The sequence below is a fragment of the Aythya ferina genome, assembly GCF_964211825.1.
Source record: "Aythya ferina genome assembly, chromosome: 3".
Classification (NCBI taxonomy): domain Eukaryota; kingdom Metazoa; phylum Chordata; class Aves; order Anseriformes; family Anatidae; genus Aythya; species Aythya ferina.
Window position 1 is genome coordinate 60,670,477 of NC_140298.1, and position 139,242 is coordinate 60,809,718.

Sequence of the window (139,242 nt, forward strand, 5' to 3'; positions counted from 1 at the left end):
CTGCTTTCCCACATGAAGGACAGAAGGGCTGTGGGTTGTTTTTCCAGGTATGGAGCCATCCAAACCTGGTGAAAGCTCTCAGCTAGGATCAACGAGTAACTTAAATCACTTGTTCATGAGCTAAAATTCATTTGGGCAGAAAATCTCTCTGGCTTCAAAGAGATTAGTAGGCTGAAAGCTGCAACTACTATTTTTGACAGCAAAGTAGGCAAAGAATTGCCTTCCCAGAAAGTTCCCTGAACAAGTTATGCTTGGTAGTAAAAGAATATGAAGGGAAATGAAAACAGCTCAGAATGTTGCAATATATTTTACATTTTTTTGCTGATATTTTCTCCTTTGTTTTTCAAATTAAGAAGTAAGGGGGAGGAAGAAGGCAAATCTGCAATAGGTGGAGTTGACTTATCCACCCCCTCTTTTCCTTTGCCTATTTTCCCTTCTATCAGTAGCTCCTTGCACATTTTACCCAAAATACAGCCTTGTCTTTTTAATACCTTCACCCTGTCAGTTATTTCCCTTCCCACTATCCATAAAACTCCTCCCTAATATCTGGCTATTAAACCTGCTTTGGCAGCACAATGCAGAACATCGTGTTTGCGAAGTTTGTTGCCCACTTTGTCAGCGTGGCTCCATGACCCAAAGATTTTGCTTGTAAGCCTAACATAGCCAGCCTGCAAGGAAATTGTATGGCTATAAAGAAGTCCTCTTGTACTTACTAGAAAATGAGAATTTGGGTTCAGAATCTCCCCTTCTTCTTACTGCTTCCCCAGGAGATAGCATTTCTCTGAACTGATCCCCAGCTGCTGAAATGGTCCCTTGAGTCTATTGCCAGATAATACATAACCCCAAACAGCCTAAAGTTTGCTGGAAGTTCCTCCAAGGGACTAGATGCAGAAACACTGCATCCTAGTAAAAGGCAGCTTTACATATCCTCCTCTGGGTGTCCTTTTTTTTGTTCCTCAGACATAGTGGAGTATCCAGACTTCATATTTCATTTCTTTCTGCAGTCCTGAGGTACATCAAGCATCCTGCCTCTTTGCAAAATCCAGGTGGATTTGCTTTAACGTTTGAAGTCTAATGGGATATTTAATCTTTCTGCTGCTTCTTTTTCAAGGATCACAATGCCTAACCAGTCAAGTGTTGGCAATACTTCTCCAGAACCTTTTGTTCTTATAGAATAATACCCATCTTAGTCATGAGGATTATGAAATGAAGGACCTTACCCCTTTTCCTAAGCTGGTTTTGCTTAGCTCCAACGTGCCTCCAAATTTTCTGAACTTCAGGGTAGTAATTGTCATCAAAACAGATAATTTTATTCTTATACAGCTCTTCATTGTTCTGCCAGGCTGTCTGTAAGAAATATTGCTGAGTTTGATAATTCTGGAAACAGAAAACTATGTATCTTAGCTGGATCTGGGGAATTTTGTGCTCCTACCCTACAAGCTCTTTATATAATACTATTAAAATGCAAGTATTGTGTAAGTGACGGAGGCAATATTCCCACATTTTTGTTATTTTCTGCATTTTTAGGAATGCCATAAATCCTGTCATTGCTTCTCCTTTGAGTGTTTTCAAAATCACCATGTTTCAGTCTTTGGAGCCTGTTCTGTTTTACCAGGAAAAATGAGATGTATATTCCCTGCAAAAGGTTAATCAATAAAATCTTTGCAATCTCTTCTCATCTGGCTAGCCTCACTTTAATTTCAGTAACAATGTGAGTCAACTCACTAAGACAGGCAATATAATCTTTCTGAGGCCTTTCTGCTTTCTTTTATTCATTATTGCTAAACCTTTTGAATGTATTATCAAGGTTTCTGATATCCAGTAGTTTCCACAAAGCCCAAGTTCTTCAAGTCATGTTATATGAAGAAAATCTCAATTTTTAAGGGTACCTGTTATTCCTCAAGGGTGTGGAAAAAATCTGAAAATATGTCCATAATGCACAGTAAAGATTCAAAAAACAGGAAACAAAGAGTTCCAGCTACATACTGTTTCTAAAAATTCTCTTTTTCCTCTTAATCTTGTGATTTCTGGAGCCTGATTCACGATTTTGGAATGCTTCAGATTGGCAGTACTATTTGTTACCAAAAGCACAACACTTTTCAAACAACAAAGTACAACAATTTTCTTTTTGGCCAGCTGACATCTCAGGAGAGTTCTGGACAAGAGTCATCTTGCATTGCACTGCTTGAGCCAATCACCTTCCCTAGCAGCACTATCACCATACCTTCTTCCCTTCTCTTCCTTTCTGATGTAAGAGGCTCTTACACAGTAGTCCAAGTCCTTTTCCATCTTTTTCTTCAGCATCCAAGTGTATAACTGGATAAAGTGAAGCAGGCAACATTTTTAAACGTATAAAAACATGTTCTGCAGTGCCAAGGTCACATTTACACATCTACAAGCATCTCTTTAATGGCAGTGCTGGTTTAAGGCACGCCTCTCTTGCTCACCCTCTCCTACATGCCCCATCCTATAACACTACTCTGCTTCTCCTCATGGAGAAGCACATTGGTCACCCTGGTGCCCAGACACAATGTGACGATGAATGCCCAAGATCAATTAGGGGCTGTTTCTGCCAACTTATTTGGCACTGGACCCAAATACCTCCCCACAGCCTGAAATGTCACAATGCTGGACATTTGAGAGAATGTTGAGGAAATAAGTGATTCACCCGTGATAAGATTTATGACTGTAGTAGATTTTTTTATTTTTATTTTTTTTTATTGGAACTTCCACTGTAATTGAATTTTTCAGATGTATCTGCTCCAATTGTAGGGAACAGGAATTGATATGGTGCACAGAAGTACAGCAAGGATCTACAATTGTTTGTATTTGAAATAGTAGCGTCCTAAAAATATCTACACTTTTTCAGTCCTGTCACTGTAATGCTTGAGGACGCAAGTTTTTATATTCAAAGCATAATTCCTTTTAATTAAGGAGATTCAACATAAGATTAAATTATCGACACTAAAACAATGAAAATCAGTTAATCAAATATAACTCAAAGGGAATCTTCCTGCTGACATAGCCTAGAGATTACTGCATAGGCAGCAAACTCCAGTGTGTTGTAGGGTTTCCAAATGGAAATAACTCTAGACAGACCTGAAGGGTGGAAAGCTGGGTTGTGAAACACTGAAAACAGTACAAGCCAGAAAGCATGAAATGATCTCTGGGATAAGACTGTAAATAACATTTTGAAATACACCCTGAGGAAAACTGGGCATCATTGCAGGGATTTGCAGGCTAGGTTAGGACCATTTATCCCAAAAGCTTTTGGTGACTCTACAATTCTGGGTAACGTGATGACAGGATCAACTACGCACAATCTCCTCCACTACACAGAGCCAGGAACCATCACGCGAAGCAAGGAAGAGCCACATTCAGCTCGAAGACAGAGGTGGTGGCAGCCCCTGAATTTGTGCAGCTCCTTGCCAAGCGGTGTTGCAGATGAGGTATGCATTCATTAACCCAAGGGAAGGTGTGCCACATACTCACTGGAGACATCCACTGAAGATCACAAAATAGAGCAGCTCCTGAGCTGACGGGGGAGCTGGAGCTGGGAGAATATAGAGGGGTTGGAGCTTTATCAATGCGAGCTTGTCCTGCTCTTGCTCAGTCCTAGCATCTCCTTTCATCCACTATTGGTGCCGGGAGCTGGTAAAAGTCACCTTTAATCTGAACTGCTACCTCCATTCTAAGGTTTTTCTGAGGTGACCACAGGTGTTACAAATTCGTTTCAACCTACTGGACCCCTGAGCAGGGATCTTGCCAAGGGACTTGCAATGGGAATGAACACCCAACAAGTTTTAGATTCTGCAGTGTCACATGCCTAAATTTTCATTAGAAGACTGAAATTGTTATTATTCCCATGGAAGATTCTATCACATTTTTAAGATTCTACTTAAATACATGTAATATATATATATATATTCCCAAAACTTTCCTTTTAGAGAACATTTTTTTTTAATTACCAAAAGACCTCAAAGTGAAACATCCTTCTATAACTAAAGAACATATTTTAGAAATGAGAAGTATCATGTTTTAAACATCATCAACTCGGTGTGTTAAATAACAGATACATAAGAACAGGCTTTTTTTTCTGTTCCAGGTTGAATGAAAGAAATGTGGAAACGCTGGATTAAAATACTGCATATTAGTTATTATGCTGCTAGCAGCTGCACTATCCTCTACAAGTTTAGCTTTTCCATATGATTAGAGCTATATATTACCAAATTATGCTTTGTTTACTTTTCTATCTCATATCTTTAATTGGTGCTCTGAATAAAAGTGCTTTAGGTTCCAATTCAAACAACAGCATCTCTCGACGCTGTAGCCATAAGTGCTTTAATCATGTGCTATATGGAACAAGTTCTAAATATTAAGGAGAATTAGCTCTACCAGAAAAAAAAAAAAAAAAAAAAAAAAAAAAAAAAGGCTGGGATCCAGGCAATATTTCTTTGCAAACACAAACTAAATCTCACTCTCTGTGTGACCTTGAGCAAGCTACTTGATCTTTTTGTGCCTTGTCAAGACAATTATTAAAAATTGGACTTCTCTGACTAACAGATGTTACTGTACATCAGCACAGAGAATGCTAGAGTAAATGCATTACTGAAAATACTCATGATAACGAAATGATGTGGAACCAAATTTCTTTCATACCCTGTGATTTGCGTCTTCATAATTCTTACTGCACTCACTGACAAAGTCATTTAAACCATGAGATCACTTGTTTTCCAACAAATTAAGTCCCAATACTTGCCAATCATTCTGCTTCAGAGGTCAAGAAAGATAAAGTCCTTCTTTTCCTTGCATAGATCCTCAGGACCATTAGAATTACATCTATTTGCAAGAAATGCTCACAAAGCTAACAAGTTCCAAATGTTTCCTTTCCTTAAATGCATGTTTGTTTCAAATCACATGTTTTTAATCTGTGTAAACTGCCCACATTTTATTTATCTCAAGTGAATGGCCTCCAAGAGATACCATAACTAATACAAGCTAAGCAAATACTTTTAAATGGCCTATCGACACAGACTGTTGAGCAAGAGAAAAAAAAAAAAAAAAAAAAAAAAAGAAGAAAAAGAAAAAGAAAAAAAAAAGCTGATTTCTCATGAGCAAGTAATGGAACCTGCAGCACCAGCAAGTAACATACTAATTATGGAGAGTATCATTATTAAAGCTTGTTACTTAACATAGGCCTGGCCATAGCTAACACTAAATACATCACGGCATTAGCTTTTGGACACCTTGGAGTTAAAATTACCTTAATATGAACACTGCAGATTCATTCAACCATCTCAAGGTGATCATTCAGAAGTGAAATACTTACTCAAAGCTCACCTTAAATTCTAGGTTTGGTGAAAAGAGGGAGGGAAGTACTTCTGATGGTGGGACATCTCACACTAGACCTGCTGCTTCAAACAAGCAAGATGAATCGTGGCAGTGCCTGTCCAAATGCTAGAGGCAGCCTAGACTAAACTCCTCATTGAATTTATATGTTGAACACTTACATTCAGGTGAGATAAATCCCAGCCAAGAGGAGGACAGTCTTTTTAATAGTGCCAGACAAACCATATAAAAATGAACCAAAGCCAACAAGTCTTTTTGACACCGAAGTACTTAGTCTCTGCTTCTTTTAGGTGAATTTCTTGGTCATTATTGCTTGGAAGAAAGGGCTTTGCAGCATTATGAAATTACAAGCTTTGTATTTAAGTAGTATCAAAAAGCATATGTTTTATATAATTGCAATACTATAAAAGAAGATGGAGACAGAATATGCTTCAACACTTGTCCAGACGTTCTATTGTTAAAAGGGCAGTGTTGAAAGAGACAATGAGCAAAACAGGGTAGAGAAAACACTGAACTTCCAACTCAGGAGGAGCACTATTCCATAACTGGTGTGGCCTCTGGTCCATGCAGATTACTATTATTTACATTAATGTCGGAGAAACACTCATTAGAGACTGCAGACTTTAGATGGCCCCCTGAAACTTGCTGTCCCAGCAGACATCATTACAGACATTTTTCCTGAGTTGCTCCGTGCTTCACAGTGTCAGTTCCTGTAGCCAGCCCCAGTTGTTACCACACTGTATGTCACTCAGCTTATATGCTTCTAAAGAAAGTCTCTCTCGTGCTGTCTGCTCCACGTGATAGCTGAAGCTACCTGAGCACCTTAATAGCATGTTTACTGGGTGCAAAAGATCCAGAGCAAGAGACTGGATTTTACCTTTAGTCGCTCTTACTTATACAAGTAGCAGGGTTCAAACAGGTAAAAGGCAGAGGGAAAGCAATCTGTTCTCTATCTCTGGGAGTGTTAGGACATGAGGAGAATAACAGTAAGGCAAATACAGAAATGCAAACCCTTCCGATTGTAAAGACAGGCAATGAAGAGTTAGAAAAATGTTCCCAGAGAGATGGCAGAAGCCCTCAAGATGCAGGAGTCTGAAATACTGTGGCATGATTAGCTGATTTAGGGCACAGTGAGAGAGAGGGGACGCACTGCCCCGTCCTTTTGCTCTGCTGTTACTGCTATCTTTCTTGCCCTTCTGAGAACTGCCTTCTTTCAAGACTTGAATTTTCAGGTAAAACAGGGATAAACCAGAGCCTCTCCAGTGTCTCATACTGTTTGCAGAAGGTCATCCAACAACAGCAATGATGTATTCACTCACATGTTAAATATATGCTATTTTGTCATATCACAGCAATAAATTATTTCATATCAATTGGAATCTGAAGAAAGTTTGGTGAGAAAACTACAAGAGATCCTCAGGACACGTAAGCTGCTGTGGCTGTAGCGGCATTCGCTCTTCCAGTAAATTCACAGGGACTAGAAGTAGCTGCAGAGCTGGGAAGAAAAGATAAAAGGGTAATTATAAAACATCTTTGAGCAACGCTGTTGGAACTATGCTTCCAGTATGAATCTGTTGTGAACTACGAAGTTTCCCAAAGAAAGAGGGAAATCATTTCTTTTCCACTTCTACTGAAGTAACCTCAGCAATTTTGCATTTGGCTCTTGCTGCAATGTCCTCAGTTTCTCTCTATTCTTATCTGATTCTTAGAGACATTAAAAGCTTTGCAACGCCAAGTGTTTGAAAGATGTCTTTACAAGACAGATTCTGGCACATAACATCATCAAGACTGTCTTTTCTCTCACCCATCTCTGCACAGTGAATGGAATACTGACATGTAAAAACATTAATCCGAGAAGCATTTTTCCACTTTTAGGTTAAAAGAACCCTGTGCACGAACCCTGCTGAATGTAAATATCACACAGGCAGCTGTCATTACAACCAGCCCTGCTCAGCCTCATTACTGCGATTGGATTTTGATACAAAACGTGAAGCTTCTTGACATACTTCTCAAGAAAAGATTAGGAAATGTATATATATATACAAAAAGAGACTTAGGTTTCCCAAAGATATAATTGCACAGTAATGCTACTCAGCAGGTTTCTAACGAACCATATGCATAGTTAATCAGTGAGGCAAAACAAGGCTTCAGATTGTAGCAGTCACATTGCTGACTGGAAGAAGAGCTATTTTTCTCTGAGCTTTTTATTTGAGAGAGTAGGAGTAGAAAACCATAGGGACTGCTGCTATGGAGAGCTGTCAGCTGGCTGGATGTGGAAGTACAATGTACAGTTCTTTCCTGCATAGAAAGGCCCCACTTATATCTTCCTTTTTCTCCTCTGGGGGCCCTACTAGGAGGTGGTTTCCACCAAGTCATGGGACCTCTCCTCAACAGTATCCTCCTGGCCCTGGCCAAGCTGGCCTCCCATGTCCCCAGGAGGTGGATACATGATAGCTAGGAGGGTCCCAGAAGCAGGAAGGGCAGAGGACAACATATACACTCCCTCCTCTGCTCCCATTTCTGAGCAGAGCCCAGCACACCAGGCAGCACCCACGAGTGTCCTGGGCACTCAGTGCCCCCCGCCTCACCCCTCAGTGACCTCCTTCCCAATGCTCACACCATGTCCTTCCATCTTTCATCAGATCTCCTCCTGACTTAATTCTTCTCCTTCTGTTCCCTGTTTTTTTTTGTTTGTTTGTTTGTTTTTTTATTATTATTTTTTGGTTGGTTGGTTGGCTGATTTGTTGGGTTTTGTTATTGGTTGGTTGGTTTGTTGGGGTTTTTTTTGGTCTTGTTCCTGATTGGTGACGATTTGACCCTGGTTATGGCTAGGCATTAGCTCTGAAAGAAAAAGAACAAAATAACCACAGTTTTAGTACTTCAATAATATAGATGCTATAGATACAGCCTAAATGTAGCTGTATCAGTTTTGAGCCGTGCTTCCCTTCTAAAGTTAGACATCCACTCATGTTTACTGTCATTCTCATAATCCACAGAATGTATTTATAAAGGCTTTTCATGTCCCTTCTCAACCTTTATCAGTAAGGCTAAATACCATTTTTTCAAGTCTGCTCTCCTCAAGCCAGGTTCCTCTTCCACTGGTTGTCTAGTCCTCATGCCCTGCACCTGTTCCGGTTTGAACCAACTGGTGTGTTTTTGAAAACAGGCAGATAAAATTGTGCAAAAAATTCAGCTAAGGTCATATCAGTACCATGCAGAAAAACTCTTTTTTTATTTAGTGCCTCTGCTAACAGTATCTTGCCTGAGATTTATATTTACTATTTTTCCCAGCTGTGCCACATCCTTGGCTCAGTCAGAGACTTTTGTCTTCCATTGCTTTCAACTGCAGCTTCTTGCTTCACATAAAATTTAAGAGAAGCTATAGCAATGAATTGAAAAATATTTAATAACTTCTTGCTTCACTTAATTTAGTCACAATGAAGATTAAATGTTATTTATAGTGTTATTTTACTTGTTTAGATTAGAAGAATTTCTTATTCTTGAAATTCCAGTGACTCCAAAATTATGCCAACGATTGTAAACCAATGCAGGGTGAAGAGCACTCATCTGTGCCAGGGTCTGGGACTGCATTTCCAGAAGCTTCAGTTTTGCTACTGTCTATTTTGAAGCCTGACTACAGTTTCGAAGATGTCATCATCTCACTAAAACACTGGGGCTATTTTAAGATGTTCCCCGGCTGTTTGTAGGATTTCAGATCTCAGCACAATCATTTCAAGAGGTGGGAGCACACGTCTGAGGACATCTTTGGACTTCTCAGATGTGGGCTGGGCTGTCCCTCAGTGCAGCTCCAGCATCCTATAAAGCCTGAGAGCCATCGTGGAAATTAGCAATTACTTGAGCATAGAAAGCCACAGTCATGCTAACCTAACTCTGCCACAACAGTTGAAACACGAGGTTCTTTGTTTTTTGTTTTTGTTTTTCCTGTTCCTTGAAAAGGTCATGGCTAAATGACTGATTTCCAGATAGCTAATCTCTCTCCAGCTGTTTTTGAAGCTCTCCCTCACCCCATGCTTGTTATGGCCAGATAAGCCAGCATCATGGCCATAAAGCATCAGTAGAGCAGCAAAGCCAGAGATCAAGGCTTGTCCTAGATTATGAGGCCAGATAGATTATCTGATTTCCTTTAAATACAGCCAATAAATGTCCTTAAATCTATACATCTTGCAGCTGAACTGGCTTTGTTAGTGTTATTTAGCTCTTCCAGCAAATGCATTATTTCCTCTTTTATTTTACTAGCTAACTTTCCTGGAATGTGCGCATTACAAACCTGGCCTTTCAGACGGTGCTGTCAATTGTGTTTTTCACTTTAATTCAATGATTTTCCATTGGATAAAACAACAGAGGCCTGGGACCATGGTCTGCAATCCAAATTCTGCCCTCGGTGTGGGCACAGTCTGCAGTACAGGACCACAGTCAGGACCCTCCTGCATCCTGCTCAGCACCTCCAACCTCCCAGGCTTTTCCCTCTTGTCCACCTTGCAAAAGGCAACTATCAGCATGTCAGATGATGGCAGTTGCTTTCCTGACCAGATTCAGTTTTCAAACCCATCTCAGAGGCTTCAGCCAGTACCAGTCTGTGTAGAAGCTGGGTATCTCATCAGTCAGAAATAGGCTGAGACTAGACATGAGTGGCTAGCTGGGCTGGTGTCTAAAGAATCTACATACCTATGGGATAGGCAAGCAAGAAGCAGGTAGGCTGGCTCACTACTTGGTGCTCATTGTATGTTCCACATCACTTCTGCTTTTTATCGCTCCACTGCAAGGGTTAATGTGATACGGGCTGTAACGAGCTGGCCAGCTCCTGACATGAACAGAAACTGATTGATTATATGCATAGTACACTAACTCTCTGCAGATGATAATAGCCATCCATGTATCATGCATTCAGCAATCACCAACATCTTTAATACAGATGTAAACCTTTGTATTGATGCCAGTTAAGCTACAATGAAGAGAGAAAGAATGTCAGAGAACATTCATTTTATTTCAAAGGGTCACTCTCAGCAGTGCAGCATAGAGCTACATGCCATTTTGTGCTGCCGCTATTTCTCAGGAACATAATTCCTGGGAACATACTGCGCGTCGTTTCAGAGGTAGGGACACAATTAAACTGAGGATTACTGCACACAGATAAAATCCATCACACCACAGCTCTCATCCTTCACACAATAAAACTCCCTTTGAGTTTGTGACAGGACACCGAGGTGGAGATAGTGACCACTGTGCCCCACAGGGCCAGCTGTGATGAGCTGTTTATTAAATCAGCTTCAACACGGTTTTCTCACCTTGAGTCCATTTTCAAGTATCTATTTTAAAATGTCTTGGTGTTTTCAAAAGTTCTAAATAACCTCAGATCCTCTTAGAATCAATGGGAGACATAGGTTGATATCACAGAAAGAATCTGCAGAAGAGTGACTCAGGAAGAAATTTCTGCAGAGAATGGAGAAGAGTTTTAAGAGGTATGGATGGAATGGCAGGTAATGTGCAAAGGCAACAAGAAATGACTTAGAGCAATGGTAAGGCAAGAATGGTGAGATAAATGCATTTCCAAGTTCTCAATATGGTGGTATCTCATAAAAACATGCATGACAGGCTGGAAATGCAGGGGAAAGGACAAGTAAGATACAGGGGATGCATCATAATACAGATATTTGAAACTGCCAGTATAAGTAGGTTGAACAGAAATGGAGAGCAGAGACAAAATAGTTTCAAAAGACATTGTAATACAAGCTGAGATCAGTACGGCTAAATTCAAGCTCTGCATCACATTGATAAATCCTCATTTTGTGTTGAGCACAGCCTACTGCTAAGAAAGAGGTGGCCTACCTAGACCCTGTCCTTGCTCAGCATCAACCTCTTCTCTTCACTCTCAGCTCTCCTCTTCCTTGCACCAACACAGGCATTTAGGCAGCAATGCACCTAAGAGCTCATCTGGCTGAAAAATAAGTAAGCAAAACACAGCCATTTCTCACCTGTATTGTTTTCATGATCTGTCAGCATAACACAGGAGTCAGCAGACTGGCGTGAAGCATGAGTGTTCATGGCATGGGGCACAGACTCTCAAGAATCATGCAATAAATTATGCCCTTAACTTGAAGTTTGTGCTCTCTGCTTCATATCTGAAAGACAACTTGTATGCCCAAAGGCTTGCCTGTGCTATTTTATCAGTTAGACTAACAAGAAGTAACATGGGAAGCTCAGAATGAAGATTTGGAGCAAGATCAGTTTGATTTTGTAACTGAAAGAGTTGCTTCCTTAAATAATTAGTTTCACAGTTACCTCTGCTTCAGCTCTGTGGTTCTGTAGACTACAAGCCAAGTTGAACAGCAGTTAGAATTAAATCACAGATATGGGATAGGTCAGAAAGCAAATAACAAAGTAGCTTAAAGGTCAAAACCCCTAAGAGTCAAGCATTCTTTGAGGAACATTTCCATCCCCTGATGTAGATGGGTGTAACTCTCAGACTTGAAGACAGCAGTAGGAGTGGCTGATTGCATCAGGTGCATAAATATGGTACCCAAGAGGCCCAAGTATCCGATGACATCAAACTACATACAAAAGAGGCCTGCTTTCTCTTTCACTCTCCACCTGGTACTTCTTGCTTACTTCCTTTCCCTCTCCACCCTCCACCAAATGTGTGTCACATATTTTTATATGGGAATGTCCAGCAGGGCTGCTCATTCTTCCACAAAAATTTCACAGCATCCACTACACCACCTCAAATAATGTGAAAGACGTTTAGCAGAACTGCATTTGCCTACTCAGGACTTGTATTTGGCCAATGTCTTCAGGGGGTCCATATAACACTGGGACAATTGGAAGGTTCTTAGCTCTCTGTATTATATGAATGTTGAGAAGCATACTTGGCACTATAATTTTTATACATATGTCATTCTGACAGATCTGTGTATTATGATAATTAGCAGTCATGCATTCAGAAGACAAAGTGACCACCAATTTAGTTTGTTCAGCAGTTCTTGCTGTGTTAAAAGACTATGAAATAATAAAAAAAATAAAAAATAAAAAATAATAATAATAAAAAAAAGAACTGAAAAAAAAAAATCCATCTACTGGAAAAGAACAGGCTGGGACTCCAGAAAGACAAAGGAATTCCTGTTCATTTAAAGTATAAGCAATTCACCAGGACATATACAGGAACTAACCTTGCTTCTTCCCATAAAGTGAAAGAGATGTAAATAGCAAAGTATAATTGACACACCTATCAAGAAATGTAAAACCTTCCACAGGTGCAAGTCAGGAGCTCAATTTAATTGGCAAAATTAAGAAAGAAAACATATATTAGGACTTACTAGACTTAACTATATAGCTAATTACTGAATCTACAAGCTCTGAAAAACTATTGGGTCACAAACCTTCCCTCTCATAAATCAGTCAGAATTCAGTATCTTTTCAGTCCTGAAGGTATTGTTTCAGAAGAGAAAGCTCTGGCATTTCAACTGTTCATCTAAAGCATTTAAAGTAAATGAATGTGTGTAACTTCTTCCAGAGCAGATTACTTAAAATATGACCTGTTGCTACTATTTTATTATCCACTACAAGTATTTCAGATGTTTCCTCTCCAGTTAAGTGTCCTCTTCAGACTATAATTCTGGCATGGCTTTGGTTGCCTGTAGCTCTCTCCAGACTCTCATCCCTTCTACTCAGGTGAGGACTGAAACAGCCTTCCTACAGCCACAAGTGCCCAGAGATCAGCTGAGCGCAGTCATCCAACACACAAATAGTCATGCTATACATGTAAGACAACACTGTTGATCATACAGAAACTGCTGCCCTTGCCGATGATGACAGTTCAGTGTGGTTACCCAAACCCTGATTCAGCTGATCAGATGTGGGCATTTATATGGGAATTTTCTGTCCAAGTTAGGTTTTCTAGACACTGGAGAAAAGCAAGTTTTTCTTGGGGAAAATCTGTCTTTTAGGATAAGCATTTAAAATAAGGAATGACTCATATGACCTTGACTTAGAGTGTGACTAGTTGGGATGCAGACAGCTGGAACCACCTGAAAATACAATGCAGACATCTTCAGAGCGTAGGACACCATCCAAAGGCATATTTTCTTGGAGCTCCCACTGTCATTTTTCAGTGGCAATCCTGCCCTCCCCAAAGCAGGGGGCAGCAGGGTCTGCCCTGAGGTCTCTAACATTACAACAAGGCGAAAGCTTACTCATCTGCTCTGCCATACTTCAGAGCATCAGTAGAGAGCTCCCTTGCCTACTGCAGAATTTGCTGAGCATCCCTTGTAGATAATTTTCAGCACTACATGCTGAAACTGCAAGTCCAAATATAGCTTCCACCTACCAGTAGGATGTCCTACAGTAAGAGTCATCCCCAGTACCACAGCTTTCTTCAGAAGAAAGAGATGCTCACAGCCAAAAGAGAGCTCGGGTAAAATTTAGACACTAACATCTAGAATTGCAATATCTAGTGCCTCTTGCCCATCCCCACGCAGGCTTACTTCCCCACTGAGGCCACAGTCCCCTGTGCCCTTCAGGCTTCATTTCTGGACAATCCCTGTGTAACAGCCCAGGATGAAGAGCCTGAGCAGTTCAACATCCACCTTAGGCCTGAATACCGTGCAGATCCACAAGCCAAGCACCACTTGTCAGTCTCTCCAGAGACAACTCAATCCAGCAAGTGCTCTCAAAAACTCTAAAAATACAGCAGCAGCTGCCATCCTCTTTCAAAACAGCTCTGTTTAACTAAGAGTATTTCCACTCCCCCTCTTGCTGCCAGCTACAGAGACCTACCCTTCCCTTTCCCCAGCTCTGGCATTCATTTGACCCCTTTAGAAAGTGAATTTAGCTCACTAAACTGGCAGGAACCTAACCCAACAAAACAAAACAAATCAAGAAAAAGTGAATAGTTTTCACCACTCAAGTGAAGTAATGGATCAGACACATCCCAGAGATGACAGAAGGGAGACAAATGGAGCATGTGCCCAGGAACGGGTCTGCCCCTTTCACCAGCAGCAAGCTCGTGGGCTGACTCAGACGCCTCGTGAAACCTCACCCGCAGGAGAGGAGAAGGCCTGTCAGAGGCCAGATAAACTAGAAAAGCAGGGGAGATAGCACGGGCGCTTTCCAGTCCTGCTGCAGTGCTGGAGGGCCCAGGCCACCCGAAAAGCAGAACTGGTTGAGAATAAGCCTGCCCAGAGGAAGGCTGAGACACCAACTGGCTTCAAGGCCGATCACCCACCAGCTCAGAAGTGGAAGGAAGGGCAGGAAAAGCAAGGAGGTTGCCAAAAATCGGTTCCTAGAGAATGGGTATGGCTGGACGAGTCATGCCTTTTAAAGGATAATGATGCTGTAGCTGGCAGTGAGCACAAAACTGATTTGTCCTGTAATAAGAAAATTAAAGAGCACTCACATCAAAGTTTGCCACAGCCGTTGAGGGCATTAAGGACTGAGCTGAAAGGAAAGCTGATCTAATGCAGTAAAATTGGAAGAGTTGCAACATTTTCTGATCAGTATATACAACCGAAAAACATCAGAGAGCTAGAAGTCTGGGTTGACAAAGCAAGTAAATAATTTGTCAGAGAGAAGAACCTGCCCCGTGTTAAATCTATGTATGGATATAATTGACCACATTTCATCCTAGGAGAAAAAGAAAAGTTGTGGCTAACTTCAAAGGAAACTGAACAAAAGTATCTCTAATGATTAATGAATTAGCATCGTTGAGTAAACGAGCTATTCTGAATGCTTGCCCAGAGGCAGTCATGGGAAAGTTTCCAGAACTATTGTCATTTTTCCTGGAACTCATTGACTTTAAGGACTCCACAGCTGCAAGAATTGTGTGAGCATTTCAAGACTGTCAATTTCACCACTGATTTTCTGAAAAATTCTTCCTGAACTGATTTTTATTGGTTTCAGCTGGGGAATCCATTGCACCCAGCCAGGAAATGCCACATGCCTCCTAAGCTACTGCTCTATTCTTCTTGCACTGATGCTATCAGAGACTCAAATTCACTGCAGGGAGAACACTGGGGGCCAAATTTGCCCTCTGATGTATGCACGCAGCTCCCATAGAGCTAATGCAGAATTTTTTCTCCTTTGATGCTTCTTATAAAATGCAGTTTAAAGAAGCCTGGAAGTATTGCATTAGAACAGGGAGTTCACACTATTGGTGGTCCCCATTGTCATTAACACAGTTAGTGGCATTCCAGTGAAAAACACAGAACAACTCTTTTGTTTGTTTGTTTTATAAGCAGATCCTTCAGGGTGGGATCTGGCTTGCTCAAATGCTGCCAAAGATGGAACTTCAGCATCTAAACCCGACATACACCAGCAGCGATCCGCTTTGCCTGCTTTCCAGAGCAGCCTAACCTTTTAGGCGCCTCAATTCGTCAGGCACTTCCCTCCTCCGCCCAAAGATTCCCCAGGCAACTAATTTACAGTCATACGCTCACTCCCAAAAGGAGTTAGAGAGGGTGTCTCATTCCTCCTCCCTCCTCTCTTACTCCCAGCCACGCATTGTGATGTTCCTGGGACCCTTGTTTGTGTGGCACTGCTCACAACAAAGCAGAAAATCACAAGCATCTTTACTGGGCTTGTTTTCTCCACTTTAGCAAGTTGAGTCAGCTCCCACAGGGGTCTCAGTCCTACAGCCAGGCCAAAATAAGTGGCTGGAGCATGGAGACAGGGAGTGGGACCACTTTTCTGGGAACACCTACCCTTTTCTCTCATGAAGCTAGTTCCTCAGCTGCCAGTTTGTGTTTGAGAAGCTCCATTTCTGGGGAGAGATGAGCTTGTTCCAGCTGAGACATCTGCTGCAACTTGCAAGCAGGAAACAACCCAGGATCTACCTCCAGCTCCAGCAAAACCTGAAAAATGAACTAAAGCCAGGGCTACAGCTAACAGCAGTCACTGACTCTTGGAAACCTACCATCAGGCAATATAGTTCAGTTGGCTTGGCTTTTTCTTTGATATATTGAATAGTGTTTTTTTCTATAAAGTCTATTAGGGAAAGACAAATTAGAATAAACCATTAAAGTAAATACATATAAACATAACTTCCCACTGCAGAAATGCAAGCCAAGACATGCAGCTTGGAGCAGAACTGAAATCCACACCCACCTGCTGTTCTTTGCTCACCTTAGCGAGCACACACCAGTGGTGTGTTGCTCTGCAGAAGTGCCTTGGTCCTGTTGCAAGCCTCCAATTTTCAGTGGAGCCAGGAAGCTTTGATCACAGCTCCTTCCTGAATGCATTCTTGTGTGCTGGAATAGCCATGCGAGGGCCCTTGATGGGAATGAGTGCTGAGAGCAGAAACAGAAACTCATTTAGTTTGATGTGACAAAACTTCTCCTCAGACAAATGCTCCATGGTGGTCCCATGGTAGGAACATGTGCAGAAGGCCTTGCTGAAGTAATAATACTGAAGTAATTTCATGCCTCCACCCACTTTAAGGCCTCTCATTAACACAGGCCCTGGAAATTTGTCATCCTCAACTGGTATAAATGGATGCAGTTTCTCTGACATCAGTGAAGCCATGGTAATTTACCTTTCAGATTTGCAGAGGACCTGGTCCTCATGCTCCTAGAGTTAAATATTTTAAGGAGCTTTATTCTGAGTCTTAGTTTCAAATCAGGGCTTGTTCTTCAAGTCCAACCTCCACCAATTCACAAAAATGACCACTCTTTGCTATCCTGTGACTAGAACAGACCTATGGACTATCTGTATGAAATAATATGTTTTCTTGCTTCACAAAATAATCAGCCGAGATCTGTATAAGACCACTCTGTAGAAGTATCCTCACACAGACAAAGACTAGACTTCAGGTTTGAATATCCACAATCTGACATCCACAAACTACAGAGACACAACAGTAACATCTGGAGCATGGAAACCAATGTGTGAACTTTTACTTTACTTTCTGAAGCGCTGTTACTTTGTACACATGAATTTGGGTTCTTAAAAGTTCATTTCTTAAGCAAATAGCTTCATCACTTTACAATTGCCATCAGTAACCTCTCCATCCTTGCCACATATACACACACCCCATTCTTTGCATTGTACCAAACCACTGGCAGAATTTCTCAGCAGGTAGAAATTTCTCTTAGGCATAGAGAAGGTCTAGAACACCCTGGCCACCACCAGTAGATGGTAGAGAAGTTATGGCAAGTCATAATACTGTCAACAGAGACCAGCAGCACATCCACCAGGAGTCTTGAGTGGAAGGGACTCACAATCCGAGTTTAGACCTGGTTTGGGTAGTACAATGGAGCATCTCTAAAAGAACTCAGAAAGCAACATAAACAGGAACAAAGATGTGACATTTAGGCTATGACTCCAAAATGGCTCTTGTTTCTTTGCAAGAGGAGGCTGAGTGCCCTATAGTCAAATATCTTACTTGCAATTCTGGTATCCTGGAAAATCTGAAATTGATGCAGCACGCTAAACCTGCTAAGCTGTTTAAGTTTGATGGGATGCATTAGGTGGGGCCAGTTCTCTAGTAACGGGATATTAGCTGAAATATATTGAAACACTGTTTAACAGCTATTTTATTAAACAAAGTACAATCACAACCAGGTTTGCCATTTTTCTGTGGCCAGTGGAAAAATTGAGCACATTAGGGAACTTCATTGCCTGTCTAGAATGGGACATTTCACACTGGAACAGGATGGAAATCACGTAGATCACTGCCAAGCATGCGGGCTTGTTCTTAAAAGATCTCTCATACTCAAACTAATTTTAGAATGAAGAAAAAGCCTGCTTCAAACTATTCTGAAGTACAGAATTTCCAGTGAAAAACTTCTACTTTCCTCTTTTATACTTCTTTTATACTTCATATACACTTTCAAACTCCCCACTGCTACACTAAGTCAAGTTCTCAAAGCACTGATGCACTGTGAAAGAAAATGGGAACAAGCCACACACATAAAAAAATAAAAATAAAAAAAATAATAATAAAGTTTTGCTAAAATGAAGTTGATCCTTTTTCTATTATTATTCCTGTGAGCTGACTAACATTTTAAAAACTAAAAAATACTTTACTTTAGTGAGTTTTGCCAGAACTGCAAACTAGAAAACAGATTTTTAATTCTATCCTTCAAATTTATGGTAATAAATTTCAAATCAAATTAGTTTAGTGTTGTGTTTTGACTGTTTCCACACACTTTCTCTCCAGCAGTCCACCATTCCAGTATCTTTCCTCACATCCTAAGCTTTCTATTAACAAAGATGAATATCTTTGCACACTGGCTTGCTAATGTAATGAGAGTTTTAAATCAGAATTGGCAGAGACCAGAAGTTGAAGTCCTCAAGGCAGCATTAAGCAAGAAGAATCAGCAGGAGAGGCTTAAAATCATCAAAGATAAAACTGAAATAAGGTTTTAGAAGGCTAAAGTAGAATGGTGGTCAATGAATTTTGTCTTTTCCAGGAAGGATGTAATGGGAAAAAGAACACTATGTTGGAAGTCTTATCATAAGATCAGACTTATTACTTTGTTGGCATAAGAGAATTGACATATTTATAGAAGGCTGTAGTTTGTTCAAGCAGAATGGACAGAGAAGCACATATATACTTTCTCCAAAATCCAAACAGAGAGAAATCTGCTGCTTTAAGGTCTTCAGACAATGTTAAAAAAGATAGAAGGCTACTGGGGCTGTCCTTGACTAGAACACAGCATATCACATAGGGAAATCCACATGGCAAGCCTTGAGGTGATCATAATCAAAATGACCTCACCATAGGAGAAAAATGAGGAAATATTGAAGGACCTCAAGTTATTGACATCTAAAAAAGAACAGACTGATCTGCAAAATCATGACAGTTCTTTAAAGATAAGGTAGCGCAAAGTAAAGGAATTAACCAGTTATCACGAACATGGCTCGTTTTGAATTGGCCAAGAAAGCTCTGTATTTACAGGAGGTTTAGCTTTTCAGATGTTACAGACCTCTTTCTCTGGCAAGGTTGGTGAGGCAGCACAGTGGAAACTCAACAGTCCCAATCTATTAACAGAGAATTTTAAGAAAAGAATCAACAATGCAATGAATGTTTGTATATAATTGCCTGGAGTAGATGAGCTCTTTCAGTCATTTCCTATAGCAGTCTTAATTCACAATTAAAGAAGGGTAATTTTAGCCTAGAGATGTTAATTCCTCTTGACTCTCTCTATTGTCAGTAGAGAACAGCTCCTTTAGAGGCAGATTCAGAACAAGAGTAGCCTCGCTAGCTTAACTAAGTGGATAGTCCCAATAGTTCCCCAAAGCTGAGCATACCCATCCTGATCCCTTCCCTCCACTACTCCTATAAATAGCTTCATGCTCCGTCCAATACGCTTATGATCTCCCCTTCCTGATCTCTTCAAATGCCAGACCTCAGCCTGTGAATCCCATACAAATTCACATTCCTTCTCACTGTTATCCTTGCTCTGTATTTCCTAGTTCTGAACCAGAGCAATTTATCAAGAATTTTTACAAAACCTCTCAGACTGGCAGGGTTATGTATGAGGAACACCACAGCCTTAATTACAGCCAGATCCATTATTCAGAAAGTGCAATTACAGTATCACAAGTGTCCTTAGTCTCCAATTTTTTTTTTTAATCAGCATTAACTGATTGGCAGATACTGGTGCTCTCTGCAACATTCCCCCAGGTTTGAAAAGTAGCCACAAGCCAGAAGTCATTCTCAAATACTTGCACAGAAAACATGTGGTCTCTTCGCCTTCCAAAAAAGCCTCAGAGTCTCTTCTAAATTAGGTATAGATTAATAGGGCACATCGCCCAATAGTAAAAACAAAACAAAACAAAACATGATCCCTGACAGACAGAGGTCAACAATAACAACAGGCCCACAGCCACTCTCAGGTTTCTGCCAGGGACAGGGTTCAGCTTTCGCTGTACGAGTTGCTTGTGGGTTCAGTGACCACAGAACATGCCCCTGAGCCACCCACTTTCCTAAGAGTGGGCTGGCTGCAAAGCCCTTCTCCTGCTCGTGCCCTGTGCACATGTTTCAGTCCCTATGGCATGTGCAGGACTGACTGACACGTGACAGAGGTCATTCAGGGCGAGAGCACAGGCACTGCCTGAATCTCAGATGTCCACACGCAACCCCCTCACTTCCCCTAAAATCAAATTAAAAAATAAAAATAAAAAAAAACACTGTGGCCACCTGTTCATTTCATAAATTGCTTTCATTTGCTAAGACGCTCTAGGGAAACCCCTGCCCAAACAAGCCCCGGCTCAGAAATCAAGATTCTATCTAAAGCCTCATGGTATGTAGTATATAGCACAAGGCACTCCAAAGAAACATGCAGGTTTCAAAATGAGTTAACGTGAAGAGTTAACATTTAAATCAAAAGTACTGCTCAGACTTTCATATCACGGTGTTATTCCACTTCAGGTTCTCTCCATCATTCTGCCTTGCAAACCACCACACTGGGAGTCCCTGGGTGAAGCGATAAGACAAAGCCACAAACAGAATACAGCTGATTTGCCATAACATCGCCCCTAGTCTGCTAGAGGGCAAGAAGGGCTCTGAGAATACCAGTGGGGAGTGTATCAAGAAGCAAGCACCAAAATTGTCTGAACAATCAAAAAATACACAGGCCATGAGATCTACCTTGAGAGATACACAGCAGTATCAAGCCAAAGCAGACCACTGGACTGCAGTGAGGTAGCCAGGAGAGCTTTGAGGCCTGGCAGAGGGATGCAGCAATTCAAGAACCATGACAGAACCAAGCAAATGGGCAGCTACAAACTCACCCACACAGGAACATCAATTCTCAATAAGACATTATTCTCAAGAGCATGCCTGCTCACAATCAGACAACCCTTCCATGCCACAAGAAAAGGAGAAAAGAGACTGAAAATGGCAGAGAGAATGCAGGCATTGTTCTGTATAAACTGCAGTGTGAAGAGGAGTGATGGCTTGCTGAAAGTAGTGGCCAGAGAACAGGAACTTGCTAAGAGAGAAGAGTGGAGCAGCACTTGGTGAAGAGAAGGTACAGGCAATGGTCCTCTTTATTAGTGCCGGAACTAAAGGTGACATAACGAAGAGAGGTCAAGAAGCAAGAGATGAATGAAATGGTCATTTTATCCCCAAGGAAAGTCCGCTGGAAATGGATGGCTGTTCAGGGAAAAAGTAAAAGCAGTAAGTAGGTTTAAAACATGCTGAGAAAAGTAAACAAACCAGACACACCTAGTTTATTTTTCTACACATTGAATTGAACTCATTTACACAAGTTAAAATCATGATAAATACTAGGACACATTCTGCCTAAGAAAACCAACAATGTATTAACATAAACCATGCCAAAAGAATACTGAATGCTCCATAGGAATGCTATTGAATAAGAATGAATAAGAAATATTGAATGCTCAGAGATTGTTATCTTGCTGATGCCTCTATTATTCATGTCATGACCAGAGCTGAACATTCATATGGAATATCCCCGCATACCTCCCAGCAAATTTCTGTTTCTTTCCTATTCCAAATTATGAAGCTTTGTCTCACTATTTTTAAAATGTTTATCCATAAAAGACAGATGATGTATCTTTCTGAGTTATATGAGCAGTCTTTCACTCATCTGTAAAATATTCATCATATTTACGCTTTTATAACAAAATTGTTTTGGAACATTTTCAGATGCTGGTCTACAGCTTTCTGCACATAAATTCTGGATACAAATAGCAGCAGGATCAAACACTCTACTGGCATTTCCATTAGTCCATGATCATGTAACTGCCAACTCTACCGGAGCAGCAATGGCAGGGTTTTGTGTCCTATAATTTAAGACATGGATGTAAGTAGTCAAGGGTGTAAAAGTAGACTGTCAGATTGTTTCTGAATATAAACGCTACAGAGCACGCTGTTGCAGTTCCTTTGCCGAGGTGATTTGGACTTAAAATGAACCAATTTTTCATGAGTTCTCAGAAAGTATGTAGGCAACTGAATGGTAGCCAAAGCTCCAGCACGAAGGTAGGCTGAAGTACAGGAAGAGAAGTGTAATAGTAGCAATATATAATTTATTCCAGTACCCCAGTTACACTTGTATCTGCTTTCATCTCTACCCAGATATTTTCCTGCACTTTATAAAGAAATGTCAAACACATTCCTAATCTGGTGTTGAGTGTAATCCGACATTTGGAAAAGTTTGGTAACTAGAAGGTGAGGTCACATACACCCTTGAGAGCATCTGGATACTTCAAAGGACGAAGTTACCAAGCAAGCAGAAATTATTTTTGCAACTTGTGCCACAATACCAAGACCACGTCTTTCTCCATTATTCCTGGATGGAAAACAGTCTTCATTCAAATAGTGATCTTCAAAGACAGGCAGCCAGAGGTCCCTAGCAGATAACAGGGTGTTTTCACTTAGCACACAAAAACATCGGGAAAAAAAGAAAACTACTGGGTAAATTTCTAAAAGAGTGGGAAGGATTCTCCATACAATGCCCCAAATTATGAGAGACATTGGAATGGGCGAGTGCCTTTATATGATGGCAGAATAGCCCAGCTACTTCCAGTTGGATGACAAAAAATAGAGTAGGATCCAAAGCCTTCTCCTGGGTTCCCTTCCCCACCACTCGCCTGACCAGCAGCAGTGCTGTGGGCCTCTGTCTTTAACGCAACACCAGGTTCCTGCTGTCCTTTCCCTGAATACAGGTCTCTTTCTTCTCCTGTTACCTACTTTTGAGTAGCATCTCACCACAGACAGAGGGAAAAGAGGAACCAGGGAACGCCTTATTGCCTCTGGCCCTCACCACTTCTGCCTCCCTCCCCCAAACCCCTCGCACCAGGACTCCTCACACCTCAGCTTTCAGCCTGGTCAGCATTGTGCATGTGGCCCGTGCTCTTCCCACATAGCACCTCGCAGCACTGTGGGCCTTCCTTAGCCCCTTTCCCACCAGAGGCCAACTCCACACAGGCTCCCTCAGGCCTTCTTACCTTTCGCTTTCCTCTGCCCCTTTCTGAGAGATCCCTGTCCCACTTCATGTGTGTAAATAATCCAGTCAGCACTGTCTCTAGCCTATCCATCACCAGAGATGAAGACACCTCCCCCTGCTCTTCCACAGCTTCATTTCCATTCCCTTCTTCCCTGCTCACAACTCCTTCTGTAGAGCAGGCGGCTCGAAACCTCATTTTTACCCCCTGGCAGACAAGGCAGCTTGCTTTGAAGAGTGTCCCTCCACCATATTTCATCCAGACCCTTTAGCCTGCTGGGGATGAGTTGGTTTTGTGGGTAGTTTGAGCACTAAGAGCATACATATAAATGTCAACTGTGTCAAGCTGCTCCTGAGGTTGAATTGCCGTCCTAAATCACAGCTCCCTTTGTTTTGGAGCTAACTGCCTCCCCTCCTTACAACCAGGATGGAGTCGGTATCTTACACCTGCCAAACAGGGAGGACATTGCAAGAATGAGAGGGTTCAAAATTTGCTGATGAGAGGCGTTGCAAAGAAGACTGGTACCTCTTGAACAAATGAGATCAGTCCAATTAATACTGGCCTTTCTAATTCTTCTTTGAGATCTATCCCTTTAGTAGATGAGAAATATTTGTCAGGAAAGATACTCCCAGGTTTTGGTTTTGAGCTGGACCCCGTAGTTAATATTTTTCTTTAAATTCCACGGCCTGTTTTCATTCCTGAATACTTTTTTTTTTTTTTTTTTTTTCAAAAAAGCCCATGAAAGCTATTATTAAATGTTCATCTGAACACACATATTACATCTTGCACGCTGCCTTCTAGCAGAATGCTTTTAATTGAAAGGAAAACCCTGCCTCCTGCTAGGTTTGGGTGGGCTGCAATTAGTTCCATACTAGTTAGTTCTGCCAGAAAGTCATATAACTCTTCTACAGAGGCATTCACATCCTGGTCCAGCTGCAAACAATATGCTGAGTCAGCAAAAAAAAAAAAAAAAAAGGAAGCAAAAAGGAATTTCTCATTGAATTAAGAATCTGGTCTGTCCTCAAATCTTAAAATATGCACTGTGTTCCAGTGGCCCCGGGGGATCATTGAGCTGGTTGTGACAGCTACCAGCACTCGCGTGGGACCCGTGAGCCTACAGTAATGCTGTAACCTCCACCCTGCGAGGAGGAACAGGGATCCATCGCCCACCAGTGACACCTTGCAAGCTCAAGATGCAGTCCTGCATTGACAGTAAAATAAAAAAAGTCCCCCTCAGGCCCAAACCATATTGCCTTGGTGAAAAAAAATGTTGGTTCTGTTCCTTACCTGCAGAGAAAGCAAAATCCACCACCCTACCAGTAAGATGCGGTGGTTGAAGCAAAGTGCAAAGCATGCGGAACATCTCAATTTTGGCCAATTCAGACAAATCAAAGTTGGAGGGAACCTTTTCCTGGGTACTTCTGGTTTATTTGATGCCAACAAAGCATGAAATAGTCTTAACAGTCTGTTATGCTTTGGTGTAACATGAGGATCTCGAATCTCTTGACGAGTACGAGCTTGAGTTTCAGTTCACTGATTGGTGGTTTCTTGGATTAGTCCAAGAAATGTATTTAAACAGCATGTGCAGCAGAAACCCTTTTCAGTCATGAATGTTCAATGGCAAACGTCTGGAAGTGGGCATCGGATAATAAAACCAATATTTAAGCAGCTCTTTATAATTTCCGAAGAGGTGGACATTGTATCTAGAAGATGCTTATCCTTTCACACATGCCTAGGTATCTACTGAGATTATTTTATGTTCTAAGAAATCCAGCAGCTGTATGCACTTTCAAGAACTATCGTTTGTGTTACTAAACCAAAAAAAAAAAAAAAACATTTACCTTGAGACCCTTGAATTTGGGGAGAGTTTCCACATCCATTACTTGGATCAGCGCAGTCAGTTTTCTAACACAACGAACACTGCAATGAAGGTTCAGAGCAGTGAGCCCACACTGAGGTAATTCTTTCACATGCTTCTCATGGTAGCAATAAAAGATGCCAGGTAAATTCTACATTATTAACTACAGATAAATGGAAACCCTCTTTTTCATGTGGGAAGTGTTCTATGGAAGAAAACCTTTATTTGCATTTTCCTTTGAAATTGTCGGTTTTCAATGTGGGAAATTTTTAACAATTTTAAAGGAGTGTTTTATTCTTTTTACACCAAAAAAAAATAAAATAAAATAATCCAAAAAAAAATACTAAATTAAAGTAATTCACTAAATTAAAATAATTCAAAACTATTTCATTCAAAAACATTGATTTGATATGAAAAATGCCATTAGATGAAATTTGTTGCAGGGAAATTGAAATTTTCCAGTGGAAATAAAACAACGCTATAAAAATTCAGCTTCAACAAAACAGCTTTTTTGGTGAGAAAATATTCTGCGCTAAATACTGTGGCCAGCAGCAATTACAACTTTTCCAAAAGTCTGTGAGAGCTACAGTGAATTTTGGAACCTTTTAAATATCCCAGCGAATACGGTAATAATGTTGTACAGCCAAAAAGTGTGAAAGGATTATGGTGAAAGGGCTGCATCCCAACAGCACCTGAATATAAACAACGCGTTTGTTTAACTGACAACAGCTTCCCCATACACGATTTTAAATTTGCAGAAAACTATAAATAGACAGCACTTTCACTGAAAGCATTGAATTAGCCAACGGGGTACTCAACTTTGTAATGTGGAGCAATGTGGAGTGATAATGAACACCATGTGTGCGTGATAATGGGGGCTGCAGAAAATAGATCTGGCCAGCTGAGTGAAAAGGAAATGCTAAAGAAGAAAAAATCTGAAGTCCAAGCCAAAACAAGTGACCTAGAGAAGCAAGTAAAGGTTTGTATTTGGGGCAGGCTAGAGGCCTGAGAGAGATCAGCAATTCAGCAGGGTATTTTTAAGCATATGCTCAAGGCCCTCCTTATTCAGCAGGAAACTTAAGCATATGCTCAGAGGTTAAGCATCAGCTAAAGTCTCATTGATGTCAATGGGTCTTAAACACATGCCTAGAGATACATGTGTGCTGAAGTGCTTTTACAAATAAGAATGGACTGGGGATCAGGGCTTCAGTCCCCTGGTATTTCATTGCAGGCTAACCCTGCAACCTCCTGGCTTTCCAAATTCTTCGGAGTAGATCTCATTTATTATACTCACAGGACCAGACTTAAGCGTGTAAGAACTTGCATTACTGTACATAACTGCCATTGGCCCTTTGGTACTGAAATAAATAGTAAAGTACAGATAAACTTATAAAACGCCAGTAACTTTTATTGTAATTTGCCCAAATAATTCTCTTAGTGATAAAAATGAAAGCATAAAATAAGCAGAAATGCAGCTTTGGGAAAGGTCATTTAGTATTTCCATTACCGATGTCAGAAAACTTCCTCAGGAATGAATTTAAAGATAAAACTGAATCAAATGATTCATTGTTACTTTTTTTTTTTTTTAAACCGATGGATGTGTGTTTCCTTGTGACCTTCACTGCCTGAATAGCCCACTTAACAATTGCTTAGCTGGCTGGGCATCACTGCACAGTTAAACATCCACACTGCTGCTTCGCCAAGCCAGGTTTATGCAGGCAGATTGCAAAGCATTAATCTGCGCTGATGCAAATTTATTAATATGCAACCATTGTTCCCTGAATCTGAGATGGCAGAATGACGTAATGAAGAAATCTCCATACATTTTAGATATTAGATGCCAACGTGGCTTCTCCTTCTTTAAAACTGCATGAAAGTATACCTTAAAGTGGCAAAGGGGTTTATATGGTTAGATTACTAATGATATTAAGTATTTTTTTTTTCCATGCAGCTAAATAGAGGATTTGAAGTGATCAGTAAAAATCCTTCCTGTGCATTTCAGTGAACCTGAACAACCACTTGGTCTCTACATTTCACAATTCTCCGAGGATAAATAAGCAGTGTAGGAAATGGTCATAAAGACGTGCTATAGGGCCAGCTGAAAACTCCTGTAGTTGGGATCTGTAAGCGATGGCCGTTTTTAAAGCACCCTTCATGAGACAGGAGCAAACTGGGGTGCATCGGAGCAGCCGGACTGGGTCAGAGCACTGCTGAGTGCAACCCAGTGATGCTGCAGTAGCACTTACCTCCCCGCCTCCATCATAACAAAAAGCTGACTTCAACAACCCCAAAAGGCTAACTTCCTCATTAAAATTTATTAAAGCAGGCAGAAGAGATGTTGTAAAAAGTCCGGTAATCAGCTTTGCACGTGCGTCTTCCCTGTGTCATGTTTTAAACCGGAGAGCATTGCCGTTTGGCATTTCCTGCAAAAACACTGAGGAAAAGCCACAGCAATATAGTATTTCTCCTGTGGATGTTAACATTTGAAAGGCTCACAAAAGCGGCTCACATTCAATTTCTGGTTTAAAATTTGCTCACGTTTTTGCCTTGTTTTTTCAGATGAAGACAACCTGGTGAAAGCGTTCCCACATTCCTCTTTGCACTTTTGCCATGACAAAACTTAGCTGGCGTAGGCGAATTTGCGTCTAAGCCCCTGCACGTTAGCGCGACTTCGTTTCGAGTTTCTGCCTCTTTACGAAGTATGGAAGAGCACCTCTCCTTTCTTGCCCAAGCAAGCTGCTGGTTATCATTCCCATCCCTCTTGCCGGTTGAATACCACATGATGCTGGCCTAGCATAAATACGAAACAGGTTCCTATGGAATCTCAAATACTGTTTGTACATCCTACCACTGACCACAGCGGAACAATGGTGTGCCAATGATATGGAAAAAAATAACTCTATTTGCTTGCTCTTTCTCTGCCTCTGTCTGAAATACACCTAGCTCCAAAACTATTATTTATAGTTATGAGGTGACAACTGAGAGCTAGCAGTCTGCTGAGTGAAAAAATGTTTGCATTTATGCCTCTTAGAGATATCATATATATATACACACACACGCATATACGTGCAACAGCTATTCATACTGGATAAGGAGATGTACCTAATCAACTACAGTGCTTACTTGGTGGTAAGAAAAGAAAAGGAGTTCTTTATTTTTTAGGAGTTGGACTTAATGATCCTTATGGGTCCCTTCCAACTCGGGATATTCTATGATTTTGTGCAAGTTAAGTGATGCAAGCTTCATTTTTAAGAGAGTGTTCAAATAGAAAATAACTTCTAAGCAAAGCCTATATCTGTACTAGCATTGCTTAAAACACTGAGAGTGGTGTTAAAAGCTTTCTGTGAATACTCTTGACTATCATTTTGAGAAAAGAAAAAAAAAAAAAAAAAAGCAATCATCTCTTCTAAGCTGCTTGAAAACTGTACGTTACTTGAAGTCAAAATCTTTATATTTTTTCACATAATCACAGAAATGTTGTTGGGAATGCTTCTGGAGGTCATCTAATCCAACTGCCTGCCCTGAGCAGGACTACCACCAGCACCAGACCAAGTCAGCCATGGTTTTCTTTAACCAAGTCCTGAAAATCTCCAGTGAGGTATTGCACCTCCTCCCTGGGCAGCCTGCTCCAGCACTGCACGGCCCTCTGAAGAGAAAAGCTTTCCCTAACTTCCACTGTAACCTCCTCATCCACCATTTGTTGTCACTTGAAGCTGTCGAGAACAAACCTCTCCTCCCCTTGGGCTCTCTGGATCAGCTCAATCAGGCAGAGCTGGGCCAGCCTCAGACAGCAGCACCCCACCGTGTGCCTTGCCTTGTCCCAGAGGTGACTGCAGGGATGGCAGAAACCAGTGCCTCAACATCCCTCTTCTCTCGTCTCCTCCACCCTGTGGGCAGTCGCTTCCAGCCGCAGCAGGTGGCAGGCAGTTGGGGATATAAAACCATAAAACCTGCCACCACCATACCTAAGCCCCTTGAAGTCCATTCCCAGATAGATGCTATCTCTGAATTTCACAGCATCTCGTTACTCCATCATTTTTCCCCAGGAACAGATCGTTTCAGGAAAATATGAAAAACAGTCCTATGATCAGATGCAGCGTAAGCCCTGTGACTGCTGCCCTTGATTTAAGAGGAGCAGAAATCCCTGCAGAAGTCTTTCCAGCAGGCGGGCATTTAATGGCTCTTGTGAAAGTGTGAGCATATGAGCAAAGGGACACTGATAAGATAAAGTACTTTTGAAACAGACAGTCAACACCAGACAGTTTAAAGCAATGTTCTAGCCAAGTAATTACAATTGTTCTCTGTCATAATTTCCCATGTGTGAGGGGAAAAAAAAAAAAGGCAAAAAAAAAAATACGTACTAATCTGCTAGTCTGAACCTGCTGTACTGTCCTTCTCAAGGAGGGTTAGAAGTGATGTCAAAACAGGAGGGCTGTGCTTTTAGAAGCACAAAAAGCTTCATGATCCACATTGGTTCTGGGCCTCTGACCACAAAGATCCTAAGACACGTGGCTATTGACCCTATTAAGAGCTTGACTAGTTTGGGCCTTTTCATCATTAGTTCAGCGTGTACTTCCCTTCTTAAGGGGACAGAGATGAGTGCAGAACGGAATAGCCGTACTCTAACAGCCTCAGTTCCTCCCAAATCTCCGTTCTCTGAGCATAGGAACGTTCACTCAATGTTTCCTATTGACTGGAAGCAGCTTGCCTTTCCTATTCCTTTAGGTAGGTGCAGGCTCAGTGTCTTGGTTGTTGAATCGTTGTCCCTGGATCCTTGTCCAGAAGCTGCCAGCACTGCAAAGGGACTAAGATGGGGTATAAGTATCTGACTGCCCAAGTGTCCTGCAGCAGGTGACAACTGCTCAGCTCTACTCACCTCAGCACCGTGCACCCAGCCAAGGGGCTATCTGTGCCTACAAGCTTCCCGGGAACCTTTGGGAGCGCAGCATATGCACCGCACGCCCTCTCGTCAGACGGTTCCTGCTGGGTATGCCAGGCCATTAAAAATGTTTCTTGTTCCCAGCGTAGAAACATTCGACCTGATGAAGACAAATCAACTTTTGGCATGCCCTCACTTGAATCTTCCCAACCCGCACTTTGTTTTCGTACTCTTTGCTATCAGTGGAGACGTTTTAACAAGCCACAGAAAAGGTCTGGATGCGTTTGGTTGGTTAAAAGCATTTCTGAATCTACACTGTAAACAGAGAAATGACTCAACAGCCAGCAGTACCTCCTCAAACCCCAAGCACAAAACAATCTGCATCCAAGAAAAAAAGAGAGTCATAGTCTAAAAAAAATCTTTATTGTCATCTGGGTATTTCTGTCATCTATATGAGATACAGTAATGTCTTTTGTCTTAGTTGTCCTCGCCCTAGTATGCAAGCAAATTCTAGAAAAGTAAAATTTACATTAATAAACCTACGCCTATTATGAAAAAGGGAAACAGCCTTCCCTCCTGTGCTCCGGGTAACTTAGACTATCTCTGAAACTGCCAACATGTGTTAGCTTTCCAGCCATCAGCTGACACAGGACATTAGTGGCAAAGGACAGCAAATTCTCCCCAGAACTCTTCTGGACAACCACAGATTAGGGCTGGGATTTGGGATTTTGGGTCAAGTTAGATGTCAATAGAGTTCATGCCCACACAGCAGCATGGAGCGACTTCAACACCAGAGAAACCATTTCACAAGGTCACTGGAGCTCATTCTAACAGTAGCGTACTGGAGGTAAACTGAACAGCACACAGTCCAAATCTGCCTCCCCTAAAAGGAGGCAGTGGGATCTACCTGTTAAAATGTCACTGATGCTGGTGTATGAACCCAGTGAAGCAGTGCAAGATAAACACAGACGGGAACACTGGGAAGAACTGGGAGCCCAGAGCAGACACCAAATGAGAATCCTGCCCCTGAGGTATTGGAACATATGCGTAGCAGTGCCTGCTGGTCCCTTGGCTTGGATATGTCCCTTTTTCCTGCATAGCCCTCCATGCGGTCTTTGCTGTGTTACAAGTGGAGTCCTATAATCAATTGCATGAAGTTCCCTCTTCTCAAGGAATAAACACTAATAAACTTGTGGCACAGACGCTTGGAAAAAATAATAAAAAATAAAAGGTATGACAAGGTTACTCCTACTTTCCATGCCTGTCTTAGAGTCAAGGATTGCCATCAGGACTTTTTAAAAAACATACAAAGCTGTATGTTTTTTAAAAAGTCCTGAACATAAAAAGTCCAAAACATAAAAAAAAAAGGGAAAAAAAAAAAAAAAGGTAGTTGATTGTTGATTTGCTGTTTTTTGTGGGCGTTCTGTTATAAACTCAGAAATTGCACTGTTTTCAAGTTTTTGCTTTTCCAAGGAGAAAAAAAGTGCTCCCTTCCAGTAGATAGAAGCGCAATGAAGACAAAGAAATTTGTACTTCAGGAGTGTTTCTCATAGGGAAAAAAAAAAAAAAAAAAGAAAGAAAAAAAAAAAGACAACTACAAAAAGACATACAAGGTAGAATTTGCAGAGGTGTAAGATCATATGAAAGGAAATATTAAAGCTTGCCACACTTCTCTGCTAAGCACACACCTAAGCTATCTGACTATCTCTCCTTTCACATACATCCAAACAAGCTATCCTTATGCGAATGTGAGTTAGAACACACCACACTACACCAGACACAGCATCTTGACCCAAAATAACACTGTTATATGGACGCTAAGGACATTGCTAAAGAAACACAGACCCTATTGTTAATCATTTCTTTTAGCAAACTTCCTTCGCAGCCTAGTTAAGCACCATATTAAATTGTGAAGAAATAACTAGAACTACTATGCTGCAAGTCACTTTTAAATCAAGTGCATCAGTTATACGGTATTTAGCACTGTGCTGTAAAGGGTGGTAAATGGAGGTGTCATAAATATCTGACTTTATCATCTGTTGACTCATAATCCAGATGCCAATGGGATATAAATCATGTAAAGCATGTTTCCAGATTAGGAAAGTCTGACTGTTCACTATTGTTCTAGCAAACCACATTATTTCTTTGTAGGATCAGGAGTGCCCTCTGATGGCTACTATCTCTTATTGAGACAGAAGAGTTGAATACGGAAAGTAGCACATCCTAAATTGTGTATTCAATACAAAATGTTCTCAGCTCCTGCATTTTAAATTTTCGGCCTTCTGTATTCTTAAGTGTTTCAATAAACAATTTTTTGTAGATTTCTCCTTCCATTTCAGTTACTTATATTGATATTAAAGGACATACATACACACGCTTTCGGGATGCATGAGAAAACTATTCATGCATACACTTCTAAAAGAAATGAGTTGAAAGAAGTTTCACACAAATTAGATAATTTATATAGTAGGTGCTGAGAAAGGTCTTTAAAGGCTCTGACAAATTCAGACACCTGGAAACTCAGATATTCAGTTAAATGTCAGAAAACAGGATACAACTGGAAAAAACAGGCAAGCTCTCTGAAGAAGCGCTTATGTGCCCAAGTGCTTGCACTTATTTTTCCAGCTATATAAGCTAGCCTAATAAAACATGTTAACTCTCTCAGCAAACCCTGCTTCATGTATTCTTCGAACAGTACATACAGAACAGAACTGTAAGAAAACATGAAATCAGTGACTTGTTTCCCCCACCTTTGACTTCTCCTGTCCTTCAGGCATCTCAGTGTTATTTACCATTTTCAGTTTTATCGCTTATAACTTTTTGTTAAGACAGCCACTATGACCACTACAAAAAATAGATGCAATACTTTCAATTGAAGAGGTAGCAGGAGTGGAGCTAATACCTCTGTGAAACAAAATCTCACCAAGCTCCTATCAACCACACACTATACACTGGAAAAAGAAAAGTAACTGTGTAATATCCAAACCCTTGCAATATTCATAAATTTTAAGTTAGAGCTTAACATTAGTCTGACTGCCTGAAGACCCCTAAAAATAGTCAGGCAATATAAGAAAAATCAAAAATGCAAAGTTACAATTACCCACAAATTTCAGAGCAAAACCAACTTCTCAGGCTTGAGGAAAAGAGAAAGTTGGCATCAAGGAAGGGGTGCTATTGAGGAGCAGACAGCTGCGCACACTTTCCCTACCAACTCTGCTGATAGGCAAAGGCAGCGGCCATTTTGCACCTAGATCTGCTTAACTGCTAGCAAAGCTCTGCTCTCCCAGGGCTAATTTATCTCTTTTTGTTGTTGTTGCTGTTGTTTTTTGTTGTTGTTGCTGTTGTTTTTTGTTGTTGTTGTTTTGTTTTGAATCTGAACCGAGTGTCATTTTTAGGTTTTCTCTCTGATAGTGGAAGTGGAAGATAACAGTTTCTGATGAAAGAGACCTGAGGCAAGCCTTTTCCATGCCACCCTTCACTTTGGTTTCAGGTCTACTGCAGATCCCAATGATTTTGAAACACGGCAATACTTAGGAATTACTATTTGAATGTCCCTTTTCCACCTGGGATTGCCATCAACTGAGGCTCAGCTTGGACTACCAGGGTGGATAGAGCGAGAGAGAGAGAGATGCCACTGAATCACTCCTGTCACTGACCGGGCATATGAAGCATCTCCTCAGCAGTATCTGCGCTGAGAGATCTCTGGCTCCACCGTGTGCAGCCAAAGACAGTCTAAGCAGCCCAAACCACACACGCTCTGGGGACTTCCCCTAGCCCTAGCCCCCAGCCTGTCTGCTGAGGGGAGACACTTGCCATCTTCCAAGGGGGTTTTGCCCCTGCTCAGGTAGCCCTGCCACTGTCCTTTGCTTATCACAAGGGCTGTCTTGATGGAGATTTAGTTGCTGGTTTCGCCTCATTCTGAAGGAAAAAAAAAAAAAAAAAAAAAAAAAAAAAGTTCCAAAAACTGCTCCTTTTGCACCTGTGGGTTTTTTTCAAGCAGGAGTCCTGTGGGCACAGTGCATGCCAGGGTGGGAGATGGCAGAGACCCGGCTATGGTGCGTTCCTGCCTGGGTCTGTCCGCTCCACACCCGCAGCCCTCATCTTCGGTGCGGCGAGCGCCGGGGCTCCCCTAATTAGCCAAATGCTTCCTAATGAAGCTTCACACTAACGCTCCCGCCCGTCGGCACGTCCCAGCCGCTCTGGCTGCAGACGGGACGGCCGAGCCATGAGCAGAGCCGGAGCCCCCTCTCATGGAGGCTGGGGGAAAGGCGCTCCGAGGGGCCGGCTCCATCCGCCTTGCTGCGGCTCTGGGCTGCGCAGCGCCCTGTGCCGTGGAGCGGCCACCTTGCACGGCGACGAGGCGCTTCGCCAGACCGTGCAGGGGGCGGAGGAGGGCGGTGAGCTGTGTGGGGACGCCGGGGGCAGCGTCGGTTCTCGCAGCGAGCCCTAGCAGCGCCTCGCACCAAGCGAGCACCGACAATGCCGTAGCCAAAGGGCAGCAGGGCCAGCGGCGCCCGCCGTTACAGGCTGGGCTCCGGCCACGAAGCCCGGTAGAAAAGGCGGGAAAGCGGCCACGGCGGGACTGCCGCCGCCGCCATTTTGAAGAAGCTGAGGTGTCCTGGCGAGCCTCTGGGCTTTAGGCACTGGCTTCGCACAGGACTTGCTCCAAGTCCATACGAGCCCACATCCAACGTTGTGGCCTAAATGCTTCTCCACATTTATTTCGTACTCTGCCTTGTGCATGTCCTAAGCTGGGTTGTCAGACCTTGTCCTGCTGTTGTCTTGGTGCTTAATACCCACCCCTTGAGAGGGGCACTGGAGCAGTGCAGGAAACATTTCTAGCGTAAAACAAGAAGTCCTGCTCTAAACCCATCCTAAAAGCCAACACTATAAAAACGTTTGTGAGCCAGTGATCTGAATAGAAAATAAACTAGGTCTATTGAAAAGAGAAGAGGAGAGGAAAGGAAACATTTTTGATGCTTTTCCACCCATTTCAGCATAAATGAGCTAAAATTCCAAATGAGTATACAAAAAAAAAAAAAAAAAAAAAAAAAAAAAAAAAAAAGCAGGTTATGTTTGTAACTTTGAACCTTTTAAAGACTGACACTTTTCAGTCAGGATATTAATGGGAACAGATCCTTTTAAGGTGGCAGTCTGTTCCAAAAATCAACTTTGTCTAGTGGTATAACAATATGTCACCAACACTATTTGGTGTCATAAGTACCAAGGGGTTCTAGCTCTGAGATCCTGGTGCCTGTAGTATCTATGGCTATCAGTTGGCAGTACCTCCTGTTGCTGTTCAGCTATGCTGATAACATTTCAACAGACAGAATGATCACGTAGCTGCTTAATAAAAACTGTTTCCATGAGATGGGTGGTGAAGGGATGAGCTAAGGGGAAATACTTCTAACTTTCTAAGAGGAGCCTTCTGGCAGATGTACTTGGTTGTATAGGAATAGCTCAGAAACAGCAGCTGGTTTATGAGTGTGCAAAATAATAAGGCAAAAGAGCAGCGTCTGCTGGGTCCTTCCTGTGTGCATGGCCTTTGAGGGTAGAGAAATGCTTTTAAAATGGGCAACATCAGAAGGAAAACACCAGAGCTGGAGCTCATGAAAGAGAGTTACAGAGTTTTCAAGCTGTCCTATAGTGAAATCTTTACACCTTGAAATTGTCATGGGTTTGTAAAGAATAAAATAATGTGTTTTGTTGCTGCATAGCATTGGTGGAACAAAATTTATGCCACTCACACCTCTACGGAATCTGGGAATTACCAGGCAGGTAGTATGACACCATTCCTCTGTGAAACACGGTTTAACTTTTTAATCCAAAGTTTGACTGGACTTCCAGTTTACAGGTGAGGCCATGCAGATCCCACAGTCTCTGCCCTACAAAAGGAGCCTGAAGTGCAGTATTATTCTTCGGTGTTGCTCCTCGCTTCACTGATGGAATCTTCCTTTGCTTTGCTGACAACTGAGGTCAAATGGGAATCAAATGCATGGGATAATAAAAAATACAGAATTAAACACCCAAGAACAGAACTCTGTGGAGCAAAAGGTGCAATGGGTTCTTAGCCACTGAGGTGGATGGACTTTAATGAGTCAGTAGTTCATCAGTGTTACGGAGGAGAAGCATCAGTAATAAAAAAGTACAAAAATAACAGTGTTACTGCTTTCTGGACAAATCATCCTAGCCAGTCCAACACCTTGAATGAGGGGAGACTGACATGCAAACCACGGTCTACACATCTTTACCCTTCAGGCATACCGAGGTGATGGCAAGATCAAAGAGGCTTTTGAAATGCCAAGTTCTGAGAAAGGAAATTGGGAAATATAACTCCGGAGTTAGCTGGAGGGGGCAGGGATGGGGGTCATGTTAGAAGGTGTTAACCACTGTAGAGAGGAGACTCTTATCCCAGATGGTGCAGACATTTCGTTGTTGAAATATAACTGCGACCAGCCCATCTTATAAGGTAATGAAATCTGTCACAACTTGAACATCAAAAGTGGTCACAGGCTATAAAGGAGCAGTGTTTGCGGGAGCAGTAGGGACGAGAAACGTCAGACACTCGAGGCTGTGTCTCTGAGACACTATAGTCAAGAGGATCAGAAAGGAGAGGAAGGAAAAGATTGTCTTGCTGACAGCTGCCCGAGGATAGGAGCAGAGGACAAGTAAGATATTGCTTCCTTTGTAATGAATCCAAGATGTACCTCCCTGGCCTGACATTTGCTGAGTAAACTGAGTTAGTTACTCACACAACTCCTTTTGGTCCATTCCAGCTTTCCTGTACATTCTTCGTACATTCTGTTTTAATTAGACCAGTTGAGTCTTTGATTGTTTGCAAATTTCATGCAGACTTTTCCTTAGCGGTGCTTCTAAGAAAGAGGAGCTACAGAAAGATGCCTGGAGCCTATCATAGTTGGGATGTTTGGTCAAAGGGGCATGGACTACAGAGACCTTTCTCACAAGAGATGGCACCTGCAAAACTGGGGTCTGGCAAACATGTAGGAAACACCTGGACAATCGGCCGTTTTTCCACTTCTTCATCTTTTCTTCTTCTAATTGTTTTTTTTTTTTGTTGTTGTTTTTTGTTGAGCATAATGGAAGCCAAATCAGAAAGAAGGATGTTCATCAGCGTTCATGAAAACCGGTGCTGCGAAGTAGGAATGATTTGTGCTAAACCCGCATTTATACTGAAAATTGCTGAAAACAAACTAATTGTAGAAAAAGAGGAGCAGACTGAAAAATGCAAGTGACTGTACAAGCCACAGCCAGCAGAGTGCAGCATCACACTAGACGAGCAGTGCATGGGCGCAACGGCAGTGAACTATTTTCCCCCTGATTAAATAATAGGTGTCAGGTGCAAACCAGAAATTCGCCCAGAAAGAGAATGGTACCTTCCTCTTTATGCATTTTGAATAATGCTTGGATACCCCAAAGTGATGAATTGTATTTTTCAACATACATGTTCTGGGGATAGAAAGTAGGAGAAAGAATCAGGGATTTACAGTGCAAGTGAAGTGGAAGTGGGAGCCGGGAAAATCCAAGCCAGAAGTAGTAAGTTGACCGGTAAGCTGGTGACAAGGCAGGGCATTGAAATCAAATGAACTTGTAGGATTGATGGGCCAGAAAGTGAAATAAGTGGTAGTACAAGCAAAGAAAATGGGACTAGTACCTGGAGCCAGAGTTAGAAAAATAAAATAAAATAAAATAAAATAAAATAAAATAAAATAAAATAAAATAAAATAAAATAAAATAAAATAAAATAAAATAAAATAAAATAAAATAAAATAAAATGGAAGTGATGAGACAGGAGGACTCAAAAAGGGAGGGAACAAGCAGAAAGAAACTGATTGTTATCAGTAAAGACCATCTCTCCCTACAGATGCATATGTGACACTGTGCTGCTTCCTGCAAGTCTCTGTGAAACCCCTTGTCCGACCAACTGCAATATTGTACCATGAAGACTGAAAACATGCCATTACTGTCTGTCATTTTGGCTGAAGGCAGCAGGAAGAGGGTTTTATTTTTGTTTAAATTTTCTTTTTTCAAACCGTACAGAATTGCAGAAGAACTGTTTGTTTGTTTTTTTTTAATGTTTTGTTTCAATGTTTAAATGTTAAAAAAAAATGTTTATTAAAAAAAAAAAAAAAAAAAAAAAAAAAAAAAAAAACGTTGTTAAGGTTTCCAGGTCAAATATAGATAAATCAGGCAATACCAGCATTAAAATTGTTTTTATCCAGCCCCATGTATTAATGAAAGCATCTTAAAGTATATGGCCACCTACTAGTCGTCCACTGACATTTTCATGCTTTTTATGGAAAAAAAAAAAATGTTTTGGAAATGATCAAATTTATACAGTGATGGAAGGTGTTTTTCCTCCTTCTGACCTCATTTGTTTCCTCCCTCAGACCTCATCTGTTGGAGAAGTACAAATGACACCAGGCATGAGGCACAGCTTTGTAGAAAAAGAATGTTGTTGTGGTTAAAGCCACTGGACAAACCCTGAAGAAAGAACAGTGCTTTACTTCAACACCTTTGCACTTTTGTAGGTTCACCATGATATTTGGGAATTCACTTGGTGAAACTTGCTAGACAGTCGCTGCTCGCTTTTGTTTTATGAGTGGTGATCATATCTTTATGCATGACTTGAGGAGCTGTCTTCATCTTAATTTCGTACATCACCCTGAAGTGTTTTATGCGTGTATAAAATTGTGTTTGTATGTTTATATCCTGTGTGCATGTGGGATTCATTGGACCTAACAGAAGTCATCTAAACGCGCTCCCAAAAGTAGAAATTTTATTCTAAAGTAGGTGACCATGAAAGGCAAGATGCCTCTCTCTTCACACTGACTACTGTGAGACACAGTCTTGGTAGCTGTTTGCTTGTGGGAAATATTTTTAAGAACTAGATATGGTGGATCATAGCTTAAAAAATATGGTGATATTTCACACTACTACAACCAACCTGCTTTATTAATGTACAAAATGTACGACTACACAGTTTAACAGGTCGGGCAAGAGGAGACCAAACTAGCCAGTGGGTTAGATTTCCAAACTGTGTTTTCTGACCAAACAATAAAGTGAAATCCAAGTATGATCTCAAAACTTATATTTTAGATTTATACATTATCTTTCCCAGACCTTTTTTTTCCATCTGATACTTTTCCCTACCAACATATCTAGTTAGCGTAACAGCCTGCTCCATGTACTCTAAATCTGGACTGTAAACTCTGGCCCAAGGCTTCTTTATGTCTGGTCTGAGTAACACCTCACATCTGAGACACTTCTGGGGTTGGAATCTGCACGCTTCTAAAGAGCAGGCAATAAATACTCGTAATACCAATGTCATAACAGTTTCCAGTAAAGCAGAAATGAAGCATCACATGCCAAAAATACATGGCTGAACCCAGACATTGTGACCAGAAGGTGAAAACAGTACTGGTGAAACGCACTTTAACCACGGTGCACCGTGGCATGCAGACACCATGGGAACGGGAACAGAGGCCGAGAAACTGAAATCCACTTCAAGCCCCGGCATCAGCAGGGGCTTGAAACAACCACATGAGGCTGCTGTTCCATTCCGAGGGAAGGAGCAACACAACAACTGCTCTTTCCCAGCTGGAAGGGGCGGTATTCGCCACTAGCCCCGTCCCACTCCAACTCTGCTGTACTGCGAGAAGGAAGGAGCCTTTTTTTCTCAGTGTACACCCCCCCTACAAAACTAACAGGTGGTGGGTAGCCGCTGTCTCCTTTTCCTCATCCCCTCAGTGACATGCACAGAGCAGTTAGTGAATTCTTCTCTGTGAAAGCAAAACACTTCTCCTTTTGATTTTACTAGCGTAAAATCACTCCACACCAGAGATAACGCGGTAGATTACTTGGGTTCATGCCATGACTCCGACAACAATTAGTGATAACATGAGAAGAGAGAAAGATAGTAGCATCAAAAGAGACTGAGTCTGTTTGGACTGAGCATAGCAATGAAAATTCGGAGTTGTGAGACACGGGAGGCAGAGATAACACCACAGCTGCGGGATTGTACCCAAGAAGGAAGTGTGTTTTGTGCAGCCCTGGAGAATCAATGAGAGCACGCCTCTGAGATGATGTGATCGGGGACAAAATGAAGCCATGCGTGGAGGTGATGAGCTCTGTGAGAAACCAACAACATGTTTTATGACACTGGCAGTTTTCGGAGCTCCTCTGAGGCAGCTCATTGTTTCTGGGCTCTCCCTCTTGGGTAAGAAGCGGCTGACCTCGGGTTACAGCCTTGCAAACAAACAGCTAGGGTAACAAAAAAAAAAAAAAAAAAAAAAACTTTCTATGTAAGGGCCAAAGAGAGGTCTGGCTGTTCCTGTAACACCTTGAAACAGAGGAATACCAGAAAGCACCGTTCCTTGCAGCTCGGTTGATTGCTCAGCCAAGCCAGCCTGGAAGGGTTGTGGCAAAGCATGAGAAGGTCCGCCCACGCGGGACGCGCACCCTGCTGGCTGCCAGCGTCTGTGACAGCGCTTAGTCACCTCCAGGCCAGTCCCTGAAGAGAGGCTTGCTTTGGCCTCGGTGCACCGAGTCCTTCTAGAAGCCATCCCGTGCAGCTGAGTGGCGTCCTGTTCTTGGCGCTTTGCAGGATATTTTGAAACCAGCTGTGTTGCAATGCCTGCTGTGAGCTGCTGGGGCCCTGCGACAGGGATGGCACGGAAGAAACACAGTGTCAAAAGCTCCAGGAATTACTTCTAGTAACGTCTAATCCCCAAAATTGTTACATATGCCTTATCCTTTGTTCAGTGCTGGCTTCCACAATAAGACCAAGAGCTCGTTGTCCGTACAAGTCTGTGGAGTGACCTAGGGGAACAACACAGAGCAACCCACTTCCTAGAGAGAAACCACAGCGAAGGAGAGACAATGCCCGTGCTCTCTCGAGGTACTGCTGGCTGCGCGTGGAATTCACCCTTGCTCAACCAAGGTTTGCAACATTCATGGTGAGTATCTTCAGCCTGTGCCAGAGCCATTTCTCCTGGGTGAGAAATGATTAAAGGAGCTCTGGGAGAGCTTTCCAGGGACATATGCCCGTGCTGAATACGAGGACCAACCTCCAGTGTCACAGGATGCACCACTGACTCATCCTAGAGCACACCGATTTCAGAGGAGCAGAAGTGGAAAAAGAAAGGAGTCAGCTAACAGTTGTGCACACAACACTTTTTTCCTCCATTTAGCCCTTCCCTCTTCCTCATAGACACATGTTTTCTGGCACATTTTTTGTCTTCTCTAGCTCCGATTTCAGCAGTCAGGTGCACTTCTGTGCATTTTCACATTGTGCTTTTCCTTAAAACATCAGTGATGGGCTGGAGAGGCCGCAGTAGGAGCAGATGGACAAGGTACCTAGTGGACACCCTGTTTCAGTAACATGTCCCCTCACTCAGATATCCCCACTCCGGGCATCCTGGCTGTGGAGCAGCGGTTTTCAGCACAAGGCTGCCTCAGTTCATGTCCAACAAGATGTTTTTCATGACAGTTTTCACTGTCACCAGAGAGCCCTTCCCACAGCAAGAGGATGCCCACTGGGTGTCTGACCACCTCGAATGTGGATGTTACAAGAGGTGAGATCCTTGCAGAACCAGAGCAGGAAGCTTGATAAGGGGGACGCTGTGGATGGCCATGGCCAGCAGGCACAAGGGACACAGGATGGGCCCTCCATGAGCACTGCACAGCCCACCCCTGAAACACGAGGAGCAGTGCCCCAAGACATCCCGGGCTGTTTCTGACACACTCTCCCAGCCCAGACTAAAGCACGCCCGTTCCAGACGCGGAAGAGCTCGGTGGAGTTTGTGGTTGAGCTGGGCTGGGCTGGGCAAGTCAAAGACAATATTGTGTGTGCAAGGATGTTCTGCTCCCCACCTCTTTTTTTAAGTTATTTTTATTTTTTTTTTTCCCCTGTGTTTCTATGTTTGCACATAGCTGTGGTGGGCAGAACAAGCATTTCTTTAAAAATAACGTGGCTGTGAATGGTGACTGGTGAAGAAGGATAAGGCGACAACAAGAGAAATGGTGTTAGGTGCACACACGCGTGCAAGCCTGGCCATCCAGGAGAGTGGCTGGCCAGAGTTGTCTTTGGTTTTGAAAAGGTGACTTCCTAGGAGTTTTGGGGTACTTGATAATGCCCGTGTTGCTATTTGTCCAGGAGTTTCAGAGCAAGGCTGCAGGATCAGGACGAAGGGGACGTGACTGACTTCAGGACAAGTGGTTTTTACTTTCTGCCAGTGTTGAGCTGTTTAAACTTATAAAGTTGCTGTGTCTGCTGTAGGGCAACGGGAACACTCCCTGCACGCCAGCGACTGTCCTGACCAGATTTCCAGTGGCCACAGTGAAAGCTCGACCAAACTGGCGCAGGTGTGGGCACCTACTTGTGGACACCTACGTGTAAATGTCTTGGCTTTGGGCTGGATCCCAGCCAGGCTGTCTGCAAGAGCCAGGGGAGGGGGATGTGGGAAGGAGGAGAGGAAATGCGACTCTGGGTTTTGCCGACGTGGCTCGTGCCATGAAGGGTTTTCCTGGGACGGGATGGGCACGGCACAGCCCAGTCATCCAAGGAAATGAGGAGATGCCACAGAGCTATTTTAATTCACGTCACGCGTGGGAGCGTGGGGACAGCGGAGCGGAGCCACCATGGAAGAAAATACAGGTTCATTCGCTTCCCAGCCATCCGGGGAAACAAAGCAGACCAAATGGGTTCAGATTCCATCCCACGGACTTTGGGTGCCCAGGAAACCGTGGCGTGACATCAGCCGGCGGGAAGGAGGGAGCAACGCGTGCAGCCTCTGCAACGTTTGTAGGAAACCGTCGCTTTTTTTTTTTTTTTTCGTGAGATGGGGAAACTTCTGCTTTTAAGAAAATAAATAAATAAATAAATAAATAAATAAACTAATAAATAAACTAATAGGTAATCCACCAGTTGGTCACTGCTTACAGTTTGAGGTTGTCCATAGGGTGCAGGGACTTATAGGGAAGTTAAAGCACGTGACAAGCTCACTTTCCACGATTCCATTCTCCGGATAATTTGCCCGTTTATTAGGAGCAGGACACGCCGTGGGCACACAGCGTAAAGGGGCAGGCTGGGGGCTGCGCTGGTTGACCAAAATGGCACAGGACCCCTGGCGAGTTGTTTATTTAGGGCATCGGCGTTCCTGTTTTTTCCCCTCAGCAGGCACATGCCAAGCCACAACCGTACGCTCAGCGTTTAACCACGGAAATCCTCTTGAAAGCGATCCACGAGCTGCAAACACTAAAACCCTAATTAAAGCAGCACTTCGAGCCGCGTAAGCCATCCCGAGGGCTCGCTCTTTTATTTCCAGCACCGCCGGAGAAAAGAGGAGGAGGGGAAAGGCTGGGTGGGACGCTGCGAGCCACCGCGAAAGGTTGAGAAAGCCCTTCCAGCAGCCCAGCCACTCGCCGAGGAGCCTCCCTGGAGTTTGTCCCCTCGCTGCCGGCTGCCTTTTCGCCTTCCCGTGCCACCACTTCGCGAGCTCCGGGCGGGGCGAACCGGGGCGCACCGGGGCGCATTGGGACGCACCGGGGCGCACCGGGGGGCAGCGAGAAGGGACCGCGGGGGTGGAGCGAGGGGACAGCGGGGAGGGATGTGGCGGCGGGTGGCCGCGCTGTGGCTGTCCCTGTGCCTGTCCCTGCCCCTCTGCCCGGCGGCGGCGGCTCGGCTGCGGCTGACGGTGCTGCACACCAACGACGTCCACGCGCGGGTGGAGGCGCGGGGCTGCGCGGGGGCCCCGCGGGGCTGCGCGGAGGGCGGCGTGGCGCGGCGGGCGGCGCGGGTGGCGGCCGAGCGGGCGGCCCGGGGGGGAGGCGCGGTGCTGCTGCTGGACGCCGGGGATCAGTACCAGGGCACCGTCTGGTTCTCCCGCTACAAGGGCCAGGAGGCCGTCCACTTCATGAACCTGCTGCGCTACGACGCCATGGTAAAGAGGGGTGGAGGGGAGAGGGGGGCTATCCCGCTCCTTGGGGTGATGGGGGGCGGCTTTCCTCGCTCCTGGGGTGTCCAGGGGGTGAGAGGAGCCTGGATTGCAGCAGAGGGGTCACAGCCCTGCCAAGGGGTCAAAGCCATGCTGGGGGGCTCGCGGCTGGCAGCTCATCTGCCTTCAATCCCATGGGAAGGGTCAAGAGGCACGCGGTGGTGGTGCTGTTCCAATAGGGTTTGGGGTTTTAACCTGCTTGAGGCCGGTGCCAGCAGGCTTGGAGATGTGAGGGTCTGGGCGTGAGGTGGCTGTGGGTGGCTGCAGTAGTGGTGTGAGCCGCTCGGTGACTATAGCAGAGTGCTTCAGAGGGAGCTGTGCCCTCACGCTGCCTCTTATGCTCTACCGAGTGCTGAGAGGAAGACTGAGGGATTTGGGATGAGGCTGGGGGATGCTTAGGTCTTTTCTCTCTGCTTCTCAGCCTATTCCTGTATAAAGGATTACTGTGGCTTATTTTGCTTGTGTACAACCCCAGAAAGGAGGACTGCGTATTTATTTCATCCAGGCTGGCAGCTTGAGGGAAAAATCTTGTTCTGGGCATATCGCGTCCTCTGTCTTTATCTTTTTGCTTTCTCAGAAAAGGACTGAGCTTTCCTTTCCCAGCAAAAATGGTTTCAGCCACTTCTTCCCTCTGGCCCAGAGCAGCAACAGAAGGGAAAGTGTCCCAGCACGCTCTCCTGGGCTAAACACACCTCATGCCAGAGGGGCGGCTCTGGGGAGGATGCTGCTCTGTTTGCTTGGCCTGATGAACCTTGTCCTAATCCTAAAACAAACACCACCAGGGGTTTTCCTCCCAGTGGTGATGGGGAGGAATGTGTGCCTGCAGGACGTGCCTTTCCTGAGAGCTGGGAAGTGCTCTGGGGTTCTGCAGCGCAGGGAGAGAGCTCGGGATGGTTTTGCTCACCTTTCTTCCCAACGGTTGCTGTTGGCTGCTCTTTCTCAGCCTTAACATTTGCTGGTTTGACTGTCTCATGGATGAGCCAGGAGCTTGTTTGGTTCCTGGTCATATCACAAGAAGAAATTCCTTTAGGCAAAATCATCAGTGTCCAGCTAGCTTTAGGAATACATTATGTAGGAAGAAGCATCAGCAGTTTGGCTAGGAGGTCCCGTTTCCTTTTTCATCATAATAAGACTAAATAAATAAATAAATAAAAATAAACCCAGACCTTACTGGACATCCAGAAGCTTGTGCTGGATGCTAATGCCTTAGGGGAAGTAGTCGACCACTTGCACAGGGAGCGAGGTAAGAGCTGTGCTGCGGAGAGATGAGCTCGTGTTTCTTTAAGCAGAATTTGGGAAGCCACAGCTGTAGAAGAAGCAGTGGGGATTACCGAAATGGTTAGAAGCTAAAACACTGGAGTAGGATTGCAAACAGGATGAAGGAGGGAACATGAGTCACAGAAGTTGTTACAGGATGAGGCCAGGAGAACCATGGGAGGGTCTGGAGCAGCCTAGCAATGTTATCAGAGGTCTGCTCCACAAGTGGGACAAATTTCCTTCTTTAGCTTTCTCCTTTTCCCATTTATGCCTGTTTTTCCCTCAAACCTATTTTCTCCTGTTTAGCTAGGCATCCCCTTCCAAATCTTCTTGTCACTAGCTTTGCCTTTTGGGGTTAATCACTCCAAAATCATCACAGTAAATACAACAAAGACAGTAACGGGAGGGATGAGAGAAGCGTTCCAGTTTTACTGCTAATTCTCATCCTCATGTTAAATTGTACTGTGATTTTCTGAAATATTTTTAGCCTGGTTTCTTGTGAAAAGGAGGATCAAATGACCACATGCTGTGCGCCTGCATGTTTCTGTTTACTCCCTGCTGTGATTTACACTTACATTGGCCAGCGGATTTGGATTTGGTGAAGGTTTATCGCGAAGATACAGAGTCACAGAAGCTCTGTGCATAAGGGTGGTTGGGTAAAGAAACCCCAAATGATCCGTGTCCTCCTCCCCAGAGGAAAAGCCTCATCAAAAATATTATTAGACACCAGTGATTTCTCATGAACAAGAGACTTTATAACCACCCCTACCATGGGAAAAGTTTTGATCAAAGCTTTTATCCTAATGGACATGAAACAATGCAAACCCAAGCTACAAAGCCAAGAGAAACAAGGTTTCATAAGCGTGTTTCTTTTTTTTCCATGATGAGCTAATGGCAGTTACACACAATTCAAATTCCTACTTAATTTGCAACCCGTTGTTTTAGGGTGTAATTATATATTTAGGAGGAACAGAAGGTATATGCAGCAGCCAAAAGAAAACGGCCTGTTACCGTACCAAGATGCTCAATTGGTCTGTGGCCAGCCTTTGGGAACACCAATGGGCATTGAAACAAGTTTCTGTAGGGTTTGGTTCCTTTTTTTATTCCGTCTGGTTGTTGGTTGGTTGGTTGTTGTTTTTCTTGTTGTTGTTTTGGTTTGGTTTTGTCTCCCCTGAAAGAAAGACACCAGTGATCAAACCTTCTGGCCTTTCATGCTTGTAGTGGCTTCAGGGTCCTGCCGGGGCTGCCACGCGATGTAGTCTGTTTGGGGACTCAAAACTGGAACAACCACATGGATTGGTGTGTCTAAGTAGAGCAGAGAGGTATATCAGTCTTCTTAGGTGATGAATACAGCTTTCCCAACTTAATCTTCGGGATGAAATTACAAGCAAGCTTTTGTTTAGAAGAGCTGGCTAATTGACTTTACCACCCCTTTCGTGCTCTGCTCCAGTTCCCACCTGGAAATTGTTACGTGTGCCAACTTACTCCATGGCCACATTTCCATAGAGAAAGCCTTTTCTTTCCTCACCCCAAAATGTGCTACAAGGCTCTTGCGTGTGTTGAGCTTCTGCACAGCTGCTCTCTGCAGGGATTTGCTGGCTGTTGCCAAACTTGCAGGCACAGGCATGCGGCAACTTGGGCTGAGCACGAAAACAGGGTGGGGATGAGCGATTCTGTGGCCTTTTTAAGGTAAGACCATTATTTTCTGTTTAGCAACCTAACCAAACAGAACATCCTCTTCTTGGTAGTATTATCTTGCTACTGAAGAAACCGGGCTGCTCATTTTCTGTGATACTCTTCAGACTTCACGGTGTTGAGGACGCTAAACCTGTATGCACACACGTCTAGTGCAGATCGCCTACGGAGACCCTCACTGCCTGATATTGGATCTTCTTCTGCTTGTTAGAGCTTCTGCATGTGGATAATAGCTGGAAAATTACATTTTCCTGTTGTGATAGAGCACACAAACTCTTGCTAAATGTTAGCATAAATATAAACTGTGCTCCAAGCACAAGCTCTTAAAATACATGTTTTATTTAGAGATAAAATATATTGTCATTGGCATGTAGCACTTACTTACTTATTTTTTCTTTTTCTATTTTTTTTTAACAATGTGTTTTCCATGCACAAAATGCATGTTTTCCTTGATGGCTATTGTTAAGCCTCCCTCTTGCAGTTGCAGGATGAAAAACCGCTGGGTTCTAATTTGGTGTATGAATGCAGACCCGTGTTTAGATAGGTTTTACATTCTGACTTTCACATCTGCATTGACGTAAGAGCATCTGAAAAACAAAAACCTAAAAAAAAAAAAGAGTAACCTTTCTGTGTTTGTCAGAAACAGGAATGTGCTTTTATTAACAAGCTACGGTGTTCTTGGAGAGCAACTTTTTACACCGGCAGATAACGACAGGACAAGGGGGAATGGCTTTAAACTACAAGAGGGGAGATGACAGTAGTTATATTGAGTATTGGATGTCGGGTCTTAGATTTTCTTCTTGCTTTTCCACAGGCTTTGGGCAACCATGAGTTTGATGAAGGTGTGAGTGGATTATTGGATCCCCTACTTCGAAACGCTAATTTTACAATCCTGAGCGCAAACATTAAGGGAAACAGCCCATTAGGAAATGAAATGATGAAATATGTTTATCCTTATAAAATAATACATATTGGCTCCGAAAAAATAGGCATCGTTGGCTATACAACAAAGGAAACTTCCTTTCTTTCACAGCCAGGTATGTTTTCTTTAGTATGTAAGTCTATACCCTTTATTGCTATTGTATTACTTACCTACTTCTCTGAATCAAAAGATGATGAATGGTTTCAGTTGAAAAGTTTGTTGTTTTCTCAGGATATCCCTGTGTGATTGAGCCTTTTAACTGCCTAATTTTTAAACTGGTAAAAATGTGTTGACACAATTTTTTTCATACAGAACTGAATTATCTAGCGTCGCTGAATTATCTAAGAATATATTCTTAGAAGGCCAGTGAGATTGTGGGAAAGCTGGGGAGGAGAGAGGGGGTGCTTTGGGAGTGTTATGGTTGTCTTTGTTTGTAATTTATATTCATTCTGCTATTTATCCATTTATATAAGTTTGAAGTCATGAATACGGCTTGCCTTTAGAGTGATGTGTGTTGAAACAAAGACATCACTGTGTTGAAATTTTGCTCATGGATGCATCCTTGCTTAAGCACTAGTAAAAGCAAGGAGAGCTGCTTCTGTGTTTTTGAAGCAGAAGTTGCCCAAGATGTTTTTGGCCTCTCGGATATTTCTAGAATTTAGACTACAGAAGGAACACCCATTCAACTTTTACAACAATTGCTTCATTCATGAGTAAAATTAGAGTTGGTGAGGAAGAGACTTGTCCGTTTTTGACTATTTATTCCAACATTTAAGGGTTTTTGTTTTCAATAAAATGAAATGGAAACAAATAATTATAAATAAAATGAAAACATTTAAATCAACCATAGCAGATCTGAGTCACTGCCTGCTCACAGTTCAGTGCCCCTCTGAGAAAGTCAGACTTTCTTTCCTGCTTTTTTTGCAGTAGGTTTTAAAAGAAACTGGGGTGCCCTAAACGTTGATTTAAAACATTTTCCAGACTGAAAAAGGACTTCATATTATTACATCTCTTTCCAATGCATAGTAATAAATAAGTAATGTATAATGTTCCTGAGAAAATTCAGTACTTAAAGGAGGTATGATGTAAAACTGTTCCTTCTGTTCTGTTTAATTCTTGTTTGTTTAAGCTATTTGGAAGTGGGTGTCTGAGGTCAGAACAGACTTCTGTGTCTGACTCCTATTTTACAATGCTGTGTTTTGGGGAGTCTTGTCTTATTTGTCCTCCAGTGAAAAAGAAAATTGATTTGTATTTCATGTAGGCAACAGAATTTCACCTGTGCATGAGCGTGTGTCATCTGACATCATGCTGAGTTTGAGAAATGAATGTATAGCCAATTTCGTCCAGTATTGTTCTTCTCTAAGAGCTAATAAAGTAGATCTTGGCTCTTCTTCCACACAATTGTGCTGGTGCCGCGAGATCATCAGGTTAACTTTCTTGCAAATAATTATACTAGAGCAAACTCCAGATAGTGTTGGAGTGATCTTCTGAAGCATTTAAATACTCTTCCAGTAATATCTGAGTATTATATTCAATGTCTCAATATGCTGAGACATTTTAACAGCATCCACAACTAGAAAAAACACTATTAGAAGGGAAGGTTGGTTATCTCCATATATGCAGCTAAAGCAGCCCTAAGCTAAGTAGGGTACTTCTATTCCACAGTGTAACGGAACAGCAGGGCAAAATCTAACAGCTACCATTTATAGCAATCAGGGTTTTTACAACGTTCTGTTTTGCCTACTCATTGTGTGTGGAGGAACATTTGGAAGCTTTGAAAATGTGAGTTCAGGACATGTTAGTGTAGCTCAGTGACAGCATATCACCAGTATCCAGCAGTCGTTCAGATGGATAACATCATGGCAGAGGTAGGTTAGTGGCAAAATAATTTTCAACCTAATTTCTTAGTCCAATGAATATGATATTCAAAGAATTTTAAGCTCAGCACCTTGCTTATCTCTCCACACCTATTCCAGATGATTCAGTTTGCTCAGCCTCTGCAATAATTGCTTTGGCATGCTGTATGCTCTTAGGGCATTTTCAAGGCTTCAAAATAGGAAGCTTGAAATTGCTGAAACGTGAATTCCTACATGACTACTTTCCATGGAAATTTTTTTGAGAGTGTGATTTCTTCCATTGTTAAGTCTCAATTACTACAACACAATTATGAGATTACAGCTTGTACTTTTCATAGTGCAAAATATCTATCAACATACTAAAATTAAAAAGTCCTTAAATCTCACTGTTCCCATTACAAAGGAACAAGTAATCTCTGCTGAAGGTACTGTTAATGTTACTGTTTGGAAACCATAGGGATGAGGAACACTTAGCACAATTTATATATTACAGCCAATTGGCAGTTTCTCTAAAGTTCCCCTCTGTGGTGCTGTATACAGCTATCTCAGCTGAATGCCCAGCCACGTGTCCTGTGAGAAATGTTCATACCTTGGTACACTGACAGAGTTGTCTATGTACTTGCTTTGCGCTGGCAATCCCTTCCAAGACTATATTTCTCATATTAGATGCTAGTGGCTCACTTGCTTTTGTTCTGACAGTATGTTGTAAACCCCGAAAATAGCAAATACCTTTATCTGTCCTGAGAGGTGCCCTGTATGTGTTTGGTGTTGTGAAATAATACATCTCATTTTGTCCACTGTCTTTTTGTGTAAGGTAGAAACCCAAAGCAGCTTAGTCTAAAGCCCTGCAGGCAGCAAAATATTTACTAAAAATATCAACTTGGCCAGTTTTCTTAAAATGGAACTTGAAATTCCATTTATCCCACTTTGTCGTGGCTGGCTTGCGTAACATTGTTAACGTGCAGCCAGTTCTTTTTCCCTGCTCTGTTTGGATGTTTTATCTGAAACTCTACCTCCAGCTAGAAAGAGAAGAGGATGTCACCTCAGTTTAGTAAGTTGAGAGAGGAGTGAAATACTGTCACAAGCAACAGGTAACTCTTATTTAAGGCCTATATTTCAATTCAGATGTTTTAGAAAAAAAGGGGAATGGAGTACTAGGCCGTATGGTGCTTTTTGCCTGATTTCCTAGAGAAATGAGGAATTAAATTGCTCTTGTGGTTCCTCGCTGTACAATTTTTGAGCCTGCTGGGCAATTTCAGCAAAGTTTGATGAAGTGTTGCAGTGGCAGAGACACCAAGTTGTGTGGTAAGTCATGACTAGGTCAAGGGGAGGATATGAGGGCAGTCCCTGCATCCCCAAAGCAGAAATCCCTTTTTGAGGGTGAGGAGAGGTGCAAAGAAGTGCCTGCTGTCACAGCGAGTCCATGTTTGACCCTTTGGAGATCTCAGCTCTCATAACTGATCCCCACACTGTGGTGTGCGTGGCCACAGGAGGTGAGACGAGCACCTTGACAGGCCTACACTCAAGGTGCGCTTCTTGCACGTTGTCTTCTGCCAGGAGCCATGACCTAGGCCCAGCTTCTGTCAACCACAAGGATGTACAAAGAGGAGCTGAACTTGGTGGCCTGGAGAAGAAAGGCTGAAGGGAATCTAATTGCAGTCTTTCACTGTCTTAAGTGGTTTATAGAGAAGACAGGAAGACACTCTTTTGAGAAGGGCCCAGAGAAAGAACAAAAGACAATGGGCTCAAGTAGCACCACAGGAAATTATGGCGGGACGTAAGGAAAAGATTTGTCACGGTCAGAGCGGTTAAGCCCTGAAACAGGTTGCCCAGCGAGGCTGTGGATTTTCAGCTGGCTTGGACAGGGCCCTGAGCAGCCTCATCTGGCTTTGAGTTCCTGCACCGAGTGGGTTTTGGAGTCGATGGCCCCCGGAGGTCCCTTCCAACCTCAATTAGTTTATGACTCTTTGATCCTAAGAAGAGGTCCACAGGAAGAAAATGCGGGGATGCTCTACACAATTTACTCCAAAATGTGCAGTACAGAGATTCCCTCTGGCAGTTGTAGAACTATTCAGTGGGTGTGGTGGTTAACCAATTTATATAACCCTCTTTTATCTCTTCCATTGTGGCAGTTTCCTCTTCATTTCCTGAGACGTTTTGCATTGAATCATGAATTAGTTTCACTCCTCCCTTTGTTATGAAATAATGTAAATCTTTTGACTTTAAAGGCATATTTCAGAACTGATCAAAAAAACTCCGCAGGCAGAAGAGGCGTTAGGTAGACGGAGAATTGGTAGGAACAGTTTTTCAGCTGTCTTCACTGGAGAGTTTGCGATTACAGTTGCTGACTATGTTCTTAAACTTTGTTCTTAAATCTTGGTCAAAGAAATTAGCCTCTTACATAGGAAGTCCTTTTGCGCAACCATAAACACTGTGGCCAGGTTGAAAGTGCATGTTTGTCTAGCGTTCCTGTAACCGTTTGTCATGTTAGAATAACTTCAGCAGGCACAGAAACATTTCAGAAAGACCGTGAATTTCCCAACATTGTAGTCCAGAGGAGCTTTCTCCTTTCCGGACTTTCCGTTCTTTATGTTCTCATTTTGGGACAGCAGCTCAGTTGTGCTCTGTGCTGCCATTTGGTATTTCTGATAGCGGTTTGTTAGGTGAGATAGTTTGTATAAAAAGGCAGTTCAGAGTGTAGTGCAGGACTTTGAAGAAGTTGATGTTTAAAGCCTCAGAAGAGGGGAAAAATGAGATGAGTCTACAGTACAAAGAGAGAGAGAGAACCCAGGAGAAGGTGGAAGATCTCAAAGAAATACAATATGGGAAGAAAAAAACTTTATTGTGCTATACTAGTGTTTATAGCCAAGCACTTATTAACATACGTAGTCTCCTTTCTCCTAGCTTAATAACAATCATAATCATCATCATAATAATAGTAAAAGCCATTTAATTTCCGATGCCACAACTGGCATAATTGTATTTATTTTTAACGGAGTTATAACATTTAGTATAGGCAGGTATACACATTTCAGTGGGGAAAAAAAATGAATTTGTCTGAGCATGTAGGGACTCTTGAGAGACTGGAGAACATCAGATCAGATTAGGAGCTTGAGCCAACTAAGTATTTTTGAAAGCCACTGCTATTCAAAGTTTCATTAGTTACATAAAATAATATCACTATCACATAGTATCTGTTGGAAAAATTAGTAATTAAGGTACTTGGTAAATACATTCATGCTTCTTCCTTTTTTTTTTTCTTTTTTTTTTTTAAGGTAATGACGTAATCTTTGAAGATGAAATTGAAGCATTACAAATACAAGTGAACAAACTTACTGCAATGGGTGTGAACAAAATAATTGCACTAGGACACTCTGGTTTTACTGTGGACAAAGATATCGCCCAAAAAGTGAGAGGAGTGGATGTTGTAGTTGGAGGACATACGAACACATTTCTCTATACAGGTATTTTACTACTTACTGAAATGTTATTTCTAAAGCAAAGCTGAAACTGGTAGTTTCTCCTTAAGCTCAAAAAACTTTCACAGATGTAGTTTATTGCTGGCAGAGCTGGGCCAGTTTCACAGCTGGTACCACTCCATAACTTCCATGGAAGAAACTATCTAAACAGTCAGTGAGCAAGAAGTGCCCTAACTCACTGAAATGTTCCTTACTGCTGCAGATGTGCAAGGTGACCTAGACAAAGCAGGACACAGGTGGTAATGTTAAATATTAAATATTAAATTATTGCCACACATACAGTATGTGTTTCAAGTTTAGATAGATAAGTAAAGAGTAACCAAGATGTTTACATTTAGCCTTGTATGTGACAAAACCAAGAAAATCAGTCATATAAAACTTCAGAAGTGATACTAATATTGATCTTATGTGGAGTCTGATTCTGCATTCATAGATTAATCTTAGGCTTGCCATTAAGAAATGCCTGTACTTCTCACCTTTTCCATGTTTCCTCTATCTTGTTCAGTCCCTCTTTTCATGTGACTTTATTCTTCTCTCCCCTAGAGATAAACGTTTTTACAGAGATGAACATTGTCAATAAGATTTAATTTCTTCTGCTACTTTAGGCAGAGCCTGCCATCAGCAGCTCATTTCTTCTACAGTGCTGCTTCCTTCTCTGTGCCACAAGTGGAAAAACAACAACAAAAAGTGTTTTTTAAAAGCATAGAAGATAGCACATTAAATTTAGCAGAAACTTAATTAACTGATTGAGATTATGAATGGAATTTTCTATAATTTTCAGCAAAATTTCACTTGTGTCTCGCTAACAGGGTAGCGCCATGTACCCAGGTACTTCACTACTTATATTATAAGTAGTGAAGTAATGAGTTTGCACTTTTCATCCCCTCCTCAGCCCACCCACCTCCTTTCACTTTCTCATCCAGATTTGTCCCATGTTTACTGCGGACCTTGTCTCCCTCAGGCTCTCACCTTTTATTATTATCCCATTTGCTAGAAAGAAACCATCGCATGCTACAGTTACACATTACAGGGTTCAAAATACCTCTTGGATTTGGCCTCCAGGAATAACTTTGATCACTAAGCTGGAGCCACAAAGGATTTACTCACCTCCAAGTTAGACATTGCAAAATGTCTAGTGAAGGGGTGCAGGAGACAAGTGGCTGAAGCACAGCAGAGAAAGGACCATCCATCCCAACATCTTTGTCTTCAAGAGTGACCAAGTGGTGATGGTTTTGGGAAGAGCATACACACAGGCAAGCCTGTGGGGGTGCCGTACTCTAATACGCTCCCAGCAGCTTGCAGCTCAGGGGCTTCCCAAACCAGAGACAGCATCTTCGTATTTCCTCGTACCAGCCGGAACTTCTCTTACCCGAACTTGCCCCAGCTCCCCTTGAGCATTTGCAGACTTTTGGCATTCACAGGACCTGGTGGCAGGGTGTTCCAGCACTGACCTGTGCATCCTGCAGGGACCTTGCTCTCTTTTTTTTTTTTTTTTTTTTTTTTTTTTTTTTGTTCCCCCAGTTTGTAGCCTGCTGCCCACTGGTGGCATTTTTTGAAGTTTTATTCAACTATTTGGGAGATGGAAAAACAAAGGATGTACACAGTACTCGAAGTGTGCATTCATTGTGGATTTACATGGTAGAACATGGACTCCTTTGCAAAGAGGAGTTTTTTAGCCAATTTAGCCAATGCCTGTAGTTTGTGCCTCAAAATGGCAGCTGTAGTAGTCTGATAGTGGGGCACCGCCTGTGATGACAAGAGGTGTGCCTGCGAACTCTCACAGGTGGAGATGGGATGTGAACCTGGAGATCTCAGCCCCTTGGGCACTTCACAATTCCAGGCTGTGACCCGTGGCACCTCTGTGGGGCACACCCAGTGGTGCTTTGACCACCACCACCACCACTTCGAGACACGAGCTCCATCCAGGCACTGACTAATAAATCTTTGCTGTAGTAGTCAAAATGTCCCTGTTCACAACTGAAACTAATAGAAACTGACTATGGATAGAAACTAAAATGAAGACCAGAAAGCATAACTTCCTCCTGCTAATGTTTCCATTCATTCAAGGACTAAACAAGGGCAAGAGATCAAAACCAATTCCTTTTTCAGTTCCAAAACCCCAAAGTCACGTTTGCATGCATAAATCCTTCAGGGTTCTCATTAGTTGCAGGATTTCTTAAATTCTTCCCCAAATAAACGTCAAGTAGTGAAGAGTTCTGGGCACTACCAAGAAACCAACTCTGTTGGCTGGGGTAAAAGTAGAAAAAAATAGTTCTCTGGTGAATTTGGTTCAGCTTGTCATTTGTTACAGCCATTCTCGCTGGAGACGAGAAGGGATTAGAGATAAATATGAATTGCATTAGTGTTCTAGAAGGAACATTTGTCACGCTTATCATCCCTGGATTTCATGTTACATAAACAACCTTATATGAGAGGAAACCAGCTGTGCGGTGAGCAGTGCAAGCCAGGCTCCTGCTTTCCTCCCAGTTCACGTCTTGTGCACATGCTCTCACACTCCCCAGCCCACGGGCACCCCAGCTCTTGCCCATCAGACTGCAACAGTCCCATGGGCAGGAAAATGGGAAAAGAGCTGCAGGATTTGGTGGGGCTCTCTCATGGAGCGTGCAGCACCTCTCAGAGCCGCCCGACCTTGGTTTTCACTGACAGGGGTGGAAATGCTGACGGGAATATCTGAGGTGTGATGCCTCTCAGATAACGTTATCAAGGGCACAGAGGAGGCTTGTACCCCTGGGGCAAGAGCTGCACGGATTCCTCTGCCACTTTCCTCCTCTGCATAGTTTCTAAATCCTGTGGAAGCCTATGCTGATTGAGCCAATACCTCTCTTCTCTGGAAATATCTTGCTGTAACATATCTGTTTGCAAGTCCGGCATCTAATCGCTCTTCAAACTTTGCAGGTAGATAAGTGTTTTAAATCCATGACTACTTAACTCTCACACTGATAAAGTTTGCTTTTGCAAAACGTTCACAGCCTGCCTGAAATTTTGGAGACCAAGTTTGGTATAGCAAAAAAAATAAATTAATTAAAAAGTCATCTGGGTGTACATAAAAATTTACAGAACTGTCTGTAAATATTCTTACTGCATGTTATCAAAAAAAAAAAAAAGTTCACACTTTTTTTTCCCTATGTTTTACTAACATTCTTGTTTTCTAGCTGATACACAATAAAGTAGTGTGAGGGCTTTTCAGCCAGAGGCTTGTATGTGTGCGCTACTTAGAGGTTTAGATTGGGATAATCAGGATGAAAAGTGCCTTTGTTGCTATTGTGACGTGATGTCATGGAGGAGTGTGCTGTCACAACTTAAAAAACACTGTGGTGGTTATTGGAGCTCGAGTCCTGAAAACAACATCCTCTCTTATGAATTAACATAACAAGACAATTAAATGTGTGCTTGTCCTCTCATACATTCGTAGCCGGTTCTGCTTAATATCCTGGTCATCTATTTTTTTTTAAGGATGAAAGGCATTTGAATTGTCATTCTAAAAATTCCTTGAAGGTCACACAAGCTGAAGACCCTCTTTACATGGCTGTCTCGTGCAGGCACCCCACCCTCTACCGAACAGCCGGATGGCCCCTATCCATTCATGGTTGACTCAGATGATGGGAGGAAGGTGCCAGTCGTACAAGCTTACGCTTACGGAAAATATCTCGGTCGCTTAAACGTTACATTCGACGAGAAAGGAAACGTGGTCGAAGCAGTTGGAAACCCTATTCTGCTGGACAGCAGTGTTCCTGAAGGTATGTGAATTAAAAACTTGAATCTGCCTGCAGCCCTCTACCCCAGTTCAAGTGCTGTTGTGTTAAATACACACACAGTGCAACGTTGTGGAAGAATTCGGCTTGCTTCCTGCACTTGCAGCTGACTTTGGTGCAAGTTTCAGGTTGTGTAACTGTTGTACTCATTGTCTTACATATTTCCTCTTCTAAACAGTGAGATATAAAGGTCTTGGAATATGCACAAATGCAGTGTATGTCTTTGCTTGCTGGAAATCATTGATAGTCCTTTTGTGGGAAGTCCGGTGATACATTACCTTACCATTCAGCAAGACCCATGATGGGCATCCCTGTAATTAGGATTTTAAATATTACGATGACTGGGTTCTTCAGAACAGAGTTCAGGACAGGAGACAAATGCTGAAGTATTAAAAAAAAAAAAAAAGGAATACTCTGACAACATGCAAATACAATGTACAAAGCCCACAAAGCCCACATCTTCCTGTTGTCAGTGCTGAGGGTGCTCCGTGTTTAAGGTCTGGAACACTTGAGCTGGAAGGAGAGTCCCTCTGCTGCTTTCTGTCCATAACTCTGCCCAGGCTGCGTCACATACTTGTCTGCTCTGCAATTGCCCATGCCTGATGCTCTGTTCTCTGTTTCTTCACCCGTGTTTGCTGTATGAAGCTCTGATCTTTCACCAGGTTTTCTGGATTCTACCAGAGTGTTAATAAAATAAATCTTTTAAAAATTATGTTTTCAGAGCTATCATACGTTATTCTCAGTGATATATTAATTTAATGAGACAATTATAAGAGACTTTGCACTCTGATATGAGTAAGAGCAAAAATTCAGCTATATAGGTGCTCTGGTTTTATAAATGTAATATTTGAACACAACATTATACCATTATACATGCTGCTGTTGCTGACAAAGTTACATGGCAGATTGCTTAAAAGTAACAGCTGATATAAAGCAGTAGAGACATGATCCGTCCGCATATGCAAGTATCTTTGTATCTGTTTATTTTCAACTAGATTTGCACAGATGCACATATAGAATTAATTCTTATAATGTGCTTTTTTTTTCCCTTGGCATTGATATTTGAGCTAGTATTCCTTTTTGTACTGTGTTAAAGGGTAGGAGGCTATATTTAGAAGGGGAAAAAAAAAAGAGGGATGATGCCAAATAAAGACCAGGCTCACTTATATTTTAAAAATTCTTGTACAGTAACTGTCATCTACCAAGGCAGAGGCTAGAAACCCCCAACTGTCAGAGATTACAACAGGACTGGGCAAAAATATGTTTAAGAGTAAGAGAAAGATAGCTTTGCTGTGGCAAGGGAATAGTTTATTTTCAGTGGATTGTGTGGTTCCGCTGGCTCCCTCTCTAAGCTTTGTTTAAAGCAAGAGTAGATGCCAGCTTGCTGGAAAAGCCCTTCGGGAAAGTGTGACATTTTAGAAGCATAACGAGCATGCTTTTTTCCTAAGCTTTGCACATTAAAAATAACCGCGCTGCTTGTTTTACACTTTTATCCTCCTTTTTATAGATGAGCACATTAAAGAAGAAGTGGAAAAATGGAGGAAAAACCTGGGGAATTACTCTCAGGAGATTGGAAAAACCAGTGTTTACCTGAACGGGACGAGCCAAGCTTGTCGCTTCCAGGAATGCAACATGGGCAACCTGCTCTGTGATGCTGTGGTAAGGAGTTGCCACCAAAGGTGGCAATCATATCCATGTAATTACTCGAGAGCCAGCAGATGAAGGGCTCCCAGGCTCTGAACTGTCTCTGTGTAGGCTCTTTGCTGCTTTCCATCACTGTAACGTCTTGTGATCCCTTAGAAAGGCCTTGCAGGAGCAGGGCTACAGCAAATCTCCCTTCCTAGAGTGAGGAGCAGTTTATTCTCTGCATAGATCCTCGTACAGAGAACTAACTGCTTGTTCACAGCTGGCTCCTGCCGGTGCTGAGGCTGCAGTTTTAAGCTCTGTCACCCGTGATGCTGCTGCCCCGCTTCTCGCTCTGACAAGTGAGCGTGCCCAACGCGTTTGTCTCAGCCAGTGCTGGCAGTGCCCTTCTATGGACTTGTCATGAAACAGAGCCAGGACCCAGGGGCTGGAAGATCTTAGGGTATTGTCAGGGCCTGAGGGCACCTCCAGCCCTCTCTGTCCCTGCCCACCTGCCCCAGGACCCCACCTCAGCCCCAGGACTGGTCGCCAGCTCCCCACAGCCCTGCCCATCCCCAGGGAGGTGCTGGGTGTCTGGGGCTGCCCCAGTGTCCCCAGTTGCCCTGCTCCTGGCCAGGGTGGTGAGATGGGACCTGGCTGGTGGCCCTGGTCTGATGGACCCCATGTGGAGACCAGAGGAGAGAGGAGGATGAACCATGGTTTACCCAGTCCATGTTACTGCTTTTCTTGTAATCCTCATGATAATTCTTAGTTCGTGGACTAATTTCCAGATTAGGTTAAGATCTGGGAATTCTGCATTCAGTTCTGCTAAAATGGCACCGCCTTGCTTTTTCTTCCTGTGAGCCACTCTTGTATGTTTATTTGGAAGAAAGAAAGAAAGAAAGAAAGAAAGAAAGAAGGAAGGAAGGAAGGAAGGAAGGAAGGAAGGAAGGAAGGAAGGAAGGAAGGAAGGAAGGAAGGAAGGAAGGAAGGAAGGAAGGAAGGAAGGAAGGAAGGAAGGAAGAAGAAAGAAAGAAAGAAAGAAAGAAAGAAAGAAAGAAAGAAAGAAAGAAAGAAAGAAAGAAAGAAAGAAAGAAAGAAAGAAAGAAAGAAAGAAAGAAAGAAGAAAAATCATATATTTCCTCATTTTTTACATTTAAAGAAAGTCACTTTGTTGTCCTTCATAAGCCTGTAGATTTTCTTGATACACATTTTGCCTTGGGCTGTCAAACTCTACTTTGGTGAGGTAGGTATCCGTAGCCAACCATCTGCATTCATCGTAAACCCACACGGATCACCCTTTATGTTCTTTGCCATACCAGTTATAAGCTTGCTTTCCTGTCTGGTGCTGTGCATTCAGGGGTATTAAGGGAAAAAAAAAAAAAAAAAACAGACCTTTCTGTACCATGGGCTTGAATATTTAGAGCTGTGCGTGGAAATCTGGAGACTGAGAAATGAGAAAAATTGATGGAACAATTGTGCTGAGTCAAAACAGAGGTGTCCATGTTCAGTGGAGCTTCTCCAACAGGAGCCCAAAACCTCAGGATAACAGGTTGACAGGAGCAGATGGCATTTACAAAGGAATTTAAAGGAACTCAGATGAGAAACTGCTGACTTGTTAACTGCAGTGTGCAAGCTTTTGTTCCCAAACTGCCTCCATGCTCAGGGCTGGAGAGTAGTGAGTGTAGGAGCACATTGTAAGCATGTTTTTGTGGGGTACCGAGGAATTACAATTTGTAATCCTGATGTCTGTTCCAGGACTATCGCTAAATTAGAGGGTATAGTTCAGACTGAAAAATCAGCAAACAGAAAAAAAATAATCCATTCATTAGACAAGAATTACAAACTCGAGAATGGATCTGGCCTCAGGGAACACCAGTGAGCACTAAGCTGGACACACAAAGGATTTATGCACCTGTAAGTTAGAGGCTGCAAACACTTAGCCTAGGGGTGCAGGGGAGAAGGGGCTGAACTGGAGCAGGGTCCATGCTCGTTCTTCAGTTTGCATCCTGCCATGCCCACCACTCATGACTTTATAGGCATCAAATATTTTCCTTCCATCCTCTCTTTACCAGAACAGAGACCTACCCTACATCAGCATGCTATTATCGGATGCTTCCCTGTGTCTTTGACCAATCTTGTCACCCCTCTCTGCATCTTTTCTAGATTTTTTTTTTTTTTTTATTCTTGAGATGGGAAAACACACTGACTCCTACCCGACTTCCACATGCTCTTCTTGATTTTTATTGGCTTCTGTCATGCTCCTGCTGTAGTTTTCTCTTTGTGAGACTGACAAGTCATAACCACAGCCATTCCTGTATGGAAACGAGCCCATCCCTTTCATTATCCTTATTTCCTTACTCTGAACCCTTTCCTGTTCTACTCAGTTATTTCAGTGGGTTGACACTGTAGGCTCATCATCCTTATGCGACTGAATAAATCCCTCATCTCCATTTTCTTTACTACTTAGCATGTCTCAAGCAAATATTATTTTGTCCTTGCATTTTGCTTTTGTCAGAGTTGGGACACTGTTGGAGACACGATCCTGCACAAAGCAGATTGAGGTCTGACCTAGTATGCCTGTCTGATATTCCTCCACTCCCCAACATCTTTCTAGTTTGCCAAGAGCATTCCAAATAGTAAAGACCAATCCTTTTCTCAGCTGGCCTGCCCTGATAATGTCATATACACAGACACTATGGGAAAGTTTGAGAGTTCTCTACAGGAAAAGACAAAAATTTTTCTTCTGAAAAGTTTAAAAAAAAACATATTTTAATTTTTATTTTTTGTATCAGTCTCAGTCTCAGTATTGTGTGTAAATTTCTGCAGCCTAGACTAAGTGAAGGTTAAAAAATCAATTTAAACACTTTCCTTTGGCAGCTTTATGAGAACGTCAGACATCCGGATAGAAAGTCGTGGAACCATGTCTCGATGTGCATCCTGAATGGAGGTGGGATTCGGTCGTCCATTGATGAACAGAGAGCTAATGGTACGTAAAGCTGCGTGCTGAATGACATCTCTATCAAGAAGGAGCAATCAAGTTATTGTGCAAGCCTGAATGCAGCGTTAGGTATGGGCTTGTCCTGATGGGATTTGCATAGTGTTTGGCAGCTGTTTCAAACTCTCCAAAATAGTTATCCATCATAAGAGCGCAACTGCACTCAGGCTGACATTCGTGGAAGTTTTTAATGTTGTTTGTACATGATGCTTTTTAACATTTTGTTCTCTCTCCTTGCTGTTGTGGAACAAAGAAAAACAGTGGCTGCTCTTTACCTCCTACCATAGAGCGGCACATGCTACAGTGGCTGGAAGCTTTCTGCAGTCTGCCACAGAATACGTGAATTAGTTTGTCTTTTGAATGCTAAGGTTTTCTTTACAGTTCTTATTTTCCTGATATCAGATAAATGAAAACTAAAAAAAAAAAAACACTTTTTTTTTTTTTCATTTTAGCTAAATCCTTCTCTAGGACTACTCGAGTAAATCTTAAGCGATTGGAGAAATTGCCTGACTTGAAGTATGAATTTCTGGTTTTCTTCATCTTAGGTTGATGTTTTGTAATCTGTTTTAGTAGAGGTATTTGAACACAATATTGTACACAATATATGCAGTTACATCACACTCAGATTTACTTGTCTTGTTCAGCTGGATGACAATGACAAAGGTTCATTGATCGGGACAATACACGTGATCCTCACCTGCACCTCAATTTCTCACACTGTATTTGCCATTTTCCTTGTCAAAAACATACTGCTAAACAGTCCTAAAATAGTACTGAGATTTTTTTATTTTTTTTAGTGGATGTAAATAAAGTCTCATTCCCCCAGGTAGCATTACTATGGAAGATTTGCTCTCTGTTTTGCCATTTGGAGGTCGTTTCGATTTGGTGAAGCTGAAAGGCTCCACGCTGAAAGAAGCTTTTGAGCACAGTGTGCACAGGTACGGGAAAGGAACAGGAGAGCTGCTGCAGGTTGGAGGTATGCTGTCTTCCTTCCTCCTCTTGGTTTTCCAAAACAGCCGACCCCTCCTTGGGCCTTGCTTGCATGACACCTGGAAGGCATTGCATTGCCTCCTTAAGAATGGAAAGCAAGCTGGCAACACATCCCAGCTCCGTGCCTTACGTGTGCCAGCTAACTGACACTATTTATCCTGAATATGTTTTTGCTGAGCCACGGGAGCCCCCACAGCACACAGGCAGCGATGGGATTCCCAGTTGTTTCAGTAACCCATAACTGGCAGCAGTTTAATTATCTACAGGAAGAGATGGTCAAGTAGAGCTGTAAGTTATCGCTGCAGCAAGCACCTGTTTTCAGTTCTTCGCTGAAAGCTTGCATGAAAACCCAGACCAGGCTTCCCTGCCACGTTGTTGCCAATTTCCAGTTTATCAAAATCAGTTTGTGCCATTGCCTAACGGCTGGAGATGTGTTCAGAGTTAGTCCGAGCGGGCTATGGAATTGCTCCAGTGAATTTCTAAATAGTTTAGGGATGAACAGTTAATATTAAAAACATACACGTTTCTTGAATCACAGCTCCCCAGATACTTATCCAGATGTGTGCTAGGCTACGATCATGTTTATTCCTGCTCTCCCTGTGATGCTGTGCGGGTTCCTTTGTTTACCTAGCAGAAAAGCTAGGCTCCATGGGCAGGGGCTGAGTGATGTCCCCATCCATGCCTCTCCCCATGTAGGCTGGTGATGGGGACACGTTATTCCCTGCAAGATCCAGAACCCCACGTGCCAAGGGCACGGCCCACATCTCACATGCAGCAGCGAGTTACTGTTAGGATAAAACAGCGGCAGCAGCCCTTCCACTGCCTTCTCGTAGAAAGAAAGCAAGCAGAAAAGACACCTAGTAGCTCTGGAAAGGGTTCAGGACAGAAGATGCAGAGGAGGAGAGCCAAAGTTGGAAGAGACGCTGTGCTTGGGGCTAGCTTTAGTGGCTTCCTGAGCAGCGAATTCTTGGCAGTGCTGTTCCCGGGGCCTAGCCCTGCCCAGGCTTTTAACGAGGAAGGTTCACAATGAGAAATCTTCATTCTTCTACAGCAAGTAGAAGCCACAACATTCAGTCCTGGCTTAGCTTTCTTTCCTTCAGCACAGTGCTTATTATCCATAATAGGCTGGCTGACTTTAAAAGTCATCTCAACCAACAAGAGCATGGAAAGAAAAGGCGCATGCTGAGAGCATTCAGGGAAAGTATTTTTATCTTGCAGTATCCTAACCCAATTTGTTTCTGTGAAAAAGGTGACAAGAAGCCAGCAGGTGATCAAACAAGTAACCAAGGCAGGGCAGCACTCCAGCAATTCTCTAAAGTTGTGGGTTTGCTTGGATAAAACTTGATTTGCGTGCTAAGAAAACACAGCATTATCAGTATCCCTCAGAACAATATAACCTCAGTCACAGAAGCTGATGTAAAGAATCTTAAAAACGATGGAGGGTGCTGCTTCTAGCCCCTTGTGTTTGAGAGGCACTGCAGGAAGCGGTACTCAAACACCTATTCTTTTTGTAGGCATCCACGTAGTCTACGATCTCTCCAGAGACCCAGGAAACAGAGTTATTAGTATAGAAGTGCTTTGTACGGCCTGCAGAGTCCCAGCCTACGTCCCACTGCAGATGGATGAAATATACAACGTGACTCTGCCGTCCTACATGCTCTTCGGTGGAGATGGCTACCACATGCTCAAAGAGAAACATCTGGCATACGAGAAAGGTAAGCACAGGCTCTAAGAAGGTAGCAGACAATTCCTGAAAGCTAAAAGATCTTCCTATATACGTGTCAGATTTTTTGCTTTTAGTGGATAAATTTGTTTCTAATCTGATGGCTCTGGGTTGCTAGTTTTGCTTTTAGTTAGCAACTTTTTTTTTTTTTTTAAATCACAGTTAAATCATAAAAGCTTCAAGAAGTTTGAAAGCTTCAAAAAGAAACTAACCCTTGTTAGTGCTTAGAGAGTGGTTCTGAGATCATGGTAAATCAGTGAAAAAGCAAAAACCACACTAGACTAAATATTATGCGTACTGCCTTGCACACGTACCGACTACTAAACAATGGATCGAAAGGAAAGGTGCTATTTCTGTTGGGTCTCCAAATTCTGCTCTCTGGAAGCATTTGCAAAGGCAGAACTGTCCTTGTCCTACTTGGGGACATGAAGCTCAGGTGAGCAACACAGGTGGAGGGGAGGAAAAGACACCAGCTTGTTCTGCAGGTGTTACCCCATGCCTCCAAAAGCATCGGGCTTCTCACAAGTTCTGCAGCCCATCCCCGGGGTGTTTTCTAACGTTATTTGAACATCCTTTACAGTAGCATATAAACTATTAGAAATTCATCGTTCCTACAGTTAACATAGACATCTTTTGGGACAACGGGCAACTTTGAAAAGTCTTTGAGATTAAAATTATTTCTGAAGACACACACACACCAAAATGTAACGCCCTATTAAAAAGAAAGAAAAATAGAAGTATCTTCTAGGAGCACGTCTGTATCACCTGGAACGTACCCTGGGTATGTTCCGATTCCAGACTGATTATAATTATAATTTAGTTAAGCATGTTTGTACTACCAAAAAGCACTTCCTTTTGGACCTTCCTTACAGACTATTCCTCGGTTCTGCAGGATGTTTTAATTTAGATTTGATTCTCACAAGTGGGAGTGATGTTTACAATCAAATTCAGCCTTGAATGGGGGGTAGCGGTGGTGTGGTTTTTAGAGAATAACTGTTTACACAGGAATAAACTCACATAGAAACAATTAAGAATAGTGAAAGGTAACAGCCTGAAATGTTCTTGTAGCATCGTTCAGTATATGAGAGGGGGCAAAGTAATAAAAGCTTTCAGATGGAAATATTGCACGATCATGGATCAGAAATGGGTTAAGAGGAGATGGCTGGCTGCAGTGACTCAAGAGGGCCTTCCACTCCAGAAAATGTGTGCACACAGGCTAGAGATTCTTCTTAAAAAATAAAAATAGTAAAATTTGAAAAAGGTGAAAATGACAACTCCACCAGATCCATAGCACTCTACCCAAAACTGGTGGGAGACCTCAACCTACCCCCATCTGATTGGAAATTACCATTGTAACAGAGAGAAGCAAACAAAGAAAGCCAGACAAAGCAAAGGTGGTTTTTGTTTTGGTAAAAGGTGAGATTACCAAAAAATTGGTTACAAACCACGAGAGTGGTTTTAGATTTTATTTGTGCACAAAAAACAACTCTCCACACCCATACGTTGTCCTGACGGCAGGCCTTCTGATGAGGAGGATCACACACAACAGGACACTGTCAGCTTTAAGACTTGAGCTAAAACTGCAATTGTAAATTAAAGTTTTGTACGGAGCTTGGCTGCTGCAGAGAACATTAACATTTTTATTTATTTATTTATTTATTTTTGCTTATCTGCTTAGGTGAACCTGATGTAGAAGTTGTTTCCCGTTACCTTGACAGAATGAAGAGAGTTTACCCAGCAGTTGAAGGTCGAATAAAGTTTTCTTCAGGAAGTCTTGTCCAAGGAAGTCTTACCCTGATTTCTATAGTAGTGACTGTAACGTTCTTGCATACCTGATTTTTGCTCACTTTTTACATTTAGAGGAAGATGGAAGGATAGAACTGGTGCTGAGAAAGGGAAAAGAACTGCTCTCTTTTCTCAAACCTTAAAATGAGCGAATGTTTTGGTTTCTGCATGTAGCCAGTAAATAGCACAAGTGATTATCTTTGATCTGGTAGAGTCATTGAAGTGAATGAGTGGGCAGAACTCATGGCTTACTTGGAAGCAGCAGGTACAAACAAATGTGCATAACCCACAATTCAGGTTGAGGTTACAAGAAGCAAAAGTATCAGTCCTCCACCACAGAACAACCACTAACCAAAATGGGCTATTCTTAATTCATCAAATTATTTTAGCTGTTTCAGTGAGTTGATTAAGAATCTGATACCAGTAACGTAAACAAGCTTCTAAAAACATATTATAAAGACATTATAAAGACATATAGGTATACGTATCTCCCGTTAATCTCCACTCAGGGTGTAAGGTTTCAAACTAATAAATCTGGCTGCTTCCAGTTATCTTACCTACACCAATGCCTGAAAGAGCTGGATTAAACTCAGTGTCATGAAAAGCACTGGTCCATTTCTGTACAATTAAAAGTTCTTGCATTTTACTTTTTAAGACACAGCAGCCCCTTTTGTATTTGCCATTAATAAAGAGCGCAAGAAAAGTTTGATTTGATTTGGATAAATGTTGACAAAACAAGTATGTAACGTCAGCATTCAATATGGCCACTTTGGGGACTGTAGCTAGAGTAAGGTGATAGTATTTAAGATTGTTTCATATAAAGATGCTCAAATTTACACCTTATTCCAAAGACCAAAGCACAGGACTCTTGAGCATTACCCCGTATCAGCAATGTTCACAGAGAACGTCAGATATACACACATTGATTCCTGCAGCACTATGGAGTCCTTTAAAAGTTGGCCAGTAATGAGGCTTTTTACAGTATAACCTAGCTTCATCATAATTGTGATCATAATTCAAAAGCCTATTTCCTACATGGGGAGGCTAAGCTTAAAAAATACACAGTTGTAAGAGGCAGGCTAATGAGCATAAAGTCAGAAGTAGGATGAAATGCTAAGTCTACATTTCTGACATTTTATCAAGGAATGATTGCTTATAAATGAGTATAAACAATGTTATTTTTTTAAATATAATTTCCATTCAGAATTTTGACATCACTGTACCTCCCTATTGCTTATTGCTGTATTAAACCAACATGCATAATTTTGAATAAACCTACTTCGATTTTCTGGAAAGCAAATTATGCTTTTTTTCAAGAGTCAAGCTACTCACTTAAATTCAGCGCATCTGTAGATTACATGGAGGAGTTGTATAATATTAAGATAAACTTCAGTATATTTAAATTTCAAGACATCATTAGTTTTCACATAAATTCAAGGGTTGTGCATGAAAAGATCTGGACTACACAGTTGCATTAAATAAGCTGCACTAGACCAGGGAGACAAATAGCAGCTGACCTTGACACAGAACCAGTTCTAATGTGGCACTGATGATTCGTCAAATCTAGCTCCTCGAGTTATCAATTTACAGAATGGTCTTCCCTAAATCAACATAAAACCAGTAACAGAGACTACATTTATAGACTGAGCTGTACCTGCACTTTTTTTTGGTTGTTTTGTTTAAAAACAAGTTACAACTCCTCTTTTGGTATACCCAGAGGGAAATAACACCTCTACCTTCTTTTGGCAAACAGAAGGGAAAAGTATAGACAAAAGCAGTATAGACAGTTAATGCAAATTGTATAGACAAAGAACAGTAATGCTGCATTAGATAAGTTTGGCTTGTTTGTAAAAAAAATAAAAAAATAAAATAAAATAGGGAGTGTATGAAAAAAATTTCAAGGAATGTCTATTAACATATTTCTGTGGTGTTCTTTGAGTAAAACTTCTTAAAAATCTATGTATAAGCACTTTTAAAGTGTCTTTTATAAAGGCTGAGCCGACCAATTAAGGTTTACAGGAAAAATCTTCCATACATTTTTGTGCTAATAAATGCTTAGTAAACACTAAGAACAGACTCATATACTCTTTTGTGTTCCTAATCTATTTTTCGAAGTGTCCTTACAGGAAAGCAATTATTACACTTTTAGCAAAGGTAAAGATGTAGGCTGCTCTCCTATTTTATACCATCCTGTACTTTCACATGCTTTTTTCATTTGTTTGGGGGAAACAAATCTACTTACTGATAACAGCTAAGTAAATTTAAATAAAAAGTACAGATATATTATTTACTGTAATTGTTATTAAATTTTATTGTCTTTATTGCATAAAGAGGTTTTTAGAACTTAGATTTTATGTTATTTACAAGAAAATATACAATGCAAGGTTAAAATATCACATGTCCATTATGTTAGTGCACAGCAGATGCTTCCACCGCATGTCCAGCAAGGTCCCTGCATTCACATCCAACATGACACAGAGCTAGCTTCCTTCGGACCCTGTTAAACAGTAATCAAAACAAAAAGACTTAACTATGATAACACATTTACATATGAACAGCTGATCTGATGTGCAACGATTAATGATATTTGAAAACAACCACGTGAAATCAGAGATAACAGAAAGGAAGGCTACTGCTTTCAGGTTTTTAATGCTATTAGTTGAAAGAGATTTTATTCCTACTCTGGAATTTCTCACCTCCTCCATCCTTAAGTGCTAAATACACATAATTTCATAATGTAGCAATTTTCTGATTTGGAAGTGGCACTGGCACATTTTTGCAACTGGATTTCTTTTCTTGCTCTGCTAGGAAAGCGTCTCCTGTCTCAGCTTACCCTTTATCTCATATCCTGTCCGAACAGGCTTCCAGGGGACTGGCTGTATTATTGTATCAAAGGCAAAACATAAAAGTGCTTTTCAGTTCTTATCATTAGAACTGGTACACTTTGGCATGCTGACATTAAACACAGCGTATCTGTAGTGATCCACTTCGTATCTACATTGGTACATGCAGTAGGATTTGACTTCAACAGGGGGGTTGACATCCCCCTAACAGAAATTTTCCCATTTCTCCTATTGCTATTGCCCCTGCTGAACACGCAGTACTCAAAATAAAAGTTCCAGGATGCCCCAATTTCTCTCTAAACTGTTACTGAGTTGAAACATTTTCTGTTCCTCACTGTAACTATGAACACACTTTGATGTCGTGCAACTCACGAAGGACGCAGCTGCTCAACAGAGGTAAGTCACTGGGGTCATTTTTTTCCCCAGTAGGACTGATAACTAAGTAAGAACCAGCCATTAAACTTGCCATTTAAAGCTGTTTGGAGGAAACTATTTTCTTTCTAAATGGTTTCACGGTCAGCTTGCAGTGATTTGGGAGAAACTGTATTTTGAATTGAGGGCTCCATATGAAAAACACTGCCCTCCACCCATCCTCTCTCTCCACCCTGCTTGTGCCTTTTCATACTGACCTTCCCTCATTTGCCGCACTTAGTCCACCACAGCCCTACAACCCTCACTACTACATCCTACAGGCAAACATCACGGAAGCAGTCCTGTCTTCTGTTGTACTCTTGGCACATCCAAAACAGGAAAACTGCTGAAGTTCCTGGTTGGAGTACCTTCTTTTCCTTTCCCTTACCGAAATCCAGCCCAGCAAATACTCTCACTCCATGCCCACCACCAGCCTCAGCCACATGGGACATGCAGAGCCCAGGCCTCAACACTTCTGGGTCACTGGACCAAAGGGAGCCTCAGAGATCCCTCCTTGCCAGGTGTTTTTCTGTAACACTGCAGAGCAATCAAGCAGTGGCACGCAGTTACAGGGAATGAAAGGATGGATTAAGAAATTGCAAAAACCTTAATCCCCATTTAAATTGAATAACCTTTTCTTGTTTTGTGTTCAAAGAAGAAAAAAAAAATCCCCATTAAATATATCCACTGTTACAGAACCATGGAATGGTTGAAGTTGGAAGGGGCCTCTGCTGGTCTTCCGGTCCCTTCAGCATCTTGGTGGCCCTCCACTCAACTCCTTCCAGTCTGTCCAGGACTGCCAGGTCCTTTTCTGCAAAGCTACTTTCCAGCTGGGCAGTCCCCAGCATATGCTGGTGCATGGGGTTGCTCCTCTATTGACCCCTGGGGTACCCTTCTGGTTACTGGCCTCCAGTTAGACTACAGATCATCACCCTCTAGGCATGACCAATGCTTTTAAGATTATTTAAATGCTTAACACAAAGCCTTTAACTTTTTTTCCAGCACTAACAAGACAGACCACTGTTCCTATAGATAGCTGCCGAGGTACAAAACCAGCTCAGCGCAGTAAAACAGCAGGGCTAAGTCAGGTCTTCCAACGCAGCACACAGGTCACTAGGCTACTTCCTTGTTTGCTTGGTTGGCTGGATCTTCTTTTGTTTGTTAACTGCTTGAACACAGCCACGATGAATAGGCCAGCTAAGACCTGATGCACAAAGTAGGTTAAACAGGCTAAGCTGGTCTCCTTTCAATGAAAACACCAGAAGGTGCCCTAGCTTGTTCTGACATTTATCATTTGTTTCTGTTTACTGTGCAAAACAAATCACTGCCGGCACTCCTGTGGTTCTCAGACACAGGGTTCATGCAACAAAAATCTGAATGATAAGTAAGGTGGGGTTTTATTTTTTTTTTAAATGAGATGGGTCACAAACCTAGCAATATGCGTTTGTATAGAATTTGCACAACACAGAATGCTTTCTCCTTGATCTGGATAGTGGAACTTAACATAGAAAGGCATGCAGATCCTGGCAAGTGATTATTCTGCCCAATAATACTGAAAGGCACCCTTACTGCGTGCCAGGTAAATGGGCCAAAACAGATTTGCAGAGACCTAATTATCAGAAATGTAAGTAATCCGGATTTCAATGATTTCAATGTATTAGTAAAATACAGATTTTCCACCAAAAATTTAAACTTATTACATGGGAACAACAGAAAAAAACATAGCAAAGAGCAATAGTAGCTTGAAGCAATCTGCAATTCTTGAATAGAGTTACTACATACCTTACGTAGCTCTGGGAAGAGTTCTTGAATCCCAATGTCCAACAGAACATAAGTTAACTGAAAGGAAATAAAGCAAATAGCATCAGCCAACCATGAAGAACACGCCAAGGCAACGTTATTGCTTTTTGTCTTTTGCACTGAATGAGTCAGTCCTCTGCCATAGCCATTCATTCACTTTAGGAAATGCTCTACCCAATGGAAAGTTTCTCAGGTGTTCCAGGTTACCTGTTTGTTGAGCACTGGTTGTTGCATGCCATCGAACAGAAGCCTGATGCCTTCGTATTTAGCTTCTTCCCCAATGCACTTGCCAATTAAATCTAGGCCAGATACCACCAACAAATACACAAGTCACTGGAAAGCACTGCAAAACAGCTGTACTAGGTAGTCTGTAGTATAGCACCTGGTTAAGTAACATCCCCTACACTAGTTTCAGCTGACATAAAAATAACTCCATAATTCCATGTGAGGGCATTTTTCTTGAAGTCCAGTAATATAAAAAATTGGTTTTATTTAAAGAGAATTCAAGTTTTATCCCTCTGAAGTAGTCAACAGAAAAAAAAAACCTCATCTGGTTCCTCCTTTTCTTAACCCCCATTTTCAGTGCTGCAAACTTAAATAATTATTACACTTTTAAAATTTCAACCTATTGTCCTAATACTTTGTTTAATACACAAGCTGGAACTTTTAAATTACTTCCTGAATAACCCAGAACATTGGCTTCTCTTCTCTACTTTATACAGTGTAAGTAGAGTTCAGATTTATCTCATGGCTTCACAGTGCCCCTTTTTTAACCCGATCTTCATCTGGATAAAATATAAAACACACAAACATTCTAAAAATGTAGAAATTACAGTTTTAAGCACCTTTGTGAAGTTCTCATTTATGTTTTTATGAATGACTACACTACCTACGTTACTCAGTGACAGTGAGGTAAGTGATGGAACTGAACTCTAACAGTATTCTAGTCAACTCAAACCTCAGCAGCACAGGAATTGTTTGATTTTGAAAGCTGATGTTACTGTATTCAGGTTGTACTTATGTTCGAACATTTAACCATATTCTTATAAAGAGTCGTTAAATAAATAACCTGGAATGTATCTCATCATTTCTTCAAAAGTCTGCTTTGCTCGCTTCTGTTTATCCTGGAGAGAGCGAGGTTCGGTATTCTCACAGAACACAGCATCTGCAGCAAAGACACATTGAAGAAACTGTCCTTAGGCAGCTTATCACTGGCATAAAAATGTTTTGGATAATGGCTTCAAAGTTGAGCTTCTTTTCTGTGTAATCTTAACGGGAAGGGAATTCTAAACCTTGCCAGGTAATAGTCTTTTGATTACATCAGCCTCATCAAATCCACAGTAATCCCCCTGCTTGAAGGATAATAATCTTTTGCCAATTTGTTTCCATTCTTTTCAAATTTTTAAAGCATTATCTTTTGGGTTTAGATCAGTCCTACTTTAAGTTAGTTATAATCTCCTTACTTACAATTTTCCTTGCCCTTTCAAAATTATAAGCAGTATTTACTTAGGGCACTGTCTCAAACTGTCCAACATTTCAGATTTACCTACGAATGAAAATAATTGCTGTTCATCAGAAATATTTGGCACTCAGTTTTGGTTTTAAACTCTAAAAGTCTTTCTCCTTTTTTGTCTTTCACACGATTTCTTCTTGGTTTGATACGGACAGAGCTGGTCTTGATTCCAGAGCTATGACCCCATTTCATTTAGCTCAGAGTGTGGTCAGATTATTCTTCCCTGCATTTGAGAGCTTGTGTGTTGCTTTGGGTGTGTTGTTTTTTTGTTTTGGTTTGGTTTGTGTTTTTTTTTTCTTCTTCTCTTTTTTAAACCTCCCTCCGCTTCCCTTATTTGAAGGTCAAAAACACTCAAGCCCTCTCAAAAGTCACCAGAAAGAAAGGAACAAAAAATTTATGATAAAAGACTAATGAAGCACAAGTAAAAACTAATTTAACAAAAGCATGAACTATTCACATACTGACATACTAACCCACCTTTATTCTCTTTTTCTTGTTCTTGCACACCTCAGCAAATTCATACTACTTAAATCATGATTGACAGGCAACATAGCTAACTTAACATCTTTCAGCAACAACCTTTTAGAATCTTTTTATAGATCCACTTGATTTTTAAAGTTCCACTGGCTTTAGTCAGGAATTTCAAAGTTTGGTACTTGGAACTTAACAGAAGGGAATTCAATTATCAAATTAAAGTGACACTGCTACATCAAAGACGCAACCATTACTAACCTCTCAGCAGTGTTATCAGAGAAACCAAACGGTGTTCCTGAAATAGCTGTTCCAACTTATAATGCAAGTAGTAGTCTGTGTACAGTTCCAAGGTATTTTTGAAGAGAATTCTTCCTCCCATCAAGAGATGATGCAGCCAGTCGGGAATGCGGAAAACTACCCGACCTGCAAAGTTACAGCAACAAATATTTATATGATTCTCCTAATAGGATAATAAAGGAGTCACTTATTCAAAAGAAGAAAAAAGATCGTAAACTAGCAGATATTTTAGTTTTGGTAGTGCAATGCTGGAAAACGACTATTTTTCATGTTGCTTTTCAACTATTTTAAATTATTTTTATAAATTAGTTCCCAAAGTATACAAAGCAGCTTAGAGGCATCTGAGAAAGGGCACTACTTCCACAAAATTAGTCCAAGATGCAGAAAGATAAAAACAGAAAAACTGAACAATAATGAGATAAATTGTAATATTATAGCACAGTAAAGACTTTTTTTAGAGTGTTTATGTTCCTAAGCTGTATATTGTTAACATCGCAAGTCCTTAATCATTAGTACAACCAAATTTTATTTCTTACCAAAAAAAAAACCCTGAACCTCATAATGAAAGTATATATATAAAAAGTAGAAGAATAACTAAAAGAAGTCACTTCTTACCGATATACATCAAGTAGTCATAGACACCTTCCACAGTCAGCATTTCCATGAAGTAGTTCTGATTTTGTCGTCTTTCTGTATTCTCAGACCGGTTTGCATTATTCTTGAATAAATCATTGAAAAGCTAAAAACAGAAATGTAACTTGGAAAACACTGCATTCAAAAATAAAAGGATAACCATCAGGTTTCTGTAGCATGTTTGTTTTTCATTAGAAGTAACTTTGTTTTCCAGAGCTTTCAAAGAATTCATCAGTTTTCCATTATATCAAGTTGTTTTTTTTAAAAAGCTGTTCACTTTCCAAAGGGAGAAAAGCATAAAAAGCACACCACATGCTGCCAAGATATGCAACAACCAAAACCTCATGATTCAAAATGCGGCAGCGGTGCAACCAAGACATTAAATCACAGGCCCTTTTGCTCCCAATACCTTCACACATCTAGACTTTATTACAGGCCTTGCTCCTTTCATGCACCCTGTTCTGTCACTGAGAGGCATAAAGGAGACGAGTGTGTCAGCCATAAATTACAGGAGTACCCTACAACATCCAAGCATTCCTGAAATATATTGTTGCCTTGTATTTTGAAACACAACAGGTTCTGGACAAAACACTCACCTTTTGTACACAAGTCCCAATTTTTCCTTGACAGATCGATTATTTATAGTAGAAACTTCATGTGTCTTTAAGTTATCAAAGTTTGGGTTTATTTCTATTCATCCCGTTTCCCATTTTATTTCTTCATCCTTCTATTTTCCCATGTTCCCCACCATGATCCCTCCTTTTTCTTGACTTTGGATATCACAATACTTGTAAAATCCCAAGATGTTTTACCCTGCAACCTTTAAGGAGTACCACGCCACCCAGGCACTAATCCTTTCCTCCCAGTCCCACCAAGCCTGTGGGCTCCAGCAGCTGGAAAGGAAGTCCTCTGAGACCTGATGCTCTTCAGATCTGACGATACCTCACAATACACAGTAAGAGTTTATTTTAAATTATTCTATCCCCAAACCTGTTGAACCAAAGTTCAGTAAAAAAAAATTATACAAAATACTATTGTATTTTGAAAAGAAAGCTCCAAAGTTTTGTAAAGCTTCTAACTAAACTGTCTCAGAAGAAAATATAGAATAATTGTAACATTGCCTAGACTGAGAAGATCGCTACTGACAAATTTAGTAGTAGAACTCCCAAATTAAAAATAGTTGCAAAGAATGGCTAGCAATTTGCTTGTACTTGGTTTACCCTCTAGAAAATCATTTTCCCTGTAGTAGATAAGGCCATTAAACATACAAATCCCAACAGACCGTGAATCATGCACATCTCTACACAGAACCATCTGCAGTCTTATGAAAAAATACATTAGGAAATCTGGTAAGATTCAGGTTTTGACTCACACTTCTTCAGGCTCTTTCTTTCATAAGTGCTGACTTGCTGGCATTATCACCTTCCCAAAGTTCACTCAAATTAAACAATACCAACTCATTACATAAATTACATGAAAGAGCAAATATAGCTAATGTATGTTTGACGACTGGAATCCAAGAAAGCAACAAACCTAAAAAGAGCAGATAATTATTCATGCCTACTGTATGAAAGCATGCCTGGTATGTTGTTTAAAGAACCCTATATAAACTGAAGTCTATGTGCCTTCTCAAAACTAAAACTACATTGGAATAGTTGAATTTTTAGTTGAATTATTGTAACTTAAACAAGAACTTCATTTATTTTTTAGGTATCCCCCACAATCCAGCAGAGACAATAGGTATTGAACCAACTCATAGCAGCCCATTGTGCAACAGATAAAGTTTCAGAGTAGTGTGCACAAGCCAAATTAAATGATTAACTCTGGTGGGTAAACTACAAAAAAAACATAAAGGCTATCTTTGACAAAGCTTTCTGACTTCCTGAAGTTATTTTTACTTTCACCCCAAACCCAAAAGCAATATATTTCAGATATTGTACGTACCTCTGCACATGGATAATCTTTCTTGCTCTGTAAATACAACAGCTCTATGTTCATTGTCAAGCTCTGAAAGCTCATGCTTTTGTAAATGGCATTTTGGAAAGCAACAGCAGATCAGTGTACGCTGAAGTTACAAAGCCAATGAGCAGTTTTTATAAATTATATATTTTGCATTGGTCCAGGATAAGTGTTTACTGTACAGTCTTTAGCAATGCACACCTGAAGGATGCAGCAGCCATAACATCTTTGCTCCGAATATATTTTGACTCCAAGGAAAGCAAAGTGAAAAATGTACAGCTGGATATCCAACACAAACAAGGAAATTATATTCCTAATTTAGATAAGCACGTGATTTTGCTTTTTCATGTTTCTGCTCATTTTAGTATTTGAGACGTGATATAATGCTCACTATTGTAATTACACTAAAAAAGACAAGCAAGACAAACTCCGATGTTATCCTTAGTCAGATCTTTAAGATCAAGCACTAACTGTGATTGCAACTCTGAAATATTCATAAAATGCTCTCAAGGGGGAAGTTCCAACATAATGGTACAAGCTCTTGAAGAGAGTGAAACATAAAAGGCACATACAGAGAACAACCAAAGTAACCTCCTGTACAACAGGCTATCTATTGTACTTCAACGGGAAAAGCTAACAAAATGAGCACTTGCATGAAGTGTCTAACAGAAAGAACAGTTATTCAGCTGCTACTAAGTGCATCCGCACACGTACACCCATACATTCCAGTACAGGTGTGAAGCTTATAAAAACAATACCGTGATTATGAACAATATCCACAACCAGAGGCATGAACGTCCCCGCTGTTCTTCCTGTTTGTTTGCAAAGCACAAATGAAAAAAGAATCATATAAAAGAAAAAAGAGTGTATGTAGTGTCCAGACCACATCAATTAGCGTATAGAAAAGAAGCTGTTTTCCTCCAAGTAACTATGCATAAATACAGATTATACTGCTGATGTTTCAGAACAGTTCTTACTGCTGTTGGCAGGCCATCACAAGCCAGCAGAACAATGCCTTTGTAGGCATGTTTTTCAAAATCTGCATCAGCTGAGAAGTCCTGACCTATTCTAGCAGGTGTGACAAAAGTTCATTCAGAAGACTATCAAGCTGGTACAGACGTACAGAACAACAACGTAGCTGGGAAAGCTAAAAATCCTGTTTGGTGCCCCTTAGAAGGGCGCAGGGCTTTTAGTTTGTTTCTTTGTTTTAACCAGGAAGGTTGGTAACTCTTTTGATCTGGTGAGTCTGAAGCAGGATAAAAGCCAATTGCTGGTGGCTATACTGAAGTTGACCACCCATTTTCATTATGCATTTGTAACTGGAAAGTTTTCCACTGATATTTCAGACACGAACACATACACACACCAGGAACAATCAGAACAAAGCCGCACGCAGATCTTTCAGAGAAGTAGGCACATTTCTGACTAAACTCAAGCTTTCATCTGCCAGGCCTGGCTGTTCAGCCTGCTGATGACGAGGAAGCCTGGGTGTGCCCTGCTCATGGCATTAGAGTTGGCAGCGCAAGCACCCGGAAACACGTTCTTGTACTCTCAGCAGATCCCAGCAGGCTGACACTAGAATAAACAGATCCGTTCCAGATAAGCTACATGGGAACACTGTGGCAACGCAAACATCAACTGAATATCTGCCCTAGCTTTCACCAAAAACTGTGTGGTGAAGAACTTTCTTGCTATGAAATAACAAGCTCTTCTCACAGATGGGTGCTTAGAGAGAAAGGAGTGCTGCAGCCTGATCTGCCTTCCATCTTATTTCCATGTATCTCGTCATTGACTCCATACAGGTAGCTCACACAACCCTGGCACAAACATTTTGCATACGCCTTCATCACCAGCTTCCGTGTGGAAAGGGCACAGGGCTGCTGCGCAGTGCTTATAATCTTTGTGAAGAAGTCATGTGAAACAACACAACTGAACACCTCAAGTCTATGCTACATGAACTGGGGGTGGCCTACCTTCATCTACCTGTGGACTGAACAACCCTGGGTGCCTGCATTCCTACACAGCATTTTCCAGCTAATGTTTTTCTGAAAGAAATTCAGTTAGTAAGTTCAAGCACAGCTCTCTAGTGTGGTGGTAAACAGAGACAATTAGGAGATTTGCTTCCAAAAGGAAACCAGCGGTCCAAACTGAAGTGGTACAGCAGATGAAACCAGCGTGGCTTACAAATCGAACCCAAGAAGGGACAAAATGCAAATGGCAAAATGTCTTGGCACCTGGCACAAAGCTTTTCCCGAGCATGAGCTGACTCAAGAAAGAGAAACTGGTTTCCAAATGAGGCATGAGCAGCATAGTAAATCAGCTGAGGAAGGCTGAATTTCGGTGTGCATGGAAAGACTCAGCAAAACCTGGGATATCAGATCTCTAATAATTGCAGTGACCGTGTGATGAAGCACCTGTGCCCTGGTTAAACTGGTAGATGGCAAGTTAGTGAGCAAGCAGTCTGCAGATGAATTGCTCGTACATTAATGTTAGTCAAAATTTGTGGTGTGAATTGAGCACAAACAGATCTTGTCCAATGAAACTTCAGTATTATAACGTGAAAACCACAGCATAGCCAGCTCTTGACTTTCCTGGGATCACCATGCCTGAAAAGGATTGGCAAGACCTCATTTCCAAGCCTGAATTACTGCACATGTTCTTTCACAACAACGACCCACTGACACTTCAGGAAATTAGTTTATACTTTAACTGGGCAATGTTACATACTATTTTTAAGCTCTTTACAAATCCAAACTGGTTTTAAATATCGTACCACAAAGAACCTTTTCTTCACTGGAAAACTTCAGAGTGCAAAGCTTGTTCCTCAAATATTTTAAAGTATGTTAAATGTATCAAAATTATTAACACCAGAACTTCTTGACAGAAAAAATTAACTGATTATTCATACTTTGCCACAGCATGCTGCCAGATGGTTTATGAAAAATATTTAAAGTATTATGCCTGTACTGTTTCAAACAAGTCAAAAATTCTGCATCTGATTTTTAAAACTACTGATGGATTTATACCTCACTGTATAGACAGCAACAGCAAAACATCTGAACCCTGGAAATACTGCCCAAGGTTTAACAAAAGTCTTGAAATGAAAACTAGTAATTTTCTATGTAAGCATATGAGGTAATGCTACAATATTGGTTGTACTAATTCAGACTTCAGGTTTAAAAGATGAAATCTAATGAAATTAATAGTTTTAACTACCTAGAATCATAGATTGCCTTGGGTTGGAAGGGACCTTAGAGGATATAATTCCAACCTCCCTGCCATGGGCAGGGGGCACTTTCCACTTAATCAGTATAGAAGTTTTGTAGCTGCAAATTCTTCTAATGTCATAATACTACAAAATCATCCATACAGAGGGAAATTAATAATGTCTACTTTTACAATGGCCCATCACCAGAGAGAACTATAAATGGATCCTGGGCTTCTAGCACTTGCAAAGAAGAGAAGGTGCATAGACAGTACTTTTCATTAATACTCCTCCACAGCCTTTTTAAAACTTCTGAAGCTCATGGAAATCTTTCTAATTGGTTTTATTAAGCTCTAGCCACAAATACAGGTAGGTTAAAAAAGGAACTAGCTATCTTTTCCTATAGTCAAGAAAAATTCAGTATGGAAGCACTGGGGTTTAGCTGTGATGTTACAGAGAAAGACTGATAGTTGAGAGCTGTAACATATTCTAGACATTAGTGATTAGTATAGTATCATAAAATTGATAAACGCGTATCAGCACTTTGAAAATTTTGGTCTTAGAGTCCTTCGGCAAGTCATAATTTTGTCAAACACTTCGGCTGTTCAAATAGGAAGCATTACAATATCCCCCATTTAATACACCTGCTTTTGCTCTTCTCTCAGGACTTCCCAGACTGTCTACTCTGTATCCTCATCCCCAAGTCCAGTAAGAATTTTAGAAGTCATTTACCCTAATGTGTAATGAGTAAAATGCAAGTCAGAAAGAGATAAAGCTCTCTGTACTACTATTCTCTCTCATGTGAAAAGTCAAAACAAATCAGGTATGCTGTTCTATTCATGCTTTTTCTGTTCACTCTCTGCATTTTCAGAGTACGGTAAATTTTCCCCACTCATGTAAAGTGGAAGAGGATGACTTACTGTACCTTCTTGTTGTTTTCGGAAGTGGGACTCAGAATTGTAAGTTCAGGCCTGCTTGGTTTAGGCTTAGGAGATTCACAGGAGTTGATAAAATTCATGATGAAAGGCTCCAAATGCTGACCTTTCTGAAATAAGATATGAGTGACCAGTCACTTGAATAATTTGGGGGGTGGGGAGCACACGAGGAAGACAAACAACAACAAAACCCACAAAATATGAATTCCGAAACAAGTTTTTGACTAGCCTATTAGTTACTGTGGTAAAATTAGTCATTGAAGTTAAAATGTTGGGAACCTGGAAGACATACCTCTTTCATCAGCTTTCCTGGAACAGATTTTATAATCTTACCTATAATTAGGAAAAAAAAACAACGTATCACTGCCTGACCGTAAACAGAACACAACTCTTTTCCTATCCTCCTACCAATTTTTCACATCCTTTACGTAGCCCAATCAGACAGCAAGCTCTTTATAGCATCTTTAAAGATGCATCTAAAACTTTAAAAATATTTGTAGATATTGCCTAATAACAGCTACATATGACAACAAATTACTAAGCCACAATAAACAAGACATTCTTCTCTGCCAGTGTCCAGTATTTCATTTAAAAATACTATAGTTTAACTTTTTTTTCAAGTTGGTACAAAAAGCTGTGAAAACAGTCTTTCACACATTCAGCTTATAACCTAGTACTTAGTATTCTTTAAAATAAGATCCTTAAAATACAAAAATTATACAGATGATTATCTGGTTTCTTAAATAAGTAATCACAGTTTCCAGTGTCTAAATTCTTACACCTTCATAAACATTTATCACAAAAAAAGTCATAAAAACTCAAATCTTCTTCTTGCCCTAAAAAGATCGGCTATATCTGGAGAGATTCTAGAAGGGTGCAGTCTTAAAAATATTGGTGAGAAAAAGGTTTACAAATTGGATAGGCTACAGCTGTGGTCTTAAAAAGTAGCTCTTCTGTCTTGATAAGGTGATACAGTGTAGTAACTTTAAATGTGGAAAAACTAAAGTGTATAGGATTAGTTCTATTGCTCTAAATGTAGTGCTTATCTACATATCATGAATTTTGGAACTTACATTGGAAAGTATGTAAAAAGGATTAAACAATAATTAAAATTATTAGTTCTCATAAAAAGCCCTACCAAAATGCCATGACTTGTAAAAATAATAAATAGTATTTATGGAAGGGAATCATACTCTCAGACATGGGATGCCTTACAATGAGCACCCTAAGCTTGTTTAAACAATGCAGTTTCATCTAGAGGGAAGGTTGTGGGTTTTTTTGTTTGTCTTTGTGTCTGGAACAAAATAACAGCCTTTAACTAGAAGACAACCATCAAAAATCATTCAACAGTTTGGTAGCATGCTAAGAGCATGGCCACCCCAGCAGGTTCACACAATGAGAGGGAGAAGCAGAAATGAAGCACTGCAGTTCAGACACAACTCTCCTGGACTATATTGGTGCCAGAACTACAAGAGCTACAATTACATGAAGACAGAGAAGCCACAAAGGTAAGACTTAGCAGCTCCAGCACACTATTGGGAAGAAGCTGCATTTCTGGCCAAGCTGTGAAGTCCCGCTGCAGTTCAGTTATTGGATTTATCATCAAGTTTTCCATTAGATGTCAAGAATTTCTCTACCTCAATTTCCATTTGGCCTGCCTACATCACACATACCCCTGCTTCAAATAATATTAAGCAGCTCATGCTAACAGGGAATTGAACACTAGTTAATATTAAAAATCTTAAATATTGCACTTTTCAGATTAAAATAAATATTTTTTAATCAACTAACACCCAAGGGTAGATCACATTAAGAAACAGTTTATGCCATCACACCTGTAAAAAATGACTGACTCGTAGAGATGTAACTTGTGACAATGCCCTAAGTCTTCTTGTCCTATGAAATTTGTTAGAGAAATCTTATCACCTTGCTTGCTGACATAAAGGTGCAAAGCAACCACTTAAATGCTTTTTTCCATAATCTTAAAATGTGTTTTTTCTTTAAGGAGAAAGTACTAGCATACCTTACTTTGTGAACAGTAATTACAAGAGCTGTGAAGGAGCAGAGTTGTTATTTCCCATATGCATATCCTCACACAACAGTATCTATTCATTACTACCAGTATTCAATCACAGTATCAGAAGTATTATTATTTGTTAGCACAAACAACTGCATATTACATACCAAGATTCACATCAGGCAACATTTTATCGAGAAACTGAGTCTCTCCTCCATTAGGGGACAGGAAGTCAGCTAAAAGTTGGCTGTTACTTAGTTCTGGATGTTGCAGAAGTTTCTTTGAAATTGACAGAAAGAGAAATATAAGTACTTTAATCTTCAAAAAATCAGTTTGTCTATAGCAAAAAATATATACACAAAGAACATTATCATAAAATGGCTTGGGTTGGAAGGGACCTGAAGTATCATCTAGTTCCAATGCCTCTGCCATGGGCAGAGGTGCCAACCCACTAGATTACATTACCATAGATACTGTCATCTCCGAAATATTTGTTTTCAGTCACATGAAACTTTACCTGCAAGCTTTACTTGTCCACTTGAACCCTTTATATAATCCATTACTTAGAAACAACAAAAAAAAATAGCAGATATTTATTAGTTTTTTATTCTTAGCTTAGCATATTCTCTCCTTCAGAAGTTTGATACCTGCAGATATTCCTGAAACTCTTCCCTCTTGGATTTTAAGAACTCATAGTTCTTGGGGCCAATGATTCTCTTTGAAGGAAGCTGAGCATCAGGAAATGTACCTAATAAAGATATCAAGCAGGTTAAATTATTCTTGTAACAGAGCAAACACTGTTTTCTTTATTTTAAATTCCAGCTCAGTACTGAATAACAATCACAGTAGTGGGAAAGTAGGTTTCTAGGTGACAGAGAACATACCATGAAACTCCGTTAGCTTGGACTCGAGCACGTAAAATTCAAGGTACCTCCTGTAGACAGACCAGTGTTCAGGCTCATGCCCAACTGAGGAAACAAAAAAAAAATACAGTAGTAAAAGATAAACCAGGTTATATACCACTTGATAGATGAATTAAGCAACAGCAAGTATATGTTAGACTTTTATATGTTGGATTGTTATAGGAAAGACCTCAATATTAGTCCCCCATATTGCAGTAATTAAAAAAAAAAAAAACCAGCTAGGTATTAAAGTATTAAATTAAAACGCATACTAGACAGAGAGAAAAGGTACTAGCAAGGAAATTATCCCATTAAGTGATTTCCTAAATACTAATCAGTAGAGCACTGCATAACTTTAAAATGTATTACGACTATGTTAGATCTATTTTTCAAGCTTTTAACCAAGTGATTTACAGAAATATTACTTGCTGAATACATCCTTTGCACCATCAGCTTCTATCCTTCTTTCTCCTGGAAGATATCACTACACAGCTCTTAAAAACTTCCTGCTTACTGTGGAAGTATTATTATAACACAAATCCATGAAGTCCCAGTGCAATGCTATTCTTTGACTCAATATGGATGTCTTACTACCTAAATACTGAACTATCTGCAGGTCAGGGTGGTTCCCAATAAAAATAGCTTATTTTGCTAAAAGTTATATTTTAAGGTCATAGAAAAAAAACATTATTCATTATTACACAGTTCAAAGAGGGTGAAAGAAAAATATGCCAGGTGTCCGTTAATATGAATCACAGGATCAACTTTTTTCCCTTCTCTTTTGGAAAAAGAAATTCTCAAACTTTTGCATGAAGTCTACATGGAACTGATTCATGCTGCGGAGTCAATTCTCAACTTGTAAATATTAAATGTAATTGTTTAGCTTTCAAATACACTTCCCCAGAACTTTCAAGTCTTTATTTTGAAATCAGAAAAAAAACAAGTATGCCTAACACACTGGAAACAGCTATCAGAATACATCATAACAGTATTTTGAGTTAATTTTTAAATGACATTTTATTTATCCACAACATCCCATACCTGCCCTTCTATCATTTCTCTCCACATCAATGCAGAACACTGGAATTCTCTCCTTTCTGTCTTTTCTTTCCAAGGAGGGATCATCAAAAAAGTCTACATATGGGATGCTAATTTTCCATGCAGAAAGGTTGCGGGGTGTATTTGGGGTAGTAACAGCTTCCTCGGGAGAATCATCTTCCATCACCATAACACCTTCTTCAATCTGTGAAGATTCAAACATTGACTAGAGTTAAACATTCAATAGTTCTATTTTAGTAGGTTCAGTCTACCTTTGCAAAACATATATGACAGTAAAAGAATCAAGTCTTTAAGTACATGCTCCAGATGACTAGGGGAAAAAGAACAAAAATCCGTATAATTAATGGAATTTTCAGGTAGATAACTCTTTATTTTTAGAATGACTGCAGATTAAACTGAAGTTAGCAAATTTTAATAGTAACTGAAAACTTTTGTAGTGCTATCAAATTTCATATCTGATACTTTAGAGAAGAGAGAGAGGGGAGAGAGAAGCAAAGCACACAAGAAGAGACAGCTAGAAGAATGTCTTCGACACAGACCATCTGAGTGCTACAGGAACAGTGCATTTAGCTGTGCTGCATTTTCCAACATACTGGTACTCAAACTGAAGACTCAAGCTTATTAGGTCAGGCCAAGAAGCTATCTAAACACATGAGACAGAAGTCAACAATGTACCAATCTAACAGGGCTCCCTCCCAAAAGCTGAGTGTGATGGAGTATGCTGCAGACACGTGAATTTGACTTGCTCTTTAAGGTGCAACACAGCCAAGACTGGGAGTGAATTATTTCCACAGGCCAGAGCTAGTTTTATGCAAAGCCATCGTCAGCATCACTGCGTTTCCCATCAGTTCCAGTTTCAGCATCACATTCCCATAAAGAGAGGCACCAGGGAGCAACAGAGATCTAACCCTTGCTGGCAGCTCCAACGCTGAAGTTTCATAGGCTCAGACTCCACACCATAAAATACGAAGCTGTTTTTTCTGTATGCAAGAAGGCCTTAGAACCAGTGCCATGTGAACGTTGAAGAAATCCTCCCAAACTGGATCTGTGATCCCAGCACCACACTGACATGCTTTACGTTCCTGATACTGCTCATTACAAACAGGCTAAACTTCCCACAGGTAATGAATCACCAAATTGATACTCAGTGCACTAAATTTTTATGTTCTGGTACCATATTTTTTTTTAGGATCACAAACAAAGATTATCTTAAACATTTAAGTTGAAAAATCCAAGCTTAAGCAGCTATCCTTGGGAAGCAATTTATTTGTACAAACAATGGTTAAGCTGATTCTCATTGAGCAGATGGAACAAAGAATAGTAGAAAAGCGACCAGAAGTAATGAAAATTATTTCTGCAAATGAGACAGCACCTGTGAAAAGGAAGGGTAGCGCTGGTCTTAGACTCAACTATATAGACTTAAGAATACCACCATTTATTAAAGTGAAAATAGAAAATTTTAACGTACAAATTTTAAACATGAAACTAAAGCAAACTGAAAAGCTTGAGTCTAATTTTAAGTTCTTTTCCCTTAAGCTTCACAATTTACAGCTGAACTCCCCACAAAGGCAAAAGCCTAGATGACTTAACAAGCTTTGCCTGGGTTGGGATAATCTAATTAATGCAGTATAGCACTACAGCATCCCTGAAATAATTTCATGAGTTGCAGATTTGGCTCCCCACTTATTAACAAATGCATTTTGGCTGTGCTACAATATTCACACAACCATGACTCAGCTGCAGCTGAAACACAAATGGTTCAACTCACTGAGGTGGTTTCATACCTACAGGTAATTAAGCTTCTCCGTGTTGCTCTCTCACTCCTCAAAAGGCCAGGGGGCAAAAATATGATGAAAACCCATGGGTTGAGATAGGGACAGGGAGATCACTCAACAGCTGTCATCATGGATAAAACAGACTCAGTGTAGGGAGATTAATGTAATTTATTGCCTATCACTAGCAGACTAGAACAGTGGGAAGCTAAAACCACCTTCCCCTCATCCACCCTCTTCTACCTCCTCCCCCGAGTGGTGCAGGGGAACAGGGAATGGGGGCTGCGGTCAGTCCCTGATGCATGTAAAACCACCACACTTTTTCCTTCCATTTACCCAATTTACTCAGCAAAAAGCAAATTTGTGGCAGGCAAAGAGCAGTCTCAATTCCACATAGAATGCACTCTGCTAAGATAGTTCTCAATTTGAGGGCTAAATCACAGGCTGTGCTCTTTCACAGTAATTAATCAAAAATAAACCAAATTAATCAAAAATAAACCAAGCCTGAAACAAACAAATTACATGATACAACTGTAGGACTAACTTACAGAAGAATGGAATAAATGGGACAGATGCTGTCTGAGCAGCAACTACTTGCTTAGGTATGGACTTCATCAAAACTCAACTCTTGCCTACATCTTCTAGTTTCTTTCTTCCTTTAATTTACCATCACTTGCAACTCTTACTTCTCATTTAGTTTTATGCATTGTATTACCCTAGTGGCTGACACAGAGATTGCACTGACACCACTGCACAGAGGTAGCATAAGGACAGGATATAGAGGTCAGCTGTCTTTTGAGATGCTTATAGAGGGGCCATAAACTCGCTGTCTTGTTCACTTGACCCTTCTGAGGCTGTACTCCATCAGCAGCAGTTCCACACTTTTGTAACTTCCCTCAATCCATCACCTGACTTCCAGCCTGGTTTTGGCACTAATGCTATGCATATTCTCAGGTATTCCCACTACGGGAACCACAGCACTTCATTAATTATAATCCAGGAAGCATGAATTTCTGGGGGTTATAATCCTTTCTAATCAGGCCCCCAATCTATCACAGTTATCAGTTGGCTCAGTCTCTGTTTATTTCACCCAACAGAGACACAAATCCGAGCCTACAGGTCTTCTTGCCAACCTGGGAACAATACCCATGATACAATATGCACAACATCTTGTTATATTTAAATTTAGTTTACAAAAGACCAAGTCTCGTTTCATGGAGTTACTGTTATCATGTTAGCAGCTTACAAAGCTATCACTCAGAGCCACAGAAGAATGCTAGTACTTACATGTACTTCTATCTGTACGTGATTTCCTTAAATCACATGATTTTTCATACAGGCTTTTAATGGTAGCCAATAAGACTTTCTCAAAAAAAAAAAAAAAAAAAAAAAAAACACTGAAGCTGAGACGTTGTTCTGATTTTTCTAATAATGCACAGAGCTCCATTTCACTACCATTCTTCACCTTCTATCTACCTTGAATCCGCCCAGTTTACATGAACACCAATTACTTCAATACCATACTGAGATCAAACTCTAGAGTAAGAAATGAATCCCATTTGTTCTGCACATGCACTAATCAAAAGTTGCTAGGTCTGTGTATTGCACTGCTGCTGTTTTACAATTATACTGTCTGAAGCACTTGCCAGATCATGTTTTGACTAGGACAGCTCCTCCTCTGACTATGTGACACTCACCAGGAAACTGCATTTCAGCGCTTACTGTGATACTGTTAAACTATTAAATTCTGTATATTCCATACTCACTCAGGAAGCGAAGCCACAGGTCTGTCCAGCTCATTGGATGTATAGGAACTTTCCCATTGTTTAGGTGTTTTCTTTTCCCTACTCTTCTTCCCACCCATGCTTACCAAGTGAAAGGAGTGAGGTATTTCCCAATGTTTAGACAAAGTGATTTTGGTAAAAGCGTAGTATCCTCCCTTCTCCTGAATGTATTTAACAAAAGGATTTGAAATGATGCTGCACTTAAAACTTTCTATTCTTGCCTAAAAAAACATTGTCAGTTTTCTCCATAAAGATTAAATTCTACATTGTCTGTCTCTCACTGAATTCAGGAACTTCTCACAAGTAATTTCTTGTGCTCTGAAACAAAAACATGTTCCCTCTCTAAGCTTTAGTACAACTGCTTCAATAATACTTTTACTACTCATAATTCCCTTATTATACGGGAATTATACTTCTATATCCCTTGGCTACTAGAGCCTGTAAAGCAATGTTGGAAAATTAACCCATTTTCATCAGAATCTGGCCTCCCAAGAGTTACAAGATAAATGACATCAACAAGAACTTAAGTGCCCAAGAAATTAATTGCAACAATTTAAAAGACATGAATTATACAAAGAGAAGAATATTAAGAAATGCAGAAAATTCTCAATTTAAAGAAAATTCATTTCTAGTTCTACATTGCTGATTCTTTTCCACCTTCCTCTGAACACAATTCTGAACAAGATTAATAACATAAATTTGTATTTAAACTTATCTTTAGGTTGTGGAAAATGAGCTAGCAGTTAATCAAGGTGATAAACATGTCGTTTGGTGAACAACAGGTACAAAAGGCTGAAGACACATTGTTAAAAAAAATTCTACCAATATCTGACCAATTTTCCCGCTTCTTTTAAAATTCTCCATTTATCCCTCAACTGTACTTCAGACAGAAACATCTCGAGCAATAATTCTACCACTGGCTCTATTCACTGCTGTTTGCATGAAAGAAAAACATTAGTTGAAGTTGACACCCAAGACAAATTAGAAACAACTACTTAGTTCATGATCATGAGAGAATACAATGGATCACGGACCAACTTCATAGCAATTTCTCCATTAATTTATTTAATATTTTTAAGGCCTTGTGGCAAATTTCAAAGTAAAAGCCATGTCCCATGAGTATCTTATCACCTAGAACTATAAAATGGCACAGTATGTTTTTTAGAGAAAAATTAATTGCTTAGAAAACAATCTGACAATACTACTTTTATTATTTCTCTCCACTAAAGCTCAAAAGGTAACTGGGGACGTAGCCTTGACTTATGAACAAATACATGGAAAATGAGGCTAAGTTGCTGGTTTCTGATTACGTTATTTATGGAATACCTGCAATGAAGACAGCAAAAAAGACAAACTTCACATTTTCAAGTAGGAAGGAAAACAAAATGATTAAGGTCAAGTAAAAAACATAGAGCTTTTACTCACAAAGTCATCTTCTCCTTCATTTAAGTTATAATTAGGCAGCATAGCTCCTTCCATTGCAGAACTCTTGAATACGCCTTTTATTTTGTTGCCTATTCTGCTGATTCCAAATGATTCTCCTCTTTTCTGTGTGGTCCTAGGATTACAGAAGCCAGAGTTCACAGTACAGGGCATATTACACAGCAGCTCAGCAGGTCATTGCCCAGAATTTGCAGATTAAGAGGAGAAATAAAAAAAAGCAGACCCACATAGTCAATACCTCTACAATTCCACCTAACTTAAAATTCATTTATGGCAAACTTGTTTGTTGATCAATCATCAGAATTTCTTGATTGGTCTTACCAATTATTTCTTACCAAGAATTTCTTGATTGGTTTGGATTTCCCATCTGCTTAACTATGAGCTAACATTAGCACTCTTATAACAACATCACAGCAGTGCAGTCCATAGAATAAACAATTAACTATGCAAAACAATTTTGTTATGACAGCAGAGACTCTGGTATTCCTACGGGCATGCAGACCAAGAAGGTCACTAACTCTGTCCTTTTCCACGTACTCTCATTTAAACATTTATCCACTGTTGCCAAGTACTATAAATGGTGTAGTTAGATGCACTTTTCACATAAACATCCCAGAATTTTACAAGCATATACGATTCAAGATAGATCTTGACTTTTAAGCATTAGGGACAGACAAAAGGAATGCACAAGGAACAAGACTGAGCATGAGACAAAACAGATGCAACTGAAAAATCTTGGCTTGAAGAGTCAGCCTGAATGAAAGATGAAGAGTAACATTTTCTTAAGAAATAAAGCAACTTACGATAATGAGTCCTAGAAGCAACAAGTTACAGAACAAGACAGTTTGGGCAGGAATAGCACTCTGCACTGAGAGAACAATTTCACAGCATTCTTATGGCCTTACAGAAGGCCTAGTAGAGAAGACTGTTTCTTAAGTAGAAATGCAAGTCATGACTAACTCTGGGAAGAAAAATGTTTATTGTGTGTAGAATCAACCTGAGGTTACTTACAGCGATTTGATACATACAGTTAATAGGGAAGAACATTACAGATTACTAAGACTCAATGGACAATTAATATTTTACAGTACCAAAAATATCCTAAATAAACGTGGATTTCCTTTAAATGAAAAACGTCAATACTACTTTTTAGTAATTAGTAACAAAACAAGCAGGTAACGTGTCTCCATCCCTCATAAAACTATGCAGCCATCACCAGTTGCTGACTCAAATCACCTCTGTGTTACTAGCAAAAAACATCTTCCTGTTTATAAAGTTTACCCAGACTGTGTACATGATTAAAATTGCATAAATAATCCACTGTTCTTTCAAGTCTTTTGCTTTTGCTCTCTCTTATCATTACCAGCTCCAACAGAGGCAGGCACCATCTCTCTTTTCCATCTCTGCTAACCAAAGATAAGGTTGCCTGACTGCAGCATTAATCCATGCTCAAACAGTCCTACTCAATTTAAAAACAACTTCTGTGTGCTATTGAGCTGAACTGAACTTCTTCCACATCTGGGATCTACCTGAAGCGTGTGCAGGAGCTTAAACACAAGGCTAGCAGCATATGAATGGTATTCAAAGCTAAACAGCTTTATAAGAAGGTGAATACTTTATACTTCTGACTTGACTTTTGAAGTTTTTGTCATTCCTGTCAAAATTTTACTATTCGAAGTCTTGAGAACTGCAAATTTGTGCAAGCTTGCAGATTTAGTAGAGTATCCCAGGCTTGGATTTGTGAAGGTTTGTTTTCCCTCTGCTAAGGCTCTAGCAGTAGGCAGAATACAGCTGTGCCTGTAAGACCATACCTCACGAATAGTACTACACTGGAACAGTTTTAAGGTGACAACCTAGGATGGCCCTCTCTTCACAGTGATAAACACAAGTTAAGAACACACACTGGTGACTCAGAGGCTACACAGACACACAGTGGGCAAAATATGGTAAAAACATAGGACTGGTTTGGTAAAAAATACTTGAGCAAGCACACAGAGCATAAACAAGATTAGATGAGCATGGACAAAATCTGGGGAAGTTAGTAGAGACATGGAGATAACTGCATGTTCAGACTTTTGAAGAAGCTGAGCAAAATTAAAAAAACACCCAAGAATCAGGATGGAAAATAACAGATTCACTGGCTAGGTAGAAATAGAAGAAAGAACTTGAGGCTAGGTGAAAGGGAACAGATGGGATTAAGACATGGCCAGGTTCAAAGCGGGGAAGAAGAAAGAGGAGAGGCAGTGGCCAGTTTGGAAGAGGAACCAAGTCTGCCAAGACTTGCCAGTCTGCTACTGTCAACAAATACAAACAAAACTTTTTATTGGGAAAATATCCCACTCCCTCTAGTGCTGATCCACAAAACAGCAATGTTAGACCATCAAGGCAAGGCTCTGAGAGGGAGAGTCTGCAAGTGCCAACATTCCCAATGAATGATGTGATGACAGCAGGTCAGATTTATTTATTTATTTATTTATTTATTTATTTATTTATTTATTTATTTAGAGTTGCAGAATTTACATAAATGTAACATATAAAATTAGAGCTGTTAATCACTCAAGAGCTAGGAATTGCAGAACACAGATTGCCATTCCTTAATCATGGAGGGTCACAAAATAATTTTCTTATAGGATCCCTGGCTCGTTCAGTGCACAGAACAGATCTCAAGTGGCCGTCAAGTCAGGGCTATGCAGTTGAAGAAAACTGCTGTGAACCTCTGCATGGTAAAGTACCACTAGATAGGCTGAATCTATCAGACAAACTGATAGATATGTATGAAATCAGAGTATCATTTTTTTTTTGGCCCAAATCCCTACACTTGATTAGGAGAAATGCTGAGTGTGCAGAGCTGCACTTAAAACCAACAAGCTAAATTATATTAATGCTATTTCTTGCCCAGCACACTAGCAAATTATAACTCCATACACTGAATTGGCACATAAAAGATTTAAAAGTTTCCATTAACTTGATTCCTAATCTGTAAAATGAAGTTGCTGATGTTCCCTCAAGACTCAAGAACGCTATGAGTAATACATAAATACCGATGCTACCACTGACAATACAAAGGAAAAGCCCATAATGAAAAGATTTTTTTCTGAGTTTGGATAGAATGTATTTGAAGCAGCACAAATAATGAGAAAAACCACTGAGCAGCTATTAAGACGTTAATGAGTGACCACAGACTACCTAGAGCATGAATAAAGAAAATTATATAAAAAAAAAAAAAAGCACATGTTGTAATCAAACCTCTGACAGTCACAAGAAAGGCTGCATAGATGATTAATTTGGGAAATTGCTGTCTTTGAGTATTTAACTTTAAACATAATACTCATAAAGCAGTTATGGTTGCATGCAATGCCAAGGCAATTCTACTAGACAGCTGTACAAGGTAAAACGAGCAGTTAAGTGGATGAAACCTCAAACACAATCTGGAAATATGATATGCAGGGAAGAAAATTGTGGAAAACTTTGGAAGAGCTAAAAATCACAGGCAAAAAAACACTTCAAGTTATGTAAATGTATTTCCAAGCTAACAACAGACAAATAGTTAACAGCAAAGAATATTAATATTTTGCAAACTTATGAAAATTAGTAATTAAGCAATTTCTAAACAAATGTGAAGATGACATGGGGAGAAATGCAGTTAAAATATGACATTTGCATGTTTTTAAAAGTAAAACGGATGATTAATTGCTGTTATAAAGGCTGTGTGATGTAGTAATGATAGATGCAGCACAAGTAGCACACAACATTTATTGAGTGTTAGATAGACTTACCGGAAGTCATCCAAACTCAGGCTACTTCTGCAACAACAGGCACAAAAATTACCCTCGAGCCCAGGAGAAAATAATGTAAAAATAAAAAATAAAAAGAAATTACAGACCTATCTCAACAATACTGACTAGGGCTTGAACCATCACTACAGATTAATCAAAGCCATGGTAGAATAGAGTTCCTGACCTAAACTCTTTACAAAGAGAAATAAGAACAGGAGCCTGCACGTGTCATCAGCACCATTGCCTTTGAATTTAAAACCTTAGTTATTAAAACTTTTGAGCGTTCACTGGCATTCATTCTTTTTAAATCAGTAGCTGCTTCTGCTGACTTTCGTTGTTCAAGTTACCTTTCACAAGGTGCCAAGCAGGTAGCAAACTTCTTCTGTAATCTATATTGGAAAGTCACGTAGGAATCTAGTTCATTTGGTTAATATGAAGAAAAGCCTATGGACTTATTTTATATAATAAAGTCCTATGTATTAGATAAAGAAGAAAACACTTTTAATTAGAAAAAAAAAAATAAAGTATTTTAAGAATTGTCTCTTCTTTTTGACATCTTGCATAACTTGGTACATGGAATCAATGCCTCAGTCATCAACCCAGTAATTCCAATCAAAATGTTTAAGTTTATCCATAAATACAGCCACTGCACATGATTCATTTTTAATTCACTGGAGCTACTGAACTCTGGACAAACTGATACAATATTATATAGTTTACTGGATCAGAATACTCAAATTTCAGATTTTGTTTTGCAATAGGATCTACTTTCTAAGGCATTTTGCACTGTCTTAAGTCACGGTAACTGTGAAAGTGGAAACATATCCTAGCAAACTGGACCTGATGATGACTAACAGAAACAATTACATTACATACAATTACTTAATTCTGGGCGTTTTATTCCTAACCACTCCCCAAAGTTGTTAATAATTTCTTCTACTTGGACCTTAGCTTGAAAACTGTTTTAATTTGATTGCTAACCCAATGATGACAAATCACGATGCTTCTTCTCAAATTAGATATCAAGAAAAATTTCTTTACTATGAGGGTGGTCATTTATCAACTCAACAGTTTTCATCAGATGTTGTCTGTCTGATCCATACACAAGAAATTCTGATTGCTTTATACAGTTAAAAAAAAAAACTGATTAAAAATGGAAATTATACACTGATATATGTATCAGTGTATACTCCTCCTACTTTCCCCACTGTATTCTCTAGAAACTGCTCTATACAGATGACATTGTCTTACGATAACTAAAATCTTTCAACACATTGTCCTCATGTCCATTCCACTGGGATTGCCAGTCAACTACTTGATCTCAGACTTGTTAAAAAGCATCATCTATGCAATACATGCAAAGCAAAGCATCAAATCAAAGATGTGGAAAAGAAAACTAATCTCTTTGCCTGCAATTTCACTCAGCTGGAACTAATGCTAGAAGAAGGAAGAAGAGGCAGGATGAGGTATATGCATGTGGATAACATTTGGGATAATCCCATAAGTAATTTCTTTATTTTTTTCTGGCAGTCATTGTCCATAGCAGATTCTGCAGACAGAAACTCCAAAGCAACAAGCAACTACTTTCAGATAGGACCTCTGTTTCATAGGAATATTCACAGAGCCACCACTTCAGGAATATACAGTATCTCAGGCAGCAAGCCATAGTGTTGACTCAGGGCATTCAGATCATTCTAAAATTTAAAACAGATTCATTTTAGCTGTAACACTGTAGATGCTGCTTGAACTCCAAGGAAATGTACGACAACGGTCCCCAAACATAAGATTTGCTTATTTTGTAAAGATTTATTTCCAAAACTCCACCTACAGACTGCCTCTACTTTCACCCTTTCTTTTTTGGAAAGGAAAGAACCAAGAAGGTAGCCTAAATGTTTTCACAACTTAACTAGATTTAAGATGTGTGTGATAGGATACTTTCACCCTTAACATGAATTATTTTGGAGAAGATACCAGAAGGCAGATTTTTAGGTCTGCATGAAAACCTATAGACATCTTCAACAAAAACTGGAGTGTGGTTTAAGGTCACCATTCATAGTGAAATATCACGTAAGGGAGAAACAGAGTTTGGCCAAGCTGCCTTCTACACTTCCTTGCTAAGGAACAGAAGTTTGTCAGCACCAGTCTGAGAAAGCACTACTCTTAAGCTGAAGCCTTGGATCCGTGAGAACTACAAGGATTACATATAGATGTTACAGCTGGAGATGCAAGAGAAAAACTGCAGTTTTTGAAGAACATTAGCAGAGGAGAAAGGGATCTCACATTACTTAAAACTCATAGTAGGTTATGAGTCAAGAGGGCTGTTGCTCAGTATGTGTTTATGCAGAAAAAGTTAAATAATTTGCTGTTACTCCTCCTGAAGGTACTGGTTACTGTTGATCTTAGTTCATACCAAGAAAGAAAACCTACCCAAATTAAAAACCGTCTCACTTAAGTTTTCCTTCTTTTGGCTAGAATGTAAAAGTAATTGATTTTTCTATATGACTGAGACATCCAAAACAGGAGAAAAGAGATGAAGAGAGACCTGTCACTTACTTGTCCCGAGCCCACAGTGGAAGAGCTCTCTCATTCATGCCACAAGAGATGCTTATTTTTCTTGTTCACAGACTCCTGGAGCCTGAAGGGGTCATGCAAGTATATAGCCCTAACCCAGAAACAAGGCTCCTGACACTACATTTCTGCAATGAATGTGGATAATTGAGGGGACAGAAAATATGTTTGAGCTAGAAGAAATAGCAAATCTTACTTGTCACAGCAAGAGAGAATTGTCATAGCATGAACGAATTGGCTACACAATCTCTTTAAGAGCTGAAATCCAAGGTGACCCAGCATTTCACAGCAAAATGGTATTCATAATTAGTCACTTGTAAGATGGAAATAAAGTGTTGATTTTCTTATTTTTTTTCCTCATTGTACATTTATTTTTCCCCTTCTCAAACATCGAGGTCTAAAATCATATTTTAAAATCTTTTATAGAAAATACTTCAAATCAAAGAAACAGCCTGTATAATTTTTGCTTACTCTTTCAACATGTAACCTGTCAATTTAAGAGAAGTACCACTGGTTAGTATAAGGCAGTAGCAAAAATTCCATAGTTTAATATTTTGAAACTTTCAGCTAGAAAACAAAGAAAAAAAACCTTAAAGATTCTACCACACCTACCTGTTAAACTTTGAATTGCGTGTCGGTGACTCTGCTCCTCTTAAAAGGTGCCTGAAGTACTATAACAGAAAAATAAAGTATCAAAGAAAACATTGGACTGAGGTGAGGCCTCCTATGCAATAACATTGCACAATTCCAAAAAAGAAAAACAGAAGTAAAAGGCAAGCTGACCATAATTGAGGAGCTAGAACATTCATCCAGAAAAGGACAGACTGCAATTGTAGTAAATGCTCCCAGGACTACTTATTTTAGTTTACATAGCCTTGTAATTCGAACAAACTAAAACTAGGCACTGTAATCCATGTCTCTCCTTGCTAAAATCAAGCATCTGAAGCACTACAGCTATTACTGAAAAGGTGACCATCAGTATCATTTTTGAGAGATACACTTTATGAAGTGTAACACCACATGAGGCAAGTTCCCATTTCCAGAGTAAGTCAGAGAATCATACAACAGCTCAGGTTGGAAATGATCTTTTGGTTGGAAAAGATCATTTATTTCCAACCCCCCTGCCATGGGCAGGGTTACCACCCACTAGACCAGGTTGCCCAAAGCCCCATCCAGCCTGGCCTTGAACACTTCCAGGGATGGGGCATCCACAGCTTCTCTGGGCAGCCTGTGCCAGGGCCTCACCACCCTCTGAGTGAAGAATTTCTTCCTTCCATACAATTTAAATCTCCCCTCTAATAATTTAAAACCATTCCCCCTCATCCTGTCATTGGCTGACAAAGCAAAAAAATGCTCTTCATCTGTTTTATAAGCCCCCTTTAAGTACTGATCATCTGCAATGAGGTCACTCTGGAGCCTTCTCTTCAGGCTGCACAGCCCCAGCTCTCTCAGGCTTCTTCACAGGAGAGGTGCTCCAGACCTCTGATCAAATTCATGGTCCTCCACTGGACCCTCTCCAACAAGTCTGTCCACCAGAACCCCCAGTTCTTTCTCTGCAGTGCAGTCAATACAATCTGCCTCAAATGTGAGAAGCTTAGCACGCAGCCTGATTTATACAAACTCTAAAAGGGACAAGAACTCAATCAACTACTGTGTTTAAAGTGTTTCCTATTAGAAGGCTTTAAACAGCTGTGCAGCCAACAGGAAGAATTTTAAACATGCATTCAGAACCCAGTTTTCATCGCTAATCATAGAACCATCTCAAATTCCTAACACATCACTTTGAATGATCTTCCTGAGAACACACACTAGACTTTCAAATTTTGGAAGAAGTAACATTGAAGGAGCCTATACAAAATCTTTGTAACTTTAAGTACCATTTCATTTTAAAAAGAAAATACAGATATGCTGAAGTGTGATGGGTCTATTATGAAGATTACTTTTGCACCAAAATTGCAATTGTAAAAGAAGGGAGAGTGTGGGGAGAGATGGATTTTGCAAGAGCAGCGCTATACATAAATTATTAAATCAAAAATGAATAGACATTGGTTCTTTTTATTCTGTTGATGTGATGTTGAGCTAGAATAAATTCATTTTTCTTACTGAGATTTAGTTAAACGCCAGAACTCAAAACCAATTGGAAAATGAAGACTTTTCTCAGTTACACATGCACGTAACTTGTAAATAGTGTATCTTAGGAAAAAAATACAATCTTTCTTTAGGACTAACATTTCAAATCTGTCAGACTTACCTCATCACTGTGACAGAACATAGGAGTAAAGACATTCTCAAGGAGAGAAAGTACGTGCTCGTAAGCTTCAAAAAGACACCTCATAGTTTGAAGTTTCACAACATCCTCATATGGACCTACAGCAACTACAGAAAATTTGGAAAAAAAAAAAAAATCAGCTTTTCTTTGCAAGCTAATACAAAGTTTAATACAAGCCTGACAAAAATAGAAATAAACTGATAAAGCAAGGCTTAAGCACAGCATAGGGGTAACATCTTAAAAGCTACAACAAAAAATAAGGATTAAAGACTAATTCATCTAACACAATCACTTTATTACAGAATTCTGTTCAATTTTCAGTGTAAATGATTTCTTTCAAATTCAAACTTACTTCTTTGAATCTCTTCCACAATAAATGGGTCAAATCTAATCTTGTCAATGCTTTCATCCAAACAATAGGTTTTGTAAATTTTCTGGACTTCCTCATGAAGAGCCATTTTTTCAGTGTCTGATAGTTCTGGTCGCAAAATTCGGTCATTGAATTCCTCTGAGAATTAATGGAGAGAAAATGCATTTGTTGATCAACTTGGCAAACAAGTATCAGCTTGAAGCAACGTACAACATCAACTCATTTTCCAGCAGATACAGTCATTCAGAAAACTTTAAAACAAAGCAAAAACAAACAAACAAACAAACAGAAGACATCTCAAAAAATCAAGGTAGCTGCGTTCTTATTAAAATTTAAATGTGTTTATATAATTACTAAAAATATATTGCCATTAAAACTAATTTCTTCTTATCATAGTGAGGATAAATCCATGAAGATATAATTGCACAGGAAGAGCCTTAACAGCCATTTAAACTAGTCATCTGCCTATTCTGCTGCTATTTCATTCCTAATATCCAACGCATCAGTAATATCTTTAGTATCAGGATAACTTTAGAATGCACTTCCCCAACAAAAAAAAAAATATTTTCAGCACAATCATTGTGCAATCCTACTTGATTTATTGCTTGTCACATCAATGGCATGAACGCTATCCAAAAAGAAGGGAAAATATGGTAGTATTCACTTTGTTTTTCAATTAATAGACAGAAATAAGCTTCTTCAGAGAAAGTCTTTCAAGATCCATCTGTTTTTTTGGCATTTAGTTTCCTTTGTGAGTCCACAATATTTCTATCAAGTGAAAAATCACCTACAGTAGGTATTTAGTTGAGATAGCATAATTTGAGAGATATAAATCTCACTCTCAGTTTTAAAAGGTAATCTACAGACTCACCATCTTCAAACATCTTAGAATGGCTTGGGTTGGAAGGGACCTTGAAGATCATCTAGTTCCAACCCCCCAACCCCCCCCTCCTGCCATGGGCAGGGATGCCACCTACTAGATCAGTTTGCCCAGGGCCTCATCCAACCTTGTCTTGAACACCTCCAGGGATGGGGCATCCACCTCTCTGGGCAACCTGTGCCAGTGCCTCACCACCCTCTGAGTAAAGAGCTTCCTCCCAATGTCTAATCTAAATCTCCCCTTTTAGTTTAAAACCATTCCCCCTTGTCCTGTCATTATCTGATTGAGCAAGAGAAGTTTAGAAGGAAGAAAATTCTGAAGCTTAGAAAAAAGACTGGTCATTAGCAATAGCCAGAGTCTGAGTAACCTTCCCGCTAGAGGAAGTAGCTCTAGAGAATTGTGTTGGCTTAGAAACCTCTACACGTATCACCAGCATTAAACTAGTAATCACTTTGCTGAGAGTTTCTTGACAAAAAGCCAACATGTTTGAAGGATACTGAGCCCATAAGAAAGCACAGAAAGAAAATGCACAGAGATCACTTATATTTCTTTTATATAATAACTAATGACTTCTGCAATGTTTCAGAGATAAAGCCTGTCTAATTTAAATAAACATTTTTTGCTGCTGTACATATGAGCTTGGGATATGAAGACAGAACCATTATTTCCTATGTAACACAGAAATACTTGTTTACAAAAAAAAATGTATTCTTTTGGTAAACCAATCATTAACCACTAGTTGACCAAAAACCTTGAAATAAATCACTAAATTACAGAAACTTCACAGAAAACCTTATCACTGGAAAGCAAAAGGCTTTTCAGACAACACTTATGTAAAGGTAAAACCAAATGCAAGGTACAGGTTACTGAATAGGAGGAGTTTTCAACAGTTTTCCTGTTCTTGGTATATTTCTGCTCTTTACAGAGGCTTTAGAGATAAAAGAACACGAGAATTTTTTCACAATGTATGGCTCATTTTAGGAATACTTTAGTAACCACATGTTTTAAAGATACAGCCGTACCTTGTATCTATGGCCAGAATTTTCCCCTTACAAGGATATTCTATTTTAAAATGTACAAACTTTATCAATAAACAGAAATAAAGTTACAACCTAGAGTCCACAGACATTAACATTGCCAAGATAAGCATTGAAAAAATCAGTACATAATTAAATGAACACAAATCCTGAAAGACAATCTCTTGCGTAACAATGCTGCCTTGTTCTTAGGCTCATTCACTTAAACGTGCAAATGCTTAAACCTTTTAAAGATCATCAAATATACCTCAGCACACATATAATCTTACCTACAGTCAGGCAGAACTGCAGCACATGGACTGCCCCTTCCTGTTTCAGGAAGTTCATAAACCGAAATAAAAGGTCTTGCTGATCTCGGATCTCCTTTAACTCCAGTTTCAGGACCTTAATAGGAGATTAAAAACACGGTCAGCCAATTTTCAAATTTTCAGTAAGAACATAAAGCAAAATGCTGTAGACAAATGTATCAGGTAAAGTAAAGTACTTAGGCAAAACAGGAAAGCAAATAAATACTGCCTTTGCTTACAGATGGCTTTTTATTTCTTGGCTCTGCAAATTTCTGAAGGAATGGAACCAATGAAGAAGTAGGTTCAGTTGCTTTCTCAGGCTGTAGAAAAAAATGACAAAACACAACTGGGTAAGAAAGCTCCTTTAACAGAGGAAAAGAAAATGGCTAGTTTTAATTCTGTCTTTACTCACTGGACTGTCATCAATGAAGATCAGCAGCAAATGGTTGACAGTGTCCTGCAAGAAAACACAGTACAAAATTAATATTAAAGAAATAACAAACTAGATGAAAATCATTTCAGTATCATGTTACACCCAAGTTTAAACCTATGAATATACTAATACTTAGAAAAAAACAACAAATAATACCTACACGACTACAGTACCTTCTACTTGCAGTTATGCGATACATTTATAAGCACTGCAATTCTGCCTATTCATATATATACATAAATAAAATTGAAGATGGCATCATTCCATCCAGAAATAAATGCATTCTTATTTGCAGAACTGAAGACAAAATAACACAGCTGCAAAAAGAACGGCTTACTTGAACTGCTATGAAGATGCATACAGCTCAAGTTCAAGTAATTGAGCCCCTGCTGAAATGTAGATACATCAACTTGAGGGTGTTTATACTCGCATAGCACTCTCCTGTTTGACAAGAATTGTAGTACTTCATTAAAATTACATTCTTGAGAGATCACGACAATATTGGATTTTAATCAGCTTCAGTCAGTTAATCATTCAAATGAGTTATAATGAACAAAAATGTTGGCCAGACACTTTTTCCTTTTACCCAGTCAAAACCCATAGCAACTAAACTATTGTGCATCATTTGTTTTACCACAATATACTTAGGAGGAAAAACAGTTATATTAAATAAAGATCATTCACACGTTCCAAAGTCTTACAGGATCTGCTAAGAAATCCATAGAGGGAAGGAAAACAGAACCAGGCAGAATCTCTCTTATAAGAAGTGCCAGGGATCTGAAAAGAAAAAAAAAAAAAAAAAAATCAGTACCCATACTAGATTACATCAGTTTTAAGGTAATAAAGTCACCTATAACATTATATTTCACTAGTAAATATTTTAATATTTAAAAATGCATTTTAAATGTGCTACAATTACTTTAAGATTGATCAAAAAATCTTAAGTAAAGAGCTAACACTAGCCTTGAACAAGCAAAAGCATAACAAGGAGTGATATGGAAGATGCCTCTAGAATTCATTCTTTCAGGCCCCAAAATTACAGTACTATATCGTAATGCAGATATACAACTCTAAATGCTTTTTATACCTGCATTCTGTTGATTTGGGGGGTAAAATGTAAGGAAAAAGAAGTTCAGTAAGTTTTCTTAAGTAGTGAAGTTCATCTCTTCGGCTTCTCAAAGCAACGTGTAGTTCTGGTCCATACTCTTCTAAAGCAGCTTGCTGTAGAAATTCTGCATTTTTTACTGCAATAAATAAATAAGTATTAAAAGTTGTTCCAGCTTTTTGTTATTGAGAAAAAAAGAGGTGATCACTTTTCATTTGAGCTAAAGATTAATACTTTCAGTACATGTACTACTGCCAAAGGGATACAGCGTTGTAACTTTAAAAAAGAACCTTGGCTTCGACTTGGAAGGCTGGCTATGTAATAATAAAAATCTCAAAAATAAGAATTCCTTCACCATATAACTGAAGCTTACATGATTTCCAGAATGATTTTTTTCATTCATGATTATTGAAGAATTCAACGTTTTGATTCTTCTAAAAATTTGCACTGCCCAAAGTACACCTCTATATGCTTCTTCCTGACTTCCTTCTTGGTCTCTAATTCACTAATTCTAATTCTACTGTGCATATAGTGAGGAATTACTAGGAGAGGTAAAGGTAAGAAGAGTAGAAAAAAAGGAAATGTTCCCTAGAACAATAATTTTAAGAAGGATATAGAAAGGAAACTAACAGAAAAAGCTAAGCTCAACTAGCCACCAAAGCAAGGCCTGAGAGCTGCCTTCAAAGAACGTGTGATAGGTGGCTGGTTCAGCAACATTTACCAGAAAGCATTGCTAAAAGTCATTTTCAGGTGCTACTTCATATATCTGCCCTCAGAGGCTTCTCCATTGAACAACTGAAGAAGATGGCTGTTTTCAATGCTATACATTTAAAATCCAGTTCTTTGCTAATAAAGAAAAGTGTTTTCAACTTCTTCATAAAAATCAAAGGAAACATTAATTTTGGTGTAAAAGTTACTGCAAGATAATCTAGCATTTGAAACTTTTGCTGTGCAATGAAACACATCTAATTCAGTCACACTGTATCTCACTTTATTCATGCCTACTACTCACATGTTCAATAAGAACTTCCAAAGTTCAAATAACAGTATGTATTTATGGATATCAAGCAGATGTTTTGAGGGAAGAGAGGAAAGTTCGTGACTTCAGTGAAAGTAAACATCTACCACTTAAAAGTTGAATGAAATCACGTTTAGTAGATACAGTGATGTGGAACACAGCCAGTGAAAAAAAAAAAAAAAAAAGTAAAGATAACTAATTTCCAACAGCAAACATTGTATTTTTCAATATTCCTTCAATAAGCAGTTTCAGTAATTTTTATACTAGGCTAGTGAAGTATTTGTATTTTGATAATGATTAAATATGCTACTTGTCCAAGTCTATAGTTCATAAACATAGCTTTTCAATATAATGAACAATTCCACTAACTACTCACCTTAAGGTGCAGATATGAAATCAGTGTTAGGTGTGAACTCATTCTGGCTGTAAGAGTTACAGTGTAAGAGCTATAGTTATACTGCACAGACATGCAACTCCTTTCATTTATAATGGCTTAGCAGTAACACAAGAAAAACTTCAAGAACCACTGTTAGATGATCTTGATTGATCGGAACAGACAAATACGTTCTCATTTACCATACAGATAAAGAAGTTTAGTACTTCAAAGTTATGGGGATGCATGAATTCTGGAATTCAGAACTGAGAGACTACTTGTATCATAACATTCTCCTTATTTGTCTTTGCAACCTCCAGAAGTAAAATGTGAAAGGATTACTTTTTTTGTTGTTGTTGTTTTAAAAAGGTAACGATGGTGGAAAGATTTAACAAATATAATGAAACATGGAAAACTGAACACTTTTATACTTGCCATTTGAAGCTGACAACACATCAAGTCTTTACAGTACCTTTCTGCCTGGCTTTGGCTATCACTTCTATGTGCTTCATTGCTGCCTTGAGCATTTTCTTTGTTACAACAGTTGGAATATCCACCTAAAGAGTAGTTGCAAAACAAAAACAGAATTATTCAATTTTTTTCCTGAAAATATATTAAAGATCACAACTACCAAACATACTAATTTGCTCTTATGCCCCCACTGTAACCATAAAAAGAGCCCTTCAGAAACAATCAATGAATTCTCTAGATAAACTGACACTATGCTCACTCTTGTGGGCAAAGAACACAACATCACATAGTATTGTTTTTGGCTTTTAGTTTTAACACATTTATTTCCAACTTGTTCTCATTTCGATTCTTCCACAAATTATAATTACTATAATTATTATTTCAATAATTATAGTAACATAGCTTGACTTCCAAATCACTGTAAACAAAGGCTAGTTCTCCATGAAGATTTGACCACCACCAAAGGCAACTAAATCACACCCTGCTTCTAATACTTGTTAAGATTACACTCGGCAATCTAAAGTCCACAAGAACTAAAAGCAAAGTGAACCACTCCTCCCTATGTACACGCAGAAAAACCATTTAAGCTCAGCTGATGGCAGAACCAAGAGAATTTGAGTTCCTGAGTCAAGAACACTTTTAGTGCCAACAACTACGTATTGCGTAAGCCTTTTTATAAGCCAAGCAAAAAGCAGTAATTCTGCCTATGTGATTTAATAAAAGATTTTATTAGTCAGTCCTGCATTTATACTTTCTTTGATAATTATGAGAATGAAATACATATATATAATATGTATAGACTACTGAATAATTCAAGCACAAATAGACCTCAGGATGTCTTAGCCTAAAGGAGGCTCAGATTAGGGTGCTCATGGCTGTATCCATTTGAGCGTTGAAGACTTCCAGAGATGAAGACAGTCACCTCCTCACAGGTCAAGTGCTCCTGCCCTGATGATCTTGGCGTCCCTTGGCTGAACTTGCTCCACTCTATCAATGCCTCTTTTGTACTGTGGAGCCCCAAAATGGATGTGATATACTAGGTACTGCGCCAAAATATTGCTGCCTAAAAAGCACCATGGAAATGAAGATAACTATTTCCCTTGACTGACTGGCTCTGCTCCTGTAAAGACAGCTCACGATGCTGTTGATCTTCTTTGCTGCCATTACACGCTCTGGCTCATATTCAGCCAACCATCTACAATGAGCCCCAGGTCCTTCCCAGCAGAGCCGCTCTCCACTGCCAGTCAGTCCCCAATTCCAAGGGACTCTGCCATTTCGGCTGCAGTAGTTGCACAGAAGCTTACCTAGAAACTGATTTACACACTATATGCCCGCTATTTCAAGCCAGAACAGATGACATCTCAGAGAAGCAGAAATACACAACAGCAAGCATTCAGAAGTCCTCAAGACTAAGTCAAATAAAGGCCTTAAATAATAAAACAGAAGCACAGAGTGCTTCTTGCCAGACAAGGAAGGAGCCTGCAATTGCAAAGGCCCCTAGAGCTGAAAAGAAAGTTGTTTCTTATTCCTTCATATAAGAATAGCATGTATTCCTACATACTCTGTAATACTTGAGGTGCACAGCTAATTGAATTCAGGTCAACTCCTACTTTTTTGCTTAAAAGTAGAAGATTCTGCTCATCGATGCAAAACCCTGTTAGTCAGGACTTGCATTTCAGCCATATTTCAATAAAGAAAAAATTTCCTATGGAACACAGGGATAAGAGAGGGCTTATTTCTGCACAGGTAAGGTAAAGATCACAGCAAGCAAACTGAAATTTTTGTCAAAAGATAGGTTCTACTTCAGCATCAACAACAATCAAATTCAGGTCTGTTATATCACAGCATACAAAGGAAAGATCTTCACATTCAATTAAACGCTAACTTAAAAACTAACCCAGAAACGGCACCAACAAGGAAAACCCAGATCAAGCTGAAGTCAAAATGAATAAATAAACGTTTTCCATCAGTTAAGAGCTGACTAGCTTTGTCACTAGCGTCTGCTGCTTTGTTCCAACAGCCACACCTCAAAAACTCCACCTAAGCAACCTTAGACAGAACACCAATTCACTGCAGCAATTTGTAATTTTAAGCCGTAATTCAAAAGCAGAAGATTCCTCAGCAACAAAAATAAAGATCTGAAGTGAAAAAGGAAACGAAGTTTTGTTGTTTTGTTTTTTACTTGTACATACAATCTGAAATTCTGGGATTAATATCTCCATTAGCCAGAGCTATGGCTTTCAAACATTTAATAATAAATTCAAATCAAAGTACAGCTGTTTGGCAAAGACTTATTTTGCAATCTGTGCTGAATTTCTCCTGAAATTAAGTTAGAAATGACATTGTATTGCAGATGAAAGTTTATAAAACATTCTGTCATAACCCTTTTCAGCTAATTACTGCAGCTTTAAACTCAGATTCCAAAGATGAAAAAGAAAAACAGCATTTTATTTGCAACTTGCATATCAACTCTTATTTCTACGCATGATGTTTCCAGCTTTACACACATCACAATCATTATTAGTTCAGGCTGTCTGCATCTGTATGTGGGTGTGCGCACACAGAAACACTTGTTTAGCAGAAAAACAGTATAGATTGGAAAAAACGGTATAGCACCAGATATCAAGCTCCCCTGCATGACTGAACATGCCAAGTTTCAATTTTGTTCCAAACCACAAAGTTATTATTAACATCATTTTGCTTGAGGTATCTGTAACACTTCATGCAAAGAGACAAATCATATTTATTTGCTTCCATCCTATAGAATAATATAAACATTTATAAAGTAAATATAAACATTTATAAAGTGAAATGCATTTCTGTGACAGCCCTTCTGCTTTGTAGTTCCCCTGCCATTTCTTAATACTTGTTCATGTTTGAGTTTTTGTTGCATATATTGCCTAATCGTCACATGGAATTTAATAAATTACAATTACTTTATTACTGACAGATATGATAAATTATTACTGAAATTCAAACTTGATGGCAAAAGCTGCTACAGCTGATCTAATACAAATAATGACTTATTTCAAGATCAACAGAGGAGGCAACTATTTTATGAATCAACAATGGCACTACAAACAACACGAGTAATACCTGCATGTGAGGCCTTTAATTCTAACATCAGATAGCTTAACTTTTAAGACCTTGATCTAGATTTTCGCTTTGGAAGATTTACTTTACTTTCACACATCTGCATGTCTGCACTACAACAATCGTTTTCTAATTTTCCCCCACGATCACTTTAAAAGCAATGTACTGGAGTTCAAGTAAACAAGAAAGTCATCTGGATTTGATATATAACAAGGACAGAATCAGGCTGTTCATCAGACATGACTGAGCACATGTACCAGTGGTAGTTCAGAAAATATTGCTGTTACTATGGAGGGGGAAAGACACACATTTCTGGTAGCTGCTCCAACAGCACAGCCAGCACTGAACAAATCTGGAGGCTGAGTTAGCATCTCTTCCTGCTTAGCACAGCCAGAAATTTAGGAGCAGTTCCTGTAGAACAGGCTTGAAGCACTTTACAAGAATACTGGGCATATGTGCTAATGTATTAAATGTAGCTAACAAATAATTTGAATGTTTGAAGTTTACTCTGCAGAATGTTTCTTAAAAACTACGTTAAGATAAGAATAATATTATTTTAATTCTTACAGTAAGCTACTCACATTTTATTATCCATAGACAACATAAGGACCTTGTCTGCATTTAAAGAGCCAAAGAATGAGAAGCCATGACATGGGCACACCATCAGCTACTTCCTAATAGGTTTCTCGGTAATTTTCAATTTTTTCCCCCACTTAGGTTAAGTCATTAAAAGACAGCTAAAAGATCATCCCACGGTTTTAATAATGCCTTACACTGGTGTCAAAAAATATATCAATTTGCAAGAATCTTCCAAGATGTTTTATAACTAGGAGTGGAATAAGCTCCATAAGGAGAAAGAAGAAACTTACATGGAAACTGCCTATACTGTCTGTAAGATTGACTTTGGAATTGACATTTAACAACAATTAAAGAACTATCTACAGATGGATAACAGTTCTTTCAGATGGAAAAACGATGTTCACACCTTTAAGTCACCTTACCTTGTGGATTCTCCGAACTAATACAGATGCAAAAAACCGCAGTGTGCCTCTCAGTTCATCCACAGAGGATTCATCATCAGTAATATTTCTGCAGTATTGTGAAACAAGTCATCATATAAGAGAAAGGAAGAAAATACATATATATTAATTGAACCACAATATATATTTTACTACTAAAAACTGGAATAAAGACAGTCAGTGATGCTTCAACAGACAATGACTGAAAAGAAAGCTGTATGGGCAGAGTGAGCTGCCTTCTATTTGAGTAAAATACGTAACATTCCCAGTATGTTTGTGCACACAGGAATGACTTAAGTAAAATGCCTCAGTGTAAACTGGAATTATACACCAATGTCTGCTTTAATATATTGTTTGCGTGATTTTGGGCAAAGAAAATCTAACCTAGTTTCCACTAAAAAAACTGAAAATCTGAAAACAGTGACTGTTTCCTAGTTCATTGATCTGAAGTCTGAATGAGTCTGAATTAACATCTTCAAAACCTTTAGAATTAGGGTACTGCAAGCACCCATCCCAATTAAGCTAGTCAAAACTGTATTTTCCATACTGGCTACTCCAAAACCTTCTCTACTACTCAATTTCAAATAATCTTCTGGCTCAGTACACATGCGGCTTTGTTAACTTTTTATTATAAAGTTGGTAGCTTCTCATGTAGCTTTTAAAGACATAGATACATTCCTGGTATTTCAGCTGAGCCTCATCCAAAAGAAAATTTTCACCAGAACTTTTTCAAAAAGTTCTAATACTTCGATGCCATTTAATTCAATAGTATTCCCTTTAAAAAATATAAAATAAAGAATTTATTTTCAATTTTTACTTCCAAATCACTGTGCCAAAATATCAGCTAGACTTTAATCTGGTTTGCCAGTTTCCATCTGCTGCAATACAGTATGCTGGGTGAAAAATCACGTTAAAACTACTTGAAGTTGATCATGGGAGAAAAATACCTAATTCCGTATCTTTTTTTGGGGAAACTGTATGCTAATGGGGACTACAGCAAGTCTTAGGTGCAACTAAACTGCAATTAAATTAAGTGGAAAAAGAGACCATAATAGCAGAACTTTGCAAAATGCAACAAAATGGTTAAAAATATACCAACATTTAAGCATATATGGACATTACAGTATGAGCAAAGACATCAGTAAAACTGCATTGTAATAGCTGAGCAATGGCACAACAAAGAAAGCTGCCTCCTGCCTTAGCTAATGACCATATGGAAAAGCAATCAAAGCTTTCAGTTTGCATAATGCGTATGCAAACCCCCAAATGGTTCTGCATATGTATTAAATGTAAATATCTTTTCTATTAAAAAATAGCCTCAACAGGATGTTTGAAAAGCAAATATGTTATGCCTATATCATCATTTTACATTATTCAGCACCTGATTTTTACAGCAAAATTAGCCCAAGTTACACAGCATCCAAACGCATCTTGAAGGTGAGCTGTTAGCAGCAGATAGGGTTGACCATGGTATATCAAGTATATAACTCACTGCATGAAAAGGCACCTCAAAGAAAGCAGCCTGGCATGAGGAATACAGCAATCCTCAGCTAATCGTGTGCAGATAAGACAACTGTAAGGCTTGGTTTGTCACCAGCTGACATTTTGGAAGCAATATTGTTAGCAAATAGCTACGCTGTATAAGGAAGCCAAGGGATTAGCAAACAGATTTTCTGACTGTACTACTAATATTCTACAGACAAAAAGATAGATGAAGTAATTTGGACCAAGACATTGCTATTTTATTGACACTTGGCTAACCAATATTCTAGCTAATTCTACTTGGACACAGCTTTGTGCCACGTACTTTCATGCCGTGCCATAGGTTAGCAGAGACATTTTTTTAATCATCAGTGGGCTGGAGAATGGTTAAAAGAACATCAAGAACTTGTAAAACCCCAAATCTCCAGTGACACAGTGGAAGATCCAAATAACTTGCTTAGAAGCATTTTTTAAATTGGCTGCATTTTCCCAGAATTTGCAGAAAAACTCAAAAACACAACTACCAGTATAATGGAGAGATTTTCTAAAAGAAAAAGGCCCAGTCTGCTAATTGTAAACAGTTACTGAGTCAAACATCCCAAAAGAGATACACCCAACTTGCATGCAAAGCTCCGTGGGATCCACTGATAAATGAAAACCACATCCAAATACTGAAGTAATTATTTTTTCCTGATTGTCAATTATTCTTATGAAATTTAACCAACTCTTTAAAAAAAAAAAAAAAAGGACAAAGGAAATACATTGCAAGCTGATAAAACTAAGACTATGATCTGTAATTAAATGAAAATCCCGCATTTTTACTGCATTGTTTACACTTGGAATAGAAGCAGCTCCGTATGCGAAAACGCTGATTTTAGTCACTATCAAGGAAAAAAAAAGATTTCATGGTAACATATTACAAAAGCACAGTAACTACTCAAATAGTTTAGAAACCAGAGAACTGGAATTGCAATAGCATCAATGACAAAAAAAAAAAAAAATCAGTAAGTATAGAGTAACACATTCAAATTTTAAAGTCGCCTATTTAAAATGAGGAAAAAGCTGGTAAAAGCAAGACATTACGCAGTCTTATTGAACAGCATGCTAAATAAGTAACAGATTCAGACTGGTGTTGTGTAGTTTTGTAGTTGGATTACTTAGAACTATGCTCTATTCCCATATACTTGAAAAATAACTCAATCAAATATTGGAAGATTACCGGTATAAATACCTTGATAAATCCCAAACAATTCATATAGGTGCAACTACCTACTTCAGTAGAGTTCATAGGATTTTAAGTACTAATCTTCTTTCTTCTAAATTGATCTTAGTTTAGGGATCTTTACCTCAAAATTTTAACTTGCTAATAAAACACTACAAATTCTTACACTGTTTGTTAATGATACAAGCACAAAACACAGCTTTTCCCGGATTAACTTTATTTCTGAAGCAACAAATCTATGGTTTTGTCTTGCAACACACATTTCTGGTAAGCATTATATTATTGCCCCAGCTTCTGAGTGGCTTGTCAGGTTACTTGTCTAATGCCCAGAGCGTTCAAGCAGCATTAGCTGGCAGTGGAAAGAGAGAGGAAAAAAAAAAAAAAAAAAAAAAAAAAAAAAAAGAGGAATTGTCTACATAAACTCCATTTGAAAGGGGGTCAGCTAGCATAAGGAGTTGTGCCAGACTTTTCTCAAAGGGAAGCAGCAGACTGCTTTATCAACCTCACCTGGCAAGCCTGAGTTGCCTGCTGGTGGTTACCCACATTGCTAAAACAAGCCCAGCCTAGAGGTGAAAGCTTCTGATTTGGCTTTATGAAGAATTAGCTGGGGTTACTGAGGTGTGGTAGCTCAGGAAAAACATTTAATGAATTCAGGAGTCCTTCCTCCAGGGTCAGCTGAGCTATACAAATGGCAAAGGTAGGTCTAAGCAGAAAAAGCCAGACCTAACGTGCTCTACAAGAGAGACCTCAAACGGCAGCACACACAGTTCAGGCATCCCTGCATGACTGCTGCTGGCAACACAAAAAAGCACAGGAACACCTGAATGAGAACATAGAGAATGAGACAACAGTTAACAATACTACTACGGGGCTGAAACCAGCAAACCTTTCAGGACCAAGCTCTCTGCCTGAAGAATTACAGATAGCGCTGCACTACAGCTCACTGAACTGCCAGTAGTTCAGGTTTGCGGAAAGCTCATTAGGTCTGATCAGCCTGGTGTGACTTCATGGAGCTAGTTCAAAATTCAGAGGTGCAGCCATGTAAAACCAAAGACAGTTCAGAAACACCCACACAGCTTACCAGGAGGCAAGAAGGAGCAAGGTCTAGACTGGCTGGCTCTTGACCAAGTACATTTTGCACCATGCTTCTAACTGGACATATTCCTATGCCCACTATGCAACATATTCCAGACTTCAGTCACCTTGAGTATTGAAAATGCATGCAAGTAATATGTGGAATGCAAACTGCCTTGTCAGTCCAAAACAAGGGAAATGGGGAAGTGGCCTTCCACCAGCCAAAAAATCCTCTATTTCATAAATCAAAATTAGAAAGAAGATCTAATTTTGTCCTCTTGCATCCATTACTTTACCAAACACAACTGAACACCCTCTAGTTTTCTCAACTTGAAAGTTAAAACCCTTGAGTTTTCCAGCTCGATCACTGACAATACGTGGTGCTCAGGCTCCCTCTGCTGTTTGCGTAGGCAGCTGAGTTTTACACTGAAATGTGTTCATCACACAATTGACAGACATGAGACATGCAGACGTCAGCCACAATTAAAAACCAATTAGGCAAAAAAAGTCTGTCCAGAAATTTTGGATCCCAGAAAGGCAGAAAGAAAACAGTGGAGAGTAAAATACAAGAGCATAAATTGCCTTTAGCACAAAATGACCTCTCAATCTAAAGGAAAAGTCTAATTCAGAATTAAGGTAAAATGCTGTTATTTTAATACATTCATGTTGTATGATCAGTTAAAATTTTAACTTAATATCTTCCTACAAAGTACTCTCAAGCACTAATTTATATATAGATTACAGCTGTAATCTTTTCTTTATGTGCTATTTTAAAGTTATTTAAACAATACTACTCTATTCAGCTCAGCATAGCCACTCACAACCTTAAATGTCATCAAACGAGCAGGTACTCTGCAAGAAGGTGGCCACAATGTATTTACAATATCTTCTCTAGATTAACTAAAACTGTAGGTCTTATTAAAAAAATTCTATAAAGTGAAATATTTTAAGATTTATTTATTTTTTAAGTGACTTGAAAGATTGACAATACCTCTAGTCTGGAAATACTTTTTTTTTTTTTTTTTTTTTACCCCATGTGTATATATACACGTTATTACAAGGTTTTAAACAAGCCATGCATATTTCCAAGGGAGAGTTATTAGAAAATTAATATATAAAGGGAATAATCTAAAAATGTGATGTTAGGATGAAATACAAATTTCAGAACAATCCCTATCACTTCTAAATTATTAAAAGACCTGTTCTACCCTGCACAAAGAGACATCAAGATAATGAAATTGTAGCACTTAAAAGCATCCTTTGTATTTTATTAAAGAAACAAAAATGTTTTTTTTAATTAAGCAGTTTGCTGATATTTATGTTATTAAACAATAGGGACTTTTAGGTAAAGCTCATACCTGTACCATGGATAAATAAAGTTTTCCAGCACCAATTCGAGCACCTGTGTGGAATAAAGACAAAGGCATTACAAAATAAACAAGCGTACCGTAAGTCCTTGTTAGAAGAGTTAGAAACGCAAGCATCCTCCAAAACTCTCAGAATATGATCTCCTGTATCATAAAACTTCAACATATAAATACATACGTTGCAGTCCTGTTGCGAGATTGATCATTTTGCGTAATAATCAGTACTTTGGGCAAACAGTAATCAACTGATGGTTTCATGCCATCTCAATACGAAAGAGCTGCCACTACAGACGACGCAAAGCAGGGTACTGTGGCCACTCTGTGATACAAGTGCTCTGAAGAATACAAAAAGGGATGGTCCTTACTACATGCTCACCTCTCAGAGACAGTAAAAGAAGAATCCTAAAAAGCAACATCTAGGAACACTGTTCCCCGTCGTCAAATCCTGCACCGCAGCTTTCAACAAAACCCACCTCCTGAAGTCCTGACCAGAGCACTTCCCAAAACCCATGTCCTGCATGTATATCCTCATGGCTTTCTCATACCTGTTCCTAGCCCCTGCATATCCCAGCTACATGGGAGAAATTTTTCCACCCTTTTCACCTGTTCCTCACAGGCCAATCCTAAAGTTGCCTTTTCCATGCTGGAAAACCTGGGTTCCTCAGGAAGGAACAGTGCTGTTGCATCCATGTCCGGCTTGGTTTTCAACGTCACATCAGGAAGGGAGGCAGGGAAGGTGACAGTCCATGTTCAGTCAGCGGGCAGCCACCACCACAGACTGAAGGTATACTGAAGCCGAGCTGCAGCTCTGGCACTCCTCCTCACACCCACGCAAACATTTCCAGTCACTGGCACAGCCACACTGCAACACCATTAGCAAAAAGTTCTGGAAAGGAATGAGATAAAGTGACAAGGGAAAAAATGGCAGGGGTGGTGGAACTAAATGGTCTTTATAAAAGGTCCCTTCCAACCCAAGCCATTCTGTGATTCTATGATTGCTTCAGAGATCAGCAGCATCAACGCTGATAAGGGCAGTAAGGCAGAATGTGTCTGCTGCTACATGAGGCTGTTGGGCCATATTCTACAGAAGGGGAGGTTTTGAAAAGAAGTCACTGCGTTCAGAGAAAAAACTAAGATCTGTCTGAAAGGAAAGCTGAATGTAACAGCTGATATAAAAGCCTGGTTTATGAGAATAAGCATTACTCTTAGAAGATTTGCTGCTGTTCTCATTCACACTGAGTATGCACACTGTAAGAAGTCAAGACTTAATAAATTTATGCTCTCTTCAGGGCACGACATGCCTCTGCTCTACACATGATTATACAATATGCTCTGTAATATGCACACCACGGCCTTTTTAATTCCTCTCAATTCTTCAGGCTTGAGCAGTTGATCAGCACTCTTTTTCTGTCCTCCTTTCTAAGAATACTGTCTACTCAAGTTTGGTAAGAAACACTCCCTTTTGCAATTGTTTCGTTTCAGGGACTCTCCTCCCTTTGTTTTTAAGGGTGAAGGAGAAATTTCGTTCCTTTACCTTCTCTGAAGGGATGTTTTCTAGCTTGGGACAATTTTGTGTGTCTGTGTTGTGGACCACACAAAGTGGTCAATTTTCTCCTACCATTGTGTGCTATATAAAGAATATATTTTTAGTGGTTTTTGTTTTTTCCCTTGTTGGAGAAGGATTTTTGTTCCGGGTTTCTCCATCCAGTCGAAAACTTTTATCATGCAATCCCAGAACCAAACCTTTTCTGAAATTTTGAAATTGCAACATGATCATGTGTTGATGATGGACAGATAAGCTAAACAACTTCTTTCCTCCCTACCTCGTGTTTCCACTAAAAGGGAAGAAGAGACAACATGACAGATATTTTACTTCCCAGGACAGAAAAGACCAAGAAATTCCCAAGAATCTTCTTTGGAAGTTAATCTTCAAACAACAGGAAGGAAATCAAATCCTGCTCCAGTCAGCAAACACAGACGACTGGCCTTAACAGCAGTAGATCAGAGCGCTCGACAATTTTACTGATGCTTTCTTTAATACTACCAGTACATAAACCACCAATTTACTCTAGAAACCTCAGTCCCACAGGTACCACAGCGTTATTTTTGGTCATGCAGAGTTTCTAACAAAAACCTCTTTCAGGGGTCAAACCGCAGACTCTTCCAAAGAAGCGCCTGTCAAAAGGAAAGACCCGCAGCAAAATGCACACTATGCATCTATCTGTTAGAAGATCCTTTCTCTTTCTTCCTCCACTTTTGCTATGCAACCCCCATCAAGAACAACTACAGCAGATCGTCTTCCCCTTGGAGTGGAAAGCGTACTCGGACAGCCTTCGAGCATAAGACGATGTACTCAAAGAGATTACAGTGCTCTCCTCTTGAGCTTTCTTTGTGTATGACTACTATTTTGAAACTGAAAACCTGTCCACATCGCTGCAACTTACAGTTCATCAGCTGTTCATCAGCTGCTAGCACAGTTTACTGACACTCTCTCAGCCTTGGGTCTGGAGGCTTCTGAAGCTAGCATGAGGATTGTTTCCAATGGTGACAAATCTTGTTCTTACTTGAGAGCCAAGTCAAACATGCATGGTTCTGAGGAAAAAAATAAAATCTTCTTATGGTTACCAAATGAACAAAGAAAGCAGGAAAAATGCTAGACACAATGGCCCATAGCACCTTCTGGGTAAGGTCTTGATGAGACTCACTCTGTGTTTGTAGTAACTAACTTTTACTTGAATCATTGCACAGGCTCACAGCCTTGTCAGTCTTCCTCTTGGTATCTCTTGCTTCGAGATCCATGTTGTAGGCAAGAGTCCTCTGTTAACAATTACACATGAAAATGCCAAGCAAACTGTCCCACTAAGCAGAAGACAGTATGCACAGAGACAGACCAGACAGACAACTAACTCCAAATACACCTGAAGTCCATATGTTGGTGGTCCTTGTATCAGAGGTCAAGACACATCCTAGTAGAACTGCAGTTATCTATATGACCTTAATTAAAAATGCCTTGATTCTGGACACACAGAAAGCACTCCCTATTTATACCTTTGCTAAATACACAGTAAGACAAAGACAGTTACGTACAGTGCTCCATTGCACCAAGGTGGCATAATGAAGCTGAAAGAGAGCTACAGAGTGAAAACATCCATACTGCAAAACGCAAGCACTCAAGCAATCATAGGAAACTGACTCAGGGAAAAAAAAAAAACTGTCACATCATTCACTACATTTTCATAAAGCACAAAGAAAGCAGGAGATGTGTACCCACTTCTAGTGCAGCAACACCAAAAATATCATTCAAGTTCAATTACTCACACTACACACACGTGCCAATGGAGTAGATAGGACACTTCAAAGAGCGCTAGATAATGATAAGCAATTACACCTTATAGGAAGTATTATTCTCCAGCTCTAAATTTAAATGATGAGTCATTTCATTTAAAGCCTACCTATTTTTCAAACATTTTGCAAAATGACTGGTTCTGTGTGTGTGTGAAGTTTTGAAGTGGAAAGTGATGAAAAGCATACAACCAAATGCAGCAGGTTCAGTACAAGAAGCAGCTGAAGGGGAAAAAAAAAAAGCAGAGAAATTCATTTCTAGCAAGCACAAAAACATTGCAAGCTAGTCAGTCCACTGCTGCTGAGCCAAGCTTTCTTAGGATTGCCATCAAATAGACTCCAGTTGCCAGGAGGAAGAGCTGTAAGAGCTAAGTGATAAACGATTCAGTAGCAGGACAGAAGTACCAGGCCAAATTAGACTGGAAAGCAGCAGGGATTTGATAGTAAACCACAGAGATGATATAAAAAGCCTTAAAGGACTGTACAACTAGATAGCGGAGGCCACTTCCTGAGGGCAGAACAAGCAATTCCCAACACAAAGCATGCAGGTCACTGTGCAGTCAGCCACGAGAGTTCTGGACTGGTGAGGAGCATGCTCAGGCAGTAACCAACTTCTTGCCATTCATTTGTCCATTAACAATTTTTAAAAGAAAAAAAAAGAAGAAATCTGGTCCCATACTGAAAGTAAGAACCTGAGAACCCCAAAACTAATGAAAAATTGGTGAACTCAACAGACAGCACCCTGATCCACTAACCCATTTCTTTCATGATGCTGATCAAGAGTAACTGAGCAGATTTCTATAGATTTGATTTGCAACCATACCTGACGGAGCAAAATGAGATTGTAAGTAGAGATGAGTTCATTAACTGAATAATAACATTTGATTTTCCTTTACACAACCTGTAACACCTTAATTTTACTTAACGTAAAGCTGACCAACAGAAATAACATCTTAACTCACTAAAGGAAAAAAACATGAGGAAAACTATCATAAAGCACAATGGACTAAAAAACCCACAAACAAAATTACACTTAGGTCACAGAATTATTTTTGTGCAAGATACAACCCAAATTATTAAATATTGATAGATGCATGGTCAAAGCAGTCCAACTATAAAAATAATAAGAAAGAAGCTTTAAGCACAGGGTTTTCTTATTGTTCTAAACCAAGTACAACAGCTAGATAAGCAAAACAAGGATGCAAAAGATTAAGAATCTGCAAAGTGAGACAAACTCTCATCATGATCCAAGAGTGAAAAATCCACATTTGTGAGAATAAATTGCATTTCTTCAGATTCAAATGGGAATTAAATTATTCTTTAACTACTAGAAAACCTATGCTTAAAGACTACGTAACTGATTCAAATTAGAAACACTTGGAAATGAGAACGTTGCTAAAATTTTTCAACCTGCAAAAGAACTAGGAAAACTAATTCAGAATCAAAAAAATCCCAGAATTATTTTAATTATTTGAAGAATCTGCCTTTCAGAGGCAGGCTGCACACCGTACTCCTTCGGAATCTCATTAATCTTAATTCACTTCTCAGTGTATCAGCTTTCCCCTACTGCATGACTAACCCACAAAAGAAAATAAGGGCAGTCTCTCCTTCCAGCCCAGAGCAGGCTATCCAATTCCAGTCACACGTTAAACGCTGCAGATCCCCAGCACAGATGAAGAGCAATATGGCACGGGCAGAACCTCTGCTGCCCTTTTAACAGGTACGGAAGAGCTGCAACGGGGAACAATGCAGTGGCATTTCTCATTCCAGCTAGTATCCCAAACACATGAAAAAGGTGACTTCATTGTGGAAACAGAAGCCTGTCTGGGTCCACCAAAGGTTATAACCCCAGCACACTGTGCCAGGAACGCACAGAACCCAGGTCTGACACCTCCCTCTGGTGAAGCACACAAAGAAGAGAAAGGAACGAGAAACACAGCATAGATATACAAAGCCACGTGGATGCTGCTAAATAAAGCAGGCCTGGGGGGACACAGCAGTGAAGGAAAAAAATAAAAAACCACCAACAAAAACACCCACACCACTTTGGTAAAAGCAGAACTACAGTATCAACAAGCAAATACAACATGCCATTGTGTAGCAACACACTTCAAAAAAGCAGTCTTAGAAGATAACTATAGTATCCACTCAGCTCTCTTATGAGTAATGGACTACAAAGAACTTAATTTTAAGCTAAACAGGACAACTTCCAGTTCTTCAGCATTTACGCATCCTTTGGTGAACCGTCACAACTATCTATTGCCCAAAGTTCTTAAAAAAAAAAAAAAAAAAAAAAGCATTTATTTCACATTCTACTATTAAAACGAGGCTTAAAAAATAAGCCTATCTATATGATAGTCAGTGATATTGTATTGCTCTTTTAATATATTTGGGCCTAAACTTACTCTAAAAAAAAAAAAAAAGTCAATTTTAATAGATCATGTAATTTTAAAACAACAAATGTTTGCTTCTGAATTACAGAGGAAGTCACTATATTAAACTGAAGGAAGTCGACAAGTTATCTCCACGTTTTTTTTGGTTGGTTGGTTTTTGTTTGTTTTTTAAAGTCTTCAACTATCCATCCCTCCCTTCCCTTAAGGTTTTTGTCCTGTTGCTACTCTTGGTATGGGGCATGCTCTGAACAGCATCACACACAGCCGAATTAAAGAGCTAGCTTATACCTCAAGCACACGCACCATTGACTTCATACATCAGGCTTTTAATTATGAGAGCTGACATGTAAGAATCTGCTCATCTCAGACATGCCACTTATTTTTTCCCTTTACCATAGAACTCCAAAGGTGGAATTTTAAAAAGAGATTAAGCTATACAAGTATTTGTGTATTTTCCTAGCTTTAAAAATGGCCAGAAAGTTATCTAATTAGCTGCCACTGTTCTTCATCAAGAATCAACAAGGGGGTAACAAACCTAAAGCAAAAGCGTTCTTCAGATGCTTTCTAAAGAGAAAAGAATAAAACAAAATTCCTGATTTAGTCTTACCAGAAAGAGGTATAAATTTATGCTGTTCTTTCAGTAAACCCACTGACTACTTATTTTGACCAATTGTGTTACAGCTTTGTCTGATGATTTTAAATAGGTATAACCACATGCTTATCTTCCATCACATAATGTTTGTAACTGGAGCAAATCATCCCTTAGCCTCCACTTCAACAAACCAAGCAGGCTGAAATCCACAACCTTTCAAGAATCAGACACGTTTTTCAGTCACCTATTTAGAACTGTTCTTTCCTATATATTTCCCAATTTGCATAGATGTTTCTTGAGTTCTAGGCACGCTACTGCAGGGACAGTCACATGTACATTAACATTGTCTCTCTGCACCTGCCATATATTCTTTTGAGTTTTACATGAAAAGTTAACACACATGCTACACATATCTGACTCATGTACTCAACTGGAATTAGCAGGTCTAAGAAATGTGAAATTTAAAAAAATCACTGAATTTCAAGGAAATGAAGAAATGAAGCAGCAATTACCTCTGAGAGGGACGCATCAACCTTGGAAGGCACCTTCAGATCCAGCCATGGCTGATAGTTTTCCAGGAGCAAAGCAGGTCTGTAGGAGAGCATGGAAAATTAGATGTAATAACAATGCAAGTTCCCTGCTGAAGTGTACAAAAATACTACCATTAACAGTGCCACTTTTAATTTACCTGTGCCTCTTGCATTTGACTTTGCCACACACAGCACAACTGTGACCATGGGGAAATAGCTCCGGCAATTCTAATTGCTAGGAGAAAACATTTGGACAAGTTTATATTCTTTAAAATGATGACTCTTAACAAATCAGTAAATTCCTTCTAGAGTATGCAATTACAGAGAACTGAACAGTAGACAGGCAAAGTTGTTTTCCCAGCAGGAAAGCAAGATAACAAGGCATGGCATGAGAAACAACTGAACTGATCAGGAAAATCACTTCTACTACAACAAAACTTAAGTAGATAGCCTTGCACATCTCTACCTGTCTCCCCAGACATCATTTAGCCTGTGATCAGATCAACTGGCTTCTCTACGAACTTTGCCTTGCCTCAAAGATAGAAAACAGCGATTTCCTTTGGGAACGCTTTTCCCTTTGAAGTTCAGTACTGCTTAAAGAAGCTTGAAAGAAACAATCAATGAAGAAGAGTTAGAAGCAGCATGCAAAAGGCAGAACATTTTTAAAAGAGTCTTAATAGAAGAGAACACAGTTAACTAGTGTCTAAGCTACTTACAAGTGAAATGCCCTAAGCAAAAAGTGGGTGAAATGGTTAGAAAACATCCATGAACTCTCCCAAGCAGCAGCTTTGCAGGAATATGTAGATTTCATGGGCCTATGCACAGGTACAGGAAGAACCCAAGGTTGTAATCACTGTATTTGCCACAAGGTATCTATCAGTAAATAGACACAAGCTGTATTTACTTCTGGTGGTTTGAAAGCAGCAGAAATCCCACCAGAATTGCTATCTATGTCTATGTCTGATGAATTTCATGTCAGCCCGTGGCGCACCGCGCTTACCTTGGGTTTGTATTTGATGGTGCACAGAATATTGGGCAGGAGGGAGTCCGGCCCCAGCGAGCAGTAGAAGGTGACAACACCAGCCACGAACGACCAGAAGACCATCAGGACGTGGAGGTACCTTCCGAGCAAGCAGAAAAAGGGGGTCACCGCTCGCAGATCTCACCTTTTGATGTTTGTTTTTTTGCCTTTTTTTTCCACGACGGCCACCCCGCAGCCACCCCCTGCCCCATGGGCTGTCCCCCAGACGCCGGGTTACCGGTTGAGGAGGAGGGTGGCGGCGGCCAGCCCCAGCAGGAGGCAGCAGAAGAGCGGGTACTGGCGGCAGGTCTCCCGCAGCACCTCAGCGCCCCGAGCCCGCTGCCGCAGCCGCTCGGCGGCCGCCCGCGCCCACCCCATGGCCGCCACCGAGCCCGAGCCCGGGCCGGGCCGCGCCGCTTCCGGCAATGGCGGGCGGCGTCAGGGGGCGGCCGCCATCTTGTTGGCGGCGCTGCCTCCTCGCCGCCCCGTGGCCGGGAGGAGGCGGCTCTCCGCCGGGGAGGAGCGGCGGAGGGGCGGGAGGGAGGGAGGATTGGTGCCCAAATTGGGGTCGGGGAGGTTGGGGTGGGTTTTGCAGCCGCACCGCGTTAGGCTGGTCTCCGGTGACAGGGCGCTTACATAAACGCTCGGGGTCGGGACAGCTGCACCTGGCTGAAACGCCCTATATTTAGCTGGGGACTGAGCCAAAGCTGTGCAAACGCTCCTCAGGGCTTCAGAGGGGATCGTAAAGCAAACGGAGCAGGGCAGAGAAAGGGATGAGATCCTCTCCCCCCCCTCTAAAATCACAAAGTGTACAGACAGGGTTACAGCAGGCTGCCGAAGTGCTGCCCGGAATGTAGCTTACTGCGAGGGAGGAAGGCGTAAAGCCAACTGCACATTAGGAACAGCCCTCAGGTACTGCCCAAATCACAGCAAACTGCTCCAATGCTTTCAGTAACTGAGGTTGTTGGGTCCTAGGAAGCTCAGAAGTTTTAACATAACACCACTGGTTAGGGGAAGAGGGCAAAATAAAAGTGCTTCAATGACTGCTCCTAGGAAACCTTATTGAGACGGGGGCTTCTAAATTACATATATAAAAGATAACCTGCTCAAGTACAACTGCCTTCCTTTATTTTTGAGTTGCATTGAAAAAGTGGTGTTGCCTTTTATACTCATTTGCACCAGCCCCATACAGGCATATTTGGGCAAAGGATACATACGCACATGCAGACTATGCTTGTCGAGAAGAGACTCGTGTTCACAAAGCTGTAGTGCAAACCCTACAACTATTCTGTGAAGGAAAAGACAGTATTTGGAATATGAGTTGGTATCTAGAAATCAAAAGCCGAAAATAGCTTTCAGACACTTCTCTCAGATGTTTGTCATTTTATGCAACACTTCCCTTGACCTCCAGATCAGGTGAAACGCTGCAGTTCGGCTTCAGTATGTTGACCTTTCTCAGAGAGCTTGGCAAAAGCCCAGGGTAGGATTGAATTTCCTTAAGAGCGCCTGCACAGTATTATTTCATGTCAGTCCACATGATTTCTATTAGGAAAAAAAAACAACAAATAAGGTACACATTCACAGCAAAGCTCCATACAGTAAATTCAGAGGAAATTAATTTTCCTCAGAAGATGCATTTTTATTACTTACTCCTCAGCTTTACTGCTTACAATTTTTAGTCATTTATTTTGCAATGTTTTTAATAATAACTTTTTTTTTTTTTTTTTAAATGTGTAATGCTTAAAATATTTCATAGAGATGTTGTGACCAGCATCATGTATCTGGAACATTGGAAGTGACTTGCAGAGCAAACCAGCAGCACGCAAGAACAGAAGTTCAACTTCTGCTTCTGTTTGAGTTCTCTGCTCTGGGTAAAGTTTCTTAAATTATAGCTTCATTGTTCAGGGTTATGTTTATTTAGCATAAAAGTGCCACATTCCCATTTGGCAGTAATTGTACCTCATCATCTGAGAAGCCCTGTGATTTCCTTCAGTTCACAAAGTTTAGCTCTGCTGGCCAGACTCTACTACAACCTGCTTTGTCCCAACCTCCTCTGCCACAGACAAAGCACGGCTAGCATCACAGATCACCCTCTGCAGCCCACAGCTCCACAACTACTTGGATTGTTCTGCTACACTGAAAGATGTAGTTGAGGTTTGTTTTCTAGCAAAAGAATACAGAAAAACAAAAGGAAAATATAGACAAAACCAAGCTTTTCAAAATTCCAGGCAATTTACATGAGAAATGAAAACTTCATATATTCATCAGCAATAGCAAGTCTCCCTTTCCATAGAAAGGAGACAGTTCTCCATTTTTTGTTCTTTTAAAAACTACAACCGAAGATCACATATTCTAACAAAAAAATGCACCAGTGGAGATTTTCCAGCATAATTTGAAATAAAAAAAATGCTTGCTGGCTGAAAAATGTTAGTCACGTAGCTGAAATTCTATTTAATTGTTTTTGTTTTAAGTTTGAACTCAGTTGTTTCTTTAGGCAGTGAACTGTAATACAGATTCACACAGGCTCTGCAAGCAGTCTGCTTTTACTCTCCAGTATCTTAAAAAAATAATAATAATAAAAAGTTGCCAGTCTATGCCTCCTTCTTCAAGTAACATTTTTCTCAAGGATACAGTTGTCCAGGCTAACTTCCATAATATAATTCTTCATCTTTGCCCAACCAGGGATTAGTTTTCCTTTATAAATCATTCCCCACAAGTCCTTTATAATTTTTGTGGGTCCTTTACAGATGTTTAATCTGAATGAATCATGTTAAACTTTTAACTTCAACAGCTTTCTCCTAAGCAAGCTCTGAATTTAGTTTTAAGCATATATTTAAGAAATAGGTAAGAAATAAAAAAAAGTAAACATGGACTCAAATCCCAATAAAATTAAGCTTTAGTAGGCAACTTAGGCTCAACTTTTCAATTTAAAACTCAAAGGGCATACAACCAGTTTCATCTCATGAACTCAGGTAATTCAGCTGCATTCAAAAACAAAGTAGATTTTTTTATTATTATTATCACAGGCTTGTTGGCTTCTCTCTTTTGAAAGAACACTCAGGCTTTCAGAGAAAGCAGAGGCTGACCATTTCTGGCTACCATTTGGTAGGATGATAATTATTAGCATTTAGGTAAACAAAACTGTTTTTACTGCTACAAATGCAGTAATGTTCATTAGTCTGTTAGCGAGTTAATAGTCTGCTAATAATGAGACTTACTGTATATGAGACTCACAGACCTGCTCTCCTCGGTTGCATGGGAATGCATGCTGCCAGTGGTGCTTTTGGGTTCTTATGTTTGCTTCCTGGACCACCATGTTATGGACCATGAGTTGATCCATGGTATTACAAGATTAAAGCAAAGTGGATGGGAAAATGATAAGCTGGGGTTAAAAGTACCCACTGGACACAGCAACAGAGGCTTTGGATTACTGGGTAAAATCCCACACAAGTTGTCTTTTAGAAGAACAGAGGAGATCAGCTTCTCTAGGAGTATGAGGAGCATAACAGCAGAAATAAAGGAAAACACATTTAAAAAAAAAAAAATAGGTGATACTTCTCAAAAAGTCATTGGTCTCCACAGTTACGGGAAAAAATGAATTACCAGCTGATGTTAGATATTTAATGTCTTGTTTTACATAAAAAGATTCAGCAGAAAATTTAATTGGGTGGCTAAGGGATATCAGTTTTAACAGGCTACCCAAAATTCATCATTGCCTTAAGTATAAAATATAGATCTGAAAATACCTACACCAAACTGTGTTGTAGAACTGAGGTCATGAAATCACTGATAAGTACCAGGCAGAATAAAGACCGGCCTGAAAAAAGGGCACAGAGACTGCTCTGGTAAGGGAATTCAAGTGGAAGAACCTACTGCGAGTGAACATCCAGAGGGTCAGTTTAGTACGTGCAACAGGACTGATGCTTGGGAAAAAAAAAGGTGCATGGACATTGAGGAAATACTGAACACATTGGAATTTCACCAGGATGAACAATGTTTATTTTGGAAAATGCACCATTGGGAAGAAGGAAAAAATGGCTACATAATAGAGGCAGTTTTGTTTTGAGGAACCTGTAACTCTCAAGGAGAAAAAACCAAAAGGGTCAGAGCAATGTTAGAGCATTTCTCCAAATTGTTTGCATGAAGAGGACTGTTCTGAATACATCCTTTTAAAAGACTAGATAATGGAGAGCATTAAGATATTAGAGATGAAAATAATGTCCCATAAATTACCATTTGTCACAGGACAAACTAAGGGAGAAAGATACTGAATAGAAAATCGCAAGTTGGGTACAGAAGACAGAGACCAAAAAAAATATTAAAGAATATGCATAAAGGGAGGCATTAGACCTATACAGGACACACTGGAGGAATGCTTAAAGATATAAACACTAGGTGTGTGGTAAACATTTGGCAAAAGTATAGTCTACAGAATTTTTCTCTTTTTTTTTTTTTTTTTCCACCAAAAGAGCAAGAGAGAGGCTCTTTGGATGTGCAATTTAACTTAATACTAAGTGAGATAGCTGAGTTGGTTGGTATGCGTGGGGAAGACTTGGAAAGTTACTTATCTGAAGCCATAAATTCCTTCCATAAACCTGAGCTGATCAAGGAGGAAGGTTTTCATGGTAGCTGGATTTGAGAATTTGTAAGAAAACATAAGAAAGAGTTTGTAAAAGAAATAAGGAGCTGTACCAATGCAAATAGTTAAAAGAACGCCATAGCACAGCTTAAGAGCTCAGACTAAATGAAAATTAAGATGTTTACAGTGGGCATAAAGAAAACCTTGTCCTGGATACACACTTTGTGAAAATAGCTATCTCAGGTCCACGAGGGAGTTTCCAGACAACTTTGTGGTTAGTGGGGGAAATTCTCAAGTATGGAGTTTGAGGAGGAACGTGAGCCAGTTTCCCTTGATTCAGCTGAATTAGAAAGTGCCAAGAAAATACTTGTAAGGTGTGTTTCTGGTAAATGCTGCAAAGTGGTGCAGCACCTGTGCCTTTCATAACTATGATGAGACCCGGAGGATTCAAAGGCAGTGCAAGTTTTTCCACTGCAGGCACTTGATGCATACACAGAACAGCTGTGTCGGGTCAGCAGCTCTTCAGCCAGGTGAACATCCATCCTGCTTGTGACGATGGCCAACAGGGGATACCTAGAGGAAAGAGTTCTAAAAGCACAGCAGGAATATAATACTTTCCCAGAACATTCTTTGACTCCAATTTGCATCAGGGGGATATATATCTTGAGAAGGATTTTTTTTTTTTTCCCTGAGTCTCAAGTTGCTTTTTGAACTGCAAGGAGTTCCACCACTTTGTTCTCCTTGCATATTCATATGTATCTTCAATCTCACAAAGAACTTTCACTATTTTATACAGAGATGGTGAAAACTCATTCCTTACTCTGCTTATCATTTGTATCAAATGACTTTGACCACCTGAACAGTCTGCCTTTTACAAAGATTTATGATCCTCTTTCCTCCTTTGGGCACAATTTTCACCTTAGGAGCAGAACAGTGAAAAAAAATCCCTCCACTTCAAGTCTTCACATAATCAATAATTTCTGGTCAATGATCAGAACTTGCCAAAAGTAGAAAAAAAGCCTGATTATAACCGAAGATTGTGGTTGTAAGACAGAAAAAGCTTTCTAATGATGCTAACATCTGTTGTGCATCCTGATACTGATCGTGTAAACCCACATGCAGAAATCAGTTTTCTTTTTCCTTTTTAAATGGTGACAGGCAAGCTGGTATCCTGAATTCCACTGCTTCAGCTTCTGTAGGTACAGCAGCAAATGCCTTGAGTGTTTTTGTCAGGTCAGAATTCCACAGGGATATTTTTAGTTCAAGCAACCAGTTTCTCTGAGAACAAGAAGTATTTAAAAGTGGTATAGGTTAAGAGCTAAACAACATCAATTATCTCCCTCAGAAAGTTATTTGTGCTTCAGTTAAGTCTTTCAAGCACCACGTTACAGAAATTGTTACAGAATGAGCTGTATAACTAAGGTTGTTTTGTTTATCATTTGTTGGCTGAGGGTATATGCAATGAACTGGACATTTTCCCTTCGTTTAAATGATGTAGAGTCATCATTATGTATGATGAATCATAGATCTATGATTCTACGTACAGCAAAAAAAAAATGTTTTCGGGAAGAAAAAAAAAACAAGCAACAATGGGACATATGTTAAGTTTCCCTGAAAGAATATGGGATATATGGAAAAAGCAAAATAATTCTATGCTAGCAGACCAATGCACAGGGTATTATGAGAAAACATGAACAGATTCACAGAACTGTAGGGGTCAGAAGGGACCTCCAGAGATCATGGGGTCCAACCCCACTGCCAAAGCAGGTTCCCTAGAGCAGGCTGCCCAAGTGGGCGTCCAGATGGGCCTTGAGTATCTCCAGAGAAGGAGACTCAGAACAGAGGGTTATTCCTCTTCATATGTGAGGATGAGTTCTGAGGATTTTTGAAGGAACTTCTTGAAGCATATGGGCAGCTTGCTAGTATGACATTTTGCAGTATAACTTGAGCATGCAGCCCTATGGTAAAGCTCCACTGTAAGAGGAATATGATAATTTTAATTAGATAACTTTAGGATTCAGTAGCGAGCTCTGCAAGGCCAGGCTTCTTTACAGCTCGTAACTGATCAACATTACCTTTATCAGACAGCTACTCACGTTCCTGAAGGTATGCCAAACCGTTCTTCCCCAAAAATGCTGTCTCATTTAATAGAAAAGTGGCACTATGGTGTATTGCTATGTACCACTTCACTTCTACCTCTGGTATCACTGGTGCTTCTGGGGAAGCAGATGATCCCTCCAGGGGCCTATTAGCAGACATGCCTTAGTAGGATAGGAACTCACAGTCTCTCTTCCAGAACAGTGTAGAACAGTTGCTTGCAACTCCTCCCCGATGTTCTGCAATGCAGCTCCTGGTGCACTCTTGCCACCTGCACAGTGGTTTTCCCTAAATAGTCCTTTGGGAAGGGAGCATGCATGCTTACGCAAGCAAGAGGACTCCGAAGTGTATTTTGGGGACAAATTGTAAAATCAAGAAATAAGGACTATTTGGAAGAGCTAGTTTTAATATCAGTAGGTTTTCTATAGTGGAATTTATGTGACTACCTGAAGAGTTAAAGTTTGGATATTGTATCATAGGATACACAAATTTCCTCTGGATAAATGAATTCAGATCAACTGAACATTTCATCTAGATCTAAGCCTGACCTATTTACTAGTTAAACATCAAAGTTCTGCACTAATTAGTTTTGCTTTGCTTTTTACTTTGTTTTATTTAAGTAACTAATATTCTAGCTGGGAAAGGCATTGGAGCTATTAGGAACTGAGATTGCATGGGGGAACATTATGATCATTCAGTATTAATCTGCAGCTTTCTCAGTTTCTAATATGTGACTGAATGATTTGCTACTACATCACCCATCTGGTTTATTTGTCTTTTTCTACTGAAGTATAAAAAAATGTTTTAAACACTTGGTAGGCATGAGGCTCCCCCTTTCACAGATATATAAATATTTGTAAATATATACTAATAAATGGCCTTCTTAATATGAAAATCAGCTTACCATCTTTCATATCAAGCTGCAATGAATGAGGTTTTCTTCTCCACAAGAAGCTGCATGTCTTCCAGTCTTATCTCTGGACTTTGGAGTATTCTCTGTACTCCCAGTGTCTGCACCCCCACCAGCAATTACAGTGATTGAGATTTGGAATTTCAACAGATGCATGTAAGACAGCTCAACACTGCATGTGGACCTGGGTAGCATCAGCTAAACCTGAAGTTGGGTTCAGTGCACTTCAGATACAAGAGGGAAAGAATTTTTTTCCCTCGAAAAAGTAGATTTTGGTTCATAAAAAAATAGAGAAAGGATGCTTTAATACCATTACAGGTTTCTTTAGGGCCTGTTTGTTTTCAAAAGCATTGTTTGTTTCGGAATAGCAGTAAGTTCTCCACTGAACATTATCATCCACTTTGGACGCAGCAAACTGTAGGCTGAGTTCTAACCTATCATCATACTGTGGTGTACTGTCTGCATCTAGTGTATTTTTGGGATATGCTATGTTCAGGAAACTTGGAATACCAGTCGGTCTCAACTCTGACGAGCCTATCTGGAGATTCTCCTGGACCACAATGGTGGGAACCAATACACAGCTGTGCTTCCTTCTCCTTTTTTTCCCTTCAGCACTTCATTAGGTCTGGAGAAGTCATAATGACACTCTCCTCTCCTTCCCTGAAGCCCACAGGCAACAGTTAAAAGCCAGAACAAAGAAAGGAACAAGGTCATGGATTATGTATGTGGAGGAGCAGTTCTGGCTGTGAGGGGACACAGAATTGCTGCACATAGCCCAAGGTTTCTTTGTTCAAAGCTGCTCACCTGAGTTTCACCAAGAGCTCAGAACATGCACACCGGTCTCCACTGGACGCTTCAATTCCCATTACTTCTACAGTCAGGAATGTTCCTATCTCCCACTGAGTCTTCAAAGATGCTGCTCACCTGCAGAGAAAATGACAGCTTTCCCCTACTGCCAGCTGCCCACTTCTGTACCTTGTTCATGAGCACACGGTCTTATCTATTCTTGACCTGCTTTTCTTAGTAAGGAGAGACCATCCTAGCAAACCAAAATCAGGCAAATATATTCTGCCTTACCTCTATTTGTTTTCCAGCCTCCCCCTACTTTATTACCTGATGCAAGGTTTTTCATTGGACAGCCTTAGAATACAATTCCTTTTATTCATTAAGAAACTGTATTTTCTAGTAAAGATGTAAGCTCTATCACGACTTGAACATCTTCAAAGCTTAGCAACCTCCACATTGGTAATATCTTTATCATCATTATCATCTTGAGCTCCTGCTTTCAAGAACATATTGATCCCTTCATTTCTGAGCATGAAGACCACCTCCATTGTAGAATATACCCATCTGATCTACCTGCAACACCAAGTCCTGAAAAATTACCAGCCACTTCTCTCCCTCGGGATGCTGGGCTTGTATTAGAGACTTACCCAGGAAAAAAAAACACAGCCCTATGCAAAAACCTAGTGGTGTACCTGGGAGCCTGTCAGGCCCATCCTCAATTTGAAATCTCTGAAGGGGCTGCTGAGTTGGCTTTGATTTGCCACAGCTTCCCAAGCAAAACACCTATTCAGTCACTTTTTCCCTGACATTCAAATCAAGATGTTACACGAGGCTTCACTATAAACACGACACTCCTTCCCTAAGCATCACTCAATGCGTAGGTCTTGTCAGGCCCTATTAAAAAGTTTTTCGTATTACCCTACTTTTAAATACACTTTAAAGTATTACTAAAGGTATTAATCTAATTTTAATACCAGTAAAAAGAAATGGAAGAACTCCTCACCCAAAAACAAGCCAGTCATTGGCACAGGTACATCAGATATTCAGGACGGTCTCTTGCCTCCCTGGTGCTGAGGCTACTAGCCCATCATTTCAAACCAGCAGGTTTACCATCACCAGCCACAGGATTATCACTCACCTCTCCAAACAGGGCATTCAAAATCACATAACTGAGGCATAGCAAGAGTTTTTCCTCTGCTGGTTTTCTGTTTTGCTGTATTCAAAACCTCCTTTGTTGCAGGGATACTTTCAGACAGAATTCCCTGGTTCTCTTGGACGCATTCCTACTGCCTTCCTGCCATTCTTCCCAAACTTCCACCGAGATGAAGAGGCCCCGATGATTACTCCAGCCCGGAAATAATCTCCTTACCTTTTCACATGAAGTCCAAGGCCCTGTGTCTGCTCTCAACCTGATGTTTGCACCTGGGCAAGATCCATCACCTGACATTCCCTTCACATCTTGCTGTGGCTGCTAGATGATGCCTGGGTTAGAGTATACCTACCTTTCACAGGAAAAGGACAGACTGATTAATGGCAAGAATGATTCCACAAAGCTGTAATACAACTAAATGAAGTCCTACCTTCATGATTTGCCAGGTTATTTACTTGGCTATTTTGTTTTTAACCCTAGACTACAAACTTGCCAGTAGTCAAGGCACATTTAATAGTATTCTTGCGCCCGTGGATGGATGATTTCTTTCTCCAGCTGTTACATGACCTGAAGTTTTCTCTTGAGCCAGACAAGAATGTGTTTTGTTGAGGACTCTCCATAGCAGGGAATATTATTAGTGATTCTATCACTCCTAGAGATCAACCATCTAAATACCACACAAACATACTCCTTTGTATTTCTCTGTGGGGAGTCTACCTGGCTTTTGATCACTGCTTCAAGGGGAGGAAAAAAAGAAAAAAAAGGAAAAAAGGCATTTACAGGCAACTAAGTTTTAATTTTTACAGGGACATTTTTCCCTGTTTAAGATGTCCAAGTCAAATCTACATTTTTCTCTTTAAACTGGAGACTAATAATATTTCAGTTTATTTGTGAAACCTAAAATATCTCTGTAATTTCTCTCATGTGGTTGAGGTTCCAACATTATCACATTTATCTCGCTTACCCCATACCCAAGAATTTAACACCTATCACCTAGTAACCTGCATGCCTTTGGAAAGTAACGCATATTCAAGTCCTCTCCCAAACACTTCTCGAAGACGGGTTTTTGTTTTGTGGTTTTGGCTTTTTTCTTCCTTACCCAATATATGCATTTGTGCTACATACACAGACATTCTTAGACAGACTAAGTGAATACCTGTTTAATAACAGCTCCTTTCTTTACAGAGTAAAGAAAGTACTCTTTCTTTACACAATTCTAAAATAAGTGCTTTGATTACTGGGCTCTAACTTCACCCAACTGTCTGCTCTTAACACCAGAATTGCTAACATTTCCTCGTATCTTTAAATTGCATACAGAACTTGAACATGAACCTTACATGTTTGTATCTTCATGCTTTAAAGTCAAAAAAGGCTGCTTCAAAGGGATGTAGAAATTTAGAAGATGCTTAAAGCACATTATGCATCACAACTATCTATTGTTTCTCCAAGACTACAAGTGGATGATCATCTACGTGCTGCTGCACTGGAGTTACTAACCCAGCTGTTCTTTGCTGGCTGCACAATAAAACTACATGAGTACCTCAGCGTAATTCAGTACCATATCAGCTACTTTAACATAAGCTATCATTGAGGGCAATTTGTGCCAACCTTGCTGAGAAGTGACTGCTACCCAATTTACTTCCGTGTAGTTTCTACCTGTGTGCTGGGTACCCCTTAATGCACCCCTGAGTGCAGTTACAAACTGGGAGGCTCCACTTTTGAAATGCTTAACCAGCAATGCTTTTTCACAGCTCATCTGTGTACTTCTCTCATTTTGTCACTCGGTGAAAGCACTACTCCTAGAAACGTTACACTGCGAGCAACAGGCTAACAGCTTACCCACCGGAATTACAGAAAACAAGCCTCCATACTTCCCATCAGAAATCTGTACTATTTTCAACAGTTAGCCTAAGAAAAGACTGAGGACGTCAGAAAGCAGCAGCTATTAGGTCTGAGACTTACTGATCAGCTAACACAAGTATTAAGATTTTTTTCACATAGGAACACGGAAACCTAAACGGCTCAGAAGATCAGTAAACCAAATGCAGTATTTATCAGAATAGCATGCCACTAAATAAGTGGTGTACAATTATTACACCATTCCTATTGTAAGATCACAACGATAAGTAAAAACCAAGTTGCAAACTCCACAAGCAAAACAGCTGCTTTAAATCCAAAGGATTTAAGACTTTCCATGTTCTTCCTAACTTTAACCTGGGTATCAGACCCAATGGATTTAAACCATTATATATATATATATATATATATATATATTTTTTTTCATTTAAATAACTATCTAAGAGGTTCTCTGTTAGCATTATGAAGCCATCTTCCACCATTCCCACTGGTAAAGTTTAAATCCACCCAAAGCTTACAGTATCTTCAGTGATACAAGTTATGACAGTTTTTTCCCTTTATGTTCATTCTTCTGATACCACAAGAGCTGCAGCATACTTCATTTGCAGATTTTGACAATTTTAAACAATGTACCTTGCTGTAGTTTCCTCAGAGGAGCTTTTAATTCAAAAGCAAGTGTAAATCACCTACACTTTTACAGAAATCAGTTAATAAGAATTAGATGCAGTTTCACGAGGCTAGTTTAAGTCTACTTATGCAGTTCTGGTAAAACTACTACTCACATTCACTACTCCCAATGATTGTTACTGGAGGTTTTGTCTTCCCCTAAAGCATAAACTTAAGCGCATAAAATTTTCTTCAAAATACTGGATCAGAATAGGTTTGAACTGGAAAAAAAGTTGCACTGCACTGTGTAATGGAACCCTTTGGCCATAATCTAGAATGGGAACAGTCCCTCAGTAGCCACTTCAGTTCTCCCACATGCAGAGATCAGGTATGTTATTGTAAGCTTAAATGCCATAGTATTAAAATCACCTTCAGATTCTGATATATTTGCATTATGAGAAGATAGAAGTCTTCTTTATTTGGACTAGCTCTCACTAGCATTTTATAAAAGAGAGCTTCATTCTTAAGTATACTGAAATAGCATTTAGAAGAGGCACTGATTTACTGGTGTATATGTATAGCTTAGTTGCCTTTGTTCAATTCTCACGGAGGAATCTTTCTTTTTTTTTTTTTTCCCACATTAGCTGTGCTTAATAAAAGTTTTTAACTAACCCAACACTTGTCACAGGTGCATTTTTCATTCCCCCAAAGAAAAGAAACGTCAAAGAATTTTACTTTAGATAGCAGAACAATACTGGAAACGCTACCCTTAGAACCAGTAACTCAGTAGCTGATGTACTCAGTTCCTGGCTCTTCTATGACATGTTCATGGGCAATTCCCTTGAAACTATGACTGCCAACTCATCAGTTTAACAACATCTACTGTATATATATGAAGCCTTCTGGAGATTCTTAGCTTGAAAGTATTTAACAGTACGAGATTACACTCAGTGTTCGCTTAGCATTGAAGTAGACACTCAAAAGTTTAACTTAAAAACCATATAACCTTCCTAATCCCTGCAGATACGGAGTCAATTAGTCTACTGAAGCTGGATTTTAGGTCCCAAAAGTCATTTAAGTACTGGAATATCTATTTTTACTTACCATTATCATCTCTGCAGTTGAACAGCTTAGGCTACTCTATTGCATATGTAGCAGTATTATGAATGCACTTATATCTTCCTTCGTGCAAGGAAACTAAGGAGAAAGATTCCATGTTTTTTCTTCTGCACCAGTGGCCAAAACAAGCAAAATGGTCTTCTTTGCCATACTAACTGTACAAACAGAGATAACGAACTATTCCCATTCATCAAGACAATTGGATCGGTCTCAGATGAGAAGGAACCCAGATCTCCGACATGGCTGTTTTACCTGAATGACTGTCAGAAGGTAAGTGCTGACTTTGGAGCAGACAATATAATGAACATTCAGGTATAAAGCAACCCCAGGAAGTAGAATATTTCTTGTGACAGAACAATTCAATTCTTCAAACTTAAAATTTAAAACTGTATTTACCTCCCTGCCTCCTGTGACTGTGATTTCTACATTGGTACAGATGCTTTAAGCTTTTACCATGTACCTGGAAGCCTGACAATCTAAAGAAGATTTCATGAAGATAGCCTTAAACAAATTTAACCCAATGCTCTCAGATAGGCTCAGCTATGCAACATCCACTCAAGAACCAGACATTTCAGATGAACTCTGCAGAAAAAAAAAAAATCTAACCAGTTATATCTTGGCAAGAAAGAGACATCACATAAGACAATCACCCCTCTCTCCAAATTCCAAGTAAGCTTACAAGCTAGCCCTTGATTTACTTTTCAGCATATTTATCTATTGTAACCATCAAGACCAAACAGGACCCACAAAAGTTACACTTCCATCCTGTGGATTTTATAACACAAGTGATAAACACTTGAAGGTGATGATCAATCAGATGACTGTGTGAAAATCCGTTTCCCAGAAAAAAACTTCAATATCACTTTCTAGGAAGCTTTGTTTGTTTGCACTAATTGCCATAAAGTAACACCTAATGATTTATTCCTTCTTCCACCAACACCTGTATCAAGTATCCAAATATCTTCAGCTAGGCTTCTTCCTCCTGTTACAACGTATTTACTTATTTTAACCTGACTAAGCAAGTGAGAAAGTACAGTCTGGCATCTCCTCTGCCCAACTAACACAACCAGCTAGTCCCAGCCTGGGGACGTCCTGCACTGGCGTTAGGAGTTAATTCAGCAAGACACTCAGTGAAGACAGACTAAGTCCATCAGAGCCAGTCATGAAATTTAGATTCATAAGCTTCAAGCTACGAACACAAACTCCAGCTTTGCTGATTTCAATTCTCCAAGCACTATGTTGCAAAATTTACTGCCTTATTGCCTACTTCCAAGCCTTGCCACTCCATTTTAAACAGCTAGTATTTTCCACTAAGCTTTCACTAATGCAAGGAGCAAGCAGTAGTAATTTTGTGGAATGCATCAATTTGAGCACACACTTTTCAGAAATACTTATAAGCGGTTTTGTTCCTGTTGCCACTGACATAGAGAAGCATCAACAAAGCTGCCAGGCTGAACAGAAGTGTGACGCCTCTGAAGAATTAGCAAAGGCACAAAGGAAAGTAAGTTGCTGCCACGTAAAACATTTTTAGAACAAAACATGAATTTGGGAATCCTACCTTCAGAGGAGGCTAAGCTTATTTTAGACTGTCATACCCCACAACCTTGCCAACAAATGGATTTGTATTCCTTATTTTAGATTCTAAGACAGTATTCAGGTAGGAGTTGTACTATGCAGAATTTCAGAAGCTGGTCTTAGTATCTGTATTAACATCCTTCCTCCAAACACTAGAAACAAACCTGAAATTTTACGTTCTAACACTTTTCCTCTGTAAAAACAAAAAAAGTGCAATGGTATGACCTGTATGAAACCCCTTCAGACAAACAAACATTAAAACAGAAGTATAATTCTAGAAGTGTATCGGAGTGTTTATAAACCAGAAGTGTTAAGCAGCAGTTTCTAATTTCTTACTACGCTCAACTGGGCTTCAAATTTAGAAAAGCTCTACAAAAAAAATGTGGAACTCTTGCTAGCTATGCTCAAACCTTCGCAGGTGTTTCAGTATAGAAGGCCTCCTACGAGAATAATCAGGGGCAGCACAATCCAGACATAGGTGAAATCCAGTAGGTCAAAACTTGCCTTTACCATGCCAACAAGAACTGCGTGTTAGGTGCCCGTTTTATCGCTGAAGCACCTTGCAAGAGATGTGTTACTGGAGAACATTTCAAGTTTACCAGCACCCAGCGCAACTGAACCGATGCTGTAGATAATGCACTTGCCCATTCTCACCAGGTCTTTCCACGCTTAATAATGAAGGGTTTTTCTTTACACAACCAAATTTAAAGCTTTGAAAACAACATTATTTGATTTTAGTTTTCCACAATATTCATCACCACATGCAATTTAGTTTTCTGATTGTTTTGCTAAAAAACTGCACCAATATCAGAACAGTGCAAATCATATTTAATTTTAAAAGTTATAATGGCTTGAGTTCATAATTAGAGGGAACACTGTCAAGATCTTGATGTTTTGCTCACTCACCATTGCTTGCATTCCATTGAAAACAAACACTTTCCTGTCAATTTTGACATTTTTGCAATAGTTCCCCATGCTTTTATCAGAGCTGAAATTAAGGGTATCATCCTCAATTTCAACACATGTAGTGCCTTAATAGCAATGTTTTTACGCACTTCCATCAACTGTTAGAATTCCATAAATATATTACCCCCCCTCCCCCAACACATTTCCAGACTAAGAACTGGTCACTAGCACTTGTGATCCCACAAGTGTTTAAAGTTTTCCAGCAATGGAGAGATTTCAAGATTAAGAAATCTGAGGACTTCCCCTCTCCTACAGCCCCCAGTGTTTTCATTTTCTAGCAAGTTCAGAATTGCTTTCCACACCTTGACAGTGTTCCTTATAAAACCATATGACAGTAAAAGTGCCAGTAGGCATGGCAACCTCTTTGAAGGGAGCATTAAAACTCCTTGGCACTGGGAATGCCAGCACCAAGGATTACATTGAAATTCAAAATTATACTTAAGGCTACAATTAGCAAACCCACTTTCCATAAGCCTAATATTCTATCACTAGATTTGAAAATTCAGAAGCTAATGCAACTGCATACTTTTATGCTCAAATCTGAGGAAAAAGTTACTTTTTTTTTTTTTAATTTTTTTTTAGCAAGGGCAGTATATGAAACTGTGGTAGCAAGTCTCTTATGCATTGACTACTCATTTCACCATCGTTCACTTACTTTGTCTTAAAGTTCAAAACTGGCAAGGCACATTTACATATTCCAATGAATACTTGACAATTTTAAATTACACTTCATGTCCCAGCTATCCCAGTAATTGACATACAACATACTAAAATGGTTTATTAAGATAACAAAAAAAAAAAATAATCAATTAATGTGAAACATACAGGCTATTGGCAACCACTATTCTAAAAAGTATGTAAATACAAGTAAACATACTGAAATGTGTGCGATTCTAAGTTTTTAAACCAGAAGATCTCTGTACTAACACACATTTATATTAATGACACATAAAAAAAATAAAAACTTTATTACAAAAATAAGTTACACTCGCCTCCAGCTTACAGTATAAAACAATTTTATTTGCAGGAATGCAAAATGATTGTTTGCCATGAGCATTTTCAACATATGACATGTCTAATTTTGTTAAAATTTGCATTTACTGGGGGAACTGGTGTGTATAAAACCTAAATTAGGTATAAGCTTCAATTTTCCTTGTGGTGCCTATGGGTATGTAGTATAACTGCAGTATCCCTTTGGGCAGGGGGTTAAGGGAAGCTCTTTATGCCGAGTCCAAAGTAAGCCATAATTTTATCTACCTTTTACCTATATGAAGTTGGACTTGGCAAGGTTCTTTTTTTTGTTGTTTTTGTTTCTTTTTTGTTTTTTTAAGGGTGGTTCAATAGAGGATGCTTCACCACTGAACACTCACTGTCATCAAGGTGCTTTAGAAAATTAAAAACATAGCACAAATGATTGTACTCTACTCTACTCTACAGGTTATCATGATCTGCATAAGAGAAATGGAAAGCTGATCCACATGTTTTTACAGTGATCAGCAGTAAGAAATGCACTAATGAAAACATACCTTTTACCTAAAAAGCTAAACTACAGCCATATACTATTCTATGATTTATGAAAAACTTCAAAATATCCAAATGTCAGGCTTCACTGTACAGTTGTCAGTTTTAGTCTGACCTTTTATAAAGGGACACTGCAGTATTTAGTACAAGTTGCTGATGCACTTTTTTGAACATCTGATGTCTTACAAAAGTAACATCTTGCTAAACTATTATACATCCAAATAACTACAATATCTGAAGAAGCAAGGCTGCTTTTTCAGCCACAAAATACGACAAAAGCAAGGCCTGTTATGATGGTCATGAGGAAGTCTTACAAAGCCTCTGGAACTAAAGGCAACTAAGAATGTTACATTTGGTATATTATAATCTTACCCTCATATCATATTAAACAAGCCTTGCTTTTATCTACAAAGATTTTCTATGTACAGTACAGACAGGGTATAGTTCAATCCTCTGCTACTGAGGTAGTTAACCAACCCTTTAAAAAAGGTTCTGAAAAGAACCACTATCTGGAATGCCTGACTAACCAGCTCTGATGATTACACCTGAAACTGCTGTATCTGAACACAATTCATAAGTGATTACTATATAGACAATCATGATTAACCTTCATGAGCAGAAATAAAATTTAAGGATACCAACGATGGTATTCAGCTATACCATTGCAATAAAAATTTAAATGCAAGAATTTGTGAATACCACCTTCGGAATCCTTAACTAAGAAAACTTTGGGGAAAAATCTACTTAAAGCAGATTTTTTAAAGAAAAACTTTATTCTTTATTAAGATACCATGCTAGACGTTAAGGATTTTGTTGAACACATTGGGGAAATAGAGTAGCTTTAGTTTAATAACTTGCACTGCAGAGAAAACTGTTAAAGAAATTCATTTCAAAGTCCAAGTATTAGTTCAAATGTCCCATATTTGAATCCATGATCTTCGCAGGAAGGTCTTTTGCAACAGAATATGCTCCTATACAGCTGAGATACTTAAGGTTGCTTGATTTCCTTACCATTACTCCACTGCAAGCTTCTGGTGTAATCCCACATAGCAAGTCAGTCTTCATTGTAACAGGTCAGGACCGGCCTCGACCCCTTTTCCCTGCTAGCCAGGTAACAAAAGGAATCAATTAGATAAATCATTTTAAACTCTGGTCTGTACATTTGTTAACATAAAAT

General features: G+C 40.0%; 3 protein-coding genes across 8 annotated transcripts in view; 1 reads left to right on the plus strand and 2 right to left on the minus strand.

Moving 5' to 3' along the window:
• The first annotated feature begins 43,330 nt into the window (after window positions 1-43,330).
• NT5E (5'-nucleotidase ecto) lies at window positions 43,331-68,426 on the plus strand. Its single transcript, XM_084515917.1, has 9 exons — window positions 43,331-43,975; window positions 47,796-48,018; window positions 53,035-53,223; window positions 56,799-56,996; window positions 58,519-58,670; window positions 61,515-61,623; window positions 62,459-62,608; window positions 64,137-64,337; window positions 66,024-68,426. The coding sequence occupies exons 1-9, from the start codon at window positions 43,643-43,645 to the stop codon at window positions 66,179-66,181; spliced, it is 1,713 nt and encodes a 570-aa protein (XP_084372043.1). The 5' UTR covers window positions 43,331-43,642; the 3' UTR covers window positions 66,182-68,426.
• On the minus strand, window positions 66,126-121,370 carry SNX14 (sorting nexin 14). Of its 3 annotated transcripts, XM_084515909.1 has the most exons (29): window positions 121,138-121,368; window positions 120,879-120,999; window positions 120,037-120,113; window positions 119,861-119,939; window positions 113,013-113,056; window positions 107,859-107,946; window positions 103,766-103,850; window positions 101,885-102,041; window positions 101,499-101,574; window positions 100,777-100,821; window positions 100,604-100,684; window positions 100,347-100,461; window positions 98,143-98,298; window positions 97,773-97,897; window positions 96,134-96,192; window positions 92,954-92,980; window positions 89,160-89,292; window positions 84,161-84,362; window positions 83,102-83,185; window positions 82,865-82,965; window positions 82,385-82,496; window positions 80,493-80,533; window positions 80,191-80,310; window positions 74,084-74,207; window positions 73,430-73,594; window positions 72,254-72,349; window positions 71,392-71,483; window positions 71,167-71,223; window positions 66,126-68,627 (listed from the first exon to the last, which is right to left on the minus strand). In XM_084515909.1, exons 1-29 carry the CDS (start codon window positions 121,275-121,277, stop codon window positions 68,589-68,591), a joined length of 2,841 nt encoding a protein of 946 aa, XP_084372035.1. In that variant the 5' UTR covers window positions 121,278-121,368; the 3' UTR covers window positions 66,126-68,588. The 3 variants fall into 3 exon arrangements, with proteins under 3 accessions (XP_084372035.1, XP_084372036.1, XP_084372037.1); XM_084515910.1 differs by lacking the exon at window positions 92,954-92,980; XM_084515911.1 differs by lacking the exons at window positions 66,126-68,627; window positions 71,167-71,223; window positions 71,392-71,483; ... (1 more) ...; window positions 73,430-73,594; window positions 74,084-74,207 and adding an exon at window positions 74,214-78,666 and having other exon boundaries at window positions 121,138-121,370.
• A 15,015-nt stretch (window positions 121,371-136,385) lies between these two features.
• The window catches only part of SYNCRIP (synaptotagmin binding cytoplasmic RNA interacting protein), a 25,546-nt gene continuing 22,689 nt past the window's right edge, over window positions 136,386-139,242 (minus strand). For 2 of the 4 annotated variants that reach the window (XM_084515914.1, XM_084515916.1), the window contains exon 12: window positions 136,386-139,165. In XM_084515914.1, coding sequence (XP_084372040.1) covers window positions 139,140-139,165 — 26 coding nt within the window. In that variant the 3' untranslated portion in view covers window positions 136,386-139,139. Of the gene's footprint in view, window positions 139,169-139,242 lie in introns of all 4 variants that reach the window. The other 2 variants (XM_084515913.1, XM_084515915.1) reach the window with 1 other exon arrangement.

Bases quoted from the DNA above. Each gene is read 5' to 3' on its own strand.
- NT5E (XM_084515917.1), top strand. From the start codon at position 43,643: ATGTGGCGGCGGGTGGCCGCGCTGTGGCTGTCCCTGTGCCTGTCCCTG. The intron at 43,976-47,795 runs GTAAAGAGGGGT...GCTTTTCCACAG, and splicing joins TGCTGCGCTACGACGCCATG to GCTTTGGGCAACCATGAGTT. The intron at 64,338-66,023 runs GTAAGCACAGGC...TTATCTGCTTAG, and splicing joins ACATCTGGCATACGAGAAAG to GTGAACCTGATGTAGAAGTT.
- SNX14 (XM_084515909.1), bottom strand. From the start codon at position 121,277: ATGGGGTGGGCGCGGGCGGCCGCCGAGCGGCTGCGGCAGCGGGCTCGG. The intron at 100,822-101,498 runs GTAAGACTTTGG...GTTTTCTTGCAG, and splicing joins TGGATTTCTTAGCAGATCCT to GACACTGTCAACCATTTGCT. The intron at 98,299-100,346 runs GTAAGATTATAT...ATTAATTCTCAG, and splicing joins GCAGTTCTGCCTGACTGTAG to AGGAATTCAATGACCGAATT.